This window comes from Phoenix dactylifera, chromosome 4 (genome assembly GCF_051530095.1).
Source record: "Phoenix dactylifera cultivar Ajwa chromosome 4, Ajwa_hap1_PhDact_Kaust_v1.1, whole genome shotgun sequence".
Classification (NCBI taxonomy): Eukaryota; Viridiplantae; Streptophyta; class Magnoliopsida; order Arecales; family Arecaceae; genus Phoenix; species Phoenix dactylifera.
This window is the reverse complement of record NC_143193.1, coordinates 6,494,483-6,638,661: the sequence shown is the minus strand read 5'-3', so window position 1 is coordinate 6,638,661 and position 144,179 is coordinate 6,494,483. Positions and strand designations below refer to the sequence as shown.

The window sequence follows — 144,179 nt, the reverse complement described above, 5'->3', positions numbered from 1 at the left end:
AGTGAGCTCTAAGTCATCCTAGCATTAGGAGTCAAAGGGATTGAATTATACAGTAACCATAGTTCAGGGTTCCAGAATATTTGCTTCGCATATATTCGACCTATCCGGACGTCGGGTACCATTGCTAGATGGTCACATCGATTAGTGTAGAAAATTGTTTCTATACTACCGGCTTAGGTTCGAACCTATGAGGTCACACGCATAGAAGATTCCCGATTGATCAAGAAAGCTGATGAATGATTAAGAATCATTCAGGGGTAATTTGGTCAATTTGATTGGCAAATTATCTTATAAAATAATTAAAGTAATTATTGAAGGATTAATTAGTAATTAAATTACTAATAAACTCAATTTGATTGAGTAATTGTGCTAAGGATGAGCCAAATTGAATTGGATTCAAGTTTGGGCTCAATCAGGGTTTTGACGTGATTGGATTAGGTCAGAACCAAAAAGGACTTAAGCTGATCAAATTAATTTTAAATTAATTTGTTCTTAATTGGGGATTGACCTAATTGAATTAGGTCCAACACAAAGTAATAATTCAATTTGATTGAGTTTGCATGAGCCAAAATTGAATTGGATTCAATTTGAGCTCAATCAGGGTCTGACCTGATTAGATTGGGTTCAACCAAATTGCTTTGTTTTAATTCGGGTTTGACCAAATTTGATTAGGTGCAACCCAAGGGGATTAGGCTCAGATGATGTGGCAATTATTGGTGACATGGAATTGGATTTCATGAATTTTAAATAAACCAAAATTATTGCATGGCACATGGACCCATTGCTTGACACATGGCGACATTGTTTGTTATTTGAATTTAAATTCAAACATTAAGCAATGTGTTAAATGATTTTAATCACTCAAACCATCAGCCAAGGTGGCGTCTGAGTTTTTGAATGGATTAAATTCGAATTTCAAGAGGTGATTTCGAAATTATGAAGTGTTTTACCTTGCCGCATGGATTTCAAATTCCTTCCCTCTTGCACATGTGTTTAAAATTTGAATTTAAATCAGATTTGGTTGAGATCTGATTTGGGTTGTTCCTATTCCTTTGCATGTGCCAACTAAAAGAGGTTTTCTGAAAATAAATTTCGAATTTTGAATGAAAATTCGGAGGCTATTAAAAGGGGTCAAACATGGGCACCAAAAACACATCCATTGCAGCCTTCTTCCTCACCCGCCTCCTCCTCCTCTTCTTCTCCATTTTAGATAGGGTTTTCAGGGTGAATATCTAGAAGATTCAAGATCAAATCTGAGTCCTCTACTTCCCTTACAAACCTCATCTCTATCTGCTTCAAGACGATTGATCAAGAGTTGATTGAATCCCGGCGGGCAGATTTCAGCTTTCAAGTGTTCTGCAGCTGCTAGCACTGTTGCGGAAGAAGATCCTTCAGGACTTCGCGTGTACTTCTCGTAGAGGCCATTCGTGTGCGTGGCTGCGAAGTCAAGAATCAGATTCACAACTTTCATCCATCATAAAAGGTATTAATCTAGCATTAATCATTTATTATGGTGTCAAGGTCTAGGTCCAATTCCCCGAGGTTTTACCCTCTTTTGGGGCTCCTCACGGAGATATCTCCAGAATCCATTCGATGGATATTCGGAGATTAATTGGAATAGAGTTCTTAAGTTTCAGATCTGATAGTTAATCATGCATAAAAGTTTTAGCATAATTGTTTAAACGATTCCGGTATAATCCTATATGTTCTTAAGGTGCTGATTTCTAGATTTGATCTTGTAAGCATGCATGAATTAAATTGTTTGATTCGGTTTTTCCGCTGCGTTTTAAAACTTAAAAAGAACTACGTATGGCTTGATCCCCCTTATGAAGGGGTACGTAGGCAACCCGATCAGGTTCAGCCATGGTTTTCAAAAAAAAAAAAAAATTCAGCATGCTAAACACCGAAGAACCTAGGATTCACTTTCAGTGGTATCAGAGCCAGGTTTATGTTTAAACTTTTATGTTTTAATTCTTGCAATTAAATCTGAAATCATTAACATGTTTAGATTAGATCTAAAGTGCTTTTTATGATTGATTTAATTGCTGATTATGCATGATTAAGTAGATCTGAAATTTTGGATGCATATGATGCATGTTTGTGTTAGGATTAGTAACATGAATAAATCTGAAATCATAATATTGTTTAGATTAGATCTAAATAAAGTTTATGATTCATATGATCTTTGATTTTAATGAACAAATCAGATCTGAAAATAAAAGTGAAAAAACAAATACATAAGATGTATGTTGTTTGTATTAATTCATGTTGTTATGTATATGTGATGCATGAACATAAAACATAATGACTTAAACATGAATTAAATCTGATTACATGTGATTAATTACAAAAAATCAGATCTGAAAATGTGTTTTAAGAACTGAAAGATTGTAATTAATATGTAATTAAAAAGAAATATGCAATGATCAAAACTTTCATAAGTCTAAACTTAATTGAGAATTAAGTGTTATGAAATAGAATTGTAACTCAATTAATTGACATTGCATAATTCTTTGGTCATATGGGTTAGCTTGAATCAAGTTCTTAGGATTGGGTTAGACCTAAGGTTAGAATCAAGCATGGTCTAATTAGAGTTAATTGATCAAATCTAATTAAGTAGTAACTAGATTAGGTCAAGAAAACTCTAGGTTAAATACAATAGTTGTAGATTGATCAATTCCATGTCTTTGATTAGACCAAGATGGAACTTGATTTAGGCTCAGAGGTGTAGTCCGAGTCATTTGAGTAATCAAATCGAAATTGATTAACCAGTCGGTGTCTAAGGTAAGTTTGGCAGTTTTGACCGGTGGTTTTTAATTGGGAGCTACTCGCACTGATTCGTCTTTGTCGAGTTAATGGCATATCCCTTCCACCGATCTCACTTACCTGGCCGACATGGTCAATCACATTTTGATTGGATCACTTAATGATTCGAGTTAGCCCATGCCTTAAGAAAAATCAGTATGACTGATTTAGGTGTCTCCTTAACCGGTTTGAGTCTAATCTGATTTGGTGAAGTCAGTGGGAGAAATTAGACTAACCGGATCTTCTCATCTATCCTAATTATGAAATTCTCTAAAATTATTAGGTCCTTAAAATGAAATGGTTATGGAGATAACTAGGTCATAGCCTCCCATTAAGTTGGGTGATAATGGGTCCAATGTTTTGATAATTATTGGAGGCGCCACACACCTGGTACTTATCAAGCATTGGAATTGTCATTCAATATATGATGAGTTAAGTGTACCTTCAATAGGCGGTCAGGTGAGCCGAGCCACACTCGGGCTTGGTCGTCTATTAGTTGATTAGACTTAACCCTATCATTTAATGGTTGGACCTGACTAGGATATTCGGTGGAGGCGCCACACGCCTGCCAAAAAACCTAGGGCAAAATCATCACTAGAAGTTGCTTGGTGAAGCAATTGGTTAAGAACCTACCAATAGGTGCATATGGGTTGGCCGAGCCACACTCGGGCCTATATGGGATCTATTGGGTTCTAGTGCCCACTAAAGAATTAGGAGTAATTTTTCGAATTAGAGGTAGAGGCTACCAATTTGTATAAAATAGTGGGAATATCTTTAGACTAAAGTCCAAGTCTACTGTGTTTAGTCAATTCATATACTAATAGCCAAATTTTCTTTTTATGCAGAAATGGCCACTAATTTATCACTTCGCTCATTGTTGGACAATGACAAGTTGACTGGTCCAAATTTCAATAATTGGCATAGGAAACTGAAAATAGTGCTAGAGCATGAGAGGATCCTTTATGTGATAACGGATCAAGCACCTGAGCAGCCCGCTGCTAATGCATCAAGATCGGCCAGAGACACTTATCAGAAGTGGCTCAGTGACCGGATCACTGTTCGATGCATCATGTTGGCAGCAATGAGTTGATGAGTTTAGTAGGCATTTTGAGAATACGCAGCCGGAAGATATCTTTCAAGTGTTGAATGAATCATTCGGGGTTCCTGACGACGTTGAGAGGCACAAAACTAGTTGTGCCATCTTCAGCGCCCGAATGAAAGATGGAACCTCGGTAACTGATCATGTACTGTACATGATTGAGTTGATCGAGCGTCTAAGCTCTCTTGGCTTTCCCCTTCATGATCAATTGGGGAAGGATGCCATACTAAACTCATTGCCTGGATTATACCGTCCTTTTCTCACTCATTTTCGTATGACGAAACCTGTAGTGAATTATCACCAATTGTTGGGGTTACTACAGACGTTTGAGAATGATCACCAACTTCTTAAGAAGACGGTGAATTTAGTGGGAGGTTCATCCAAGGGTCGCTCCTTTAAGAAAGGGAAAAAGAAAAATAAAATCCAAAAGAAACAGGTGCACCATGCTCAGCCTAGTCAGAAAAAGAATAAAAAGGCTGATCAGAGCAAGACGGAGTGCTTCTTCTGCAAGAAGCAAGGACATTGAAAGAGGAACTGTCCTCTTTACATTGCATCCCTTGATCCGAACCGGCCTAAGAAAAGTGGGCAATCAGTTGCCAATCAAGGTACTTATATGATAACACCTTGCAATTTTTCTATTTGTGATAATTCGACCTGGGTATTGGATACCGGTAGTCCTTTTAATATTTGCAATTCGTTGCAGGGGCTACAAGTCAGTAAGAGGTTTGAAGAAGGAGAAAGGTTCCTGAATGTTGGAGATGGAAGACCAGTTCCAGTTCTAGCTTTAGGAATTCTTAAACTTGAATTCAGCTCTCATGTAAATGTCCTTAGTGATTGTCACTATTGTCCAAGTTTTCTATTGAATATCATTTCTGTAGGCCTTTTGGCCAAAAATGGTTATGAAATATCAATAAAAAAGGATTATTGCAATGTCATTTGGAATGGTGTTGTTGTAATGAATGGAATTCTGAGTAATGGCATTTACATTTTGTCACAGCCTGTTCATGTAATGTATAAATCTAATAAGCGCCCTAGAATAGATAATGTCACGGATGTCTACCTTTGGCATCATAGGCTAGGTCATATTAACAAGAATAGGATGAACAGGTTAAGTAAAGAGGGAATCCTTGATGTTAATGATTGTGAATCATTGACAACCTGTGAATCATGTCTTCTTGGTAAAATGACCAAATCACCTTTTACCGGAAAAGGTGAACGAGCCAGTGATTTATTGACCCTTGTACATTCTGATGTATGTGGGCCAATGAGCACAGATGCTAGAGGTGGGTATTCATATTTCATTACGTTTACAGACGACCTTTCTAGGTATGGTTATGTCTATTTAATGAGACATAAATCTGAATCATTTGAAATGTTCAAATTATATCGTAATGAAGTAGAAAAACAAACTGGAAAGAGTATTAAAACTCTTCGATCAGATCGAGGAGGTGAATACCTCTCCAGTGAATTTTTGACATATCTAGAAGAAAATGGGATTCTCTCCCAATGGACTCCTCCTGGTACACCACAATATAATGGTGTGTCAGAAAGGAGAAATCGAACTCTGTTAGACATGGTTCGATCCATGATGGGGTTTGCTAATCTGCCCATATCCTTTTGGGGATATGCTCTTGAGTCAGCCTGCTATATTCTAAATAAGGTTCCAAGTAAGTCTGTAAATAAAACACCACATGAGATGTGGACTGGACGTAAGCCGATGCTCTCTCACCTTAGGATTTGGGGGTGTCCGGCGTACGTCAAACGTTTGAAGACAGACAAACTTGAACCCAAGTCTGACAAATGTTTCTTTGTTGGTTACCCTAAAGAAACTAAAGGATATTACTTCTACTTTGCTGAAGAACAAAAGTTGTTCGTAAGCAATAGAGCAATTTTCTTAGAAAAGGAATTCCTTGGTGAAGGAACAAATAGCTCTAATGTTGAGCTTAGAGAAGTTTAACATGTAGAAGATCCGACACCATCTACTGAACCAGTTGAGTCGGATTTGATTAGATCAGATCCAGAACCCATATTAGATGCACCATTAAGACGATCGGGTAGAGTACCACGTCAGCCGGACAGATACTACGGTTTCTTGGTCCGGGATGGGGATCCTATCGAACTTGATGAAAACGATGAGGATCCGATCACATATATGGATGCAATGCAGAGGTATGACTCTGATAAATGGCTTGGAGCCATGCAATCCGAAATGGAATCCATGAAGGTCAATGATGTTTGGACATTAGTTGACCCACCCGAAGGAATTAAATCCATAGGGTGTAAGTGGATATTCAAAAGGAAACGGGGCGCAGACGGAAAGGTAGAGACCTATAAAGCCCGTTTGGTTGCCAAGGGTTATCGTCAACGTTATGGTATTGACTATGACGAGACGTTTTCTCCTGTGGCAATGCTCAAGTCCATTCGGATTGTGCTTGCGATAGCAGCACATTTAGACTATGAAATCTGGCAAATGGATGTAAAGACCGCATTTCTAAATGGAGATTTAGAAGAGGAAGTGTATATGATACAACCTGAAGGTTTTACATCTGCAGATGAGTCTAAAGTGTGCAAGCTTCAAAAATCCATTTATGGATTAAAGCAAGCTTCACGGAGTTGGAATATACGTTTTGATAAGGTAATCAAAACATATGGCTTCATTAAGAATGAAGAGGAACCTTGTATTTATAAATGGGCAAATGGTTCAGTTATTATATTCCTTATTTTGTATGTGGATGACATTCTTTTAATCGGGAATGACATTCCTGCATTACAAGGAATAAAGGTTTGGCTATCATCTCAATTTGCCATGAAAGATTTGGGAGAAGCATCTTACATCCTAGGGATGAAGATCTATAGAGATAGATCTAGAAGATTGCTTGGATTATCCCAATCCACATACATTGATACTATACTGAAGAGGTTCAGTATGATTAATTCCAAGAAAGGCTATCTTCCGATGGGCCATGGAATTAACCTCTCTAAAAGGGATTGTCCGACAACCCCTCAAGAAAGAGAGAGTATGGATAGAATTCCATATGCTTCGGCAGTGGGATCTATAATGTATGCCATGACATGTACTAGACCAGACGTGGCATACTCACTAGGAGTAGTGAGCAGATACCAGTCTGATCCAGGTAGCAACCACTGGAAGGTTGTAAAAACCATCCTTAAGTATTTGAGAAATACTAAAGATCAGTGGCTTGTCTATGGTGATTCTGACTTAAAACTTGAGGGATATACTGATTCAAGTTTTCAGTCAGATCAAGATGATAGCAAGAGCGTGTCAGGATATATCTTCACTCTTAAGGGTGGGGCCATCTGCTGGAAGAGTTCCAAGCAGCATACAGTGGCAGATTCTACATGTGAAGCAGAATATATCGCAGCATCTGATGCCGCCAAGGAAGCTGTATGGTTGCGGAAGTTCATCACCGAGCTTGGAGTGACACCCTCCATTGATGGTCCAGTGCCTGTATTTTGTGACAATACTGGGGCCATAGCTCAAGCAAGAGAACCCAAAGCACATCAGCGGACCAAGCATATTCTACGTCGCTACCACCTGGTTCGAGAGATCATCGATCGAGGTGATATTGATCTTCAGAAGATTGACACAAAAGAAAATCTGGCTGACCCATTTACCAAAGTCCTCGGCATCAAAGAGTTCGACGAACACAAGTCGAAGATGGGTATTAGATACTGTGCCGATTGGCATTAGGCTAAGTGGGAGTTGTTGGAATTTGTATCCTAAATGTCAATCGTCAGCATATTGATGATTGAATTTTGTAAATGAATTGACAAATTAATAAAGTGTTATTTGGCATTATTCATCATTTCATCTTCAAATGAACTCTTATATGATGAAGTCCTTAGGACTTATGTTATGATAAAGGAGGATTTTTTTTTGAGTCCTTAAACTTGTTTGCGACGAAATGATATGTTGTTACTAGGACGACAACATTATCGAGATTAGGTCGTTGTGTGACATATACGTTGGTTGTCCTCTTAACCAAGGAGTGTGGAGACACTGGTATGCCACACAAGTGAAGTGTAGAAGTACATTTCACTAAACGTGACCAATTCCGGAACGCTCTACTGTCGAGAGATGTTCCGAGTGGATATGGGTATAAGTTTGGCCCTCTGACCTGAGACCGCAACCTGTGACTAGCAAGCAACTCACTGTACTTTGGTACCGGACTACCTGAATTTCTAATTCAGTGACGGAAGGTCACTGGGTGCAGTCAAGTACTTGCGTAGTCAGTTGTGAGTCAAGATGGAATTGACCCCTCCTGAAAATAGGAGATAATGTCTTGTGATTAATTTAGCAAAACCTTGGCCAGGGTAATCCCAGTGAGGAGTCACGGGATATCTAAAGTTAATCACATAATGGATGTACTAATTATAGGGTTGACAGTGAGCTCTAAGTCATCCTGGCATTAGGAGTCAAAGGGATTGAATTATACAGTAACCATAGTTCAGGGTTCCAGAATATTTGCTTCGCATATATTCGACCTATCCGGACGTCGGGTACCATTGCTAGATGGTCACATCGATTAGTGTAGAAAATTGTTTCTATACTACCGGCTTAGGTTCGAACCTATGAAGTCACACGCATAGAAGATTCCTGATTGATCAAGAAAGCTGATGAATGATTAAGAATCATTCAGGGATAATTTGGTCAATTTGATTGGCAAATTATCTTATAAAATAATTAAAGTAATTATTGAAGGATTAATTAGTAATTAAATTACTAATAAACTCAATTTGATTGAGTAATTGTGCTAAGGATGAGCCAAATTGAATTGGATTCAAGTTTGGGCTCAATTAGGGTTTTGACCTGATTGGATTAGGTCAGAACCAAAAAGGACTTAAGCTGATCAAATTAATTTTAAATTAATTTGTTCTTAATTGGGGATTGACCTAATTGAATTAGGTCCAACACAAAGTAATAATTCAATTTGATTGAGTTTGCATGAGCCAAAATTGAATTGGATTCAATTTGAGCTCAATCAGGGTCTGACCTGATTAGATTGGGTTCAACCAAATTGCTTTGTTTTAATTCGGGTTTGACCAAATTTGATTAGGTGCAACCCAAGGGGATTAGGCTCAGATGATGTGGCAATTATTGGTGACATGGAATTGGATTTCATGAATTTTAAATAAACCAAAATTATTGCATGGCACATGGACCCATTGCTTGACACATGGCGACATTGTTTGTTATTTGAATTTAAATTCAAACATTAAGCAATGTGTTAAATGATTTTAATCACTCAAACCATCAGCCAAGGTGGCGTCTGAGTTTTTGAATGGATTAAATTCGAATTTCAAGAGGTGATTTCGAAATTATGAAGTGTTTTACCTTGCCGCATGGATTTCAAATTCCTTCCCTCTTGCACATGTGTTTAAAATTTGAATTTAAATCAGATTTGGTTGAGATCTGATTTGGGTTGTTCCTATTCCTTTGCATGTGCCAACTAAAAGAGGTTTTCTGAAAATAAATTTCGAATTTTGAATGAAAATTCGGAGGCCATTAAAAGGGGTCAAACATGGGCACCAAAAATACATCCATTGCAGCCTTCTTCCTCACCCGCCTCCTCCTCCTCTTCTTCTCCATTTTAGATAGGGTTTTCAGGGTGAATATCTAGAAGATTCAAGATCAGATCTGAGTCCTCTACTTCCCTTACAAACCTCATCTCTATCTGCTTCAAGACGATTGATCAAGAGTTGATTGAATCCCGGCGGGCAGATTTCAGCTTTCAAGTGTTCTGCAGCTGCTAGCACTGTTGCGGAAGAAGATCCTTCAGGACTTCGCATGTACTTCTCGTAGAGGCCATTCGTGTGCGTGGCTGCGAAGTCAAGAATCAGATTCACAACTTTCATCCATCATAAAAGGTATTAATCTAGCATTAATCATTTATTATGGTGTCAAGGTCTAGGTCCAATTCTCCGAGGTTTTACCCTCTTTTGGGGCTCCTCACGGAGATATCTCCAGAATCCATTCGATGGATATTCGGAGATTAATTGAAATAGAGTTCTTAAGTTTCAGATCTGATAGTTAATCATGCATAAAAGTTTTAGCATAATTGTTTAAACGATTCCGGCATAATCCTATATGTTCTTAAGGTGCTGATTTCTAGATTTGATCTTGTAAGCATGCATGAATTAACTTGTTTGATTCGGTTTTTCCGCTGCATTTTAAAACTTAAAAAGAACTACGTATGGCTTGATCCCCCTTATGAAGGGGTACGTAGGCAACCCGATCAGGTTCAGCCATGGTTTTCAAAAAAAAAAAAAAAATTCAGCATGCTAAACACCAAAGAACCTAGGATTCACTTTCAGTGGTATCAGAGCCAGGTTTATGTTTAAACTTTTATGTTTTAATTCTTGCAATTAAATCTGAAATCATTAACATGTTTAGATTAGATCTAAAGTGCTTTTTATGATTGATTTAATTGCTGATTATGCATGATTAAGTAGATCTGAAATTTTGGATGCATATGATGCATGTTTGTATTAGGATTAGTAACATGAATAAATCTGAAATCATAATATTGTTTAGATTAGATCTAAATAAAGTTTATGATTCATATGATCTTTGATTTTAATGAACAAATCAGATCTGAAAATAAAAGTGAAAAAACAAATACATAAGATGTATGTTGTTTGTATTAATTCATGTTGTTATGTATATGTGATGCATGAACATAAAACATAATGACTTAAACATGAATTAAATCTGATTACATGTGATTAATTACAAAAACTCAGATCTGAAAATGTGTTTTAAGAACTGATGGAGACATAACACAAACAACCAAAAGTTTTGAAATGATCATAGGTAGGTTTTGAAGAAAATAAGATTTCATAAGGAGGCATATTGGACAGTGAGTGGGATGGCATTCTGTTAATGAGGTAACTGGTTGTCAAAATACAGTCACTCCAAAATTTTAGAGAAACATTGGATTGGAACCTTAATGCTCTAGCTACATTGAGAAGATGCTGATGTTTTCTTTCTACTATGCCATTTTGCTGAGGAGTTTCAACACGAGCATTGATGAATGACTCCCTTTGAATTAAAGAACTCATGGAGATTAAATCAGCACCATTATCAGTGCGTATAGATTTAATTTTAGTACCAATTGAGTCTCTACCAGGTTAAAGAATGAGCATATCAAGGATTGTGTTTGTGACTTTGAGTTCATTAAAAAAACCCAAGTGGATCGACTAAAATCATCAACTATGGTCAAGAAATAATGAGAACCATCACAGGCAGGAATAGCAAAAGGTCTCCACACATCACAATGAATGAGCTCGAAGAAAATTGAGATTTATTCAATGAAACAGGAAAAGGTAATCCATGTTGTTTGGCCAAAGGGCAAACAATACAATGTTGTTACTCGAAATTTGCAATATCAGGGGTACAATCATGTAAAAAATGCATTCTAGATGAAGGATGACCTAATTTGCAAAGCCACAAATCAGCTGAGGCATTATTAATAGATGGTTTACAAACATTGTTAGATTCAGCAACATAGTCTTGAACCATATAGTATAAGCCACCTTGTTCCTTAGCCAAACCAATCGTTATCCAAGTGCACAGGTCCTTAGGTAATCAAACAAGAAAATTAAACAGCAAGATATCTATTTTAGTAGAGAGTTGATAGAGATTAGGTTGAAAGAAAATGAAGGAACAACCCAAACATCAGTGAGGGTAATATATTTTGAAAGTTTGACAGTGCCTGTATGTGTTACTGGGACAAAAATTTCATTAGGAATTTTAACAAACGTAAAAACTTTGGAAGTCATGGTTGTTAGAAAAATTCCATAGAGACTAAATGCACCATATGATCGGTGGCACCTGTATCAATTATCCAATGTTTAGAAAAAGAAACAAAAGCAGAGGCTAAAAAATGAGGAGGTATACCTACCATGTTAACCACTAAATTTTTAATTTTAGAGGTAGAAGCGGTAGATTCTTCTGGTGAAGGAAAAACTGAAGTTTGGAGAGTTGTGGGATTGGTACTAAGAGTAGTGTTTGAGGAAGGGTTGACCAGCTGCCGGCATTGTTCCATCGTGAATGGAAGCTGTGGAATATTGTTGAATTGCCTTGATGCATTTTGGGAAGCGACCTAGTTAGCAAAAATTGGTTTTAGGCTTATATCCACGAGGATATCCATGTAACTTGTAGCATTTGTCCTTCGTATGCCCAGTCATACCAAAGTGATTACATATGGGGCGTTCTCTTCTCTGAATTGACCAGCTCCAGATCTGGTAGGAGATGATGAAGCATTGTTGTAGGTTGATCTACTCAAGAATGCTGCATTATTCATATTTGGATTGACAAAGAAAGTGATCTCCCTCGGTTTTTCTTCTTGTAGCACTAGTGAAAACACTTTGTTTATGGATAGGAGAGGATCAATCAAGAGGATCTGACCTCAAATATGTGAGTAAGTGTCATTTAATCCCATTAGAAACTGCATAGTGCATTCTTGGTTTTGATATTCCATCAACTGCTTCATTGCAGCACAAGAACAAGTAGGATTTGGTCTATAATTCCACAATTCCTCCCAAAGACCCTTAAGCTTAGTGAAGTATGAACTAGCACTAGACTGATTTTGTGATAAAGATGCAATAAACTTCTGAATTTGAAAAATTCTAGGTCCATTACCTTGTGAGCATCTTTCTCGTAAATCATTCCAAACATCTCTAGCTGAGTTGATGTACAGAACACTATCAGTAGTTCTTTGGAGACTGAATTGAGAATCCATGGGGTAACCATATCATTACATCAAATCCATACTAGAAGTAATGGATCAGATGAATCTGGCTTGGGAAGTGATCCATCGACGAAGGCAATCTTATTTTCTGCACTTAATGCAATTTTCATTGCTCTGCACCAGCTTGGATAATTCTCTCCAGTGAGTATTTGTGAAACTAGAATGGTACCTAAATTATCTCCATGATGCAGAAAGTATGGACTTGACTGATCATCAGAAGAATTTGAAGGGAAAGATGAATGAAAAGAATCAGATGCAACATTAGCCTTGGGAACTTGCTGTGATACCATAACAAAGAATTGATACTTTGAATAGAGAAGAAAAAAGATAGAAGGAGGAAGACTAAAGTTTTATTTCTTCCAAAAATTACACATATTACAATATGAACATAACTATTTATAAGCAAGTCTGAAACTAACTTAACTAACTCAGTAATACAACTCTACTCTGGCTCAGTTACTGAGCTCAATAAGTACAACTAAATTTAACTGCCTTCAGTTATCAGTTGAATCCAAGTCTAAAAGATTAATTGAATTTAGTTAGCAGTTGAGCTTCCTCTTTATCCATCTTAGCTCCAGCTCTGCACAGCATCCCGTATCAACAGTTAGCATATCAGTGGAGTATCAATGGAGCTGCAAGCTTCATCTCAACATAGTTGAGTTCAGCATATCATTGTTGATATTAGTTGATATGTCACATATCAGTTGAGCTTCAAGATATAACAATGTCCCCTCCCGCCGCCTCCATGGCCCCAACGCCTCCGTCGATGACCTGAAGAACCCTCCTAATGGCTTCCCCTCCACCTACTCGGTCAGCGCCATCCCGTCCTGCCAAGCGGCCGACTTCCTCCGCCTTTTCAAGAGGTCCGACAATGGTCCATGTCTTTATGACCGCGTGGTCGCCTGCTTGGATGGATGCATCGCCGTTGTCGCCAAAACATGCATGGAGCTTGAAGGCGAGTACATCGACTACGTTGAGTCCCAATTCCAAAATATTTTTTCTTTTCTTTCCTTCTTTTTTTCCTTTTTTTTCTTTTCTTCTCTTCTTCCCTTCTCCTCCTTTCTTCTTTCTTCTCCTCCTGCGAGCCGGCGACACCAAAAGGGGGCCAGCCCGTGGTGGCCGCAGGAGGGGGTCAGGCTGCCACCGGTGGGCTGCTATGGCTGGCCAGCGGCAGTCGTGGCAGCTGCGGTTGGCCAGCGGAGAACTCCTCTCTCCCGCGAGGCTGGCGGCGTCGGAAAGGGGCCGGGCCGCGGCGGACGCGGGAGGAGGGCAGGCCAGGGCCGGTAACGACCGCAAGACGCAGGACACCTCTCCACCGTGGGGGCGGCGGCAGGGCATTCTTGGCGGCACGGCCGCAAGAGGGGGCTCGGGAGGGGGCAGGGGAAGGGGCATTCCCGGCACCGCCGCCGCGAGAGGGGGCTCGTGAGGGGGTGGGCCATGGTTGGCGGCGATTGCGGCCAGCCCAACCCCCTTTTTCTTCCTTCTCTTCGATGGGAATGGGAGAAATAGGGGTGGGGGCATTTTCGTCTAATAATAGTATATTAAAATATAGCTGGATCGATTGTTAAACAATTAGTCAACAAAGATTAAAGTTAGAAATCGGTCAAAAAATGGACCAGTCATTAGTTTCCCCTTTTTTTAGTAATTTATCTAAGGGACCATCGCATTAATTACTCTGGAATGGACCTCTTACATTTAGCGGACCGGCCTCAAATATAACTAACTTACATTGATCAGGTCCGAGCCCAGCCTTAAGACCTACTTTTCAGGCCTAAATTCAGTTTTTACTCAAAATTCAAGCTTCGAGCATGACCTCGAACTTCCTGAACCCTTTTTCTCAGTTTAAAAATATTTAAAAAAATACTTGCTTAAATAAAATATTTAAAAGGGATTGCTAAGGCTTATGGACTATGATTTTAGTATAACTTCAGCTAGTCTTGGGGATGTGGAAACAACATATATAAATCATTGAAGACGTTCCAACTGCTCCTTCAATTAGGATCCACAGTGGTACCCTTTGTCTATCCGTATCCTTGAGGACCTTCGTATGCACCCTAGGTATTGTGGTTGTTTAAAAGGGGTGTTAGTGCATGAAAAAGAGCTATTAATATTTTTTTGGATCACCAAAATTAGATACTTAAGGCATTAGTAAGATTTGGGTCAGGTAGGTCTTCAGCTGGGTTGAATTAAATCCGAGCTCAGCTCATTTTAATAGGTAGGTTCATGTTTCAAGCCCGACCCGATTTGGCCTACTAGGCTTAAAATCTAGGACCAAGTCTGTCCAAAATGCTTCGCGCTTGGGTAGGTTGGGCAGGCTATCAATCCTATAAGCAGGTCCACATGTAATATGCTAATTTTATCGGTAGTTTATCGTGAGTTAAGTTGACATGTAATGTGTTGATTTTATCGATGATTTAAGGAGAATAGCTTTTTTTGCTAGCCAATGTGTGTATCTCTAATTAAACATATTCTAGTAATGATGCAGTTATGGATGCATGGATATGTGAAGGGTCAAATATGGTGAGTCATTGGAATGAACACGAGATCCTAGGAAAGAGAAGGAGAAGAAAGAAAAGAAAGGATGACAGCTAGAAACATATCATCACGTCTTGGATCAATAACACAAGCCAGGCACTTAGCAAACGGCCACGCATTTCATCGAAGTTAACCCTTAGGACATGCAAGGTCTGCATGAGATTTTTGATTTTCAGATGGTTCATGCATAATAACAGGCAATGATGAAACTGAAGTATATAGAAAATTTCAAATGTTAAAATTTTATAACCAAATTGAATCCAAAATTCAATATCCTCAGATTTTACCAAAAGTTAGTAAATAATATTTTCCAATACTAGATTTATTCAATTCAGAAAATTGAGTAAATCCTAATTCTCTTGCACTCAACCTTATAAAATATGTCCAAGCTACTCATCAACATCCGAAAAGGATAGAAAAAAGTTAGTAATCTGACAACCTAATAAGCTCAATTCTAGCATCTAAAAGGGAAGAGAACAAATTTATATCTAACTTGAATCAAGTCCAATAGAGAAACCCGAACCCCACCTCATGAGAGCATTGAGTTGCCCTCCATTGTTCACCAAAGAAAAAGTGGGAAAGAGAGAAAGAGAGGGGAGAACACCAAGAGGGAGGATAGGAAGAGAGTGAGATAGATATGAGAGAGAGATGACAAGGGGGAGAAGCCATGTTGCCACCTTTTCTGTCCCATTCTGAGACGAGAGATATTAGAGAGGCATCGTTATTGTGATTGGGAGAAAATAAGGGTGGAGAGAAGAGACAATAAGATGAGAGGAAGAGAGGGTGAGGGGCATTGTGATGGAGAGATTATTAGGATCAGGTTAGCCTTAAACTTGGCTCAAATATAATTGAGCCTTGGGTTCTATGCCCAACCTAAATTTGTTTAAGCCAAGCCTAAAACCCGACACGAAACTGACTTGGATCGACAGGCTCATTCCTATCCCTATTTTTTTTATTAGTTGTTAGGTACTATTAGTTTTAATGAGATTGTTTTTGTAGAAAAGTTAATTTAATTATCAATTTTGCAAGAAAAAAGGTTAGCATTTTTTTATTTGCAAAATGACAAATATTTTGGGTTAAAGATAGGGTTGAAAGTAGGTCATATAATCTGACTGTATCCATTTTGAATCAGTTTCGGATATTAATTTCTTGGTCCGATCAGATTTGGATACTTAGTACATAAATCAATTGGATACAAATACAGATCCGGACTTAGATATTCTTGTTTTTTCCGAATTCGAATCAGAATATCCATATATTAGGGTGCCCCATTACTAACCGAGAAGGCCGAATTGAAGGCACCTTGAATCTGATCCGATTCGGAGTTACTTTTGTTTCTCACCATTCTAATCAATCTCGTCTCATGATTTGAATCTCTTCCTTCAACAACTTTTTTTGTGTGTCCACTGTGGATAGCTTTTTGAACATCTTCATAAGGTTTATTTGCTTCTCTTCTGTCTTAATTTGTGACTCTTGCTCCATGTTGTTTTGATAGCAAGTCATTAAACAATTAGGATCAAACACCCGAACAATCACTCACCTTATACCCAGTGTAACCATATCACCATGCATTTAAATAGAAAATAAAATAAATAAAGAAAAGGGACAATGATATGCCACATCTAATTTTTCCAAGAGACTTCATTCAAATGATGCTTGGTTTCCAAAGTTTGGCAAAATGAACTTTCAGAGAATCAAAATTGATTTTGCAAAATGGTTGCTTAGTTATTTTCCATAAGCTTATTTTGTCAAACTGGCAGGTCATAAAATTGAAAAATGAGGAAAACATGTCTCTTTCTATTTTACATAAAATATGTTATAAAAGAAACATGTTGTCTGATTTTTTCTATTTTGGAAATATTCACAAATAGATGGTCATGTTCTATGATTTATTTTTTATGAGTCAGTGGTCATGTGCAATAGAACCTCTAGCCAAAATAGATGCAATAGACAATGTTCGAGCGTGGTTAAATAAGTTGGCAACTCTGACCAATTGAATTAATGATAGGGGCCGCACGAGTTCAGATCCTCTACAATGCCTAATGTACAACATTGAGTGGTACAACTTTGGATGGTTGTCATATCATCCAAGCACAAAGATGGATAACTATCAAACAAGACAGACATTGTGTGCCATATACGATGCATTGTTTATGCCATACATCGTTTATGCCATACATTAATACTTTTTTAATAGCCTTCTGTCCCTATGATTGGATGATGTGGTAGCCTTTCTATACAGCTTTGTACGGTGCAAAACACGCACTGCAAAGGATCCTAGGTTAGGGCCTCAGATATCTCATTCACAATGTTTTAGTGAAGCCTACTTGTTCAGCTAAGAGATTATGTACCTCTTTTGCATCCAATAGCAAGACTTGAAATAGGCAACAAGAATGGAGGCTATCACTCACTTCTGCATGTCATTCATGTCATGATGCTTGCCTCCCTAACAACCATCAGTGGCACTACCACCATCCTTATCATCTTCTTCTCTACCACCGCTCCTGCATCCTGCTCTCCATATCCCTCATCCCAATCCACTTCCCTTCAATCCTTAGGCCTTGCAAATGACTGCTAGGAACACTGCCCATATCCCCCTGCCCATATGTTAAGTTTGTTGCCTACTTGAGAATTCGGAACAGCAACAATTGCATATAGTAGAAAATCTGGGTTGTCATATTCCACCATATTCAAGGAGCAAATTTTGCAGCCGAATTAATTCGGCCTCATTTGGAAGCACTTTTGGAGAGCCAAAAAAATCTTTTGAGCCTCCAAAAATACTTGAGCCTTTTAGTAGCATTTGGCAAAAAAAATTAAAGTGCTTTCTAATTCTCCAAAAAGTTGAAAAATGTGTGTCTAAAAGAAACTCCATTTTATAGCTTCTCCCTAAAAGCTCTACTTATCCGATGTAGAAAAATTATTTTTGATTTAACAAAATTCTTGTAATTACTAAAATACCCATGCTAGCACATTGTATTATACTGTATTGTATTATATTATAATAATATAATAATATAATAATGTATAATTATATCATATCATATCATTTGTTATTATATTATAGTACAATACCATACAATATTGTATTACATTATATTACAATAATATTATATTATGTTATATTATAAAATAATATTTTAATTTGCAATAATATATTATTATAATATATTAAATCATATCATAATATTATACAATATTACATTATATTAATATTATACTATGTAATAATATTTTAACATTTAATAATATATTACTATATCATATTATATTATGTCATATCATGTCATATTATAATACTATGCAATAATATTTTAATACGTAATAATACATTATGTTATACTATATAATACTATGTAATATTCTTTATTGTCATTTAGTCATGCTAAAAACATTTTTTTAGTTTAGTTATCAAATAGCTATCAACAGCAATCATAAATAGAGTCTTAATACACTAAATTATAACAATATATTTCTACTATAATTTAAAATTATCCTTCAATAATAATAGGATAATAATATGATTAGTAATATATTATAATATAACATATATTTCATTAATCTAATATATAATATCAACCTAATATTATATATATATATAACTAACATACATAATATATTGATGGTATATTGATATATCAATTTTTTTGGTAAACTAAGGGGTATTTTTGTCTTTAACTTTCAACCCAGGATCACTGCCATGGGGTGATCTTGAATTTCCGACCTCAAGGGCGGGTATCCCATCACCGAGTTGGGCGGTGATTTGAGGAGTGGAGGTGATTTAGGATCATCGCCACATAGGATCACCATGGTGCAACCAAACACGGTGATCTCATCACCTCCACCCACATCATCCTTGATTCTGGGACGATCACCCCATACCAAACGCCCCAATAATTTAATCCGGTCAACCTATTGTTATCTAAGATTCGAATTAATGGGTTGAAAGCCATTATCATCGGTAGAGAGTAAACATTCTAATTAGAAATTTGTAATTGACATTAATTTGTTTTAGGAATTTTTAAAACAAAAGTGGATCAAATCCTTCCACTATTTCTCGGATCTCTCACACTCCCTTGGTAAAGATACGAAAACCTGCGACTTAGAGTTTCAAGTGGGGTGCTGTGGTTCCACCAATCTACATGCCACCTCACCTACCAGTTATTGGTGATACATAGACGATGAGTGTACAACTCTTGTATAATGCTTCATAAGCAAATTGCAGCTAACCTAGTCTCCAAGTCATAAGGTCGCACCTAACAGTTATTGGCCCCATTTCTTGGTTAAATCAGACCCACCGTATATATCGTAGAATATAAAGCTGTGATTGGGTCCTCACCTAATAGTTATTAGAGCCCAACCCCATCTTTACCCCACAACATCACATGTCAATAGAAAGGTCTAACCCCCGATGCAACTTGCCCACTGTGTCCAGCCGAGATAAATTAACGTCGGAAAAATCTTATCAACTCTACTATAGTGGAATACCAATTGACTTAATATTGGGTAATCTAGTCTTAGTGATTCCAACTTTGAGTTTTCCATAGAATGTAATCGATCAATTGGCCAGGTAAGTAGGTGGGAGGCTTTCTTTACTCAGAGCATAAGGTCCTAATTAAGTAACCGCCTTTAAGCTTTCCTAGTCACCAATTAGATCAATTATCCAAATAGGGCTAGCTCAATATATCGTTCACTTTCGACTGATTTAGGGAGGTTTTAGGTCTTATGGGATTTACATCTAATATAATAATCTACCTCATACCATATGTTATGTATTTACATCTTATGTAAATATCACATTAGTTCAAGTTTACATCCTATGTAAATATGAAATTCTTTCACATATTATATGATTACATCTTATATAAATGACATAATTATTTCAGTTTACATCTTATAAAAATATCCTATTGTTTTAGGTTTTATTCACATCTCATGTAAATAAAAGTTTTTTTAAATTTGTACATACATCTCATGCATATATTACTTTTAAACATAAGCTTAAACACGATCAATACTACATGCATCTCATGCATATTTTTCAGATCTGAACCTTTTAATCTATTATGCTATTCTCTGAATTTCAGATAATGCATTACTTGATTTTAAACATTATAATCCAATTGCAATTCTCAAAACAAAATACAAGATCAAAGTAAAAGAAAATCTGCATGCTGAAAATTTCAGCAAACTGAAATTTCAGCATGTAGAAAATTCAGCAAGCATAATCTAGTAAAATCAAATCTAAAAATATGTTAATCAATCCTTAAATTCTAATCATACTCCCAAAAATGTGGTTCTGATACCACTGTTGATTTATGCCCCATGCGATGCGACGTTCGCAGTGGAATCTCACGTGGGACGTCGTTCATCGTTTGAATGCGCCATATATTATAGAGTCCAAAAAATTTTCTGGATCTAAATCCAGAAGACCTTTAAACTCATAAGGGAGGGAAGATTAGGATCTGAAGGAGGTTGATTAAATATCATAAAAACTAAAATAAAGATTTGAAGATCTCATCTTCAAACTTTGTGCGGGTGGAAAAACACCCCAGCCTGATGATCATAGGAGGTTTCTGTTAGAGCCGCACAAGCGTCCGGCCTCTACAGGTATCCACACGAGGATATAACTGTTGCCCAAGGTGACAAGCCAAGAGGGGGGGTGAATTGGTTTCTCTTAATTTTAACTATCTTACTTATGTTAAATGATGAGTTAGTGGAATTAAACAAATCACAATACAAACAACAAGAAGTATAGTGGTTCGGTGCTCTCCTTAGCACCTATGTCCACTCCCCAAGCGACCCCTTGGGAATTCACTATAATCCCGCGGATTACAGTTGGATTGTTTTCCGGGCTCACAATCCAAAAACCTTTACACTTTGGTTTTCCGGGTTCACCAAAAACCTATGTTGGTTTTACGGGCTCACCAACGAACCTATGTTGGTTTTCCGGGCTCACCAACGAACCTTTACAATTGGTTTTACGGGTTCACCAATCAACCTATACCGTTGGTTTTGCGGGCTAACCAACTAACCTTTACAAGGAGTTTAATAACCAAAGTAAGAAGATTTAAGCTCCTAGATGAGCAAATATAACAATATAATCTACAAAGAAGAGTTTAGAGAATAGTTATCGCTTGATGTGACTTCTCTCTTCTTTGTCAAGGATGCTTCACTCTTCAAGGGTGGATGGAGCTCTTAATGACTCTTGGAATCTGCTCAACCACTTTCTTTTGACTCTTGAATGAAGCACTTGGATGAAAAAGATTAGGGCACTTTGTCTTTCTTGTGTACTCTTTGATATTCTTGCAAAAGGATGTTCTCTCTGATGAATAGTGCCACTTTAAATAGTTTCCTTCATCCATTGGACAAGCCCCAATGGTTAGAATTCAAAAACTAGCCGTTACTCACTGTTGGAAGGACAAAAAGTACTTCTGCAGAACTAGCCGTTATACTTCTGCCCGTGTTTGGATCGGCTCAACCTGTCCTTGGGTCGACCCAACTTTCACTTGGGTCGACTCAACCTTTTCTTGGGTCGACCCTCTCAGAACCACAGAAACTTGCAATTTAGCCTTCCTTCACTTGGGTCGACTCAACATTTCTTTGGGTCGACTCAAGGTTCAGTTGGGTCGACTCAACTTCCACTTGGGTCGACCCTCTCAGGGTTTCCAGAGAACCTTTTCTGTCATGTATTCTGTCATTGTCTTTGGGTCGACCCTCTCAGTGTTTGGGTCGACTCAAGCTTGGGTCGACTCAACTTCCTCTTGGGTTGACCCTCTCAGTGTTTCTAGAGAACCATTTTCCTGAGTCTTTGAGAAGCTTGAAGTTTGGGTCGACTCATGCTTTCCTTGGGTCGACCCAACTTACTATTCATCTGTGCCATTTTTGCAGAAGTGTGCCAAATGCTTTCTTGATGTGCCTGGGTCGACCCAATCATCCTTGGGGTCGACTCAATCCACATTTTGCTGCAACTCAAGGTTAGATTCATCCAAATAAACAATGAAATGCATTTATACAAATATACTGAGAGTAACAGAGTTATAAATGAAGTATCGAATTAACTTGTAGCATACTCTTGATTATTGCTTGTTAATCATCAAAATAACACTATCATCATCAATCTCCCCCTTTTTGATGATTACAAAATATAGAGTATGAGCCTATTGATACTTATCTTAAAATCAGTTTTTAAAAGGGCTCAAGTTGCTGAATTTCAGCTTTTCAAATATGAGAGTGAAGTTCTCCCCCTATATCATTCAAATGTTTCCAATTTGACTTTTTGAATTGCTCCCCCTTTCATTTATATTTCATTAAAAATGAAACTCCAAAAATTTGAGATAAAGCATGAGTTTCAGGTTATGTATCGAGGTGTGAAAGGTGCGTGCCAAATTCTGAAATTCTATGTGCCAAATTCTGAAATTCAATAGAAATTTTAGATTTGATCATTTTCATTGTTACAAATTGCTCCCCCTTAAATGTATATGCTTTCCCATTATAATTTTCAATTTGTTTTACAATTTATTTCTCTTTTCTTACACAACTTATTTCTCTTTCTTTACTTCTCTTCCTTTTTGTTATCATCAAATAGGTGCATGGGAATAGATACAATAAGTAACAAACATGCAAACTTTATTGATCAAAATAGGAACATTTTAGTACAATAATGCCAAAAACAAAAGCAAATACAATGTTCCTCAATCAAAGTTTAAAATACATGATAAACACAAAATACATATGAGAACTAGATACCTATCCTAGGCTCTAAACAGAAATACTAATATCAGCCTAGGGAGTATCTAATGGCTGGGATTTAGTCCTCATCCTCCTAGTGTACGTGGCGAGGGGAGGTCGAGCCTGATGAGACTGAGTCTGGCGTGGAGCACGATGAGCTGGATGACTCTGTGCCGAAATCTCTGACTCAGCAGCCTGTGGCACAGATGGTCCATGAGTCTCTCTCTCTCTCCGTAGAGCTCCTATCTGCTCCCTCAGATCACTGATCTCAGCAGACATGATGTCTAATATGCTCGTCAGCCCATCAGTGATAGTCCTAGCCTGAGCTGACATAAGCTCTGTCATCCTACTTCAGAACTCATCTGTATCTCCCGCAGGAACAGATGACGATGGTCCAGCCTCTGAAGGTGCAGTAGGATGATCCATATGCTCCTCATCCTCAGGGATTGGGTCTCCAATATCTGGCGCATCACCCTCTGGTGCATCACCCTGAATCCCTGCTCCAGTATGAACCCACTGCCCGTTCACTTTCTCATAGCCCATGCGAATAAGTGATCGTGTAGTGTATGTATCAGTATGAAGCAGATGCCTGGAGATCTCCCCCTCGACAGATATGTCGTGTTGTCGGAAGATCAAGATGAGTATCATACCATAAGGCAGGGATACTCTGGAGTTGCAGATCACCTTCCTCATCTGCCTCAGTATCATGGCCGGGAGATTCAGGGGAATACCCTGAATAATATGCTCCATCACTACTAGATCTCGCTCTGTAATGAGATCGAATCTCCCGCTCTTCGGAAATAGAATCCTATTTATGATGCTGAGCAACAACCTCATTTCTGCAGAAAGAGAGCTCGCTATTACCTTCTCCGAAAAGTCGAAGTCTTCATTCTCAAGTATCAACTGCAGGGCTCTCATCTTGTTTTCTGGCTTTTCTGGAGTTGCTCCTTCATAGGGAAGATGAAGCAACTCACTCAAACTCTCCTCGGAAACTCGAACCCTAACTCCTCGAACTTTCGAAATGAGCCCTCCCATTCCAGTTTTGAGGAAGGCATAGAACTCCCGAACTAGTCCGGGGTAGATCACCACATCTAGGGAGCAAAGATACTCCCAACCTTGCCTTCGGATCCATTCCTCCAAACGGAACCCTTCTTGATCAAAGAACTTGGAATGGATCCTTCTCCCGTTGTAACCGGTCTCTCCGCAAACTTTGCAAGTTGTACTGAGGGGGAAGGAGGAGGAGGTGGCTCTGCACGTGCCTCACGTTGTGGAGACACTGTAGATGGCTCCGTAGCTTCTCTTTCCTCATGTTGGATCCGTGAGACTCTCCCGGATCTCTTGGCTACGGCTCTTTTGGGTCCCATTTCTCCAAGATCTTGAAGTAATCTAGCGTTTGGAGTTGATTGGAGGAGTTTGGAGAGTGAGGAATAGAGTTTTCAGAAGAGGACAAGGGCAAACAGTGCCCTAAAAAAGCTCACGGGTCCCCCTTTTAACAGTAGGGTCCCGACGTTGGGTCGACTCAAGAATTTTCTTGGGTCGACCCTATTCTGGGTTGGGTCGACCCAAGTTCAGAATTTTTTCCTTTCTCTTTCTTTTTGCTTCTAAAAATTTTTCTTGCTTCCAATCCTTATAAATTCTATCCGGGACAATGATACATGAGTAAGGAATCTATATATGACAATTTTGACTCATGTTTCATGGGTTTTTAGAAATGGGAGGAATGTATCATGAGACTGCTTGCTCCCTTTTATATCTCTTCAATAGAAAGGATCACATATGCCTAATTCCCTCCTTAGCGTGCAGAATCTATCTTCACTCAAGGATTTTGTGAATATGTCGGCTAATTGTTTTTCAGTGCATATATGCTCAATACATATGTTTTTATTTTGCACATGATCCCTAATAAAATGATATCTTATTTCTATGTGTTTGGCTTTAGAATGCTGAATCGGATTTTTAGTAAGGTTGATGGCACTAGTATTATCACACTTAATAGGAATATTATCTAGCTTAACTCTATAGTCCTCTAGTTATTGCTTAAGCCATAGTACTTGAGCACAACAACTGCCAGCAGCTATATATTCAGCTTCAGCTGTTGACAATGCCACTGAATTCTACTTTTTGCTAAACCATGATACTAAGTTGTTTCCTAAGAATTGACATGTTCCACTAGTGCTCTTCCTATCTAATTTGCATCTAGCAAAATCAGCATCTGAGTATGCAAGCAAATCTAGACAGGAGTCTCTTGAGTACCATAATCCTATGTTCGTAGTTCCTCTTAAATATCTAAGGATTCTTTTAACAGCACTTAAATGTGACTCCTTAGGATCTGATTAGTATCTAGCACATATTCCTACACTAAATACGATGTCGGATCTACTAGCAGTAAGGTAGAGGAAGGATCCAATTAGTCCTCTATAAAGCTTAATATCAATACTCTTTCCTTTTTCATCTTTGTCTAGCTTACTAGTAGGATTCATTGGAGTGCCTACTCCCTTATGATTTTCATTCCCAAACTTCTTTAGTATTTCCTTTGTATACTTAGTTTGATGAATGAAAATACCTTCTTTAGTTTGTTTGATTTGTAATCCTAGAAAGAAACTTAGTTCTCTCATCAAACTCATTTCGAATTCTCCATGCATTAAATCAGCAAATTCTTTGCAAAGAGTATCATTTGTGGCACCAAAGATTATGTCATCTACATATATTTGTACCACTAATAGATTTTCGTCCTTTCTTTTGAGAAACAGTGTTTTATCTACATTTCCTCTACTAAAGTCATTATTAAGCAGAAATTTGCTTAATTGATCATACCAAGCCCTAGGTGCTTGCTTCAATCCATATAATGCCTTATGTAATCTAAACACATAATTTGGCAATTCATGATTCTCAAAACCAGGAGGTTGCTCTACATATACTTCTTCCTCTATAAAACCATTTAAGAATGCACTTTTTACATTCATTTGATACAATTTGAAATCCATGAAACATGCAAAAGCTAGAAATAATCTAATAGCCTCTAATCTAGCTACAGGAGCAAATGTTTCATCAAAATCTATCCCTTCTTCTTGATTGTATCCCTTAGCTACAAGTCTAGCTTTATTTCTTATAACTAACCCATTTTCATCTAATTTATTTCTAAAGATCTATTTTGTTCCAATTACAGAGTTATGCTTTGGTCTTTCAGTTAATGTCCATACATTACTTCTTTTGAATTGATTTAATTCTTCTTGCATGGCATTTATCCAATTGGTATCTTTTTCAGCTTCTTTATAAGTCTTAGGTTCTAACTGTGAAACAAAAGCAAGATAATCATTTACATTTCTAAGAGAGGATCGAGTTCTTACCCCTTGAGACGGATCACCAATGATTAAGTCTTTAGGTGTCCATATGCATACCTCCATTCCTTTGACAAGTTTTGAGATTGTGGTGGCACGCAATCATCTCCCTTATCTTGAATTGGCACGTCATCAATATTCAACTTTTCAAAGTTAATAATTCCTGTATCATCATCAAGAATATTTTCTTTCCTAGCAGACTCACTATCAGACTCATCAAATATGATATTAACTGACTCTTCAACTACAAGAGTTCTTTTATTGAAGACTCTGTATGCCCTGCTAGATGTGGAGTATCCTAAGAAGATACCTTCATCTGACTTGGCATCAAATTTACTTAGATCCTCCTTGCCATTGTTTAAAATGAAACATCTACATCCAAATACTCTAAGATATTTAGCAGTTGGTTTCTTATTCTTCCAAAGTTCATAAGGAGTTTTCTTGGTTATGGTCGTATTAAAACCCGATTTAGAATATGGCAAGCAGTGCTTATAGCTTCAGCCCAAAAGTACTTTGGAAGATTTGACTCGCACAACATCGTCCGTGCCATTTCTGCCAATGTCCTATTTTTCCTTTCAACAACCCCATTTTGTTGAGGCGTTCTAGGTGCTGAAAATTGATGTGAGATACCATTTTTATTACAAAATTCTTCAAAGTGTTGATTTTCAAATTCAGTACCATGATCACTTCGAATTGCTACTAAGGTGAGCTTCTTTTCATTTATGATATTATTATAAAGTTTCAAGAATTCTGAAAATGCTTCATTCTTACGTGCCAAAAATAAAACCCATGTATATCTTGAAAGATCATCTACAATAACTAGTCCATACTTCTTCCCTCCTAGACTCGCAGTTCTAGTGGGTCGAAATAGATCCATGTGTATGAGTTCAAAAGGCCTAGTTGTTGATACTATATTTTTCGATTTGAAGGATGATTTAGTTTGTTTTCCTAATGAGCATGGTCTACAGATTTTTTGTCCTTTTCAAAAATCAATTTTGGCACATCTTTTATTTATTCCTTATTGACTAGTTTTGATATTAATTCCATACTAGCATGTCCTAGTCTACGATGCCAAAGCCAACTTGTTTCATTTTTCTTTTCTTCATTAGTAATTAAGCACAATCCATTTTTCTTGCCTAAATCATGAAGATCTACCAAGTAAATATTTCTTTGCCTTTGTCCTACAAGTACAATGCTATTATCTTTAGGATTTGTGATTATGCATACTGATGCTTCAAATGTGACTTTAAACCCTTTATCACAAAATTGACTTATGCTAAGCAGGTTATGTTTCAAACCCTTAACTAATAAGACATTTTCTATAAAAATAGATGGAGTAATGAAAATTTTACCCTTTCCAATGATATACCCTTTACCATTGTCTCCATAGGTTACTACTTCACCCTTCTTAGATTCCAAGGTGACAAATTGGTCTACGTCACCGGTCATGTGTTTTGAACAGCCGCTATCTAGATACCATCGTTTTTTCACTTTATTAGCTGCAAGACACCCCTGCAATCAAGATCAAGAAAGAGCTTTAGGTATCCAAACTATGTTGGGTCCTTTAGGGTTAGTACTTGATGTTCCTTTTGGAATCCAAACTTTCTTGAATTTAATCTTATGATTATTACTCAATTTGTTTTGACTGGACTTTCTATAGTTACATTCATATGCTTTATGTCCTGATTTATTGCAGCAATGACAAGTAATATTTTCATTTTTAGCTTTAATAAAAATATTTTTTAAGTATTTTTGTTTCCTATTTGTTTTATAACCTAATCCAGCCTTATCATATACAGCTTTTTGACTATCAAGAATCATATTTAATTTGGTTGAACTAAGTGTAAACTTATCTACTAAGGATTTATATTTTTCAGCATCTTCTTTTAACTTGACATTTTCAGCAATTAGATTCTTGGTTTCATTTGTGAGTTTCCTACTTAATGTTTCATAGTTATGAGATAGTTTTAACTTATCTTTGATAAGAGATTGATTTTCTTCTTTTAGAACTTTATTTTTATTGATTAGTTTTTTATGTTCTTCCATTAGTTCTAAAAATGCATCATGTAATTCATCAACAGTAAAATCACATTCAAGTTCAGAATCTACCTCATCATCATTGGCCATATGACACATTTGGGCCGTCTCTTGATGATCTTCCTCTTCTGAACTTGACTCCTCACTTTCACTCCATTCAGCCATGAAGTTCTTCTTTTTCAGTTTTCTTGCCATCCATTTCAATTCTGGGCAATCTATCTTATAATGCCCGGGTTTGTTACACTCATAACAAATAGGAGTTTCTTTTTTCTTTTCTTTGTCCTTACCCTTTTCTTTGCTTGAGCTACCTTTGAAGAAGGGTTTCTTTTTATGAAATCTATTCTTTCCTCTCATAAACTTTCTAAATTTTCTTCCAAGCATAGCCATTCCTTCTTCATCAAATTCATCATCATCATCTGAATCTTCCGACTCAGTTTGTTGTTTAGGGGTGGTAGACTTTAGGGCAATGGGCTTTCTTCTCTTGACCTCATCTTCTGAATTTTGCCTCATGGTCAACTCATGGGTCATGAGTGATCCTAGAAGTTCCTCTAATTGCAGTGTGTTGAGGTCCTTAGCTTCCTGAATTACAGTTACCTTGGCCTCCCAAACTCTTGGTAGAGACCTGAGAATTTTTCGCACCAATTCAGAGTTAGTATAAGACATTCCTAAACTCTTAAGCCCATTTATAATTTCAGTAAAACGAGTAAACATATTAGTTATGGACTCAGTGGATTCCATTTTAAACAATTCATACTTGTGTACTAATATGTTTATTTTTGACTCCTTAACTTGATTAGTCCCTTCATGAGTGACCTCAAGTTTGTCCCAAATTTCTTTTGCAGAAACGCAAGTAGATATTCTATTAAATTCACTTACATCTAATAAATAGTAAAGTACATTAATTGCTTTTGCATTTAACTGTGCTAATCTTCTATTACTTTCATTCCAATCCATTTCTGGTTTGGGTATGATAGTGCCCTCTATATTAAGTGTGGGTGTGTGAGGTCCTCTAGTGATAATGTACCATAATTCATAATCTAAAGCTTGAATGAATATCCTCATCCTAGCTTTCCAGTATGTGTAAGTTGTGCCATTAAATAGAGGAGGTCTATTTGTGGATTGCCCCTCACTCATAGAACATCTCACTTGGGTTGTCATGATCTTTAACTCTTGATTGTGAGATCAATAAGTACTATTGGAGCACCTTGCTCTGATACCACTTGTTGCCCAAGGTGACATGCCAAGAGGGGAGGGGGTGAATTGGTTTCTCTTAATTTTAACTATCTTACTTATGTTAAATGATGAGTTAGTGGAATTAAATAAATCACAATACAAACAACAAGAAGTATAGTGGTTCGGTGCTCTCCTTAGCACCTACGTCCACTCCCCAAGCGACCCCTTGGGAATTTACTATAATCCCGCGGATTATAGTTGGATTGTTTTCCAGGCTCACAATCCAAAAACCTTTACACTTTGGTTTTCCGGGTTCACCAAAAACCTATGTTGGTTTTACGGGCTCACCAACGAACCTATGTTGGTTTTTCGGGCTCACCAACGAACCTTTACAATTGGTTTTACGGATTCACCAATCAACCTATACCATTGGTTTTGCGGGCTAACCAACTAACTTTTACAAGGAGTTTAATAACCAAAGTAAGAAGATGTAAGCTCCTAGTTGAGCAAATATAACAATATAATCTATAAAGAAGAGTTTAGAGAATAGTTATCGCTTGATGTGACTTCTCTCTTCTTTGTCAAGGATGCTTCACTCTTCAAAGGTGGATGGAGCTCTTAATGACTCTTGGAATCTGCTCAACCACTTTCTTTTGACTCTTGAATGAAGCACTTGGATGAAGAAGATTAGGGCACTTTGTCTTTCTTGTGTACTCTTTGATATTCTTGCAAAAGGATGTTCTCTCTGATGAATAGTGCCACTTTAAATAATTTTCTTCATCCATTGGACAAGCCCCAATGGTTAGAATTCAAAAACTAGCCGTTACTCACTGTTGGAAGGACAAAAAGTACTTCTGCAGAACTAGCCGTTATGCTTCTGCCCGTGTTTGGGTCGGCTCAACCTGTCCTTGGGTCGACCCAGCTTTCACTTGGGTCGACTCAACCTTTCCTTAGGTCGACCCTCTCAGAACCATAGAAACTTGCAATTCAGCCTTCCTTCACTTGGGTCGACTCAACATTTCTTTGGGTCGACTCAAGGTTCAGTTGGGTCGACTCAACTTCCACTTGGGTCGACCCTCTCAGGGTTTCCAGAGAACCTTTTCTGTCATGTATTCTGTCATTGTCTTTGGGTCGACCCTCTCAGTGTTTGGGTCGACTCAAGCTTGGGTCGACTCAACTTCCTCTTGGGTCGACCCTCTCAGTGTTTCCAGAGAACTATTTTTCTGAGTCTTTGAGAAGCTTGAAGTTTGGGTCGACTCATGCTTTTCTTGGGTCGACCCAACTTACTGTTCATCTGTGCCATTTTTGCAGAAGTGTGCCAAATGCTTTCTTGATGTGCCGGGGTCGACCCAATCATCCTTGGGGTCGACTCAATCCACACTTTGCTGCAACTCAAGGTTAGATTCATCCAAATAAACAATGAAATGTATTTATACAAATATACTGAGAGTAACAGACTTATAAATGAAGTATCGAATTAACTTGTAGCATACTCTTGATTATTGCTTGTTAATCATCAAAATAACTGAGGATGATAGTGTTATTTTGATGATTAACAAGCAATTATCTAGAGTATGCTATAAGTTAAATTGATACTTCATTTATAAGTTCATTACTCTCAGTATATTTGGTTAATTGAAAATAGATACATGACCTTGTTCATTTAAATGAATCTAACCTTGAGAATGCAGCAAAGTGTGGATTGAGTCGACCCAAAGGTTGATTGGGTCGACCCCGGCACATCAAGAAATCATTTGGCACACTCCTGCACAAATGGCACAAATGAACAGTGAGTTGGGTCGACCCAAGGTAAGCATGAGTCGACCCAACCTTGAAGAACCTCAAAAACACAACTGAAGAATGCTCTCTGGATTTACTGAGAGGGTCGACCCAAACAGTGGTTGAGTCGACCCAAGCTTGAGTCGACCCAAACCCTGAGAGGGTCGACCCAAAGGCAAGACAGAAAGATAGACAGAAAATGGTTCTCTGGAATTACTAAGAGGGTCGACCCAAGAAGAAGTTGAGTCGACCCAAGTGGACTTTGAGTCGACCCAAAGAATGGTTGGGTCGACCCATGGGAAGGAAGGCTGAAATTGAAGTTTCTGTGGTTTCTGAGAGGGTCGACCCAAGGAATGTTTGAGTCGACCCAAGGCAAAGTTGGGTCGACCCAAGGACAGGTTGAGCCGACCCAAACACGGGCTGAAGCATAACGGCTAGTTCTGCATATGTACTTTTTGTCCTTCCCAAGGTGAGTAACGGCTAGTTTTTGAACTCTGACCATTGGGGCTTGTCCTAAGAAGGTGGGAAGCTATTTAAAGGGGCACTATTCATCAGAGAGAACAACTTTTGTGTGGAATATCAAAGAGTACCCAAGAATACAAAAGTGCCCTAATCTTCTTCATCAAGAGCTTCATTCAAGAATCAAAGAAAGGGATTGAGCAGATTCAAAGAGGCATCAAGAGCTCCATCCCCCTTAAAGAGTGAAGCATCCTTGACAAAGAAGAGCAAAGCGACTTCAAAGCGATAAATACTTTCTAACTCTTCCTTGTAGCTTATATTGTTTCATATGCTCATTTAGGAGTTTGAATCTTTCCTTTTGTTTATTAAACACTTTGTAAAGGTTCGTTGGTGAGCCCGCAAAACCAACAAAGGTTTTTGGTGAACCCGGAAAACCAAAGTGTAAAGGTTAGTTGGTGAGCCCGCAAAACCAACAAAGGTTTTTGGTGAACCCGGAAAACCAAAGTGTAAAGGTTAGTTGGTGAGCCCGCAAAACCAACAAAGGTTTTTGGTGAACCCGGAAAACCAAAGTGTAAAGGTTAGTTGGTGAGCCCGCAAAACCAACAAAGGTTTTTGGTGAACCCGGAAAACCAAAGTGTAAAGGTTCGTTGGTGAGCCCGTAAAACCAACAAAGGTTTTTGGATTGTGAGCCCGGAAAACAATCCAACTGTAATCCGCGAGATTATAGTGAATTCCCAAGGGGACGCTTGGGGAGTGGACGTAGGTGCTAAGGAGAGCACCGAACCACTATATATTGTTGTGTTTGTGTTGTGCTTGTGTTTTCATTTACTCTTGCATCATCTTCTACTCTTGCGTTAGTTTAACTCACTCAAATAGCTTAAGAAAGCATCCACCGCACTTAATTAAGAAAACGTTTAAAGCACCAAAATTTAGAAGAAACCAATTCACCCCCCCCCCCCCTCTTGGCTTGTCACCTTGGGCAACAATAACACTATCATCCTCAATAACTATCTGAGATCAGATCTTACCAGAGTTCTAGCTCCTTGCAAAGATCTCTCATGACTATCAAAAATATTAAAAGAAGATCAGTATCTTACCTCCTTGAAAAAGAACTCTTTCTTCTTCAACCTTGCTCGCGATAGAGGAGGGAGTAAGCTTTCATCATGGATCTTCTATTGAAAATTGTATCCTAAAAGACAATCGTCAGCCTGTTGATGATTGAATTTGTATATAAATTGATTAATTAATAAAATGTTATTTGGCATTATTCATCCTTTTACTTATACATCTTCAAATGAACTCTTATTATGTGATGAAGTCCTTAGGATTCTTTTATGATAAAGGAGGATTTATCTACGAGTCCTTAAAATAGTTCGCGACCAAATGATGTGTTGTTACTAGGACGACAATATTATCGAGATTAGGTTGATGTGTGCCATATACGTTGGTTGTCCTCTTAACTAAGGAGTGTAAAAATACTGATATGTCACACGGGTGAAGTATAGGAGTACACTCACTGAACATGACCATTCCGAAATGCTCTGCTGTCGAGAGATATTTCGAGTAGATATGGGTATATATGTCCCTCATATCTAAGATCACCATGGTGATTAACAAACAACTCACTGTACTTTGGTACCGGACCAGCTGAATTTCTAATTCAGGGACGGAAGGTCACTGAGTGCAGTCAAGTAATTGCGAAGTCGGTGTGTGAGTCAAGATGGAATTGACCCCTCCTCGTAACAGGAGATAATGCCCTTGTCTTCAATTTAGCATAACCTTGGCCAGGATAATTCTTATGAGGAGTCACAGAATTTCCAAAGTTGAATCACAGAGTGGATATACTATTACAGAGTTGACAGAACTCTGATGTCATCCTGACATTAGAAGTTATAGGGATAAATTATATGGTAACTATAGTCCAGGGTTCCAGAATATTACTTCGTATATATTCAGCCTATTCGAACGTCGGGTACCATTACTAAATGGTCACATTGATTAGTACAGGAAGTTGTTCCTATGCTACCGGCTTAGGTTCGAACCTATGCGGTCACACGCATAAAAGTTTTCTAGGTTGATCATAATAGCTGATGGACAATTAAGAATCATCCAGGGATAATTTGGTCAATTCGATTGACAAATTATCCTAACTAAAATATTGCTATAAAATAATTAAAGTAATTATTTGAGGATTTATAAGCTCAATTTGATTGAGTAATTGGAATCGGAATGAGCCAAATTGAATTAGATTCAATTTGGGCTTCATCAGGGTTTGACCTAATTGGATTAGCTTCAACCCAAGAGGATTGTGCTTAATCAGGGTTTGACCTAATTGGATTAGGTTCAACCCAAGGAGATTGAGCTTGCCTTATTGATGGGACTTAACCTAATTGGATTGGGTTTGATCCGAATTGTTCGGATCTCAAAGTCCACATGTCATTGTCTCAAGCTTGGCGCCATGATTGAACTAATCTTAATGAGATTAAGATTTAAATTCAAACTAATGGCGCATGGGACATGTGGCAAACATCAAGAAGCTTCATCTGATGGGGCGACATGAAGGGATGAGATCATGAAAAGTTTTGATAAGATCAAATCTTTTCACTTCATGGCGCCATGACACATGTCATGCACCCCACTTATCAAATCTTTTCACTTCATGGCGCCATGACACATGTCATGCACCCCACTCGCCCACTTCCCTTTGAGTTTGAATTTTGAATTCAAACTCCACCCACCTCCCGATGATCCTCTAACTACTCTGATTGTAGGCGTGGGAAGTGGAGGAGAATGTGGAATGGAGAGACAATAAGAAGGTGTCTTCTTTGGGGTGTCACACACACAAAAACAAGAGGTCTTTGCATTCCATTTTTGGCCTAAGGTTTTAGGGTACCTTGAGAAGTGTTCTTGGGTGGCGCATCCCTTGATGATTTTAGAGGTGGTGAAGTTTTCTTCCTCTCCTCAAATCCTCCATCTTCTTCCTCCCTGAAGCATCAAGTGTTGGTGACTTCAAGAACAAGAAAGATCTTCAGCCAAAACAGTGTTCTGCACTAGCTAACACTCCCGCAGAAACAAGATCAATCCGGAGCTTCACGTGCATCATCCGTAGAGGCCAGACGATTGTGTGGCTACGAAGCTCGAGCATCAGATCCATTTGTCTCTGTTTTCATAAAGGTATGAATCTGGAGGTAATTGTGTGCTATATTTGATAGGGTGCAATTGTCCGAGGTTCATACCTCTATTGAGGCTCCTCACGGAGTGATCTCCAGATCTTATTCAATGGGCATTCGGAGATTGATTGACACATTCAGAGATTAGTTGAATTTAACTTAGTTAAGTTTAGAACTTAACTAGGGTCGTTCCTTTCAGATCTTACATTAATCATGCATAGTTGTTTTTGCATAATTGTTTAAACGGTCCTCATATTTGAGATATAATCTCTCTTGCATACTAGAATTAAAATATTTAATTCGATCTTTCCGCTGCATTTTCAAAATATAAGAACTATATATGGCTTGATCTCCCTTTTGAAGGGGTACATAGGCAACCTGAAAAGGTGCAGCCACGGATTTTGGAAAAGTTTTTTTTTTTTTAATTTTCAGCTTGCAACCACTTATAGATCCTTGCAATGGTATCCGAGCCAGGTTCTCTATTTAAACTTTTATGTTTTAAAACTTGTTTATCTTCTTGTAAAGTAATATGATAGATCAATCATAAAGGCCGTCCGGTCATAGGAGAAAGAAGAGATCATCATCCTCTTTTCCATTCGATGGGATCTCCTATGGCGTGTAGGGGTGCTATTGAGTTCGATCTTTGAAGATGAACCACAAAATGTTGATTAAAATCCGTTTTAATCATTGCAATTAAATCTGTAATCATGAATATGTTTAAATTAGATCTAAAGTAGATTTATGAATGATTTAGTTGTTGTTTATGCATAATTAATTAGATCTGAAAAATTGGATGCATGTGATGTATATTCATGTTAGCATATTTGATATAGAGAACATGAATAAATCTGAAATCATAATCTTGTTTAGATTAGATCTAAATGAAATTTCTGATCTATTTATTTTCTGATTTTGTATAACAAATCAAATCTGAAAACAAATGCATATGATGCATATTGTTTAAGTTAATTCATATTAGTTTGTATATGTGATATATGAACATAAATCTTCTAAGATTTAAACATGAATTAAATCTGAATTAAACATGATTAATTGCAAATCTCAGATCTGAAAATAAGTTTTAAGAACTGAAACTTTGTAATTAATATGTAATTAAGAATAATGTAATGATTTGAATTTTCATAAACTTACACTTAATTAAGAATTAAGTGATGATGAAAATCTAGATCTAGAATTGTGAACTCAATTTAATGACATTGAATAATTCTTGGGGCATTTGGGTTAACTCAAATCAAGTTCTTAAGATTGGATTAGACCTAGGGTTAGAATCAAACATGGTCTAATTAGAGTTAATTGATCAAATCTAATTAAGTAGTAACTAGATTAGGTCAAGAACACTCTAGATCAAATACAATAGTTGTAGTTAATCAAATTCGATATCTTTGATTAGACCAAGATGGAACTTGATTGAGGCTTAGAGGTTGAGCCCGAGTCATTTAAGTTATCAAATCAAAATTGATTAACTAGTCGGTGTCTAAGGTAAGTTTGGCAGTTTTGACCAATGATTTTTAATTGGGAGCTACTCGCACTGATTCATCTTTGTCGAGTTAATGGCATATCCGTCCCACCGATCTCACTTACCTAGCTAACATGGTTAATCACATTTTGATTAGATCACTTAATTATTCGAGTTGACCCATACCTTTAAGAAAAATTAATCTGACTGATTTAGGTACCTCCTTAACCAGATTGAATCTAGTTCTTATTAATCTGACTTGATGAAGTCAGTGGGATGATCTAAATTAACCGGTTCTTCTCTTCTTTTCTCAATTGAATCAAATCCTCTAAAATTATTAGGTTCCTAAAATGAAATAGTTATGGAGATAACTAGGTCATAGCCTTCCATTAAGTTGGGTGATAATGGGACCAATGGTTCGATTATCATTGGAGGCGCCACACGCCTGGTGCTTATCGGCCATTGGAATTGTCATTCAATATATGATGAGTTGAGCATATCTTCAATAAGCGATCAAGTTAGCCGAGCCACACTCGGGCTTGGTCATCTATTAGTAGATTATACTGAACCCTATCATGTTAATGGTTCGACCTAACCAGGACTTTCGGTGGAGGCGCCACACACCTGCCGAAGAGGTGCCTGGGGCAAAATTAACGCTAGATATTGTTAGGATGAAACAATTGGTTAAGAATCTACCTATTGATGGACATGGGCTAGCCGAGCCACACTCGGGCCATATGTGATCAAATGGATTCTAGTGCCTACTAAAGGGTTAATAGTAATTTTTCGAATTGGAGGTAGAGGCTACCAATTTGTATAAAAATAGTGGAAAAACCTTTAAACTAAAGTTCAAGTTTTTAGGCTTTGTCAATTCATATACTAATAGCCGATTTTCTTTTCATGCAGAAAAGACCACCAGTTTGTCGCTGCATTCATTATTGGATAATGACAAGTTGACAGGACCTAACTTTAACAACTGGCTTAGAAAGCTTAAGATTGTGCTAGAGCATGAACGGATCCTTTATGTGATAACGGATTCGACACCTGAGCAGCCCGCTGCTAATGCACGGGGTACAATCAGAGACACTTATTAGAAGTGGCTCAGTGACCGTATCACTGTCCAGTGCATTATGCTCGCTACGACGAACGACGAGTTCAGTCGTAGGTTCGAGAATGCACAGCCGGAAGAAATTGTTCAAGTGTTGAATGAATCTTTCGGCATTTCAGATGACGTTGAAAGGCACAAAACTAGTTATGCTATTTTCAGCGCCCGGATGAGGGATGGGGCCTCGATGACCGATCATGTATTGTACATAATCGAGTTAATTGAGCGCCTAGGCACTCTTGGATTTTTCCTACATGATCAATTGGGGAAAGATGCGATACTGAATTTTCTGCTAGGATCATACCGCCCATTCCTTACTCATTTTCGTATGACGAAACATGTAGTAAATTATTACCAATTGTTGGGTTTACTACAGACATTTGAGAAGGATCACCAGCTCTTAAAAGAATCAGTGAATTTAGTAGGAGGTTCTTCCAGAGGGCGTCGTCCCTTTAAGAAAGAGAAGAAAAATAAGAATCAAAAGAAAAAGGTGCAACGTGCTAGGTCATTTCAGCCAAGTCAGACCAAGAAGATGAAGGCTGATTAAAGTAAGGCAGAGTGCTTCTACTATAAGAAGCAAGAGCATTGGAAGAGGAACTGTCCTCAGTACATTGCCTCTCTTGATCCGAACAGGCAAAAAAAAAAGATGCAATCAGTTGCTGATCAAGGTACTTATATGATAACACCTTATAATTTCTCAGTTTGTGATTATTCGACTTAGGTATTGGATATTGAAAGTCTATTTAATATTTGCAATTCATTACAGGGACTTTAGGTCAATAAGAGATTTGGAGAAAGCGAAAAATTCCTAAACATTAGAGATGGAAGATTAGTTCCAGTTCTAACTTTAGGAATTCTGAAACTTTGGCGAAATAATTCACCGAAGTTGGGACTTCGACATAGTTTTTCCGCAGTCTCGGAAAAACTTTGTTGAAGTCCAACTCTCTCTTCTCTAAATCTTTTCTTTTTTTTCTATTAATTAAATCACCATTTATGTGTATTAGGGACTCCCTTGCATGAGTACAAGGTCCCCCTTAGCCTAATCTAGGCTTAATACCCTATTATGGCATGAAATCCCTTATTTTCCCCTCCAGGATGAACAGTAACCTGTACCGACAGCCGGTCACTTCATCCTGGGTTTGATCCACTTTTCAAACTCCAAATTTTATGAAATTTTTACCTAACATTCTACACTCATGGGGAATTCCAAAGAGGTAACATGCATTACTATCGGAGGCCGTTTGACCTCCGAAACAATTTGCTGAAATCAGAACTTCGACACAGATTTTCCGCAGTCTCGGAAGAACCTTGTAGAATTCCGATTTCCTCTCTTTTAACCACCTCTAAAACCCTTATCTAACCTCTTTACAGCATCAATTCTATTAAGGAACTAGGTAGGAATGGGTATTTACCTCTTTCTCTTCGGAGGATTGGGTCCTTGCATCGAGGGAAAGGAGACCGACACTTCTTCTTCTTCTTCTTTCTTCTTCTTCTTCTTCTTCTCTTTTCTTTCCTTCCTTCACCCCTGAGACCTCCTCTCTCTCTCTGTCTCAAATCCAACATCTCAGCCAACCAAACCCCATTTAAGTCACATCAAAACACCAAAATTTTTCATTTTGCCCTTGCCACTTCAACGGATCTACAATTATGCCATTAACTTTTGATTCTTTCTCATTTTGCCCCTAACACTTCAACGCATCTACTGTTATGCCATTAACTTTTGATTCCTTCCAATTTTACCCCTATATCAATTTTTAAGGACTATTCTATCCTTCTTTAGATAAATTTTTTTTTTTGGGGTTATTACACTGCGGCTCGATCCTCTAAGATCATTGGGAACAATCTCAATTTTACACTTTCTTCATCTAAATTTTGATTTTTGAAAGTTTGACAAATTGTAATGAATTTATTTAGATGAATGTAGGGTTGTTCACTTTCAAACCCATGGAATTTGGGTAGCATATTTATTGTCGCAGCCCGAATTTCAAATTGGGCTGCGTTATTTATTGGCAACACTATACATGTAGGTGGACTAGCGGATACAAGAGCGAATAATTCATTCAGGGTTCTAATATGATCACCCATTGTAGAGATTGGTGGTTGATCAATAATTCGTAGGATGTGACGATATTTTTTTCAACCTCTGGGTTAAATGGTGTTAACTTACCCCTTAATGACCTTCTACCATGCATACATTATCCACAACTAATTAGACTCGACTCCTAAACGAAATCCTAAAAAAGAAGAAGAAGGGCTAGACCAAGATGACCACAATCAACACCACACAATGGATTGACTCTTTAATCTTGAGATTAAATAAGATTTAGTAGCTTTTAATCTAGTTGCACAGAGATTTATCGGCTAAAAAATTTCTGAAATTCTCTCCTAGATTAGACAGCTCCTAATCTTCCTTCCAGATAAAGCTTGAGCTTACCACTTAAGCGATCCAGTAACCAGTGACCAGAAAAGTCTCGAGGTGTGTGGTGATGCCAGATGGGATACATCAGTACCATAATACTCGTAACAGTTCTCACTGTTGTAAAAATTTCCTAGACATCAGCAATTACTAAATTCTCACTGGAGTGGCTTTCAGCAGCTTCTTTCCAAGAGCCTAATTGAGCTCAAAAACCCTAAGGCCAACGTCTAATTGATTTTAATTTAATTTGGCTTAGAATATGTATGCAAGGTGATGATTTTTGGACTAAGGATAGGTAATGACTTTCCGACCTTATCTTTTTAATGGATTTTACCCTTAAATTATTTTATGCAAATGCTTAATACTAAATGCAGCAAATAATCAATAATTTTTTTTAAAGTATATGCAATGTCATTAGGTTGTACTGATTAAATGAGCAAGCAAAATTTTTTTTCTTTTTTCTTTATTTTTATTTTTATATTTACTTTTCTTTAATTTTTTTTAAATTTTAGTTTTTTATTTAAATTTTTATTTAGGAATAACTTGAATGTAAACTAATCCTTATACGTCAGTCAATCTCCGAATGCCCGTTGAATAAGCTCTGGAGATTACTCCGTGACGAGCCCCAATAGAGGTATGATAACCTCGGGAGATTGCACCCTATCAATTAATAGCAATTTCTTTTTTTTTATTTTAAATTTCAAATTTTAGAATTCAAATTTTGAATTTAAATTTTTAAATATTAGAATTTTGGAATTTTTTTTAATTTTTTTTCAAAATTTTAAATTCCAAATTTCAAATTTCAGAATTTAATAACTACGAAATTATTAACTAAAAATAATCAAAATAAGAAAAATTAATAAAAAAACTTACTACCGAAGTGTGTTCACTCCGGAAATCCAAAATTCGATTTGATCTTCGTAATCGTTCTTGCTTCTCGATTTGCCTCTCCGGCAACGGCGCCAAAATTTTATTGTTCGATTTCTATTTACCTAAAAATATGCTAAACAAATCGTTGTTAGAACCGACAAACAAAGTTTAATTTAATTATACTCTTACTTTTTCTACTCGAAGAATAATGGTCGTAAGAGGTCGATCTACAGGGAGGCGATTGGAGTTGCATAAAAATCAAAACATTCACTCGGATTCAAAGCCGATTTTTGATTAAAAAGAATATTACTTCGAGGATGTTGAATGATTCTCTAGTCTACCAGAGAATGTTTTTTTTATTTGAAAATAAACAAAGGGAAGAAAGAAAACTTGCAAGTGAATTCTAATGCAGAGTAGGAGTCGATTCCTGAAGACATAATATAAATGAAAACTGCAGATCGAATAGCAAAGAAAAATTTCAAAGTTATCTTAAAACTAAAAATTCTAAAATGCATAAAATAAATTGCAGAAATTGAACTGAAACTTAAACACGTATTTCATAAAAGAAAAATGATGGATTTCATGACAAGAAATGATTACAGAAGTAAAAAAAATGAAGATAAAGCCTAATGCTTCTTTCTTTTGCAAATAAAAATAAAATAAAAATAAAAAAATTACATTTTCTCTCCCTTTCTCTCCCACGGTGGAACTTCAATATAAAATACCCTTTTTTTTTCTTTCTTCTTTCCAAGAACAGAGCATCCCTGTTCTTGGTTCTTTTTCTTTGAACCAGCCGAGAACCTCCCCCCTCTTCCGATGGCCTCTCCTCCCCTCCTCTTATAGTCGCGGGGTGCTGAAATTTGGGGAGGAATCACGGGCGGCCGATTGCAGATGCTTGGGATGAGATGCGGAAGAGGGAACATCCAGCGTGCGGGATCGATGGGAGGAAGGCGTGTCATCCGGGATGCTGAAACGGAGGAGGAAATGGCCATGATGCAGATGGCTGGATCGTGCGCGGGAGGCTGGGATCACGGCTTCGGAGTGCATCCGGGAGGCTAGGGTGTCGGGTTACCCCCGCACGCATTGCGACGATCGCAGCGAAAATACACGCGCGGGGTCGTTCATCTCATGAACGTCCCTAGGAACGTAGATTTCAAAAAAATTCGGAGTTCTCTAACTCAGAAGATTATAAAATCTAAAGGATAGATTAAAATTAGTTACTTGATTAATTTTCATATCTACAAAAATAATTGTAAAGATTAAATCTTTACCTTTGAGCGGGTAGATCTTCACCGCTATCTGATGACCGTGGAAATTGGGCTCGTTTGAAGCCGCATAAGCGTCCGGTCTCTACGGGTATCCACATGAAAATCTAGATCGATCAAGGTCATGATCTCACCGGGGTGCTAGCTCCCTTACAGAGATCCCTCTTTGATGATTGGAACTCCTCCAAGCAATCAACTCTTGATTGCTTCTAAGAGGAAGAAGAAGGAGAAGGAAGAAACACTTTCTTGCCTTTCCTTTACCATGGATGAAGAAGGAGGGAAGAGAGGAACACCTTCCTCTCTTTATTTTCTTCCATGTAGCTGACCAAGAGGAAGAAGAAGACTCCATGCTTGCTGCCCCTCTTTGTGCCTTGCGGATGGAAGAAGAAGAAGGGAGAGATGGAGGCCGCTCGCCTAAAAAGAACCACCAAGAATAATCCCAAGGGGGGCTGCCCCCTTTTTATTCTTTTTAATTGAAGCCCTAGGCGTGGACTCCTCCTAGAAGTTAGGAGGAGCCGCACCAAAGTTTGGCCAAAACGGGTCTCGCGACCTGGGCATCTGGGATGCGAGTCCGGTCCATTCGGGACGCGCATCCCGACCATCCGGGATGCGGATCCCGGGAGCATCCGAGGAAGGGAGGGGGAAGAGCCCCTCCCTTCTAATCCTATTTAAATTAGGATTTAGGTGGTCCTTGGTTCATTGAATCCTAATCTAAGTAGGACCCAATTAGTCTCCCTATTTGATTCACATGAATCCTAATCTAATTAGGAGTCATCTTTATCTATTGGACCAAAATTAATTAGGACTCTAGGAATCCTAATCCAATTAGGACTCATATAATTTTAGTCCTAATCCAATTAGGACTTTTAGGAATCCTACTCCAAGTAGGACTCTAATAATTTGAAGTCCTAATCTAATTAGAAACTCTAGGAGTCCTACTTCAAGTAGGACTCTTGAACCTTATCAAATAAGATCGAGTCCAATTAATTAAGTCCAATTGATTCAATCAAATTGCAATTAATTCCTTCTTTAACTCACTAACTCTTAGTGGGTTAAACCAATTATCAATCAAATTGACAATTACAAACTATTGTGATTCCAAATCACAATCCAACCATTAGATCAATCAGATCCTCTATTGTGTGTGACCCCATAGGTTCTATTCTGTCTGATAGTGAGATATATTGTGATCCCTATCACAATATCATTGAAACTCCTTTCAATGGGTTGGAACAATTCCAACTCTTCTCATTTGGGTTTACTGATCATCAAGTGAATGCCTCTGAGTCTCACAATCCACCAGTGACGCCTAGCAGCATGTAGTGGCAATCCAGCAGAATGTAATAGATGAACCTCTAGGTGCAGTTAGCGTATGATACAGTCCCTCTATCGTGGATCCCGACAGGATGGAGGTCATGGATAACCCGTCAAACCCCATCATCTGTCATATGTAAAATTTATTCGACTCTAGTTCGAGATTGGAAAACTCTTTTTTCAAAAACTACTTTGGCCAAGGATTTACAAACTCAGTCTCATAAATCACATAGGATCTCTCCTAATCTATCAAGGTCGATAGATTCCATCTAGATGCACCCCTACTCCTACAAGGAACCTACTGCAGTCAATCTGCACCACAAGAATCCAAATGGATAGGGCTCATGTTTATGTGCTCGTCAAACTACAGCAACCTCACTATGAATAACCGAGGCATCGCAGGTCAAACGACCACTCATACAACTGCAGCATTAAGTAAGTCACTAACGAGTGGATAGACATCCAAGTGACTACTTGCTTTGGTCACGCTCAGTATCCTTGTTCTCTAACAAGCACTTGCACAATCACTTCAGTGTCCCCACACTGTGGACTCAAGACTCATCCATCTGACTAAGTGATCTGTGCACTAATCTCAGCGGATCGATCACCGTCCCTCGTGATGGATCCATCGATCAGGAGCAATTCAGGAATTAATCACCAATAACACATGCCTCAAATTCTCAACTCTTGAAAATATGCGTCATAATCTTATTAATTCCTTGGACGATTCATGGACACATAAGAACATGAATGAAAAGAAAGCCTATCCTAATAAATTCATTATTAGGTCAAGTATAAATTTATGTCCTAGAACAAAATAATGCGTCAACCAAATTGGCTTCTAGGGCATACTTCTAACAATCTCCCACTTGTACTAAAGCCAATTAGCCATAAATCTAAGCCACATCCTCTCAAAATATGCTTCAATTTTCTGCTGACTTAGCTGCTTAGTGAATGAGTCCACCATATTTTCTGTGGGGTCTACTCTCTGTACCTTTACTTATTTCTTTTCGAGGTAGTCGCGTATCAGGTTAAACCGCCGCTCTATATGCTTAGACTTCTGGTGAGACCTTGGCTCCTTAGCAAGTGCTATGGTGTCATTTTTATCGTAGTATAGTGTTATGGCATCTGATGACATTATACCTAATTCTGCAATAAAATTCTTGATTCAGAAGGTTTTTACTACACCCTTAGAGGCGGCGATATATTTAGTTTCCATGATAGAATCTGTAATGATCGGTTGTTTAGAACTCTTCTAAATTACCGAACCACCATTGCACATATTTTGATGTAGACTTTCTATCATCAATATGTGTGTATCCTTCTACCTTTAACTCTGATCTTCTCCTAAAGACCAAGAACATGTCCTCAGTTCTTCTCAAGTACTTAAGACTGTTCTTCACAGCTATCCAGTGCTCATGGCCTGGATTTGACTGATATATGCTCGTGACACTCACAGCCTGTGCTATATCAAGTCGTGTACATAGCCTGGTATACATGAGGCTCCCTATAGCCAAAGCATAAGGGATCTTAGTCATCCGCTGAATCTCTTCAGATGTATTGGGGCACATCTTCTTGGAGAGATTTATCCCATGCCTAAGGTGTAATAATCTCGTTTTAGAGATTTCCATGCCAAACCTCTTCAGCATTTTCTCTATGTACATATTCTGTGATAGGACAAGCATCCTCTTAGATCTATCTCTATAGACCTTAATTTCCAAAATATAGGATGCTTTCCTAAGGTCTTTCATGGAGAATTTCTTAGACAACCATACCTTGACCTTAGTTAGCATGGGAATATCATTTCCAACAAGAATGATATCATCCACGTACAATACAAGAAATACAATATCCCTCCCACTAACTTTCTTATAAACACATAGTTCCTCTTCATTCTTGATGAAATCAAACGATTTGATTACATCGTTGAAATGAGTTTTCCAACTCCGAGATGCTTGCTTTAGTCCATAGATGGACATTAGCAGTTTACAGACCTTGTGATCACCATCACAATATCATGATTTGTTGCAATAGCGAGCAATATTTGAATGGACTTCAGCATGACTACAGGTGAAAAGGTATCCTGATAGTCAATGCTTTCGCACTGACTATAACCTTTCGCCACTAGCCTTGCCTTATAGGTCTCTACCTTACCATCCGAACTTAATTTTCTCTTATAGATCCATTTACACCCAATAGGTACTATACCTTCTGGTGGATCTACTAAGGTCCAGACTTAGTTGGAATGCATGGAGTCAATCTTTGACTCCATTGCTTCCAGCCATCTCTTGGAATCGATGTCTAACATCGCCTCGTTGTAGGTATTGGAATCCATACCTTGATCCCTATCTTCCATGAGGAACATTTTCTCTACATCCTCTGTAAGCATACCTAAGTACCTTTTAGAAGGACGGGAGATCATACTAGATCTACGAGGTGGAGGAGGTACTGCATGTACTGGCTCGATATGAATAGGTTCTATAGGCACAATGGCTCGTTGCTCTTCAGAGACTTTTTCTTTGAGCTCAATTTTCCTCCCACTACCTTTATCAAGAAAAAACTATTTTTCATGAAGATAGCATGTCGGCTCACAAACACTTTGTGATCTCGTGGGACGAAAAATTGTATCCTAATGACTCTTAAGGATATCCATTAAAACGAGCACTAATTGTCCTATCCTCTAACTTGTCCACCTATTGTCGCTTGACTTGGGCCGGACATCCCCAAATCTTAAGATAACCAAGATTCGGCTTCTTACCAATGCCATATCTCTCGTATGGTGTGGTAGGTACGAATTTTAGAGAAAACTCTATTCAATATGTAAATAGCTGAAATATGGTATCTCTCTAAAGAAACAAGGGTAAATTAGTGAAGCTCATTATGGACCTGACCATATCCAATAGGGTCCGATTTCTCCTCTCTGACACCCCATTGAGCTGAGGTGTACTGGGAGAAGTCCATTATGAAACTATACCATTCTCTTTGAGATAATCACGAAACTCTCTATTAAGATGCTTACCTCTTCGATCCGATCGAAGAACCTTAATGAGTTTTCCTGTTTGTTTTTCTACTTCATATCTGAACTCTTTGAACTTTTCAAAAGCTTCAGATTTGTGTCTCATACACATATCCATACCGTGAGTAACCATCGGTAAATGAAGTAAAAATTATGACCCCTAGCCTGCACATCAAATGGGTCACACATGTCAGTGTGTACTAAGGTAAGTATTTCAGTGGACCTCTCCCTGTGTCCTACAAAGGGTAATTTGGCCATCTTTTCTTGAAGGCAGGATTCACAAATCGGATATGACTCGGAAGTCAATGAGCCAGAAGCCCATATTTCTCCAATTTGTTTATTTTGTCTTCTCCTATATGGCCAAGCCTGAGGTGCCACAAATACTTTAAATTTATCTCATCACTAGATCTTTTGGATCCTATTGTACTCACTATTTGCTCAAATAATTTCACAGATACATTGAAATGTAAGTGATAGAGACTGTCAATCATAAAACCACATGGAACCAATTTATTTCTCAAATAAATGGAACAACAATCTTATAAAAATCTTCCTGTGCTAAACAAGATACAGAAATCAAATTTCTGCTAGCAGCAGGTAACAGTTCTTAAGTATCCTGAGCATATCTGACATACCTTCTGAATGTGTGTCACCCTTTCTTGCTCTTTATGCTTCTTATGTATGTAGGACAGTTCCTCTTCCAATGTCCGTTCATAATGCAATGGAAACACTTTTCCTTGCAATCGGCCTTTTTCTTGGAACTTTCTTACTTGGCTCTTTCTCGGTCTTCTGCTTCTTTGCAGGCTTCTTCTTCTTCCAGGTAGACTCTTTCTTGGAAGTAGAAGCCAACTCGACAGCGAGAACTATGCCCCTTGAACTCTTCAAGGTCCCTAAGGTAGTTACCAATTTATTTAACAATTCTGTTTTGGTGCATACAGTCTTGTTCATATGATAGTTCACTATAAACTGTTCATATGAAGCTGGAAGGGATTGCGGGATCAAATCCGTTTGCAATTCCTTGTGCATGGCCATGCCGAGCTTCTCAAGCTCCTCCAAGTCCTTTATCATGGTTAGACCATGATCATGGACAGACTGCCCTTCGCGTATCTTGGCCTTGAAGAGCTTTTTGGACACTTCAAACCGTGCTGCGCGACTTTGTTCACCCTACAACTCTTACAAGTGATTCAAATGTCCTGGCAATCTTCATGTTCTCATGCTATTATGTAGCACCTAACTTTATTGTCATCGTTCGTCCACTTGTCATGTGTCTTACGCTGATCAGTGATCGGACGGACTGGTAACACGGGATGTCATGGTCTAGCATATACCCTAATTTCTTCCAATTCAAAACTATTTTGAAATTGCTGAGCCAGTCTTTATAATTGAGTTTGGTCAAACAGTTATTCTCTAGGATATGAGTTAAGAGTTTGGAAGCTGACTTTATAATCCTCAGAGAGTAAAAATTCTAGTTAGAATTTTGTACTTGAACTCTATTTATTTTAGGGACATTTAAAACAAACACCTCCCACTATTTTCTCGAATCTCTTACACTCCTCCGGTAGAGAAACGGAAACATGCGACTCTAGATTTCAAGTGGAGTGCTACGGTCCCACCAATTTACATGTCACCTTACCTAACAGTTATTGATGACATATAAACGATGAGTGTACAACTTCTTGTACAATGCTTCTCAAGCAAGTTGTAGCCAACTTGGTCTCCAAGTCATAAAGACCTCACCTAACAGTTATTGGCCCCGTTCCTTGGTTAAAACAGACCCACTATATATTCTGCAGAAATAAAGCCGTCATTGGGTCCTCACCTAACAGTTATTGGAGCCCCCAACCCTATCTTTACCCCCACTACATCTCATGTCAATAGAGAGGTCCAGTCCCCCAATGCAACGTGCCCACTGTATCCAGCCGAGACAAATCAATGCCGGAAAGACCTTAGCAGCTCTACTATGGTGGAAGACCTCTAGACTTAATATTAGATAATCTAGTCTTAGTGATTCCAACTTTGAGCTCTTCATAGGTCGTAATCGATCAATTGGCCAGGTAAGCAGGTGGGAGGTCCCCTTACTCAGAGAGTAAGGTCCTAATTAAGTAACCACCTTTAATGTTTTTCTAGACACCAATTAGAACAATTAATCAAATATGGTTAGCTCAATGTATCATTCACTCTCGACTGATTGAGGAGGTTTTAATCGATTTAGGTTTCGATTAGGGTTTACATCTTATGTAAATATAAAACTCCTTTCATATGTTATGCATTTACATCTTATGTAAATGATATATTTGTTTAGGTTTATATCCTATGTGAACATGAAACCCTTTCATATGTTATATGTTTACATCTTATGTAAATGACATATTAGTTTAGGTTTACATCTTATGTAAATGAACTAACCTATTTGGGTTTTATTTACATCCCATGTAAACATTGCTTAACATATATATACATCTCATGCATATATTAATTTTCTTTTTAAGCACAATCCTAAACAAAATTATCCTTTAATAAACATGATTCTATGATTTGATCATATCTTATGCATATCATGCAAATATCAATTTCCTTTTAAGCTTAGGCATAAATAGAAATTTATCTTTTATGATCATGAATCTTTGATTGAATCTTATCACATACTTCTTATGTAATTTCAGATCTGAAAATTTTAATTAATATGCCATCAACTGAAATTCTGATCATGCAAGATATGATTTTAATTATTGCAATCTCATTGTAATTAAAATTAATCATGCAAGATCTAGTTTTTCCAAACAAAAATCTGCATGCTGAAATCTGAAATTTCAGCACGCAGAAATTTCAGCAAGCATATAAATTTTTCAGATCTTAATTAAATCCTAATCAACCCTATCAATTTTAATCTAAATCCCATAAATGCGGCTCTGATACCACTGTCGGGTTACCCCTGCACGCGTTGCGAAGATCGCAGCGGAAATACACGCACGAGGTCGTTTATCTCATGAACGTCTCTAGAAACGTAGATTTCAAAAAAATTCGGAGTTCTCTAACTCAGAATATTATAAAATCTAAAGGATAGATTAAAATTAATTACTTGATTAATTTTCAGACCTACAAAAATAATTGTAAAGATTAAATATTTACCCTTGAAAGGGTAGATCTTCACCGCTATCTGATGACCGTGGAAATTGGGTTCGTTTGAAGCCGTACAAGCGTCCGGCCTCTACGAATATCCACACGAAAATTTGGATCGATCAAGGTCATGATCTCACCGGGGTGCTAGCTCCCTTATAGAGATCCCTCTTTGATGGTTGGAACTCCTCCAAGCAATCAACTCTTGATTGCTTCCAAGAGGAAGAAGAAGGAGAAGGAAGAAACACTTTCTTGCCTTTCCTTTACCATGGATGAAGAAGGAGGGAAGAGAGGAACACCTTCCTCTCTTTATTTTCTTCCATGTAGCTGACCAAGAGGAAGAAGAAGACTCCATGCTTGCTGCCCCTCTTTGTGCCTTGCAGATGGAAGAAGAAGAAGGGAGAGATGGAGGCCGCTCGCCTAAAAAGAACCACCAAGAATAATCCCAAGGGGGGCTGCCCCCCTTTTTATTCTTTTTAATTGAAGCCCTAGGCGTGGACTCCTCCTAGAAGTTAGGAGGAGCCGCACCAAAGTTAGGCCAAAATGGGTCTCGCGACCTGGGCATCTAGGACGCGAGTCCCGTCCATCCGGGTCGCGCATCCCGGCCATCCGAGATGCAGATCTCGGTGTTGGAAATCGTGTCCTAAATCCAATTAATTGTTGATTGTAAATGTATTTGAATTAATTATAAATAATATGATATTTATTCATCACCAGAACATCTTCACAAACTCCGATGTGATGAAGTCCTTAGGACTGCTTTGTGTAATGAAATATGATTTTGTCACACAAGTCCTTAAATGTTCATGACCGTATGATATACTATTAATAGGACGATAGTATTATCGGGCGTAGGTCATTGTGTATCATATTAGTTGGTTGTCTTCCAAACCTAAGAGTATAGAGATACTAGTATGGTATACAGGTGAATGGTAGTGTACGTTCACTGAACGTGACCAATTGATGGACTCTCTCTTCTCAAGAGCTGTTCCGAGTGGATATGGGTATATGTATCCTTTAGACCTGAGATTGCAACCGGTGGCTTGCAAGCAACTCACTGTACTTTGGTGCCGGACTACCTGGATTTTTAATCCAGCGACGAAGGGTTTCTAGGTTCAGTCAAGTACTCGTGGTAGTTAGTTGCACATCAAGATGGGATTGACCTCCCTTAGAAATAAGGGTGAATGCCTTCTGTTTCCAATTAAGTAGTACCCTGGTCAGGAAAAGTCAAATCACTATCACTTGACTTATTGAATTGAAACATATTTCTGGATGGATCGTTTCAGAGTAGACAGACTCTGAACCCACCCTGGGCATTTTCTAGTCAAGAGGATGAATTATGCGGTAACCATAGTCCATAGGTTCAAGAATGTTGCTTTGCATCTATTCGGCCTATCCGGTCGTCGGGTTCCATTGCTAGATGGTTACTCGATTAGTGCAGGAAGTGTTCTTTTACTATCGGCTTAAGTTAGAACCTGTGAGGTCACACACTTAGAGATTTCTGGATTGATCAAATGGCTGATTGAAGATTGAGAATCGTCTAGAGGTAAAATAGTCAATGTGATTGACTGATTGCCCTAAGCAATTGTTGCTTGGAGAAGTTAATTGGTGATTGGATCACTGATTAGACTCAATTTGATTGAGTAATAGAGATTGGGCTTGACCAAATTCAAATATGATTTGAAATTGGTAAAACCGTAATTGACACCAAAATTGATTTGGTGAAAATGTCTAATTTGCCCCCAACCAAATCAGATTTGGCTTGAGTCAAATTGGATTAAAATCAATTATCAACCTAGCATGACTAGCACTTCCTTCCCTATATGGGACCCACATACGGTATGAGGGACCCACGTCCTGCTTAGGTGGGACCCACATACTATATGTGGGACCCACATCCCGATCGCCCTCCAGGCCACCTCACCCCTTTGCATGCGTGACACGTGGCGGAGCAGGACACCTCTTTTGCTTGCATGTGTAACATGTGGCGGGCCTGGACACATCACACTCCTCCTGATATCATCCATGACCTCATTTGCCTCATGAGGTCATCCATGACATCACCCTCCAGGCCACCTCACCCCTTTGCATGTGTGACACGTGGCGGAGCAGGACACCTCTTTTTCTTGCATGTGTGACATGTGTCCTGGCAGGACCTTCACAGGACACCTCATAGGGACACCTCACCTTCTTCTTGGCCTATAAATAGGCCACCCCTCTTCCTTCTTCTTGACATGAAGAGCACCAAAGAAAGAGAGTGAGAGGAGAGAGTAGCTCTGAAGGTGAAAGCCGAAGGAGTTCTTGAGCTGTGAAGGTCCATCTTCTTCCTTCTTCTCCCTTTCAGCCAACCTTCTGCCTCCCTGCGAACTAGCACTCTCCGGAAAGCTGATCATTCCGGAGCTTTGCGTGAACGAGTCATCGAGGCCGGACGCTTGTGCGGCTGCGAAGCATCCTTAAAGGAACCTCCTTCTAAAGGTAAGAGATCTGATCTCTTTTATGGTTGAGACACAAATCACAAGAAGTTGTGATTTATGCATATTTATTTGATTCACACAATCCTCGGAATCTGAGGGCTTCGTGATATTTGGTGTCAAAGCAAAAGATTAGTGGAGACTATCCGATTTTCGGAAACTCTCACGCGTGATCGTGTGACGAAGCATGGCTCTCCACCCGGGGGCTCATATGATGAGTGCTTTGATAGGCACGCGCGGGTGTCACCCAATGTATTGGGACTGAGCTCGAGCCACATGTGATGTGTAGTTGAAGACTGTCTTCGACTGGTACCAGAGTCAAAATATCTAAAAATATCAAGCATGTTTTGGGTTAAAATGTTTAACCTGTTCTTTCCGCATAAAATTTTTGAAAATCAAGCTTAGCCCTCTACATGCACACCATCAATGGTATCAGAGACCGTCCAGGTTCTTTGTGATATCAAATATTTATGCAAGATGTGATCTTTTACATATGATGTAAACTGATTATGTTATTTCATTATGTTATTCATATGATGAATGAACATGTTTGTTTGCATGATTAACTTGAATCTTAAAAGTGTTTTAAGAATTTAAAGTTATGGAGCATGCAAAACAAAGATAAGACATGAATAATGCAATATACTTAATTATGAATTAAGTAATGATATAGATCCTAGACTTTAAATGTGATTTGAACGTCTAAGACATTGCATAATTCATGGGGTAATGGGTTAGCTAAAACAAATCCAATTGAGTTGGACTCAATGGTTGAAATCAAACTTGGTAGAGTAGTTGATCTAATCTAATTAAAGTTGTTTCTTAGATTGGGTTAAGATTACTCTTGATCTTTGCAATAGTTGTAGTTGATCAAGTCCATGTTTTTGATTAGACTAAATGGATGTTGATTTAGGCTTCGTGGTTGAGCTTGAGTTATGATATTGATCGAATTGAAATTGATAAACCAGTTGGTGTCAAAGGCAACTGTAATCAGTAGGTTTTTAATTGGGAGCTACTTGCTGGGTTTCGGTCCAGTCAAGTTAATGGCATACCCTTCCGCTGATCTCACTTACCTGGCCATCTTGGTGAATCTCTTTTGATCAGATCTCTGATTGACTCTAATTGACCCATGCCTGTAAGAAAATCAGTTGGACTGATTTAGGTGCACTGACTTGAATCTATTTCCTATGATACCTGACTTATGAAGTCAGTGGAAGGATTTGGATTGATTCAGCTTTTTATTATAAAAATCCTCTAAATTATTAGGTCCATAAAATGATATGGTTAATGGAGATGACCACGTCATAGCCTCCCATTAGTTGTGTGATAAATGAGTCCAATGCATCTATATACATTGGAGGCGCGTGCGCGCACTGGTGCGTATCGGCTATTGGAATTGTTATACAATAATGATGAGTCAGTTGCAACTATTGGAATGGGTGGTCCGGTTGGATACCGGCCAAAGTCGGGCTTGACCATCTATTAGATAGTTTGCATTGATTGCTACATGTTAATGGTTGGACCTAACCGGAACTTTCAGTAGTGTCGATATACGCCTGCTGAAGTGATTCCTGGGGCAAAATGATCACTGGAAGTTGTTTAGTTGAAACAATTTGTTATGAACCTACCTTTAAGTATATTTGGGTTGATACCGACCAAAGCCGGGCCCAGGTGTAGCCTATTGGATTCTAGTGCCCACTAAAGAATTAAGAGTAATTCTTCGGATTAGAGGTAGAGGCTCCTGATTCGTATAAAATAGTGGGAGGATCTTTAGACTAAAATCAATGTCTTTAGATTAATTGATTCATTTACTAATAAGGCCTTGGTTTTGTCCTTTATGCAGAAGTGTCCTCTTATAAGTTCCCCCTATCACTATTGGATAGTGATGAGCCGACTAGACCTTTGATTAAGAATCAGGCTAACTCGAGTGCTAATGAGAGAAATCAGCAAAGAGTTGCTGGTCAAGGTGGTTATATGATAACACCTTATAATTTCTCTGTATGTGATATTATGACTTGGGTATTGGATACTGGAAGTCCTTTTAATATCTGTAATACGTTGAAAGGACTGCAAGTCATTGAGAATTTTGGTAACAATGAGAAATTCCTAAATGTTGGAGATGGAAGAACTGTTCCAGTTCTAGCATTAGGTAATATTCAAATTGTTTCAAATTCTCACATAATTGCCCTTGGTGAATGTCACTATTGTCCTAGTTTCTTAATGAATGCCATTTCCGTTGGTCATTTGGCCTTAAACGGTTATGAAATTTGTATAAAGAAGGATTATTGTGATATCATTATGAATGGTGTTACAGTAATCAATGGACGATTAAACAATGGCATTTATGTATTGTTACAACCTGTTAGTGTAATGTACACTACAAGTAAACGCCTAGATCTGATGATGTCTCTGATATCTACCTTTGGCATTGTAGGCTAGGTCATATTAACAAGAACAGGATCAACAGGTTGGCCTCACTGGATATTTTAAATATTAATGATTATGAATCATTACCTACCTGTAAGTCTTATCTTCTTGGAAAGATGACCAAGTCGCCTTTTACTGGAAAAGGTATACCAACCGGTGCTGTATTAGGTCTTGTAAATTCGGATGTATGTGGATCTTTGAGCACTAGTGCAAGAGGTGGATACAGCTATTTCATTACATTTACCGATGACCTATCTCGGTATGGGTATGTGTTTCTTATGAAACACAAGTATGAATCATTTGAAATGTTCAAATTATACCGTAATGAAGTAGAGAAACAAACTGGACAGTGTATTAAGATACTTCGATCTGATTCAGGTGGTGAATACCTCTCCAGTGATTTCTTGACATATCTGGAGGAGAATGGGATTCTCTCTCAGTGGACCCCTCCCAGAACAATGCAGCATAATGGTGTGACTGAAAGGAGGAATCAGACTCTGTTGGACATGGTCTGGTCCATGATGGGGTTTACAGCTTTGCCCTTATCATTTTGGGGTTATGCACTTGAGATCGTTTGTTATATTCTTAATAGAGTTTTCAGTAAATCTGTAATTAAAACTCCATATGAGATATGGACCGGTCAAAAGCCTGTACTCTCTCACCTTAAAGTTTGGGGGTCTCCAGCCTACGTCCGTCATTTGAAAGCAGACAAACTGGAAGCTAGGTCGGAAGAATATCATTTTGTCGGCTACCCAAAAGAAACCAAAGGGTATTATTTCTACCAGGCTAATGAACAAAGGTTGTTCGTCAGCAATAGAGCTGTCTTCTTGGAGAAGAAATTTCTTGGTGAAAGAACGAACAGCTATAAGGTTGAGCTTGATGAAGTTCAACAGGTAGAGGATCAGACAACTAGAACTGAACCGTTAGAGTCTAATTTGATTGGATCAAACTCAGAACCCATTGAGGTTGCACCCGTTAGGCGATCGGGTAGAGTACCGCATCGACCGGATAGATACTACAGTTTTCTGGTCCAGGACGATGATCCCATTAGTCTCGATCAGAACGATGAGGATCCTGTCACCTATATGGATGCTATGCAAAGGTCTGACTCTGATAAATGGCTTGGAGCTATGGAATCGGAAATGGAGTCCATGAAGATCAACGATGTATGGACATTGGTTGCCCCACCCGACGGATTTAAACCCATAGGGTGTAAGTGGATTTTCAAACGAAAAAGAGGCGCAGATGGAAAGGTGGAAACCTATAAAGCCCGTCTGCTTGCCCAGGGATTTCGTCAGCATTATGGTATCGACTATGACGAAATATTTTCGCCTGTGGCAATGCTGAAATCCATTCGGATCATGCTTGCGATTGCGGCCCATCTGGACTTTGAGATCTGGCAGATGGATGTTAAAACTGCTTTTCTAAATGGAGATTTAGAGGAACAGGTGTATATGATACAGCCTGAAGGTTTTATTTCTGCAGATGAGTCTAAGGTGTGTAGGCTGCAAAAGTCCATATATGGACTAAAGCAGGCATCTCAGAGTTGGAACATTCGTTTTGACAGGGTTATCAAAACTTATGGCTTCGTTAAGAGCGAAGAGGAACCTTGCATATAGAAATGGGCTAATGGTATGGTAGTTTTATTTCTTGTATTATATGTGGATGATATTCTCCTAATAGGGAATGACATCGCTGCACTACAGGAAGTAAAAATATGGATTTCATCACAATTCTCCATGAAGAATTTGGGAGAAGCATCCTGCATCCTTGGGATAAAGATCTATAGAGATAGATCTAGGAGGTTGCTCGGTCTGTCCCAATCTATGTACATTGAAACCGTGCTAAAAAGGTTCAGCATGACGAATTTCAAGAAAGGCTATCTTCCGCTAGGTCATGGAATCACTCTTTCGAAAGGAGATTGTCCGACAACTCCTCAAGAAAGAGAGCGTATGAGTAAAATTCCATATGCCTCTGCTGTGGGATCTATTATGTATGCTATAACATGTACTAGACCAGATGTGGCATATTCACTAGGAGTAGTGAGTAGGTACCAATCTGACCCAGGAGAGAACCACTGGAAAGTTGCAAAGACTATCCTCAAGTATTTGAGAAATACTAAGGATAAGTGGCTGATCTATAGAGATTCTAACTTAAAACTTGTGGGATATACTGATTCCAGTTTCTAGTCAGATCGTGATGATAGCAAGAGTGTGTCTGGATTTGTTTTTACCCTGTATGGTGGGGCTATCTGTTGGAAGAGTTCCAAGCAGACTACTATAGCGGACTCTGTGTGCGAGACGGAGTACAATGCAGCATCAGATGCGGCGAAGGAAGCTGTGTGGCTGCAGAAGTTCATTGCTGAGCTCGGAGTTGCACCCTCCGCTGATGGACCAGTCCCACTATACTGTGATAGCACTGGGGCCATCGCTCAAGCTAAGGAACCAAAGGCACACCAGCGCACTAAGCACATTCTGCGCCGGTATCACTTTGTTTGTGAGATAGTAGAACGAGGTGACGTTGTTCTTCAAAAGATTGACAGGAAGGATAACTTAGCCGACCCCTTCACTAAGGCCCTCAATATAAAGGAGTTTGACCATCATTACTTGAAGATAGGTATACGATACTGTACTGATTGGCTTTGGGTCAAGTGGGATTGTTGGGAATTGTGTCCTAAATCCAATCAATTGTTGATTGTAAATGTATTTGAATCAATTATAAATAACATGGTATTTATTCATCACCAGAACATCTTCACAAACTCTGATGTGATGAAGTCCTTAGTACTGCTTTGTGTAATGAAATATGATTTTGTGATATATTATTAATAGGACGATAGTATTATCGGGCGTAGGTCATTGTGTATCATATTTGTTGGTTGTCTTCCAAACCAAAGAGTATATAGATACTAGTATGGTATACAGGTGAATGGTAGTGTACGTTCACTGAACGTGACCAATTAATGGACTCTCTTGTCAAGAGTTGTTCTGAGTGGATATGGGTATATGTATCCTTTAGACCTAAGATTGCAACCGGTGGCTTGCAAGCAACTCACTGTACTTTGGTGCCGAACTACCTAAATTTCTAATCCAGCGATGAAAGGTTTCTGGGTCCAGTCAAGTACTTGTGGTAGTCAGTTGCAGATCAAGATGGGATTGACCTCCCTTAGAAATAAGGGTGAATGCCTTCTGTTTTCAATTAAGTAGTACCCTGGCCAGGAAAAGTCAAATCACTATCACTTGAATTATTGAATTGAAACATATTTCTGGATGGATCGTTTCAGAGTAGACAGACTCTGAACCCACCCTGGGCATTTTCTAGTCAAGAGGATGAATTATGCGGTAACTATAGTCCATAGGTTCTAGAATGTTGCTTTGCATCTATTCGGCCTATCCGGTCGTCGGATCCCATTGCTAGATGGTTACTTCGATTAGTGCAGGAAGTGTTCTTGTACTACCAGCTTAGGTTCGAACCTGTGAGGTCACACACTTAGAAGTTTCTGGATTGATCAAATGGCTGATTGACGATTGAGAATCATTTAGAGATAAAATAGTCAATGTGATTGACTGATTGCCCTAAGAAATTGTTGCTTAGAGAAGTTAATTGGTGATTGAATCACTGATTAGACTCAATTTGATTGAGTAATAGAGATTGGGCTTGACCAAATTCAAATATGATTTGAAATTGGTAAAACCGTAACTGACACCAAAATTGGTTTGGTAAAAATATCTAATTTGCCCCCAACCAAATCAGATTTGGCTTGAGTCAAATTGAATTAAAATCAATTATGATCCTAGTATGACTAGGACTTCCTTCCCTATGTGGGACCCACATACTGTATGTGGGACCCACGTCTTGCTTAGGTGGGACTCACATACGGTATGTGGGACCCACGTCCTGCTTAGGTGGGACCCACATACTGTATGTGGGACCCACATCCCGATTGCCCTCCAGGCCACCTCATCCCTTTGCATGCATGACATGTGGCGGAGCAGGACACCTCTTTTGCTTGCATGCGTGACACGTGGCGGAGCAGGACACCTCTTTTGCTTGCATGTGTGACATGTGGCGGGCTTGGACACCTCACACTCCTCCTGATGTCATCCATGACCTCATCAGCCTCATGAGGTCATCCATGACATTACCCTCCAGGCCACCTCACCCCTTTGCATGCGTGACACGTGTCGGAGCAGGACTCCTCTTTTTCTTGCATGTGTGACATGTGTCCTGGCAAGGCACCCCACAGGACACCTCATAGCGACACCTCACCTTCTTCTTGGCCTATAAATAGGCCACCCCTCTTCCTTCTTCTTGACATGAAGAGCACCAGAGAAAGAGAGTGAGAGGAGAGAGTAGCTCTGAAGGTGAAAGCCCAAGAAGGAGTTCTTGAGCTGTGAAGGTCCATCTTCTTCCTTCTCCCTTTCAGCCAACCTTCTGCCTCCCTGCGAGCTAGCACTCCCAGGAAAGCTGATCATTCCGGAGCTTTGCGTGGACGAGTCATCGAGGCCGGACGCTTGTGCGGCTGCGAAGCATCCTGAAAGGAACCTCCTTCTAAAGGTAAGAGATCTGATCTCTTTTATGGTTGAGACATGATCTCAATCTTCAAATCACAAGAAGTTGTGATTTATGCATATTTATTTGATTCACACAATCCTCGGGGTCTGAGGGCTTTGTGATATTTGGTGTCAAAGCAAAGAATTAGTGGAGACTATCCGATTCTCAGAAACTCTCACGCGTGATCGTGTGACGAAGCGTGACTCTCCACCCAGGGGCTCATATGATGAGTGTTTTGATAGGCACGCGCGGGTGTCACCTATGTATTGGGACTGAACCGGCGCCACTTGTGACGTGCAGTTGAAAACTGTCTTCGACTGGTGCCAGAGTCAAAATATCTAAAAATATCAAGCATGTTTTGGGTTAAAATGTTTAACCCATTCTTTCCGCATAAAATTTTTGAAATTCATGCTTAGCCCTCTGCACGCACACCATCACCCGGGAGCATCCGAGGAAGGGAGGGGGAAGAGCCCCTCCCTTCTAATCCTAATCAAATTAGAATTTAGGTGGTCCTTGGTTCATTGAATCCTAATTTAAGTAGGACCCAATTAGTCTCCCTATTTGATTCACATGAATCCTAATCTAATTAGGAGTCATCTTTATCTATTTGACCAAAATTAATTAGGACTCTAGGAATTCTAATCCAATTAGGACTCATATAATTTTAGTCCTAATCCATTTAGGACTTTTAGGGATCCTACTCCAAGTAGGACTCTAATAATTTGAAGTCCTAATCTAATTAGAACTCTAGGAGTCCTTCAAGTAGGACTCTTGAACCTTATCAAATAAGATCGAGTCCAATTAATTAAGTCCAATTGATTCAATCAAATTGCAATTAATTCCTTCTTCAACTCACTAACTCTTAGTGGGTTAAACCAATTATCAATCAAATTGACAATTACGAACTATTGTGATTCCAAATCACAATCCAACCATTAAATCAATTAAATCCTCTATTGTGTGTGACCCCATAGGTTCTATTCTGTCTGATAGTGAGATATATTGTGATCCCTATCACAATATCATTGAAACTTCTTTCAATGGGTTGGAACAATTCAAACTCTTCTCATTCGGGTTCACTGATCATCAAGTGAATGCCTCTGAGTCTCACAATCCATCAGTAACACTTAGCAGCATGTAGTGGCAACCCAGCAGAATGGAATAGATAAACCTCTAGGTGCAGTTAGCGTATGATACAGTCCCTCTATCGTGGATCTCGACAGGATGGAGATCATGGATAATCCGTCAAACTCCATCATCTGTCATATGTAAAATTTATTCGACTCTAGTTCGAGATTGAAAAACTCTTTTTCCAAAAACTACCTTGGCCAAGGATTTACGAACTCAGTCTCATAAATCACATAGGATCTCTCCTAATCTATCAAGGTCGATAGATTCCATCTAGATGCACCCCTACTTCTACAATGAACCTACTGCAGTCAATCTGCACCACAAGGATCCAAATGGATAGGGCCCATGTTTATGTGCTCGTCAAACTACAGCAACCTCACTATGAATAACCGAAGCATCGCAGGTCAAACGACCATTCATACAATTGCAGCATTAAGTAAGTCACTGACGAGTAGATAGACATCCAAGTGACTACTTGCTTTGGTCACGCTCAGTACCCTTGTTCTCTAACAAGCACTTGCACAATCACTTCAGTATCCCCACACTATAGACTCAAGACTCATCCATTTGACTAACTGATCTGTGCACTAATCTCAGCGGATCGATCACCGTCCCTCGTGATGCATCCATCGATCAGGAGCAATTCAGAAATTAATCACCAATGACACATGCCTCAAATTCTCAACTTTTAAGAATATGCGTCATAATCTTATTAATTCCTTGGACAATTCATGGACACATAAGAACATGAATGAAAAGAAAGCTCATCCTAATAAATTCATTATTAGGTCAAGTATAAAATTATGTCCCAGAACAAAATAATGTGTCAGCCAAATTGGCTTCTAGGGCATACTTCTAACAATTATATCCTAAAAGTCAATCGTTAGCCTGTTGATGATTGAATTTGTATATCAATTGATTAATTAATAAAATGTTATTTGGTATTATTCATCATTTTATTTATACATTTTCAAATGAATTCTTGTTATGTGATGAAGTCCTTAAGACTCTTTTATGATAAAGGAGGATTTATCTACGAGTCCTTAAAATAATTTACAACCAAATGATGTGCTGTTACTAAGACGACAGTATTATCAAGACTAGGTCGTTGTATGCCATATACGTTGGTTGTCCTCTTAACCAAGAAGTGTAGAGACACTAATATATCACACAGATGAAGTATCGGAGTACACTTTACTAAATATGACCATTCCGGAATGCTCTACTGTCGAGAGATGTTTCGAGTGGATATGGGTATATATGTCCCTCAGACCTGATTAGCAAACAACTCACTATACTTTAGTATCGGACTAGCTGAATTTCTAATTCAGGGATGGAAGGTTACTAAATGCAGTCAAGTACTTGCGAAGTCGGTGTGTAAGTCAAGATGGAATTGACCCCTTCTAGTGATAGGAGATAATACCCTTGCGTTCAACTTAGCATAACCTTGGCCAGGATAACCCTTGTTAGGAGTCACAGGATTTCTAAAGTTGAATCACAGAGTGAATGTACTATTATAGAGTTGCAGAACTCTGATGTCATCCTGGCATTAGAAGTCATAAGGATGAATTATACGGTAACCATAGTCCAGGGTTCCAAAATATTGCTTCGCATATATTCGGCCTATCCGGACGTCGGGTACCATTGCTATATGGTCACATCGATTAGTATAGGAAGTTGTTCCTGTGCTACCGGCTTAGGTTCGAACTTATGGGGTCACACGCATAGAAGTTTTCAAGGTTGATCATAAAGGCTGATGGACGATTAAGAACCATCCAAGGACAATTTGATTAATTCGATTGACAAATTATCCAAAGTAAAATGTTGCTATAAAATAATTAAAGTAATTATTTGAAGATTTATTAGCAATTAGATTGCTAATGAACTCAATTTGATTGAGTAATTGGAATCGGAATGAGCCAAATTGAATTGGATTCAATTTGGGCTTCATCAGGGTTTGACCTAATCGGATTAAGTTGAACCCTAGAGGATTGTGCTTAATCAGGGTTTGACCTAATTAGATTAGGTTCAACCCAAGGAGATTGAGCTTGCCTTATTGATGGGACTTAACACAATTGGATTGGGTTTGATACGAATCGTTCGAACCTCAAAGTCCACATATCACTGTCTCAAGCATGGCGCCATGATTGAACTAATCTTAATGAGATTAAGATTTAAATTCAAACTAATGGCGCATGGGACATGTGGCAAATATCAAGAAGCTTCATCTGATGGGGCGACATGAAGGGATGAGATCATGAAAAGTTTTGGTAAGATCAAATCTTTTCACTTCATGGCGCCATGACACATGTCATGCACCCCACTCGCCCACTTCCCTTTGAGTTTGAATTTTGAATTCAAACTCCACCCACCTCCCAATGGTTCTCTAACTAATCTAATTGTAGGCGTGGGAAGTGGAGGAGAATGTGGAATGGGGCAACAATAAGAAGGTGTCTTCTTAGGGGTGTCACACACACAAAAACAAGATGTATTTGCATTCCATTTTCGTCCTAAGGTTTTAGGGTCCCTTGAGAAGTGTTCTTGGGTGGCGCATCCCTTGCTGATTTCAGAGGCGGTGAAGTTTTCTTCCTCTTCTCCAAATCCTCCATCTTCTTCCTTCCTGAAGCATCAAGTGTTGGTGACTTCAAGAACAAGAAAGATCTTCAGCCAAAACAGTGTTCTGCGCTAGCTAGCACTCCCGCAGAAACAAGATCAATCCGGAGCTTCGCGTGCATCATCTGTAGAGGCCAGACGATTGTGTGGCTGCGAAGCTCGAGCATCAGATCCATTTGTCTCTGTTTTCATAAAGGTATGAATCTAGAGGTAATTGTGTGCTAATATTTGATAGGGTGCAATTCTCCGAGGTTCATACCTCTATTGGGGCTCCTCACGGAGTGATCTCCAGATCTTATTTAATGGGCATTCGGAGATTGATTGACACATTCAGAGATTAGTTGAATCTAACTTAGTTAAGTTTAGAACTTAACTAGGGTTGTTCCTTTCAAAACTTATGTTAATCATGCATGGTTGTTTTTGCATAATTGTTTAAACGGTCCTTATATTTGAGATATGATCTCTTTTGCATGTTAGAATTAAAATGTTTAATTCGATCTTTTCGCTGCATTTTCAAAATATAAGAACTACGTATGGCTTGATCTTCCTTTTGAAGGGGTACGTAGGCAACCTGCATAGGTGCAACCACGGGTTTTGGAAAAGTTTTTTTTTTTTTTATTTTCAGCATGCAACCACTTGTAGATCCTTGCAATGGCATCAGAGCCAGGTTCTCTATTTAAACTTTTATGTTTTAAAACTTGTTTATCTTCTTGTAAAGTAATCTAATAGATCAATCATAGAGGCCGTCCGGTCATAGGAGAAAGAAGGGATCATCACCCTCTTTTCCATTCGATGGGATCTCCTATGGCGTGTAGGGATGCTATTGAATTCGATCTTTAAAGATGAACCACAAAAGGTTGATTAAAATCAATTTTAATGATTGCAATTAAATCTGTAATCATGAATATGTTTAAATTAGATCTAAAGTAGTTTTATGAATGATTTAGTTGTTGTTTATGCATGATTAATTAGATCTGAAAAATTGGATGCATGTGATGTATATTCATGTTAGTATATTTGATATAGAGAACATGAATAAATCTGAAATCATAAACTTGTATAGATTAGATCTAAATGAAATTTATGATTCATTTATTTTCTGATTTTGTATAACAAATCAAATCTGAAAACAAATGCATATGATGTATGTTGTTTAAGTTAATTCATATTAGTTTGTCTATGTGATATGTGAACATAATCGTCTAAGATTTAAATATGAATTAAATCTAAATTAAACATGATTAATTGCAAATCTTAGATCTAAAAATAAGTTTTAAAAACTGAAACTTTGTAATTAATATGTAATTAAGAATAATGCAATGATCTGAATTTTCATAAACTTACACTTAATTAAGTGATGGTATAGCCACGGGTTTTGAAAAGTTTTTTTATTTAATTTTCAGCATGCAACCACTTGTAGATCTTTGCATCTTCCTTGCCTTGCTTCTATGGAAGAAGAGGAAGAAGAAGCCCTCTTGTTGCCGTGAAGAAGGAGGAAGAAGCTTGGGCGTGGGAAGGAAAGAACCCCTTATTTTCTTGGCGTGTTGGCTCTTCTCGTTTCTCTTCTCACGCTTCAATACCACCTTGGAAGAGGAAGAATACTTCCTCCTTGTTGCCGTGGGAGAAGAGAAGGAGAGGGAGAGCGAGAGGGAGGAGGCGTGGAGAAGAAGAGGCTTCCAATGCCTTCACACACCTCCAATGCCCCTTATTTATAATAGGTAGCTTAGGGTTTATCATGACAAGAGATAAACTTTACCTTTGCCGCCCACCCTTGGATTAATGCCAAATATCCATGGTGCATGATCAAGTGGATTAGAATCCACTTAGATGGCACCTCAAATCAATGCATGACATATATCCTTGGATCTAGAGATTTGAGCCTAATAACATTGGGCTTGGACCTTTTTCATGGCGCCATGGTTGAGTCCTAATCAATTAGGACTTGTCTCTTAATTAGGCTAACTCCTAATCATATTAGGAGAATTAGATGGGGCGCCATGCATCATACGATGCCATGTGGGCTTTAGAGTCCGCATAGTGTGAACACGACTTCATGCATTTTCATCCTACGATGCCATGTGGCCTTTAAAATTCGCATAGTGTGAACACGACTTATGGCATATACCCTGATCTAATCAAGGTTGACCCAATCATGACCCAAACTCAATTTGGGTCGAACCCAATTTGATTTGGCTCATCAAATCAACCCAATTGCAATCCAATTGCAATTAATTCCACTTAATTCTTCTTCCATTAACTAACAAACACTTAGTGGGTTAATTCAATCATCAATCATATTGATAATTGACACCAATTGTGATTCAATCACAATTATAATGGTTTGACTAATCAAATTCTCTATGTGTGTGTGACCCCGTAGGTTCCATTCTGTTTGGTAGTGAGACATATTGAGATCCCTATCTCAATATCACTGAAACTCTTTTCAATGGACTGAAACAATTTCAATTCTACTCTTAGGATTCACTAATCACCAAGTGAATGCATTCGAGTCTCACAATTCACTAGTGACACCTAGCAGTATGTGGTGGCAACCTAGCAGAATGAAATGTCTGAAGCTCTAGGTGCATTTAGCGTATGATACAGTCCATCTATCATAGATTCTGACAGGATGGAGATTATGGATAACTTGTTAAACCACATCGTCCGTCATATGTCAAATTTATTCGACTTTCAGTTCGAGATATACAAAACTCTTCAAAATACCTGGCCAGAAATTTATCGAACTTAGTCTCATAAATTACATAGGATCACTCCTAATCTATCAAGGTCGATAGATCCCATCTAGATGCAACCCCATTCCAAAATGAACCTATTGCAGCCAATCCACACCACAAAGACCCAAATGGCTAGGGCCCAAGTTTACATACTCGTCAAACTACAGCAACCTCATAGTGAATGGCTGAAGCATCGCAGGTCAAAAGACCAGTCATATAACTACAGTATAAGTGGTAACTAACAAGTAGATAGACATCCATGTGACTACTTTTTTGATCACGCTCAGTACACTTATTCTCTAACAAGTACTTGTACAATCACTCCAGTGTTCCTATACTGTGGACTCGAGACTCATCCATCTGACTAAGTGATATATGCACTAATCTCAATGGATCGATCAATGTTCCTCGTAATGGATCCATCGATCAAAAGCATTTAGAAATTAATCCCTAATGACACATGCCTCAAATTCTCAACTCCTTTAGAATATGTGTCATCATCTTATTAATTTCTTGGATGATTCATGGATATATACAAACATGAATGAATAATAAATTGCCCAATCTTATTAATTAATAATAGTCAAATTACAAATTTATATCTAGATTACAAATATGCATCAGCCACATTGGCTTCTAGGGCTTTCTTCTAACATGGACCTATGCCCGCATGCCCAGGTCTCTTGTGTCCGGCTTGGGTTGGATCCAACCTCCTCTGGGCACGACTGGTGCCTGCTCATCTCCCTCCCGTCCGGTGCCCCTCCTTGGTCAGCTGCCACCCGCGGCGGTAGCCCTTGCATGGTTGCCCCGTCGCGTGCCGGCGCTCCTCGTCGTGTGCCGGGGTCTATTGAGGCCCTCTGCCTGTCGGCGCCACCTCCTCCACCGCCGCCCGCCCGACCATCTGCTTGGAAAGACCTGTGGCACAGCGGTCGCAGGGTCGAAGGGCTTCGCAAGTGCCTGGGCCGACCCGTGGTCACCTGGCCAGTTGGCCCCGCATCTCCTCGTTGGGCTCCTGGCCTAGTGAAACCCGTTTCACTGAGCCAAGCCCACTTCTCAAGCCCGCTGGAACTGGGCCCTCCTTGCCGCCATGGGCTTAGGCCTAGCCTGCGCCACCCTGCTCCTCAAGTTGGCCCATTGGGGCGTTCAGGCCCGCGACCGCAGCTCGGAATGAGGTTCGGGCCTAGGCCTAGCCCCCGAGTTTGGGCTCGGTCACCGTTCGGCCGAGTGCGACCCGAAGTCAACTCAGGCTAAGTCGCAGGCTAACTTCTTAGGCTTCTGCCAGCCCTCGAAGTTCGGCAAAGACTCGGGCGCCGACGACCACTCCTTGGCCGGACTCAGCACCGAGTCAGTGGCGACTGGCCCCGGGCCAACTTGGTAGCGATCTCAGTCATCTTCATCCGCGCGCCAACCCTAGCGTCGCCGCCCCGTTGCACCCGAGCTCGAGTTGTTTCCATCCATGGGACAAAAACCGTTGGCCCCTGCCCTATTGATCCACTTGTCGCCCACTCCGAAACTCCACCTGACTCGCCGGCAGCTGTCGGATCCAATTTCTTCTCCAACCCATGGAGCCGGCATTCGCTCACGCATGCCCGATGTGGGTGCAGAGGAAGCAGAGACTTGGCAGGTCTTCATTGAAGGCCTGCCAAAATCTCTTCAAGCTTTCCTGGACAAAAGAACTAAGTAACAAGGGCTTACCGGCCTCGAACTCCACTCGCACCCGGGCGTACCCAATCTGCCACCCACTCATTGGAGAAGCTGTCAAGCTCCACCGGCCGCCCCGCCACCGCCACGATCTCGAAGATGGAGGCGCTATCCCAAATTTTCAGGGGAGACCTGGTAGCCTAGCCCAGACCACTATCTGGCTCACAATCTGGGTTCCCGGGGTGAAATCAGCCTCCCACTCCATCGTTACAAGCTAGGCCCGCCACCACCTATGGGCCGGTCACCAGCACCGTCGCACGCTCCTCTCCGATCCCAAACCGGATCATCATGAGGCCCTCCACCATTGGGACGACATCCACCGGGTGCTAGAGTTTGGCCTGCCTCTGATCTCCTGAGCCACCAGTTCCGGCGGCAGATGCCTCCCCAGACTCCTTGCGATCACCGCCTTCTCCTCCCATTCCGACCTCGCCCACTCCAATCACTCCATCGACACCATTGCCACCCGTGAGAAGCAGGATTCAAGCGCCGCCAGTTCCACCTCGGAGATTTGGTGGGGGGGGGGCGTCTCCGATCTTCGCTCAGCCCCCTGAGCTAGCTCGAACCACAGGGGGGGCCGGTCCAACCCGACGACCGCCCAGCCTGACGGCCCCAGACCCCTCCAGTTGTTTTGTTGCTACTGGGGGCTGCCGTGGGCAACCATGAAGTGTTCGGCATAGCTAAAGCTGCTTGTTTAGCCATATCAATAGAGGATCATAAATAATAAAATTTCCAATGGAGCAGCAATGAAAGGCGTCATGTATCAAGAAAGAAGAGGAAGAGAGTTTGGAAAGGAGGAAGAAGAAGGAAAGAAAAAAAGAAAAGAAAAAAAAAGGAGTCCGCGCGCGGGGCAGCGCACCAACGAGCAAAAAATCGCTCGCGCTCGCACGTGATTCCTTGTGCAGGAAACCGCGCCCGCACGCGGTTCCAAGTGCTCGCGTGCGATTCTCCATATAGGGCAGCTAGCCCATGCAGCACCACGTGTGGGCACGAACCCACGCAGCCCCGTGTGGGCATTTAATGCCACATAGTGATATTTAAAGACACTTTGTGAATAAAACGCATCCGCGCGCGCGTATGTCGTAGACGCGCGGTTATTTAATGCCACAGAGTGGAATTTAAAAACACTCTGTGTAAAACAAATCCACGCACGCATGTCGCGGAATATTTCTTTTTCTCGGTTGGCCAGAACTGGTACTGAACCAGTACCGGTACATCGGTTTGGTCGGTTCTGTGTACCTTGACCTCATGGTATGTTGTACATGACATCTATTAGTTGTGTAAACCCTCTGAGTTCGTGAGATGACAATATAAAGAGAGTTCCCACGTGCACTGTAAAGTTCATAGAATGGACATTTTGAGGATCAATCAAAGAGAAAGCATAACATCAAAGCTACGCAATAGCAGTGCGGCATACTAGTATTAACGTTGCTGTCAATATGAAGTTCATCATCACGTATGCTTTCTGTGGCTTCTGCTAAACTGATATGAGAATTTTAGAGAGCCAAATACAGCCAAGAAAATAAACAAGGCAAAGATATGAGCACTTACTTTATTAAGTATATTTGCATCAGCCCCAGCTTTCAGTAAGCATTTAATAATCTCAGTCAAGCCACCATGAGCTGCCAATCCTAAGGGAGTTACTCCAATGGAAATATTACCATTCACATCAGCGCCCGCATACATGAACAGAAATACATAATATATTGTTTAGAAGAATTCTTCGCATCTCAGAAGTTTGAGGTCTCTTTGCTCTCTCTGATAAATTTTGTTTTTTGTAGTCCATCTACATTTTATAATTTGTTTGAGAAATTTCATGAGCAAAGATATTTCATTGACGATTCTTTTATAGGGCTTCTCTGAGACACCTGATTAGAAAGCAGGCTGCTGCAAGGCCAAAGGTGTAAAATTCTCCAATTTTTTTTCAATGAAAATCTTAAGAATAGCAGATCATCTTATGAATTCCTTCATTTCCTGAAGTTCTTTGTGGTCACTCCTAATTAAGTGAACATTATGGTCAATTAGATGATGAAAGATCCAGGCTTACTTTCAAATAATCATCTTCATGCTGTTTAGATAGGTAATATCAAAGCACAATGGATCAGCAAAGAACTTCCATTCTGCTACATGGTGGACATTTTCTTTCTAGGCCTTAAATATCAATCAGAAGAAATGAAGATGAGATAGTACACGCAAAAGTAGACGTAGCAAAAGGAATTAATTTGCAAATTCTGGAACTGGTGAGTGATTACTGAATGTCATCCAGATTTGTCTAAACAAAATTTGCTGGATATATCATCTGTCAAAATCCATGAAGCCTGCAATCCAGCGTCAGCAAGAAATTTCATAGAAACAAACAATGATCCCGATCAATGGTAGATGATTTTTTAATTATACCTCAGTCAAAAACCAGAAATGTGCTCACTATGAGATATTAAAGCACATATGGCCAACAAACTTGTTTAACTCGATCAGCTCCTCCATGCATTGCAGTGAGCCAGCAAGAACAGACATCGTCAATGGTGTAAAGCCATTGGACAAAAACTTCTTGGGATGGAAATATAGAAGCAAGTTGAAGTAAAAAAAAAAAATTGACTAATACCTCCAACAAAACTAAAATATAACAAAGATCTTGTGTTGTAGATTAATGTGTAAGGTACAAGAACTACACCATGCTGTATATATCGTGTCCTTCCATATAACTAATTACATATGTAATAGCAAAAACAGGCAAGAAGGTAACAGAAGTAAGTCCCAAAGAGAAATTATCTCATAGGACAAAAAAATACCATATCTGATCCAAAAAGCTTACCAGAACTTCTTTCTGTTTAGGCAAGTTTGATATCATCACTGCAAAGATCTATAAAAAGAGTAGAATAATGAATTAGGTAAATGAAGAAGAATAAATTGAGGAGGCTTGTGATGGCTCATCTAAGAATTTTAGTGAAAGGTCTGATACTTCATTTAATTTAAAAAAATACAAGAATATCAGTTGTACCTTCATGAATTTGTCATTCTCATTATGTTGAGCTGAAAAGAAGAAAGAAAAGAGGGAAAAAAGGAAAAGAAATCAAAAACCTTGAGTTGAATTATTAAAATCATCTGCCACCGATTGAATGAATAAACCTATCCCACTAAACTTGTATTGGATTCCATAAAAGGGTAGGAGATATATCCAATCAAAACATGAATTTAAGTTAATTCCATTGGGCCAAATTAAGAAATCCATGTTAAAGTCATAGCCAACATAGTTGTTTGCTGAATCAGACCCAAAAATTGTTCCAAATATGTTCAATCATCTTGTATGTCAACCTTCCTGTTCTCTTGAGCTTTAACAGACAAAAAAGTATGAAACTTGCCCCCAACCTCAGATGTTGTATGCGTTCATCCATGTTGACCTGCTATGAAGGACCACACTTTTCTGCAAATGACCCACAAACTATAAATTTGCCACAGACCTTCATGTTTCATCTCTAGGTTCCAAATATTATAACTTGTAAGCACTTGGATACAACTTGATTTTCATATTCAATCTCTAGACAACAACACTGCCATCAATTACAGGAGAACACTGACCCCAAAAAGAATACTAGCACCAAAAATGCTATTTTGGAAAGCCAACTTCCTTCTGTTGCCAACTCTAAACTACAATTCATTTGCCTTCATCCACCTCAATTTCAATGCGCTTAATTGACCTTCTCAGACTATAGCTTTAACCCAACTTTAGGACTTGGAGTACGTGTGAAAATTGAAAGCTACCTCAGTTGTGAAGAAGACTATTTCCCAGCATGGAGAAGGATGAAGGTTTAAAGCATTAAATTGCATTTTCAAGGAAAGAGACAATGATGGAGAAGTAAGATGTGGTGACAAACAATTTGTGAAAACTGGTGGCAGAGTAGGAAAATTTTGCCAAGTTATTTCATCTAGTTTGCTTGAGTTCTCCATTTTTTATCTATTTATACAGTCATATATACATCTATGTGGACATACAAACACATATTCATGATACAATACACAATATAGATCAATCCAATTACACACTTGTTCTATCATGAGCATTGATTGAAGTCTTAAGATCCTCAGTTAAAAAAAAATGATGTATCCCCCATTCATTCCATACATCTACAGACACTGATGTCTCCCTGAGTCATATGAGAAATATGCTGCTTATAAGCATATAAATTTAGATGATTCAAACTAGAGGTAGTGATAAAGTCCACATAATAAGCAAAAGAATTTTGACCATGGAAACGAACATCAGACATATTGATGATAATGAAACATAGAACATTACATCTGCTTTGTGATTCAACAAAATTTTTGTACTAGATTCTTGTCCACAACCAGCAGCCACATGCAGAGGATTCATTCCACAAGAGTGTTCCAGGCCCACATGTATTTGTCTTGAAATAAGCAAGCATAAAAAGTCACATTATGCTAAGAAGATACAAGAACAAAAAAATCAAAGGGAGAAACGCCTTAATATTACCTAACGCCAAGGCATAATCCTATGCAGCAAGTATAGCATAAGTATATTTTCACTCAAATAATGAAGTTTGGAGTATATACGAAGTATATTATATTTTTTTTTCTGAAAGTTTCAAATTTGTAATAGACAATGTAAATATTATGGCATGATTGAATTATGTGATCAACAAACATGACTGAACTCACATAAGTAAAACTCATGTTGAGAAAAGATTTTTAATAGTTTCAGCTGTCACTTTATGCATTACGAAGTGCATCGTGCTTGATGTAGTTGGTACTAACAAAATGACCTCCACAATGATATGCAGAAACATAAGAATCCACTATACAAATATGTCTATTATTTACTTTTATTGGGCAAAATATAAGTTCCTAGAAAGCCATTCCTTAGAAAGCAGAAAGAAAGTTGTGCTTAAGTTGAGATTACTCATTCTAGAAGATTTTAGGTGCTAATACAATTGAGATTCGACTTTCTTCGAGCTTAATTGCGGCAACTAGGCAGAAATGTATGTTTTGACAAAGCCTCACTGAAAAGATCAAGATGCACTTTACTTGGAATAAGAGAACAGAGATAAAATATAAGTGGACCTGCATGACCAAAGTAATTTAGAAAGTTAAACAGTCGATTCATATGGTATAACAAAATCAACCCCCACATGCAAATAGATATTTCAAGGCACTTAGGAAGATAATGTCGGTTGACTAACATGTTGTTGTTAGTTATTTGAAGTTTTGCAAGTAAATAGTAGAATTTAGTTTCAGAAATGTTTATAAGGGTTGCAATCCTTCAACCGATTGGCCAACATGGGATCACATTAGCACGTTTCGATATGGCAACAGCAGGTTTGGGTCATAAACAAATTGGACCAGCTAACCAGTTCAGCAAATGGGCAGTTTTCAAGTTTATAGACTGGACCTGCTTGATGTGAATCGACCCATTTAATGAGTAGGTTAGGTAGTTATGACCCAAACTTGAATGTGATTCTACACCAACATGCTTAACTGTGTGTGGACACTAACTACTATATACAAAAAGTTGCACATATGGAATATCATGTATAGCGACAGATTCAATACATGTTAAATTAGTGGGTTGACATTGGTCAATAGATTAATTGGGTAAGTATCAGACTAAGTATGCTAGATTTGATATAAGTGTGTCATGGTAGGTTAACAGGTTAGCCATTGCATCGTGGACCCAATCTGGCCTGATGTATAATTCTATCAATAAAGCAATCTTGGCTGTTTGGTAGAAAAAGCTTTTCTTCCCTTCATTATCCATTTTTCTTAATGTTTCAGGCTTTCAGCATTCTAAATCTAGAAGAATATATTTTCACAAGTCAAATATTATTTATGATATATTATTCAACATGTAGAACTATAGGTAGCCCTTAGAATGTAAATATAATATTATATTAACTGCCAAGGTACAAACTTCAATGCTTCATGAACTGTTGTGACATTTTCAAGAAAAATTTTATATCAAAAAACTGCTTAACCATCTAATGTTAAATCTTTAGTTTTTTCCAGTTGGTTCCAAGCATGAGGCTGTTGGGCTTGCTTTCTTAAAATATCAACCCCCCGTGGCCAACTTTGTTTTTTTTTTTTTGCAATTGAGCCTATCTTTCAGTCCCCACACATGTAATGAACATCTTTTGTATATACAATACCAAACCTTTGGCCATGGCTAATTCTCATGATAGTCTGATGTGCTTTGCAAAATTAACGTTCAGCTGCTAAATAGACAGCATTTGAATAAAAATCTCAGATAAAGATCAAATAAATACATGCATATGCATGTAAACATATAGCAAATACAAACCTATGCATGTAAACATATAGCTGTAGATATGCACAAATAAAACATGCACATGCATGTGTATGTTGTATGTCGCAAGTATGCACGTACATGGATGTGTCCCCACATTCATAACTCCAAAAAAGCAGCTTTGCATTCTTAATAAAATTTGAATTTTAAGATAATCATATTAATTTCTAGTATAGATCCTAAGATTTATACTAATTGAGGCATGTGCATTCAACTCATCCACCTGCTTGTTCTTTCACCAATTTACCTTAGTTGTACAAGTAATCTGATCAAATTATTAATGGCAAATGAAGCATAAGTAGCTAGATTTTTGTAAAATATTTACTGAATATCCACCATTCATACACTTAACAAGTTAGTAAATGCATGTCTGAAATTTGTATGTAAAATTTTCTTTACCTTTCTTCTTGATTGTGTTGGTGTTCCTCTTTTTCCTATCCTTTTATATTCCCGATCTCCTTGCTCTTTCTTCTCTTCGTCCCCCATCCATTATTTACATAATTTTCATCCTATATCAATCCAAAAGATCTGCTGCATCTATGAGAACCAAGATTAAGTGCATGTGATTCAGGTTTGACTTCCTTGTACCTTCAAGAGGTAGTTGTCCATCTCCTGCACTATTATATAAGAAATTCAGTATGCATGCCATCTCTATACAAGCTATGTTAAACAATAAGTTATAATTAACAGTTGTTACCAAAGAAGCAATATCTGCCACAGGTTCTGGCGTCTGTATCAAACCACTTGTCTGTACTCTTCACCAGACATTTTATTTAGAACAAGATTTTAAAGCAAGTGTCAGCTTTAAATCTGCAAAATTAAATAAATTCAAAGGACCAATATCTTTTACTCCACTAATCATTCTTTCTAAATAAACTTCCTGGAAACCTAGATGTGAAGCCTATAACGAAAATAGACATAATTGCAGTTTAGGCAACTTGAACGATCATTAAAAGGAAAAGAGGAGAAAATATCATGTCAACATGAAGACCACAATTAAAGAGAATCAAGATGCAATATTACTGCTTCTGAGACAACACTACAAGTACAACAGGCCAAAACAAAGCCTGGGGCTAAATACACAACATAAAGCTTCTTGTTGAACAGTTCATCAATAATTATATAACTGCACAATTAGAATCATTGCCACTAGTATTATGCATTGTAAGACCACTGATAATTTAAGTGATGAATGTGATCAAGATTATAGCAGAAAAATAAGTTCAAGAGATGGATGGAAATTTCCAACGAACAACTATTTTAAGTGATTGCTATAGCTAACGTCCACCAAACTATGGATGGAAAAAAAAAATCACATGTACACGACAAAAGGAATTATATCTAAGAATCTATCAACTTAAGTAAGCATATAGAAAAAAGAAAGCCTATGATGCATATGAAAATAAAATCTGCAAAGTTAAATACCCCTTTTAATTTCCATAACGAGTATTTCACCAAGACCATGAAGAAAAATTCAAAAACCTTTTTCCATGGCATGGTGCAGAGGAGTTATCCCCGATTTATTCTGTATAGCAAGATTGGCGCCATGATGAAAAAGATAGGTGGCGGTCTCGTGCTTTCCATGCAAAGTTGTAGGTAAATTGGAGTTTCATCTGAAAAAGGAGGATTATTGAAAAAAAAATGCAAAGTTCAGAAAAGCGAGTTCTTGAGCACGCAAGAATTCGCATCATGATAACAAGCAATCGTATACCAAAAGATCAAATCAATAATACAAAATTTTCCGCTCAAGAAGACGAAGGAAGAAAAGGAGGAAGAAGAAAACCTTTGTCGGACAGAGAGTTAATGTCGAGTTTGATCTCCTCAACCAAATACTTGCACACTTCCTTTTGCCCATCGATGGCAGCTAAATGGAAAGCTCCGCAGCCAAGCTCGTTCTCCACATCTCTGACGGTTGCGACTGAATCCCTTCCATCATCGAGCATTCCTGCCGCCTCTGCATCAGAATAGGGAGAGGGTGACAACAAAAAAAGAGATCAAAAGATCAAATCCTGACCAAAAGAAGAAACCCTAGAAAGGTCGGAGAGTACGCTTGAGAACGGGGAGATCTCCATGGGAAGAAGCTTCGAGGAGCTCTTTGGGCCAGTCCAGAGCTGGAAATGAATGGAGAAGAGAGATCAAGAAACGGTGTCAGAAGAGGAGATTGAAGGAGATGGGAGCTAGGGTTTGTACCGCGGAAGGAGATTGGAGTGGGGGAAAGGGGTTCGTTTTTCGATTTCTTGGCTCTTCGTCTCCTGGGTATTGTTGGGTATCGGATGCCATGACGTGATGCAGAAATGGGAAGACAAGGGGAGACGAGGGAATGGGGGTAAAATTTATAGTACGGAGGGTATTGAGGCTGTATGGAGGGAGAATTGATGTGGGCCGTTCGATCATGCTTTCCCGCTCGGAACATAGGATCACCAGAACAAACAATATCCTGTCTGTGCATAATGGAGCTGATTTCTTTGACTTTGTTCCAATTCCGTGGATGGCCGTGACTGGCTAACCGACCCTCTCCAATCTAACTCCGAAATGGATGGGAACCTCACTTTATTTGATCAGTCTTGATGATCAAGAATCATTAGTTAATGTACAAATGATAAGTGATTTGAAGTTCTAATCCATTTAGCTTATTTTAATCCATTTAATAGTTGGATCAAATCACGTGACTGATCTCTTTAAGACATGTTTAACTCACTTGAGTTCCACTTATTCTGTTTAAAACTCATTTAACTCGTTTAAACCCGCTTAACCCATTTAACCTACTTCGACCCATATATTAAACAAGTTATGTAGGTTGGTTTACTTGTTTAATGAAAAGGACGGCTAAAAAACACAAAGATTTGACCCCATCCACAAAGCAACATCCAATCCGACCCATATCTAAGACCAAATTTCTGCTTGGACTTCTTGGCTTTGACATGATTAATATAAAATAGTCATGTAACTAAGCTTGATTTGGAACAAGGTAATCATGATCATGAGTTAATCAAATTTTTATCTGATCATAGTTTTAGATATAGAACCTTGTCATTTGCCGCTCATGTGCAGCTGCCTATAGAATTTTTTTTGACTTTTGAGTCATCCAAACCATATCAAGTTCGAGTATGATGTAATATTCAAGAATTATACATTATTTATTATATTTAAATTCATTAAAATATCCCTATAATTCATTCTATCTTTCTTAGGGCAACCAAAAGTTACAAAAATTAATATATGGAAAAAGCTAAAAGAGAGTTTTAGTGCAGATTGTTTACACCAATATCATTATTGTTAATACTATTGTCATTGACTAGGATTTGGTTTAAATCTTCACTATGACTTCAACTTACAAAGTGCTAGCTGTAGCCCCTAACTTACAAACCTATGAATGATAGGTTTGTAAGTATCGAGTTTTGGGTTAGATCAAATCAAGCAATGATAGATCATCCAATATTTCATTATATAAGATCATGTCAAATTGATCCTAGATCATGTAAGAAACAATGACATAAACCAACAACCAAATAGATCATTTTTCAAACCCAATCAATGATTCTAAACCAATAAATCAAATCATGCCTAATAAGGTTGGATCATCTACTGACCCGACCCATTACTTATCTAAAAGTTTGGGATTCCGGTTTGGGTCTCAACTCAAACCTCTACAGATCTAGGTAGGGTTTGGCTGCCAAGTTTAATAGGTCTAAGTTACAACCCAAATATTTTTTCGGAACTTTAATGCCAACAAGTGCACCCTTCTATGCTGCTTGAGCTCATGCCTCATCTACTACAGGACCAGTGAATTGCCCACGCAATATTTTTTGCAAGCTAACACGTGTTTATGTATCACCCGAATATTGAAAGAAAATCCCTAGTTGACACTAGGAAATATATTTGTAGTTAGTTTGATATGACAGTAGCACCTCTACAGACCTTTGTCTCTCCATAAAAAGCCATGTTGCCACATGATATATCCTCACACCCGCACAAGCCCTCCTGATGAGAAGATGGCAATGCTTAACCGTTTAATCCGTTTAATTTGGGCCTGCCTTTCAGGCCCAAATTCGGTACTTACTCAAAATTCGAGCTTTGAGCAAGACCTTGAACTTTCTAAACCCTTTTATTCAGTTTAAAAATATTAAAAAATACATGCTTAAATTAAATATTTAAAAGATATTGCTAAGGCCTATGGACTATGATTTTAGTATGACATCAGTTAGTCTTGATGGATGTGGAAACAACAACATATACGGATCATTGAAGACATTCCAACTGCTCCTTCAACTAGGATCCATAGTGGTACCATATGTCTATCTGTATCCCTGAGGACCTTCACATGCACCCTAGGAGTTGCAGTTGTTCATAAGGGGTGTTGGTGCACGGAAGAGAGCTATTAATATTTTTTTCGATCACCAAAATCAGATTCTTAAGTCAAAGGTATACATTATATATTGAATGATAGGGGCCTCACGAGTTCAGATCCTCTGCAATGCGTGATGTACAACATTGAGTGGTACAATCTTGGATGGCTGCCATGCCATCCAATCACAAAGATGGATGACTATCAAATAGGACAGGCATTGTGTGGCATATACGACGCATTGGGTATGCCATACACTAATATTTTTTTTGATAGCCTTCCGTCTCTGTGATTAGATGATGTGACAGCCATCCAGAGCTGTACAACTTTGTATAGTGCAAAACACACATTGTAGAGGATCTTAGGTTAGGGCCTCAGATATCTCATTCACAATGTTTTAGTGAAGCCTACATGTTCATCCAAGAGATTATTTATCTCTTTTGCATCCAATAGCAAGACTTGAAATAGGAAACAAGAATGGAGACTACCACTCGCTCCTGTAATGCCATTCATGTCACGATGCTTGCCTCCTTGACAACCATCAGTGGCACTACCATCCCTATCATTCCTCTCTACCACCACTCTTGCATCCTACCCTCCATATCCCTCATCCCACTCCACTGCTGAGAACACCACCCATATCCCCCTACTGTCCCCTGTTTTCAATATTAAGGTAGTGGATGTAGCACATTTTAAATCAACATATGTTAAGTTTGTTGACAACCTTGACATATTCCACCATATTCAAGGAGCAAATTTTGCGGCCAAATTAACTCGGCCTAATTTGGGAGCACTTTTGGAGAGCCAAAAAATGCCTTTTGACCCTCCAAAAATACTTTTAAGCCATCTAGTAGCATTTGGCAAAAAAATTTGAAGTGTTTTCTAATTCACTGAAAATCTAAAAAATGTCTACCTAGGAGAAACTCCATTTTATAGCTTCTCCCTAAAAGCTCCACTAGGCCGATATAGAAAAGTTATTTTTGGTTTAACAAAATTATCGTAGTTACCAAAATACCCAAGCTAGCACATTGTATTGTACTGTACTGTATTATGTTGTATTATAATATTATAATAATATAATAATATATAATTAAATTTTTTATATCATTTCTTATTATATTATAGTACAATACCATACAATATTATATTAGATTATATTATAATAATATTTTATTATATTATATTGTACTATACTATAAAATAATATTTTAATATTAAATAATATATTATTATATTATATTATGTTACATCATATCATGTCATATTATTATACTTATGCAATAACATTTTAATATATAATAATATATTATATTATACTATATAATACTACGTAATATTCTTTATTGTCAATTAGTCATGCTAAAAGCACTTTCTTAATTTGGTTACCAAATAGTCGTATAAGTTTTATGGCATTTTAAATGTAATTACCAAATAGCAAACAGTTTTTTGATAAAAGCTCAACTAGCTAACCCTCTACTATCAACAACAATCCCAAACAGAGCCTTAATGCAGTTAACACCACATATTTCAAGGGTTTTGACAAGGGACTTCATGTAATCATCTGTAATATGACCTTTTCCTAGTCTTGTGAATACCAAGTGGGATCAGAGCTCGTCCAGGTTCTTTGTGATATCAAATATCTATGCAAGATGTGATCTTTTACATATGATGTAAACTGATTATATTATTTTATGATGTTATTCATATGATGAATAGACATGTTTGTATGCATGTGGAAACCATTTAACTTGAACATTAAAAGGGGTTTTAATGATTCAAAGTTGTAATGCATGCAAAACCAAGATAAGACATGAATAATGCAATACACTTAATTGTGAATTAAGTATTGATGTAGATCCTAGATTTTAAATGTGATTTAAACATCTAAGACATTGCATAAATCATGGAGGTAATGGGTTATCTAAATCAAATCGGGTTGGGTTAGACTCAATCGTCAAAATCAAAATATGGAAGAATAACTGGTCAAATCTAATTTAAAATGTTTACTTTGGATTCGATCAAGGTAACTCTTGATCTTTGCAATAGTTGTAGTTGATCAAGTCAATGTCTCTTGATAAGACCAAATGGATGTTGATTTGGGCTCCGCGGTTGAGCACTGAGTTTTGATATTGATCGAATTGAAATTGATGAACCAGTTGGTGTCTAAGGCAACTGTTATCAATAGGTTTTTAATTGGAAGCTACTTGCTGGGTTTCGGTCCAGTCAAGTTAATGGCATACCCTTCTGCTGATTTCACTTACCTGGCCATCTAGGTGAATCTCTTTTGATCAGATCTCTGATTAACTCTTGTTGACCCATGCCAAATAAGAAAATCGGTCGGACCGATTTAGGTGCACTGACTCAAACATGTTCTTATTAACCTCTGATTTGAAGAAGTCAGTGGGAGGATCAAGGTTAGTCAGCTTTTCTTGTTTCATAAAAATCCTCTAAATTATCAGGTTCTTAAAAATGGTACGGTTAATGGAAGATGACCGTGTCATAGCCTCCCATTGCGTTGAAATGATAATGAGTCCAATATGTTTATGATCATTGGAGGCGATACACGCCTGGTGCTCATCGGCTATTGGGATTGTCACTCAATTAATGCTGAATTGGTTGCATCCATTAAATAGGTGGTCAGGTGAGCCGAGCCACACTCGGGCTTGGTCATCTACTGATGTGATGAACTTATTGCAGCAAGATGACGGTTGGACCTGACCAGGTTTTTCAGTGGAGGTGACACACACCTGCTGAAGTGGCCTGTGGCAAAAGGATATTACTGGGAGTTGTTTGGTGAAACAATTGGTTATGAACCTACCCTTAGAAACAGATGGGTTAGCCGAGACACACTCGGGCCCATGGTCTGCCGTACCGGTCCGTACCGGCCGGTACGTACCGGTCCGGCTTGGAACCGATACCGGATCAGCGTGGAATCCGGTACCGATAGTTTATTGTTGAAGAACCGGTACGGAACCGGTTCGGACCGGTACGGGACCGGTTTCGTACCGGTCCGGGCCGCCACTGGTATGCCCACCGGTACCGGTACGGCGGATCTTGCTCGGGCCCATCTATAGTCTATATGGATTCCGGTACCCACTAAAGAATTAGGAGTAATTCTTCGGATTAAAGTAGAGGCTATTGATTCGTACAAAATGGTGGGAGGATCTTTGGACTAAAATCCAAATTTCTTGATTACATTGATTCATTTACTGATTAGGCTTTGTTGTCATTCTTTGCAGAAATGGCCACTCAATTGTCACTTAGGTCATTATTAGATAATGATAAGTTGACCGGTCCCAACTTTTCAATCTGGCTTAGAAAGCTTAAGATCAACCTGGAACACAAGAGGACCATGTATATAATTACTGATCCGGCACCTGAATTGCCTCCTGCTAATGCACGGGTAGCAGTCCGTGACACTTACCAGAAATGGACGAATGATCGGATCACTGTCTGGTGCATTATGCTAGCAGCAATGAGCGACGAATTCTCAGGGAAGGGGCATCTGTTACGGACTATGTACTGTACATGATCGAGATGATAGAGCGCCTGAGCAAACTCGGCTTTTCCCTGTATGAACAATTGGGAAAGGACGCGATTTTGAATTCCCTGCCTGATTCCTACCGACCATTCCTCACTCATTATAGAATGACAAAGCCTGTACTCAACTTCCATGGTCTTTTGGGGTTGTTGCAGAACTTTGAGAAGGATAACCAGCTCAGGAAAGGGCCGGTTAATGGGGTTGATGGTGGGGTAGGATGTCGTCTCTTTGGGAAAGGGAAAAACAAAAATAAAATTAAAAATAAAAATAAAAGGAAAAGAAAGGTGCTAAGTGTCGGAACATCTTATCAGATGATAAGAAAGTGGGCTGACCCAAGAAAGGTGGCGTGCTTCCACTGTCAGAAACCGGGACACTGGAAAAGGAACTGTCCTCTGTATGTAGCCACCCTTAATCCAAACAGGCCCAGGAGAAATGAGCAAACAGTTGCTGGGCAAGGTACTTATATGATAACTCCTTATAATTTCTCCATATGTGATAAATTGACCTGGGTATTGGATACCGAAAGTCCTTATAATATTTGCAATTCATTACAGGGACTGCATGTCAATAAGAGATTTGAGGATAATGAGAGGTTCCTGAATGTTGGAGATGGAAAGACTGTTCCAGTTCTAGCATTGGGAGATCTTAAGTTAGTTTTCAATTCTCATGCAATCGTCTTAAGTGACTGTCACTTTTGTCCGCCGTTCTTAATGAACGTCATTTCTGTAGGGCTTCTAGCCCAAAACGGTTATGAAATATCAATAAAGAATCATTCTTGTAATATCATTGTGAATGGTGTTATTATGATTGATGGACAATTAATAAATGGCATTTACACTATATTACATCCTGTTAGTGTAATGTACACATCAAGTAAGCGACCCAGGATAGATAATATCTCTGATACCTACCTATGGCATTGCCGGCTAGGACATATTAACAAGAACAGAATCAACAAGTTGGCCAAGTTGGGTATTTTGAATATTAATGATCTTGAATCATTTCCAACTTGTGAGTCTTGTCTTCTTAGTAAAATGACCAAATCACCCTTTACTGGAAAAGGTGAGAGAGCCATAGATATTCTAGGACTCGTATATACTGATGTATGTGAACCTATGAGTACAAGTGCCAGAGGAGGGTACAGCTATTTCATTACGTTTATAGACGACCTGTCTAGGTACGGGCATGTGTTTCTTATGAGGCATAAGTCCGAGCCTTTTGAAATGTTCAAATTACACCGTAATGAAGTAGAGAAACAAACTGGAAAGTACATTAAAATTCTTTGATCTGATCGAGGAGGGGAATATCTCTCCAGTAATTTCTGATAGTATGCGTGCAGAGGGCTAAGCATGAATTTCAGAAAATTTTTATGCGGAAAGAATGGGTTAAACATTTTAACCCATAACATGCTTGATATTTTAGATATTTTAACTCTGGTACCAGTCGAAGACAATCTTCAACTGCACATCACATGTGGCACGAGCTCAGTCCCAATACATAGGGTGACACCCGCACGTGCCTATCAAAGCACTCATCATATGAGCCCCCGGGTGGAGAGCCACGCTTCGTCACACGATCACGCGTGAGGGTTTCCGAGAATCGGATAGTCTCCACTAATCCTTTGCTTTGACACCAAATATCACAAAGCCCTCAGATCCCGAGGATTGTGTGATTCGAATAAATATGCATAAATCACAACTTCTTGTGATTTGAAGATTGAGATCATATCTCAACCGTAAAAGAGATCAGATCTCCTACCTTTAGAAGGGGGTTCCTTCAAGGATGCTTCGCAGCCGCACAAGCGTCCGGCCTCGATGACTCGTCCACGCGAAGCTCCGGAATGATCAGCTCCCGGGGAGTGCTAGCTCGCAGGGAGGCAGAATGTTGGCTGAAAAGGAGAAGGAAGAAGATGGACCTTCACAGCTCAAGAACTCCTTGGGCTTTCACCTTCAGAGCTACTCTCTCCTCTCACTCTCTTTCTCTGGTGCTCTTTTTTTGTGTAGAGAAGAAGGAAGAGGGGTGGCCTATTTATAGGCCAAGAAGAAGGTGAGGTGTCCCTATGAGGTGTCCTGTGAGGTGTCCTGCCAGGACACATGTCACACATGCAAGAAAAAGATGTGTCCTGTTCCGCCACGTGTCACGCATGCAAAGCGGTGAGGTGGCCTGGAGGGCGATGTCATGCATGACCTCATGAGGCAGATGAGGTCATGGATGACATCAGGAGGAGTGTGAGGTGTCCAGGCCCGCCACATGTCATGCATGCAAAGGGGTGAGGTGGCCTGGAGGGCGATGTCATGCATGACCTCATGAGGCAGATGAGGTCATGGATGACATCAGGAGGAGTGTGAGGTGTCCAGGCCCGCCACATGTCATGCATGCAAGCAAAAGAGGTGTCCTGCTCCGCCACGTGTCACTCATGCAAAAAGATGACGTCGCCTGGAGGGCGATCGGGATGTGGGTCCCACATACAGTATGCGGGTCCCACCTTAAGCAGGACGTGGGTCCCACATACAGTATGTGGGTCCCACATATGCAGGACGTGGGTCCCACATACAGTATGTGGGTCCCACATAGGCAGGACGTGGGTCCCACATACAGTATGTGGGTCCCACATAGGCAGGACATGGGTCCCACATAGGCAGGACGTGGGTCCCACATGGGCAAGAAGTTCCAGTCCAATTTGACTCAAGCCAAATCTAATTTGGTTGGGGGCAAATTGAGTCTAATCAGTGATCCAATCACCAATTAACTTTTCCAAGCAACAATTGCTTAGGACAATCAATCAATCACATTGACTATTTTACCTCTAGACGATTCTCAATCGTCAATCAGCTATTTGATCAATCCAGAAACTTCTAAGCGTGTGACCTCACAGGTTCGAGCCTAAGCCGGTAGTACAAGAACACTTCCTGCACTAATCGAAGTAACCATCTAGCAATGGGACCCCACGACCGGATAGGCCGAATAGATGCAAAGCAACATTCTAGAACCTATGGACCATGGTTACCGCATAATTCATCCTCTTGACCAGAAAATGCCCAGGGTGGGTTCAGAGTCTGTCTACCCTGAAACGATCCATCCGGAAATATGTTTCAATTCAATAAGTCAAGTGATAGAGGTTTGACTTTCCCTGGCCAGGGTACTACTTAATTGAAAACACAAGGCATTCACCCTTATTCCTAAGGGAGGTCAATCCCATCTTGATTTGCAACTGACTACCACAAGTACTTGACTGGACCCAGAAACCTTCCGTCGCTGGATTAGAAATCCAGGTAGTCCGGCACCAAAGTACAGTGAGTTGCTTGCAAGCCACCGGTTGCAATCTTAGGTCTAAAGGATACATATACCCATATCCACTCGGAACAACTCTTGACAAGAGAGAGTCCGTCAATTGGTCACGTTCAGTGAACGTAGACTACCATTCCCCTGTATATCATACTAGTATCTCTATACTCTTTGGTTTGGAAGACAACCAACAAATATGATACACAATGACCTACGCCCGATAATACTATCGTCCTATTAATAGTATATCATACGATCATGAACTTTTAAGGACCTGTGTGACAAAATCATATGTCATTACACAAAGCAGTCCTAAGGACTTCATCACATCGGAGTTTGTGAAGATGTTCTGGTGATGAATAAATACCATGTTATTTATAATTGATTCAAATACATTTACAATCAACAATTGATTGGATTTAGGACATAATTCCCAACAACTCCCACTTGACCTAAAGCCAATCAGTACAGTATCGTATACCCATCTTCAAGTAGTGATGGTCAAACTCCTTTATACTGAGGGCCTTAGTGAAGGGGTCGGCTAAGTTATCCTTCCCGTCAATCTTTTGAAGATCAACGTCACCTCGTTCTACTATCTCACGAACAAGGTGATACCGGCGCAGAATGTGCTTGGTGCGTTGGTGTGCCTTTGGTTCTTTAGCTTGAGCGATGGCCCCGGTACTATCACAGTATAGTGGAACTGGTCCATCAGCGGAGGGTGCAACTCCGAGCTCAGCAATGAACTTTCGTAACCAGACAGCTTCTTTAGCGGCATCAGATGCAGCAATGTATTCAGCCTCGCATACAGAGTCTGCCACGGTATGCTGCTTGGAACTTTTCCAGCACACGGCCCCACCTAACAGGGTAAACACATAACCAGACACAGACTTGCTATCATCTCGGTCTGATTGAAAACTTGAATCGGTATAACCGACAAGTCTCAACTCAGTATCTCCATAAACAAGCCACTTATCCTTAGTATTTCTCAAATACTTGGGGATAGTCTTTACAACTTTCCAGTGGCTCTCTCCTAGGTCAGATTGGTACCTACTCACTACTCCTAGGGAATACGCCACATCTGGTCTAGTACATGTCATAGCATACATAATAGATCCCACAGCAGAGGCATATGGAATTCTACTCATACGCTCGCTTTCTTGGGGAGTTGTCGGGCAATCTCCTTTAGAAAGAGTGATTCCATGACCTATCGGAAGATAGCCTTTCTTGGAATTTTCCATGCTGAATCGTTTAGCACAGTATTTATGTACGTGGACTGGGATAACCCAAGCAACCTTTTAGACCTATCCCTATAGATCTTCATCCCTAGGATGTAGGATGCATCTCCCAGATCTTTCATGGAGAACTGTGATGACAGCCAGATCTTTATTCCCTGTAGTGCAGGAATGTCATTCCCTATTAAAAGAATATCATCCACATACAGTACAAGAAACATCACTACTGAACTATTTACCCACTTATATATGCAAGGTTCCTCTCCATTCCTAACGAAGCCATATGTCTTGATCACCGTATCAAAGCGTATGTTCCAATTTCGAGAAGCCTGCTTCAGTCCGTATAAGGACTTCTGAAGCTTGCATACCTTAGATTTATCTGCAGAAATAAAACCTTCAGGCTGTATCATATACACCTGCTCCTCTAAATCTCCATTCAGAAAAGCGGTTTTAACATCCATCTGCCAAATCTCTAAGTCCAGATGTGCAGCTATTGCAAGCATGATCCGAATGGATTTCAGCATTGCCACAGGAGAAAACGTCTCGTCATAGTCTATGCCATAACGTTGGCGAAATCCCTTGGCAACCAGACGGGCTTTGTAGGTTTCCACATTTCCGTCTGCGCCTCTCTTCCTCTTGAAAATCTATTTACACCCAATGGGTTTGATTCCTTCAGGTGGGTCAACCAATGTCCATACATCATTGACCTCAATGGACTCCAATTCGGATTTCATGGCGTTAAACCATTTTTCAGAATCAGACCTTTGCATAGCATCCATGTATGTGACGGGATCCTCTGTGTTCTCATCGAGACCAACCGGTTCGCCGTCCTGGACCAGAAAACCATAGTATCTGTCCGGCTGATGCGGTACTCTACCGGATCGCCTCACGGATGTCTCTATAATGGGTTCTGGATCTGATCTAATCAAATCCGATTCTTTAGTCTGTACTGGTTCTTCTATACGTTGAACTTCCTTAAGTGCAACATCAGAGCTGTTCGCTCCTTCACCAAGGAACTCCTTCTCAAGGAAAACAGCCCTATTACTGACAAACAACTTTTGCGTATCAGTATTATAGAAGTAATACCCTAAGGTTTCTTTTGGATATCCGACAAAGAAACAATTATCAGATTTGGATTCCAGCTTATCTGCTTTCAAACGTTTGACATAGGCCTTACACCCCCAAACTCTTAGGTGAGTGATCACTGGCTTACGCCCAGTCCACATCTCATGTGGTGTTTTAATTACAGATTTACTAGGAACCTTATTTAAGATATAGCAGGTAGATTCTAGAGCATATCCCCAAAAGGATAAAGGCAGGCTAGCGGAACCCATCATGGACCGGACCATGTCTAACAGAGTCCTGTTCCTCCTTTCAGATACACCGTTATGTTGAGGTGTTCCAGGAGCGGTCCACTAAGACAGAATCTCATTCTCTTCCAAATAAGTCAAGAAATCACTGGAGAGATATTTCCCTCCTCGATCAGATCGAAGAATTTTAATATACTTTCCAGTTTGTTTCTCTACTTCATTACAGTATAATTTGAACATTTCAAAAGACTCGGACTTATGCCTCATAAGAAACACATGCCCGTACCTAGACAGGTCGTCTATAAACGTAATGAAATAGCTGTACCCTCCTCTGGCACTTGTACTCATAGGTCCACATACATCCGTATGTACGAGTCCTAGAATATCTATGGCTCTCTCACCTTTTCCAGTAAAGGGTGATTTGGTCATTTTACCAAGAAGACAAGACTCACAAGTTGGAAATGATTCAAGATCATTAATATTCAGAATACCCAACTTGGCCAACTTGTTGATCCTATTCTTGTTAATATGTCCTAGCCGGCAATGCCATAGGTAGGTATCAGAGACATTATCTATCCTGGGTTGCTTACTTGATGTGTACATTACACTAACAAGATGTGATATTGTGTAAATGCCATTTATTAATTGTCCATCAACCATAATAACACCATTCACAATGATATTACAAGAACGATTCTTTATTGATATTTCATAACCGTTTTGGGCTAAAAGCCCAACAGAAATGACGTTCATTAAGAACGACGGGCAAAAGTGACAGTCACTTAAGGCGATTACATGAGAATTGAAAACTAACTTAAGATCTCCCAATGCTAGAACTGGAACAGTCCTTCCATCTCCAACATTCAGGAACCTCTCATTATCCTCAAATCTCTTATTGACATGCAGTCCCTGTAATGAATTGCAAATATTATAAGGACTTCCGGTATCCAATACCCAAATCAATTTATCACATATGGAGAAATTACAAGGAGTTATCATATAAGTACCTTGCCCAGCAACTGTTTGCTCATTTCTCCTAGGCCTGTTTGGACCAAGGGTGGCTACATACAGAGGACAGTTCCTTTTCCAGTGTCCCAGTTTCTGACAGTGGTAGCACACCGCCTTTCTAGGGTCAGCCCGCTTTCTTATCATCAGACAAGATGTCCCGACACTTAGCACCTTTCTCTTCTTTTTATTTTTATTTTTAATTTTATTTTTGTTTTTCCCTTTCCCAAAGGGACGGCGTCCTGCCCCACCACCAACCACATTAACCGACCCTTTCCTGAGCTGGTTATCCTTCTCAAAGTTCTGCAACAACCCCAAAAGACCATGGAAGTTGAGTACAGGCTTTGTCATTCTATAATGAGTGAGGAATGGTCGGTAGGAATCAGGCAGGGAATTCAAAATCGCGTCCTTTCCCAATTGTTCATGCAGGGAAAAGCCGAGTTTGCTCAGGCGCTCTATCAACTCGATCATGTATAGTACATGGTCCGTAACAGAGGCCCCTTCCCTGAGTTTGGCGTTAAAGATACAGCAACTGGTACTATACCTTTTATCGTCATCAGGGACGCCAAACGATTCATTCAACACTTGAATGATCTCGTTCGGCTGAGCACTCTCGAATCTCCGCGAGAATTCGTCGCTCATCGCCGCTAGCATAATGCACCGGACATTGATCCGATCACTCGTCCATTTCTGATAAGCGTCACGGACTGCTACCCGTGCATTAGCAGGAGGCAATTCAGGTGCCGGATCAGTAATTATATACATGGTCCTCTCGTGTTCTAGGACGATCTTAAGCTTTCTAAGCCAAATTGAAAAGTTGGGACCGGTCAACTTATCATTATCTAATAATGACCTAAGTGACAATTGAGTGGCCATTTCTGCAAAGAATGACAACAAAGCCTAATCAGTAAATGAATCAATATAATCAAGAAATTTGGATTTTAGTCCAAAGATCCTCCCACCATTTTGTACAAATCAATAGCCTCTACTTTAATCCGAAGAATTACTCCTAATTCTTTAGTGGGTACCGGAATCCACATAGACTACAGATGGGCCCGAGTGTGTCTCGGCTAACCCATCTGTTTCTAAGGGTAGGTTCATAACCAATTGCTTCACCAAACAACTCCCAGTATTATCCTTTTGCCACAGGCCACTTCAGCAGGTGTGTGTCACCTCCACTGAAAAACCTGGTCAGGTCCAACCATCAACTTGCTGCAATAAGTTTATCACATTAATAGATGACCAAGCCCGAGTGTGTCTCGGCTCACCTGACCACCTATTCAATGGATGCAACCGATTCAACATTAATTGAGTGACAATCCCAATAGCCGATGAGCACCAGGCGTGTATCGCCTCCAATGATCATAAACATATTGGACTGATTATCATTTCAACGCAATGGGAGGCTATGACACGGTCATCTTCCATTAACCGCACCATTTTTAAGAACTTGATAATTTAGAGGATTTGTATGAAACACGAAAAACTGACTAACCTTGATCCTCCCACTGACTTCTTCAAATCAGAGATTAATAAGAACAGGTTTGAGTCAGTGCACCTAAATCGGTCCGACCGATTTCCTTACAGGCATGGGTCAATTAGAGTCAATCAGAGATCTGATCAAAAGAGATTCACCAAGATGGCCAGGTAAGTGAGATCAGCGGAAGGGTATGCCATTAACTTGACTGGACCGAAACCCAGCAAGTAGCTCCCAATTAAAAACCTACTGATAACAGTTGCCTTAGACACCAACTGGTTCATCAATTTCAATTCGATCAATATCAAAACTCAGTGCTCAACCGCGGAGCCCAAATCAACATCCGATTTGGTCTTATCAAAAGACATGGACTTGATCAACTACAACTATTGCAAAGATCAAGAGTTACCTTGATCGAATCCAAAGTAAACATTTTAAATTAGATTTGACCAGTTATTGTTCCATATTTTGATTTTGACCATTGGGTCTAACCCAACCAGATTTGATTAGATAACCCATTATCCCCATGATTTATGCAATGTCTTAAATGTTTAAATCACATTTAAAATCTAAGATCTACATCAATACTTAATTCACAATTAAGTGTATTGCATTATTCATGTCTTATCTTGGTTTTGCATGCATTACAACTTTGAATCATTAAAACCCCTTTTAATGTTCAAGTTAAATGGTTTCCACATGCATACAAACATGTCTATTCATCATATGAATAACATCATAAAATAATATAATCAGTTTACATCATATGTAAAAGATCACATTTTGCATAGTTGTTTGATATCACAAAGAACCTGGACGAGCTCTGATACCACTGATAGTAAGCGTGCAGAGGGCTAAGCATGAATTTCAGAAAATTTTTATGCGGAAAGAACGGGTTAAACATTTTAACCCATAACATGCTTGATATTTTAGATATTTTAACTCTGGTACCAGTCGAAGACAATCTTCAACTGCACATCACATGTGGCACGAGCTCAGTCCCAAGACATAGGGTGACACCCGCACGTGCCTATCAAAGCACTCATCATATGAGCCCCCGGGTGGAGAGCCACGCTTCGTCACACGATCACGCGTGAGGGTTTCCGAGAATCGGATAGTCTCCACTAATCCTTTGCTTTGACACCAAATATCACAAAGCCCTCAGATCCCGAGGATTGTGTGATTCGAATAAATATGCATAAATCACAACTTCTTGTGATTTGAAGATTAAGATCATATCTCAACCGTAAAAGAGATCAGATCTCCTACCTTTAGAAGGGGGTTCCTTCAAGGATGCTTCGCAGCCGCACAAGCGTCCGGCCTCGATGACTCGTCCACGCGAAGCTCCGGAATGATCAGCTCCCGGGGAGTGCTAGCTCGCAGGGAGGCAGAATGTTGGCTGAAAAGGAGAAGGAAGAAGATGGACCTTCACAGCTCAAGAACTCCTTCTTGGGCTTTCACCTTCAGAGCTACTCTCTCCTCTCACTCTCTTTCTCTGGTGCTCTTTTTTTGTGTAGAGAAGAAGGAAGAGGGGTGGCCTATTTATAGGCCAAGAAGAAGGTGAGGTGTCCTGTGAGGTGTCCTGCCAGGACACATGTCACACATGCAAGAAAAAGATGTGTCCTGTTCCGCCACGTGTCATGCATGCAAACCGGTGAGGTGGCCTGGAGGGCGATGTCATGCATGACCTCATGAGGCAGATGAGGACATGGATGACATCAGGAGTGTGAGGTGTCCAGGCCCGCCACATGTCATGCATGCAAAGGGGTGAGGTGGCCTGGAGGGCGATGTCATGCATGACCTCATGAGGCAGATGAGGTCATGGATGACATCAGGAGGAGTGTGAGGTGTCCAGGCCCGCCACATGTCATGCATGCAAGCAAAAGAGGTGTCCTGCTCCGCCACGTGTCACTCATGCAAAAGGATGACGTCGCCTGGAGGGCGATCGGGATGTGGGTCCCACATACAGTATGCGGGTCCCACCTTAAGCAGGACGTGGGTCCCACATACAGTATGTGGGTCCCACATATGCAGGACGTGGGTCCCACATACAGTATGTGGGTCCCACATAGGCAGGACGTGGGTCCCACATAGGCAGGACGTGGGTCCCACATGGGCAAGAAGTTCCAGTCCAATTTGACTCAAGCCAAATCTAATTTGGTTGGGGGCAAATTGAGTCTAATCAGTGATCCAATCACCAATTAACTTTTCCAAGCAACAATTGCTTAGGACAATCAATCAATCACATTGACTATTTTACCTCTAGACGATTCTCAATCGTCAATCAGCTATTTGATCAATCCAGAAACTTCTAAGCGTGTGACCTCACAGGTTCGAGCCTAAGCCGGTAGTACAAGAACACTTCCTGCACTAATCGAAGTAACCATCTAGCAATGGGACCCCACGACCGGATAGGCCGAATAGATGCAAAGCAACATTCTAGAACCTATGGACCATGGTTACCGCATAATTCATCCTCTTGACCAGAAAATGCCCAGGGTGGGTTCAGAGTCTGTCTACCCTGAAACGATCCATCCGGAAATATGTTTCAATTCAATAAGTCAAGTGATAGAGGTTTGACTTTCCCTGGCCAGGGTACTACTTAATTGAAAACACAAGGCATTCACTCTTATTCCTAAGGGAGGTCAATCCCATCTTGATTTGCAACTGACTACCACAAGTACTTGACTGGACCCAGAAACCTTCCGTCGCTGGATTAGAAATCCAGGTAGTCCGGCACCAAAGTACAGTGAGTTGCTTGCAAGCCACCGGTTGCAATCTTAGGTCTAAAGGATACATATACCCATATCCACTCGGAACAACTCTTGACAAGAGAGAGTCCGTCAATTGGTCACGTTCAGTGAACGTAGACTACCATTCGCCTGTATACCATACTAGTATCTCTATACTCTTTGGTTTGGAAGACAACCAACAAATATGATACACAATGACCTACGCCCGATAATACTATCGTCCTATTAATAGTATATCATACGATCATGAACTTTTAAGGACCTGTGTGACAAAATCATATTTCATTACACAAAGCAGTCCTAAGGACTTCATCACATCGGAGTTTGTGAAGATGTTCTGGTGATGAATAAATACCATGTTATTTATAATTGATTCAAATACATTTACAATCAACAATTGATTGGATTTAGGACATAATTCCCAACAACTCCCACTTGACCTAAAGCCAATCAGTACAGTATCGTATACCCATCTTCAAGTAGTGATGGTCAAACTCCTTTATACTGAGGGCCTTAGTGAAGGGGTCGGCTAAGTTATCCTTCCCGTCAATCTTTTGAAGATCAACGTCACCTCGTTCTACTATCTCACGAACAAGGTGATACCGGCGCAGAATGTGCTTGGTGCGTTGGTGTGCCTTTGGTTCTTTAGCTTGAGCGATGGCCCCGGTACTATCACAGTATAGTGGAACTGGTCCATCAGCGGAGGGTGCAACTCCGAGCTCAGCAATGAACTTTCGTAACCAGACAGCTTCTTTGGCGGCATCAGATGCAGCAATGTATTCAGCCTCGCATACAGAGTCTGCCACGGTATGCTGCTTGGAACTTTTCCAGCACACGGCCCCACCTAACAGGGTAAACACATAACCAGACACAGACTTGCTATCATCTCGGTCTGATTGAAAACTTGAATCGGTATAACCGACAAGTCTCAACTCAGTATCTCCATAAACAAGCCACTTATCCTTAGTATTTCTCAAATACTTGGGGATAGTCTTTACAACTTTCCAGTGGCTCTCTCCTGGGTCAGATTGGTACCTACTCACTACTCCTAGGGAATACGCCACATCTGGTCTAGTACATGTCATAGCATACATAATAGATCCCACAGCAGAGGCATATGGAATTCTACTCATACGCTCGCTTTCTTGGGGAGTTGTCGGGCAATCTCCTTTAGAAAGAGTGATTCCATGACCTATCGGAAGATAGCCTTTCTTGGAATTTTCCATGCTGAATCGTTTAGCACAGTATTTATGTACGTGGACTGGGATAACCCAAGCAACCTTTTAGACCTATCCCTATAGATCTTCATCCCTAGGATGTAGGATGCATCTCCCAGATCTTTCATGGAGAACTGTGATGACAGCCAGATCTTTATTCCCTGTAGTGCAGGAATGTCATTCCCTATTAAAAGAATATCATCCACATACAGTACAAGAAACATCACTACTGAACTATTTACCCACTTATATATGCAAGGTTCCTCTCCATTCCTAACGAAGCCATACGTCTTGATCACCGTATCAAAGCGTATGTTCCAATTTCGAGAAGCCTGCTTCAGTCCGTATAAGGACTTCTGAAGCTTGCATACCTTAGATTTATCTGCAGAAATAAAACCTTCAGGCTGTATCATATACACCTGCTCCTCTAAATCTCCATTCAGAAAAGCGGTTTTAACATCCATCTGCCAAATCTCTAAGTCCAGATGTGCAGCTATTGCAAGCATGATCCGAATGGATTTCAGCATTGCCACAGGAGAAAACGTCTCGTCATAGTCTATGCCATAACGTTGGCGAAATCCCTTGGCAACCAGACGGGCTTTGTAGGTTTCCACATTTCCGTCTGCGCCTCTCTTCCTCTTGAAAATCTATTCACACCCAATGGGTTTGATTCCTTCAGGTGGGTCAACCAATGTCCATACATCATTGACCTCAATGGACTCCAATTCGGATTTCATGGCATTAAACCATTTTTCAGAATCAGACCTTTGCATAGCATCCATGTATGTGACGGGATCCTCTGTGTTCTCATCGAGACCAACCGGTTCGCCGTCCTGGACCAGAAAACCATAGTATCTGTCCGGCTGATGCGGTACTCTACCGGATCGCCTCACGGATGTCTCTATAATGGGTTCTGGATCTGATCTAATCAAATCCGATTCTTTAGTCTGTACTGGTTCTTCTATACGTTGAACTTCCTTAAGTGCAACATCAGAGCTGTTCGCTCCTTCACCAAGGAACTCCTCAAGGAAAACAGCCCTATTACTGACAAACAACTTTTGCGTATCAGTATTATAGAAGTAATACCCTAAGGTTTCTTTTGGATATCCGACAAAGAAACAATTATCAGATTTGGATTCCAGCTTATCTGCTTTCAAACGTTTGACATAGGCCTTACACCCCCAAACTCTTAGGTGAGTGATCACTGGCTTACGCCCAGTCCATATCTCATGTGGTGTTTTAATTACAGATTTACTAGGAACCTTATTTAAGATATAGCAGGCAGATTCTAGAGCATATCCCCAAAAGGATAAAGGCAGGCTAGCGAAACCCATCATGGACCGGACCATGTCTAACAGAGTCCTGTTCCTCCTTTCAGATACACCGTTATGTTGAGGTGTTCCAGGAGCGGTCCACTGAGACAGAATCTCATTCTCTTCCAAATAAGTCAAGAAATCACTGGAGAGATATTTCCCTCCTCGATCAGATCGAAGAATTTTAATATACTTTCCAGTTTGTTTCTCTACTTCATTACAGTATAATTTGAACATTTCAAAAGACTCGGACTTATGCCTCATAAGAAACACATGCCCGTACCTAGACAGGTCGTCTATAAACGTAATGAAATAGCTGTACCCTCCTCTGGCACTTGTACTCATAGGTCCACATACATCCGTATGTACGAGTCCTAGAATATCTATGGCTCTCTCACCTTTTCCAGTAAAGGGTGATTTGGTCATTTTACCAAGAAGACAAGACTCACAAGTTGGAAATGATTCAAGATCATTAATATTCAGAATACCCAACTTGGCCAACTTGTTGATCCTATTCTTGTTAATATGTCCTAGCCGGCAATGCCATAGGTAGGTATCAGAGACATTATCTATCCTGGGTTGCTTACTTGATGTGTACATTACACTAACAGGATGTGATATTGTGTAAATGCCATTTATTAATTGTCCATCAACCATAATAACACCATTCATAATGATATTACAAGAACGATTCTTTATTGATATTTCATAACCGTTTTGGGCTAAAAGCCCTACAGAAATAACGTTCATTAAGAACGACGGGCAAAAGTGACAGTCACTTAAGGCGATTACATAAGAATTGAAAACTAACTTAAGATCTCCCAATGCTAGAACTGGAACAGTCCTTCCATCTCCAACATTCAGGAACCTCTCATTATCCTCAAATCTCTTATTGACATGCAGTCCCTGTAATGAATTGCAAATATTATAAGGACTTCCGGTATCCAATACCCAAATCAATTTATCACATATGGAGAAATTACAAGGAGTTATCATATAAGTACCTTGCCCAGCAACTGTTTGCTCATTTCTCCTAGGCCTGTTTGGACCAAGGGTGGCTACATACAGAGGACAGTTCCTTTTCCAGTGTCCCAGTTTCTGACAGTGGTAGCACACCGCCTTTCTAGGGTCAGCCCGCTTTCTTATCATCTGACAAGATGTCCCGACACTTAGCACCTTTCTCTTCTTTTTATTTTTATTTTTAATTTTATTTTTGTTTTTCCCTTTCCCAAAGGGACGGCGTCCTGCCCCACCACCAACCACATTAACCAACCCTTTCCTGAGCTGGTTATCCTTCTCAAAGTTCTGCAACAACCCCAAAAGACCATGGAAGTTGAGTACAGGCTTTGTCATTCTATAATGAGTGAGGAATGGTCGGTAGGAATCAGGCAGGGAATTCAAAATCGCGTCCTTTCCCAATTGTTCATGCAGGGAAAAGCCGAGTTTGCTCAGGCGCTCTATCAACTCGATCATGTATAGTACATGGTCCGTAACAGAGGCCCCTTCCCTGAGTTTGGCGTTAAAGATACAGCAACTGGTACTATACCTTTTATCGTCATCAGGGACGCCAAACGATTCATTCAACACTTGAATGATCTCGTTCGGCTGAGCACTCTCGAATCTCCGCGAGAATTCGTCGCTCATCGCCGCTAGCATAATGCACCGGACATTGATCCGATCACTCGTCCATTTCTGGTAAGCGTCACGGACTGCTACCCGTGCATTAGCAGGAGGCAATTCAGGTGCCGGATCAGTAATTATATACATGGTCCTCTCGTGTTCTAGGACGATCTTAAGCTTTCTAAGCCAAATTGAAAAGTTGGGACCGGTCAACTTATCATTATCTAATAATGACCTAAGTGACAATTGAGTGGCCATTTCTGCAAAGAATGACAACAAAGCCTAATCAGTAAATGAATCAATATAATCAAGAAATTTGGATTTTAGTCCAAAGATCCTCCCACCATTTTGTACAAATCAATAGCCTCTACTTTAATCCGAAGAATTACTCCTAATTCTTTAGTGGGTACCGGAATCCACATAGACTACAGATGGGCCCGAGTGTGTCTCGGCTAACCCATCTGTTTCTAAGGGTAGGTTCATAACCAATTGCTTCACCAAACAACTCCCAGTATTATCCTTTTGCCACAGGCCACTTCAGCAGGTGTGTGTCACCTCCACTGAAAAACCTGGTCAGGTCCAACCATCAACTTGCTGCAATAAGTTTATCACATTAATAGATGACCAAGCCCGAGTGTGTCTCGGCTCACCTGACCACCTATTCAATGGATGCAACCGATTCAACATTAATTGAGTGACAATCCCAATAGCCGATGAGCACCAGGCGTGTATCGCCTCCAATGATCATAAACATATTGGACTGATTATCATTTCAACGCAATGGGAGGCTATGACACGGTCATCTTCCATTAACCGCACCATTTTTAAGAACTTGATAATTTAGAGGATTTGTATGAAACACGAAAAACTGACTAACCTTGATCCTCCCACTGACTTCTTCAAATCAGAGATTAATAAGAACAGGTTTGAGTCAGTGCACCTAAATCGGTCCGACCGATTTCCTTACAGGCATGGGTCAATTAGAGTCAATCAGAGATCTGATCAAAAGAGATTCACCAAGATGGCCAGGTAAGTGAGATCAGCGGAAGGGTATGCCATTAACTTGACTGGACCGAAACCCAGCAAGTAGCTCCCAATTAAAAACCTACTGATAACAGTTGCCTTAGACACCAACTGGTTCATCAATTTCAATTCGATCAATATCAAAACTCAGTGCTCAACCGCGGAGCCCAAATCAACATCCGATTTGGTCTTATCAAAAGACATGGACTTGATCAACTACAACTATTGCAAAGATCAAGAGTTACCTTGATCGAATCCAAAGTAAACATTTTAAATTAGATTTGACCAGTTATTGTTCCATATTTTGATTTTGACCATTGGGTCTAACCCAACCAGATTTGATTAGATAACCCATTATCCCCATGATTTATGCAATGTCTTAAATGTTTAAATCACATTTAAAATCTAAGATCTACATCAATACTTAATTCACAATTAAGTGTATTGCATTATTCATGTCTTATCTTGGTTTTGCATGCATTACAACTTTGAATCATTAAAACCCCTTTTAATGTTCAAGTTAAATGGTTTCCACATGCATACAAACATGTCTATTCATCATATGAATAACATCATAAAATAATATAATCAGTTTACATCATATGTAAAAGATCACATTTTGCATAGTTGTTTGATATCACAAAGAACCTGGACGAGCTCTGATACCACTGATAGTAAGCGTGCAGAGGGCTAAGCATGAATTTCAGAAAATTTTTATGCGGAAAGAACGGGTTAAACATTTTAACCCATAACATGCTTGATATTTTAGATATTTTAACTCTGGTACCAGTCGAAGACAATCTTCAACTGCACATCACATGTGGCACGAGCTCAGTCCCAAGACATAGGGTGACACCCGCACGTGCCTATCAAAGCACTCATCATATGAGCCCCCGGGTGGAGAGCCACGCTTCGTCACACGATCACGCGTGAGGGTTTCCGAGAATCGGATAGTCTCCACTAATCCTTTGCTTTGACACCAAATATCACAAAGCCCTCAGATCCCGAGGATTGTGTGATTCGAATAAATATGCATAAATCACAACTTCTTGTGATTTGAAGATTAAGATCATATCTCAACCGTAAAAGAGATCAGATCTCCTACCTTTAGAAGGGGGTTCCTTCAAGGATGCTTCGCAGCCGCACAAGCGTCCGGCCTCGATGACTCGTCCACGCGAAGCTCCGGAATGATCAGCTCCCGGGGAGTGCTAGCTCGCAGGGAGGCAGAATGTTGGCTGAAAAGGAGAAGGAAGAAGATGGACCTTCACAGCTCAAGAACTCCTTCTTGGGCTTTCACCTTCAGAGCTACTCTCTCCTCTCACTCTCTTTCTCTGGTGCTCTTTTTTTGTGTAGAGAAGAAGGAAGAGGGGTGGCCTATTTATAGGCCAAGAAGAAGGTGAGGTGTCCTGTGAGGTGTCCTGCCAGGACACATGTCACACATGCAAGAAAAAGATGTGTCCTGTTCCGCCACGTGTCATGCATGCAAAGCGGTGAGGTGGCCTGGAGGGCGATGTCATGCATGACCTCATGAGGCAGATGAGGTCATGGATGACATCAGGAGGAGTGTGAGGTGTCCAGGCCCGCCACATGTCATGCATGCAAAGGGGTGAGGTGGCCTGGAGGGCGATGTCATGCATGACCTCATGAGGCAGATGAGGTCATGGATGACATCAGGAGTGTGAGGTGTCCAGGCCCGCCACATGTCATGCATGCAAGCAAAAGAGGTGTCCTGCTCCGCCACGTGTCACTCATGCAAAAGGATGACGTCGCCTGGAGGGCGATCGGGATGTGGGTCCCACATACAGTATGCGGGTCCCACCTTATGCAGGACGTGGGTCCCACATACAGTATGTGGGTCCCACATATGCAGGACGTGGGTCCCACATACAGTATGTGGGTCCCACATAGGCAGGACGTGGGTCCCATATAGGCAGGACGTGGGTCCCACATACAGTATGTGGGTCCCACATAGGCAGGACGTGGGTCCCACATGGGCAAGAAGTTCAAGTCCAATTTGACTCAAGCCAAATCTAATTTGGTTGGGGGCAAATTGAGTCTAATCAGTGATCCAATCACCAATTAACTTTTCCAAGCAACAATTGCTTAGGACAATCAATCAATCACATTGACTATTTTACCTCTAGACGATTCTCAATCGTCAATCAGCTATTTGATCAATCCAGAAACTTCTAAGCGTGTGACCTCACAGATTCGAGCCTAAGCCGGTAGTACAAGAACACTTCCTGCACTAATCGAAGTAACCATCTAGCAATGGGACCCGACGACCGGATAGGCCGAATAGATGCAAAGCAACATTCTAGAACCTATGGACCATGGTTACCGCATAATTCATCCTCTTGACCAGAAAATGCCCAGGGTGGGTTCAGAGTCTGTCTACCCTGAAACGATCCATCCGGAAATATGTTTCAATTCAATAAGTCAAGTGATAGAGGTTTGACTTTCCCTGGCCAGGGTACTACTTAATTGAAAACACAAGGCATTCACCCTTATTCCTAAGGGAGGTCAATCCCATCTTGATTTGCAACTGACTACCACAAGTACTTGACTGGACCCAGAAACCTTCCGTCGCTGGATTAGAAATCCAGGTAGTCCGGCACCAAAGTACAGTGAGTTGCTTGCAAGCCACCGGTTGTAATCTTAGGTCTAAAGGATACATATACCCATATCCACTCGGAACAACTCTTGACAAGAGAGAGTCCGTCAATTGGTCACGTTCAGTGAACGTAGACTACCATTCGCCTGTATACCATACTAGTATCTCTATACTCTTTGGTTTGGAAGACAACCAACAAATATGATACACAATGACCTACGCCCGATAATACTATCGTCCTATTAATAGTATATCATACGATCATGAACTTTTAAGGACCTGTGTGACAAAATCATATTTCATTACACAAAGCAGTCCTAAGGACTTCATCACATCGGAGTTTGTGAAGATGTTCTGGTGATGCATAAATACCATGTTATTTATAATTGATTCAAATACATTTACAATCAACAATTGATTGGATTTAGGACATAATTCCCAACAATTTCTTGACTTATCTGGAAGAGAATGGGGATTCTGTCTCAGTGGACCCCTCCTAGAACACCTCAACATAACGGTGTATCTGAAAGGAGGAATAGGACTTTGTTAGACATGGTCCGGTCCATGATGGGTTTCGCTAGCTTGCCTTTATCCTTTTGGGGATATGCTCTAGAATCTGCCTACTATATCTTAAATATGGTTCCTAGTAAATCTATAATTAAAACTCCATGAGATGTGGACTGGGCGTAAGCCAGTGATCACTCACCTAAGAGTTTGGGGGGGTAAGGCCTATGTCAAGCGTTTGAAAGCAGATAAGCTGGAATCCAAGTCTGATAATTGTTTCTTCGTCGGATATCCAAAAGAAACCTTAGGGTATTACTTCTATAATACTGATATGCAAAAGTTGTTTGTCTGTAATAGGGTTGTTTTCCTTGAGGAGTTCCTTGGTGAAGGAGTGAACAGCTCTGATGTTGCACTTAAGGAAGTTCAACGTATAGAAGAACCAGTACAGACTAAAGAACCAGATTTGATTAGATCAGATCCAGAACTCATTATAGAGACAACTGTGAGGCGATCCGGTAGAATACCGCATCAGCCGGACATATACTATGGTTTTCTGGTCCAGGACGGCGAACTTGTTGGTCTCGATGAGAATATAGAGGATCCCGTCACCTACATGGATGCTATGCAAAGGTCTGATTCTGAGAAATGGTTGAATGCCATAAAATCCGAAATGGAGTCCATTGAGGTCAATGATGTATGGACATTGGTTGACCCACCTGAAGGAATCAAACCCATTGGGTGTAAATGAATCTTCAAGAGGAAGAGAGGCACAGACGGAAATGTGGAAACCTACAAAGCCTGTCTAGTTGCCAAGGGATTTCGCCAACGTTATGGCATAGACTATGACGAGACGTTTTCTCCTGTGGCAATGCTGAAATCCATTCAGATCATGCTTGCGATACCTGCACATCTGGACTTAGAGATTTGGCAGATGGATGTTAAAACCACATTTCTGAATGGAGATTTAAAGGAGCAGGTGTATATGATACAGCCTGAAGATTTTATTTCTGCAGATGAATCTAAGATATGCAAGCTTCAGAAGTCCTTATACGGACTGAAGCAGGCTTCTCGGAATTGGAACATACGCTTTGATACGGTGATCAAGACGTATGGCTTCATTAGGAAGGAGAGGAACCTTACATATATAAGTGGGTAAATAGTTCAGTAGTGATGTTTCTTGTACTGTATGTGGATGATATTCTTTTAATAGGGAATGACATTCCTACACTACAGGGAATAAAGATCTGGCTGTCATCACAGTTCTCCATGAAAGATCTGGGAGATGCATCCTACATCCTAGGGATGAAGATCTATAGGGATAGGTCTAAAAGGTTGCTTGGGTTATCCCAGTCCACGTACATAAATACTGTGCTGAAACGATTCAGCATTGAAAATTCTAAAAAAAGCTATCTTCCGATAGGTCATGGAATACTCTTTCTAAAGGAGATTGCCCGACAACTCCCCAAGAAAGAGAGCGTATGAGTAGAATTCCATATGCCTCTGCTGTGGGATCTATCATGTATGCTATGACATGTACTAGACCAGATGTGGCGTATTCACTAGGAGTAGTGAGTAGGAAGCAAACTGACCTAGGAAAGAGCCACTGGAAAGTTGTAAAGACTATCCTCAAGTATTTGAGAAATACTAAGGATAAGTGGCTAGTTTATGGAGATACTGAGTTGAGACTTGTCGGTTATACCGATTCAAGTTTTCAATCAGACCGTGATGATAGCAAGTCTGTGTCTGGTTATGTGTTTACCCCGTTAGGTGCGGCCGTGTGCTGGAAAAGTTCCAAGCAGCATACCGTGGCAGACTCTGTATGCGAGGCTGAATACATTGCTGCATCTGATGCCGCCAAAGAAGCTGTCTAGTTACGAAAGTTCATTGCTGAGCTAGGAGTTACACCCTCCACTGATGGACCAATCCCACTATACTGTGATAGCACTGGGGCCATCGCTCAAGCTAAGGAACCAAAGGCACACCAGCGCACCAAGCACATTCTGCGCCGGTATCACCTTGTTCGTGAGATAGTAGAATGAGATGACGTTGATCTTCAAAAGATTGACGGGAAGGATAACTTAGCCGACCCCTTCACTAAGGCCCTCAGTGTAAAGGAGTTTGACCATCATTACTTGAAGATGGGTATACGATACCGTACTGATTGGCTTTAGGTCAAGTAGGAGTTGTTGGGAATTATGTCCTAAATCCAATCAATTGTTGATTGTAAATGTATTTGAATCAATTATAAATAACATGGTATTTATTCATCACCAAAACATCTTCACAAACTCCGATGTGATGAAGTCCTTAGAACTGCTTTGTGTAATAAAATATGATTTTGTCACACAAGTCCTTAAATGTTCATGACCGTATGATATACTATTAATAGGACGATAGTATTATCGGGCGTAGGTCATTGTGTATCATAATTATTGGTCGTCTTCCAAACCAAAGAGTATAGAGATACTAGTACGGTATACAAGTGAATGGTAGTGTACGTTCACTGAACGTGACTAATTAACGGACTCTCTCTTGTCAAGAGTTGTTCCGAGTGGATATGGGTATATGTATCCTTTAGACCGGAGATTGCAACCGGTGGCTTGCAAGCAACTCACTGTACTTTGGTGCCGGACTACCTGGATTTCTAATCCAGCGATGAAAGATTTCTGGGTCCAGTTAAGTACTTGTGGTAGTCAATTGCAGATCAAGATGGGATTGACCTCCCTTAGGAATAAGGATGAATGCCTTGTGTTTTCAATTAAGTAGTACCCTGGCTAGAAAAAGTCATATCTCTATCACTTGACTTATTGAATTGAAACATATTTCTGGATGGATCGTTTCAGGGTAGACTCTGAACCCACCCTGGGCATTTTCTGGTCAAGAGGATGAATTATGCGGTAACCATAGTCCATAGGTTCTAGAATGTTGCTTTGCATCTATTCAGCCTATCCGGTCGTTGGGTCCCATTGCTAGATGGTTACTTCGATTAGTTCAGAAAGTGTTCTTGTACTACTGGCTTAGGCTCGAACCTCTGAGGTCACACGCTTAGAAGTTTCTGGATTGATCAAATGGCTGATTAACGATTGAGAATCGTCTAGAGGTAAAATAGTCAATGTGATTGACTGATTGCCCTAAGCAATTGTTGCTTGGAAAAGATTGGTGATTGGATCACAGATTAGACTCAATTTGATTGAGTAATAGAGATTGGGCTTGACCAAATTCAAATATGATTTGAAATTGGTAAAACTGTAATTGACACCAAAATTGGTTTGGTGAAAATGTCTAATTTGGCCCCAACCAAATCAGATTTAGCTTGAGTCAAATTGGATTAAAATCAATTATGATCCTAGTATGACTAGGACTTCTTTGCCTATGTGGGACCCACGTCCTGCCTATGTGGGACCCACGTCCTGCCTATGTGGGGCCCACGTCCCGATCGCCCTCCAGGCCACGTCACCCCTTTGCATGCGTGATACATGGCGGAGCAGGACACCTCTTTTGCTTGCATGTGTGACATGTAATGGGCCTGGACACCTCGCACTCCTGATGTCATCCATGACCTCATCTGCCTAATGAGGTCATCCATGACATCGCCCTCCAGGCCACCTCACCCCTTTGCATGCGTGACACGTGGCGGAGCAGGACACCTTTTTTCTTGCATGTGTGACGTGTCCTGGCAGGACACCTTGAAAGAACCCCCTTCTAAAGGTAAGAGATCTGATCTCTTTTACAGTTGAGATATGATCTCAATCTTCAAACCACAAAAAGTTGTGATTTATGCATATTTATTTGAATCACACAATCATCGGAATCTGAGGGCTTTGTGATATTTGGTGTCAAAGCAAAGGATTAGTGAGACTATCCGATTCCCGAAAACTCTCATGCGTGATCGTGTGACGAAGCGTGGCTCTCCACCCGGGGGTTCATATGATGAGTGCTTTGATAGGCACACGCGGGACCCTATGTGTTGGGACTGAGCCCGCGCCACATGTGATGTGCAGTTAAAGACTGTCTTTGACTGGTACCAAAGTCAAAATATCTAAAATATCAAGTATGTTATAGGTTAAAATGTTTAACCCGTTCTTTCCGCATAAAATTTTCTGAAATTCATGCTTAGCCCTCTGCACACACACTTACACTAGCAAGAACGGGAAGGGTTCATGATAGCCTAATACAATCTAGAGGAAGTTGATTTACCCACCCCTAGCCCAAGCCTTGCGGCCGACCTTCTCCTAAGAGAACTAAAACCCTTACAATGATCAAATTCTAGACTCCCCCCTCTCGGCCCTGATGGCTCCCTTATATAGGCCTCATGCCCATGTCCACAATTGGCTTATTGGCGGAAACAATTCAAAATTCAAAAGACTCCCTATTCAGCCGCACAAGGGATCCAAACTAAGTATGATTCCCTTGCGGTTCACATGTTGAAATTCCTGATGATGGACATACGGGATGCGTTGCCTGGTTGGCCGAGGTGGGTGTCCCGTTCACCCGCTGCCACTTGTCCCTGCTTGGCTCCCGATCTGGTAAGTTGTTGCGCTCTTGGCTAGCCGGGACTTGGTCATTGGATGGCCATGGTGTGGCCCTTGCTGTTGATTGTCCTGCGGATCGCTAACTTGGCTTCCCTGGGTTCATTGATCTCTCGTCCTGATGCATCTAGGCCGCTGCTGCTCCCAGCTTGTTTCCTATGGAAGAGCCCTTGGACACCTCCATGGATTACGCATGAGTACTTTCTTATATTGCCCCTATATGTGCGCTCGGATGGCTACCACTTGACTCAGCCTGTTGTTGACTTGGTCCTCTGCTGTGTTGGCCGAGAGATAAGTGTGCTGTCCGAGCACGCATGGGTCCTTAGTTGCGCCTGCTAGTGAGCGGCCCTTTGATTGTGCTTGGCTGGGCGCGCGCGGTTATGGTCGGGCTCGGCCAACTAGTGTATGATGTGTTTTGGCTTAGCCCGGCGCCCCCTTTGGATGGCCTGATTGCGCTCGGTTCGGTGATGTTGCATGCGACTAGGCGCACGTGTCGGCTAAGCTCGGTACAGTCGAGCCCATGTCTGGTGGTGCACCGGCCTTGGTCCACTTGCCCGGGCTTATGATGCACCCGAGCGTTGGTGAGGTGATGCGCATGTGAGATTATTGCGTTGTGCCATTCGGCCAAGCACCGGCCTTGTGCCGTGCCCCTTGGCGTTTCGCAGTCATCCTTCTGTGCGCGCGCATGGGCTGGTGCCTCTTGTCATCACCCTCTATTGTGCCCGCCCTTGGCATGTGTGCAGGATACTGCAGACGTGCGTGTGTCGCGCATTGGCGCGGCGTGGGCTGGCGGCCTGGCTGTCCACTAGCCTCTTCAAGCCGTGGTGAGGTCAGACCATATCGCCCTATTGTCCCCTATTTTCAATGCTAAGGTAGTGGATGTAGCACATTTTTAAATCAACATATGTTAAGTTTGACTACCTTGACATATTCCACCATATTCAAGGAGTAAATTTTGCGGCCAAATTAACTCGGCCTGATTTGGGAACACTTTTGGAGAGCCAAAAAATGCCTTTTGACCCTCCAAAAATACTTTTGAGCCATCTAGTAGCATTTGGCAAAAAAATTTCAAGTGTTTCTAAATTTTCTGAAAATCTAAAAAATATCTACCTAGGAGAAACTCCATTTTATAGCTTCTCCCTAAAAGCTCCACTAGGCCGATGTAGAAAAGTTATTTTTGGTTTAACAAAATTATCGTAGTTACCAAAATACCCATGCTAGCACATTGTATTGCATTGTACTGTATTATGTTGTATTATAATATTATAATAATATAATAATATATAATAATATTTTCCATATCATTTCTTATTATATTATAGTACAATACCATACAATATTGTATTAGATTATATTATAATAATATTTTATTAGATTATATTATACTATTCTATAAAATAATATTTTAATATGTTATAATATATTATTATATTATATTATGTTATATCATATCATGTTATATTATTATACTTATGCAATAACATTTTAATATATAATAATATATTATATTATACTATATAATACTATGCAATATTCTTTATTGTCAATTAGTCATGCTAAAAGCACTTTCTTAATTTGGTTACCAAATAGTCATATAAGTTTTATGGCATTTTAAATGTAATTACCACATAGCAAACAGTTTTTTGATAAAAGCTCAACTAGCTAACCCTCTACTATCAACAACAATCCCAAATAGAGCCTTAATACAGTTAACACCACATATTTCAAGGGTTTTCACAAGGGACTTCATGTAATCGTCTGTAATATGACCTTTTCCAAGTCTTGTGAATGGCAAGTGGCATTTATCAAAATGGTCAACTGGCACCTTGAACCCAGGAGCCCACCTCTCCAAATCTCTATTTATTATCTGATGATAGCAAGAAGGCTGAAGCCGGATGTCACCATTTGTTAATGGCATGGTTAAGGCTGCTTGCTTAGCCATACCAATAGAGGATCATAAATAATGAAATTTCCAATGGAGCTGCAACGACCAATTGAGAAAAGGTTGATCATTAAGATTATGGAAATGTTAATATACTTCAAATCCTCTATGAAATTGGAACATCTAGGACTCAAATTAAAAATAAAATTCTAAGAATTCTCTCCAAAAGCTTTTTCTATAGTTTCCTTGCAGTAAGCACAATTAGCAAGAACACAACATGGACAATTAGTACAAACTCATATAAAAAATGGAGTTATTAAGACACAAAGGCATGTGATGTCCTGAATTAATTTCATATATGAAAGATGCCAATTATTTACAAACTCCTTACCAAGGTCTACTGTACCGACTGTACCGATGTACTGGTGGGCACGGATATCGGTACGGTACCGGTACCATACTGAACCGAACCGGCACCGTACCGGTTCGGCTGGTTCGGGCCAAAAGCCAAAAAAAAATTGAGGTCGGTACGGGCCGGTAACGGCCGGTCCCGACCGGTACGGGTTGCGAATAGTCGGAACCAAAAAATATAATTTACGTATGGGTTCCGTCCGGTACCGATACGTACCGGCCCGTACCGACTCGTATCAATCGGTACGGCAAACCATGCTCCTTACCATAAAAGAAAGGAAAAACAATTCATTACATGCAAAGTTTAAAAGTACGATCTTGCTACAATTCTGTCGAATGGGTTCAATTTTTGAAAATTATAGTTTTAGTTTCAACTCAAATTTAACATTTACAAAAAGGATTAGGAAATCTTAAAAATTGATAGAAGACGACCGGTTTATATTTGCACAAGTTTTTAGTAAACTCATTTTTTGGGTTGCCATGTATAGTTGTCAGACCTGAATCTCGAGTCTAAAATATTGCTAAAAAGAACTAGAAACTGAAAAATAAAAATGGAAAATACAAGCTAGCAAACCATAAAGATACAAAATGTAAATTGTAACTTGTGATCTCGTGGTTATAGGAAATATATGCAAAAATATTGTTGAAATAACTAATTTTTAACATTTCCAAAAAATTCTTAATGGTGCATTTCAATTACTTTGTAATGTTTTAATGAAATCAAAGTAAGGCGGCATGATCTTTTTTTGTTTGAGCATGTTAAAAGCTTACATAGAAAATAAACAGAAATATATATTCCATTTCCTTGAAATTCTGGCAAGACAACAGCTATTTGCTTCTGATGTGCTTAAAAAAAAAAATCACTACGCGTCCGCGCGCGTCCGCACCGGTACTAGAGCCCGTGTGGGCGCTCTTCCCCGTGCACGGACGCTCTTCCCCGAGCGTGGGCACGCGGAAAAAATGTGTTTGGGCCGGTGCGAACCGGCCCGGTTCGCACCGAGACAAATACGGAACCAATCGGTGCGATCCAACCATGGGTCGGTTCGGCATACCTTGGTTTCAAATATGTTTCAACCCAAACTTCGCAGTTTGTCTACGCATATATCATCAGGCAATACTTCAATTGTAGTTCTTTCAAGATATTCAAGATATACATTCTTTCTCGATCTCCCCCAAAATGTAATACCTAAGACTAACACATGGAGAACTCCACCCAACAATGAGAACGTATTTATTTATCCATTTTCATTACCACATTTGTAATAGAGGAAAGTTCTAAAATTAACGACCAGAGACCAATGCCAATGATTGTACACAGTAGTAATACATTGTTGTCGAATGGGAATGCAGCAAACTGACAGGGAAACAAATTACTTTACTATTGAAAGCTGACTTTTTCATGGAATTATGTTGATCTTTCAAGGCAAGAATGCAATTAATCCCTTTTTTGAGGCATCATGTCACATATGCGATTTTTTTCAAACAAGACCAACATGGTATAGTCAAAGTGTTGGCCCCCAAAATTCTGAAGCCTGTGCTGAACAAGAAAACCTCCTGATAACCAGCCATTTGAGTAGAGTGGCAAGTCACTGATCCATGGTTTGGCTGTTAGATGACTATAGGAGCGGAATTTCAAATCAAGTAACCTGAACAATTTAAGTCATGGATTATCAACTTGTGAAGATATGAGAACTTAGATCCTCTTCAAATTAGCTTATTTGATTTATGTTTTCGCCACAAAAACATGGCGTCAGTGGATATGTGCTACTATTTCCCATAGACATACTAAAGAAGTAACCTAAAAGAAAATGAACTTATGATACTTGCAGTCTTGTACCCAACAAATGGTTGACAATTTTATTACAACAAAAACGGGAACTGAGGGGTAAAAAAAACTATATGCTGACAAATACTTTCTCTAAACACCAATTCTTTACAACACGTAGATATCCTATATCTCCTACAGTACACTCGGTTCTCACTTTCTCTTTCCTAGTTTTATTATACATCTATCTCAAAATTCTCATTTCTTCCATCATCTTGTTTGCTTCAACCATTTGTTGGCTTTGCTAACCGGCTATCTCTAGCAACAAAGGTGATTTATTGTGCATCAATTTCAGTATTGTCACGGATCACTAACATAAAACAAAAAAGAGCTTAGAATCCTTAATGTATTCCAGTAAAACCAACAATAATCTTCAAACCAAAGTTAGCAATCCCGGTACCATGGACCATTCCAGTAGCTTATTTGTACAGGTCAGTTCAAACAATATACCCATGCACAAACATATGGCGCACTGCTGGAGTCGGCACAACAACTGTACCATGTGTCAGTATAGCCGTATCAAGCCTCTGAACTATTCCACTATGGTACTAGGTCGGCATGCTACACTCCATACCCATGCTATAAAACCACCACTTGTAGTTTACAAAAGGATAGCCTAGCTTAAAAGCTCATGCTAGAGACTTCACTAAATCTCAGCCCAATCAATGAAAAGATAAAACGCAAAGGCAAATCAAGAATAAAACGAGGAAAAAATGCTAAGGGGCTGTCTTTATCTTAAACTAAATATATATAAGTGAAACACTCAAACACTCCATCAACAAACAAAATGCTTAAGTATCAAAAGTGGTTATGAGTTCAGGAATTACCATAGTGTAAAAAATCATTGCTGAAAGATATTCCGTTTCACCAACTGCTTTTCTTCTGCATTCATTCCAATCTGAGAATGTCTTTTTATCTTGACATTTAATCTATCCATTAAGTCAATTTGAGTTAGTAAATGAGATCAAATTTATCATATAATAACTAGTCACCACTATCAGATATAGCCTATAGAATGGTTAAGCAAAGATGTGGCATTTTACAAGATGTTCCTGAGACAACCTAGAAATTGATGATGACAAATGTTGAAGATAAAATGGAACAAGTACATGAACAAAACGATTAGAAGAATCAGAAAATTTGGAAGGAAATAACAAATAAAAGCCATAATACTATGCAAAATTGACCTCTACTTAAGCCCAACAGTTAGAAATATCTTGCATCACATCTGGAAATATTGTTTTGAAACCCTTGCTGTGGGAGATTTCTAGGAAACCAGCCACTAGACCAGATTCCCAAAAATGTATTCATGTCTCTATAAACCCATCATATCATTCCTACTCACATGTGAATCAGAACTCTGCAACTAGTATTCCAAAGCAGGGTTCTGCACAACTTGGCTATGAATATGTAACTGTACAGCAAAAAGTAAGCAAGTTGACACCATTATTAAGACTCTAATAGTAATAATGCATCGCGTTGATTCTGTAAATGTCTATTGTAGCTACTGTAGTCAAGGACTTCAGAATCTATGATTTGATTAGTATCTTTTCGTCATTGTTGGCAAGTTAACTCAGGAAGCATATATCATACTTATTTAAGCAGAAATTGACAGCTACATTTGATACTTCATCATTAATAAGAATATAGAATCACAAATAACTTCTGTTATCTAGAGATATATAAAGTAGTGTTTCTTGAAAGCCTCCCATTGGATTTTCACAAGCCAATATGTTGGGCACTTGTCATTCTGTAACTCCCACTGCTACATATCCAGGTAATACTAGTTCAGACTGTATAGATGTATATTTTTCTTTGACCTCAGTTAAATAATAGAACTTTTGATCCATTCTAGTGCCTTATCTGCAGATGTAAGCATTCAAAATAGTACAGAATATTGGATTGGTAGAAAAAGATCAAGTTTAAGTTCTTCCTTTTTCAGTTTCAATAATTTATGCAATTTGATGTAATGTGCCACTGAAGATTTGAGAACATAAATCTTAAACAATAATCATTTCTTGAAGCAGGTATTTCGTTTTGTAAATATAAATGAGATCTTGATGCATGCATCAAGTATTTCCGAATGAAATCTGTAAGATAATAATACATATGAGAGAGATAGTGGTGGTTTTCTTTTCTTCTTTCTCTCTCTGTCTTTTTTTGGGGGATTGTGGGTAGGGGGCAGTGGGGCAACACCGTAGATTTTTTTTTCTGGTATTCCGGGATTGCACACCAGTTGTTTGGGAACTTTCGATTTTAGATCAGTAATAATTCCATCAATGCTCCAGTCTGGCACACTTGAATGGGGGATGTTGAAGGGAAAAGGATTTTAACATCTTGTTGCTTACCAAATACTGCAGCAATTTCAATTGGCTTCAGCCCATCCTGAAATTTACAGAGCAAAAGAACAAGGGAAAGATGAGTTTCATAAGGCTTGCAACATCATCCTACACTCTGTACAGCGCAACAATGTTTCTCAACATGTTAGTATTCTGCTGGTATTCAAGCACAAGGGAGTTGCAGGAGTAAAATGGAAAAGGGCGGGGGAGGAGGAATCAACTTAAAGTGGAGTCCCCTTGTTGATAAAAATCCAGGATTCGGATCGCACGGGCTCCCAAAAATGAAAACATATTGTTCTTGGCGCTCGAGTTTTTGACAATAATGATGCTGACTTCGTTCCATCAATTGGCACCACACACCAGTTTTTCATAGAGCCAATAATTACCATTACCTTTTATACCACCTCATGGTATGTTGTACATGACATCTATTTCTTGTGTAAACCCTGTTGGCTAAGAAGTTTGTGAGATGACAATATAAAAAGAGAAAGTTCCCACGTGCATTGTAAAGTTCATAGAATGGACATTCTGAGGATCAATCAAAGAGAAAGAATGACATCAAAGCTACAGCATAGCAGTGTGGCATGCTAGTATTTACTTTGCAGTCAGTACGGAGTTCATCATCACGTTTGCTTTCTGTGGCTTCTGTTAAACTGATATAAGAATTTTAGAGAGCTAAAAACAGCCAGAAAAATAAACAAGGCAAAGATATGAGCACTTACTTTATTAGGTATATTTGCATCAGCCCCAGCTTTCAGTAAGCATTTAATAATCTCAGTCAAGCCACCACAAGCTGCCAATCCAAAGGGAGTTACTCCAATGGAAATATCACCATTCACATCAGCGCCCGCGTACATGAACAGAAATACATAATAAATTGTTTAGAAGAATTCTTCGCATCTCAGAAGTGAGAGGTCTCATTGCTCTCTCTGATAAAATTTGTTTTTTTGTAGTCCTACCACATTTTATAATTTGTTTGAGAAATTTCATGAGCAATGATATTACATTGACGATTCTTTTATAGGGCTTTTCTGAGCCACTTGATTAGAAAGCAGGCAGATGCCAGGCCAAAGGTGTGAAATTCTCCAAAATTTTTTCAATGAATATCCTAAGAATAGCATATCATCTTATAAATTCCTTAATTTCCTGAAGTTCTTTGTGGTCCCTCCTAAGTGAACATTATGGTCATTTAGATGATGAAAGATCCAGGCTTACTTTCATATAATCTCTTCATGCTGTTTACCTCGATCAGTTCCTCCATGCATTGCAGTGAGCCTGCAAGAACAGACATCATCAATGGTGTAAAGCCATTGTGTGAAACCTTCTTGGGCTGGAAATATAGAAGCAAGATGAAGTAAAAAAAAAAATGACTAATACCTCCAACAAAACTAAAATATATCAAAGATCCTCTGTTGTAGAATAATGTCTAAGGTACAAGAACTACCCCACGCTGCATATAACGTGTCCTTCCATATAACTAGCTGCATATGTAATAGCAAAAACAGGCAAGATGGTAACAGAAGTAAGCCCCAAAGAGAAAAAACCACATAGGACAAAAAATACCATATCTGATCTGAAAGGTTTACCAGAACTTCTTTCTGTCTAGGCAAGTTTGATAACTCATGCCATTTGTGTTACCCTGACTAGCTATCAGGAGGAACCAATAATACACCCCCATTCTATCAGCCACTTGCAATAATGCATGTTTCTTGTGCTTCATGCTAATATGGGAAATTGTACTTTCTTTTTGGCATGATTGAATTATGTGATCAACAAACCTAGCAAACATGACTGAACTCACATAAGTAAAACTCATGTTGAGAAAAAAAATTTAATAGTGTAATCTGTCACTTTATGCATTACGAAGTGCATAGTGCTTGATGTAGTTGGTACTAACAAAATGACCTGCACAGACTACAAAACCAAGGAAAAAATCAATAGACATACTCATATGAACGTATTCCACAATGATAAGCAGAACATAAGAATCCATTATACAAATGTCTATTATTTACTTTTATGAGCAAAAATATAAGTTCCCAGAAAGCCATTCTTTAGAAAGCAGAAAGAAAGTTTTGCTTAAGTTGAGATTACTCATTCTATAAGATTTTAGGTGCTAATACAATTGAGATTCGACTTTCTTCGAGCTTAATTATGGCAACTAGGCAGTAATGTATGTTCTGACAAAGCCTCACTGAAAAGATCAAGATGCACTTTTCTTGGAATAAGAGAACAAAGAAAAAATATAAGTGGACCTGCATGACCAAAGTAATTTAGAAAGTTAAACAGTTGATTCATATGGTATAACAAAATCAATCCCCACATGCAAATAGATATTTCAAGGCACTTAGGTAGATAATGTCGGTTGACTAACATGATGTTGTTAGTTATTTGAAATTTTGCAAGCAAATAGTAGAATTTAGTTTTATAAATGTTTATAAGGGTTGCAATCCATCAACCAATTTGCCAACATGGGATCACATTAGCACGTTTTGATACGATAATAGCAGGTTTGGGTCATAAACAAATTGGCCCAGCGAACCAATTCAGCAAATGGGCAGTGTTCAAGTTTATAGACTTGACCTGCTTGATGTGAACTGACCCATTTAACGAGCAAGTCAGGTGGAGCAAGTCACGTGGATATAGTTATGGCCCAAATTTGAATGTGATTCTACACCGACATGCTTAACTGTGTGTCGACACTAACTACTATATCCAAAAAGTTGCATATATGGAATATCAGGTATAACGATAGATTGAATAGATCAAGGTCCGCCGTACCGGTACCAGTCGGCGTACCGGTGGCAGCCCGAACCGGTACGAAACCGATCCCATACCGGTCCGTACCGATGGCGTACCAGTCCGTACCGGTGGCGTACCGGTCCGAACCGGTTCCATACCGGTCCGAACCGGTCCCGTACCGGTCTCATACCGTTTTTTCAACAATAAACTACCGGTACCGGTCCGGTACCGATCCCAGACCGGACCGGTACGTACCGGCCGTACCGGCCGGTACGGACCGGTACGGCAGACAATGGAATAGATGTTAAATTAGAGGGTTGACATTGGCCAATAGATTAATTGGGTAAGCAGCAGGCTAAGTATGCTAGATTTGATATAAGTGTGTCACGGTAGGTTAACAGGTTAGCTATTGCATCGCAGACCCAATCTGGCCTGATTTGTACTTCTATTAATAAAGCAATCATGGCTGTTTGGTGGAAAAAGCTTTTCCCCACTTCATTTTCCATTTTTCTTAAGGTTTCGGCATTCCAAGTCTAGAAGAATATATTTTCACAAGACAAATATTATTTATGATATATTATTAAACATGTAGAACCAAGGTCCGCTGTACCGACCATACCGACGTACCAGTGGGCACCGGTACCAGAATGGTACTGGTACCATACCATACCGAACCGAACCGGTACTGTACCGGTTCGGCTGGTTCGGGCCAAAAGCCAAAAAAAATTTAAGGTCGGTACGGTCCAGTATCAGTTCGGTACGAGCCGGTACCGGCCGTTACCGACCGGTACGGATTGCGAATAGTCGAAACCGAAAAATATAGCTGCACCCATGGTCTGCTGTACCGGTCGGTACGGGCCGGAACATACCGATACCGGACCCTACCGTACGGTACAGCAACATACTTCGGTACCGATGCGTACCGGCCCGTACCGGCCCGTACCGAACCGGTACCGGCCCAAACCGACCAGTCCGTACCGGCTCCAATATTTTTTTAGCTTTTAGCCCCATCGGTACAGTACCGGTTCGGCTCGATTTGGTTCGGTACTGTACCGGTACCGATGCCCACCTATACGTCGGTACCGCGTACCTTGGCTGTACCGTACCGATTCTGTCCGGTACCGGTACATACCGGCCCGTACCGACCCGTACCGATCGATACGGCAGACCATGTGTAGAACTATAGATAGCCCTTAGAATGTAAATATAACATTATATTAACTGCCAAACTGCAAACTTCAATGCTTAATGAACTGTTGCGACATTCTCAAGGAAAACTTCATGTCAAAAAAATGCTTAACCATCTAATGTCAAATCTACAGTTTTTTCCAGTTTGTTTCAAGCACGAGTCTGTTGGGCTTGCTCTCTTAAACTACCACCACCCCCTCCCGCCCCAACAACTTTTTGCAATTGAGCCTATCTTTGAGGCCCCACACATGTAATGAACATCTTTTGTACATACAATATCAAACCTTTAGCCATGGCTAATTCTCAGGATAGTCTCATGTGTTTTGCAAAACTAACATTCAACTGCTAAATAGACGGCATTTGAATCAAAGTCTAGGATAAAGATCAAATAAATACATGCATATGTCTGTAAACATATAGCAAATACATACCTATGCTTGTAAACATATTGCTGTAAATATGCACAAGTAAAACAAGCACATGCATGTGTATGTTGTATGTCACAAGTATGCAGGTACACGGATGTGTCCTCAGATTCATAACTCCAAAAAAGAAGTTTTGCATTCTTAATAAAATTTGAGTTTTAACTTTAAGATTATGATACTAATTTCTATTATAGATCTTAAGATGTATACAAATCGAGGCATGAGCATTCAACTCATCCACCTGCTTGTTCTTTCACCAATTTCCCTTAGTTGTACAAGCAGTCTGATCAGATTATTAATGGCAAAAATGAAGCATATATAGCTAGATTTTTGTAAAATATTTACTGAATCTCCACCATTCATAAACTTAACAAGTTATTAAATGCATGTCTGAAATTTTTATGTAAAATTTTTTTTACCTTTTTTCCTGACTGTGTCGGTGTTCCTCTTTTTCCTATCCTTTTATATTCCCAATCTCCTTGCCCTTTCATCTCTTCGTCCCCCATCCATTACTTACATAATTTTCTTATCCTATGTCAATCCAAAAGATCTGCCGCATCTATGAGAACCAAGATTAAGGGCATGTGATTCAGATTTGACTTCCTTGTACCTTCAAGAGGTAGTTGTCCATCTTCTGCACTATTATATAAGAAATTCAGTATGGATGCCATCTCTATGCAAGCTATAATAAACAATAAGTTATACCAGTTGTTGCCAAAGAAGCAATATCTGCCACGGGTTCTGGCGTCTGTATCAAACCACTTGTCTGTACTCTTCACCAGACATATGATTTAGAACAAGATCTTAAAGCAAGTGTCAGCCTATAATCTGCAAAATTTAAATAAGCTCAAAGGCCCAATATCTTTTACTCCACTAATCATTCTTTCTAATTAAACTTCCTGGAAACCTAGATGTGAAGCCTATAAAGAAAACAAACATAATTGCAGTTTAGGCAGCTTGAACGATCATTAAAAGGAAAAGAGGAGAAAATATCATGTCAACTTGAAGACCACAATTAAAGAGAATCAAGATGCAATATTGCTGCTTCTGAGACAACACTACAAGTACAGCAGGCCAAAACAAAGCCTGGGGCTAAATACACACAACATAAAGATGCTTGTTGAATAGAGTTCATCAATAATTATATAATTGCACAATTAGAATCATTGCCACTATTATTATGCATTGTAAGACTGCTGATAATTTTAAGTGATGAATGTGATCGGGAATCGGGATTGTAGGGGAAAAATAAATTCAAGAGATGGATGGAAATTGCCAAAGAACAACTATTTTAAGTGGTTGCTATAGCTAATGTCCACCAAAATATTGATGCAAAAAAAAATTCACAAGTACACGACAAAAAGAATTATACGTAAAAATCTATCAACGTAAGTAATCATATAGAAAAAAGAAAGCTTACGATGCATATGAAAATAAAATCCGCAAAGTTGAATACCCTTTTTAATTTCCATAACAAGTATTTCACCAAGACCAGGAAGGAAAATATAGAAGCAAGTTGAAGTAAAAAAAATTGACTAATACCTCCAACAAAACTAAAATATAACAAAGATCTTGTGTGAATAATGTGTAAGGTACAAGAACTACACCATGCTGCATATATCGTGTCCTTCCATATAACTAGTTACATATCTAATAGCAAAAACAGGCAAGAGGGTAACAGAAGTAAGCCCCAAAGAGAAATTATGCTGCATATATCGTGTCCTTCCATATAACTAGTTACATATCAGTTGTACCTTCATGAATTTGTCATTCTCATTATGTTGAGCTGAAAAGAAGAAAGAAAAGAAAGAAAAAAGGAAAAGAAATCAAAAACCTTGAGTAGAATTATTAAAATCATCTGTCACCAATTGAATGAATAAACCTATCCCACTAAACTTGTATTGGATTCCATAAAGGGGTAGGAGATATATCCAATCAAAACATGAATTTAAGTTAATTCCATTGGGCCAAATTAAGAAATCCATGTTAAAGTTATAGCCAACATAGTTGTTTGCTGTATCAGACCCAAAAATTGTTCCAAATATGTTCAATCATCTTGTATGTCAACCTTCCTGTTCTCTTGAGCTTTAACAGACAAAAAAGTATGAAACTTGCCTCCAACCTCAGATGCTGTACGCGTTCATCCAGGTTGACCTGCTATGAAGGACCACACTTTCCTAAGAAATGACCCACAAACTATAAATTTGCCACAGACCTTCATGTTTCATCTCTAGGGTCCAAATATTATAACTTGTAAGCACTTGGATACAACTTGATTTTCATATTCAATCTCAAGACAACAACACTGCCATCAATTACAGGAGAACACTGACCCCAAATAGCATACTAGCACCAAAATGCTATTTTGGAAAGTCAACTCCCTCTGTTGCCAAATGAGCATAATCTCTAAACTACAATTCATTTGCCTTCATCCACCTCAATTCCAATGCGCTTAATTGACCTTCTCAGACTATAGCTTTAACCCTACTTTAGGACTCGGAGTACGTGTGAAAATTGAAAGCTACCTCAGTTGTGAAGAAGACTATTTCCCAATATGTAGGAGGATGAAGGTTTAAAGCATTAAATTGCATTTTCAAGGAAAGAGACAATGATGGAGAAGTAAGATGTGGTGACAAACAATTTGTGGAAAACTGGTGGCAGAGTAAGAAAATTTTGCCAAGTTATTTCATCTAGTTTGCTTGAGTTCTCCATTTTTTATCTATTTATACAGTCATATACACATCTATGTGGACATACAAACACATATTCAAGATACAATGCACATAATAGATCAATCCAATTACACGCTTGTTCTATCATGAGCATTGATTGAAGTCTTAAGATCCCCAGTTAAAAAAAATGATGTATCCCCCATTCATTCCATACATCTATTATGTTAAAAAAATGATGTTAAAAAAATGATGTATCATGAGAAATGTATGGTCTGACAAAGCCTCACTGAAAAGATCAAGATGCACTTTACTTGGAATAAGACAACAGAGATAAAATATAAGTGGACCTGCATGACCAAAGTAATTTAGAAAGTTAAACAGTCGATTCATATGGTATATCAAAATCAACCCCCACATGCAAATAGATATTTCAAGGCACTTAGGAAGATAATGTCGGTTGACTAACATGATGTTGTTAGTTATTTGAAGTTTTGCAAGTAAATAGTAGAATTTAGTTTCAGAAATGTTTATAAGGGTTGCAATCCTTCAACCGATTGGCCAACATGGGATCACATTAGCACGTTTCGATATGGCAACAGCAGGTTTGGGTCATAAACAAATTGGCCAGTTCAGGAAATGGGCAGTTTTCAAGTTTATAGACTTGACCTGCTTGATGTGAATCGACCCATTTAATGAGCAGGTTAGGTGGATATAGTTATGACCCAAACTTGAATGTGATTCTACACCGACATGCTTAACTGTGTGTGGACACTAACTACTATATACGAAAAGTTGCATATATGGAATATCATGCAGAGCGATAGATTCAATAGATGTTAAATAAGTGGGTTGACATTTGTCAAAAGATTAATTGGATAAGTATCAGACTAAGTATGCCAGATTTGATATAAGTGTGTCACGGTAGGTTAACAGGTTAGCCATTGCATCGCAGACCCAATCTAGCCTGATGTGTAATTCTATCAATAAAGCAATCTTGGCTGTTTGGTAGAAAAAGCTTTTCTTCCCTTCATTATCCATTTTTCTTAATGTTTCGGCATTCCAAATCAAGAAGAATATATTTTCACAAGTCAAATATTATTTATGATATATTATTCAACATGTAGAACTATAGATATTCAACATGTAGAACTATAGATATTCAACTGTAGAACTATAGATAGCCCTTAGAATGTAAATATAATATTATATTAACAGCCAAACTACAAACTTCAATGCTTCATGAACTGTTGTGACATTCTCAAGGAAAATTTTATATCAAAAAACTGCTTAACCATCTAATGTTAAATCTTCAGTTTTTTCCAGTTTGTTTCAAGCATGAGGCTATTGGGCTTGCTTTCTTAAACTATCACCCCCCCCTTGTGGCCAACTTTGTTTTTTTTTTTTTTTTGCAATTGAGCCTATCTTTCAGTCCCCACACATGTAATGAACATCTTTTGTACATACAATACCAAACCTTTGGCCATGGCTAATTCTCATGATAGTCTGATGTGCTTTGCAAAATTAACATTCAACTGCTAAACAGACGGCATTTGAATAAAAATCTCAGATAAAGATCAAATAAAAATCTTCTGATCATAGTTTTAGATATAGAACCTTGTCATTTGCCGCTCATGTGCAGCTGCCTATTTTTGACCTTTGAGTCATCCAAACCATATCGAGTTCGAGTATGATGTAATATTCAAGAATTATACATTATTTATTATACTTATTTTCATTAAAATATCCAAATAATTCATTCTATCTTTCTTAGGGCAGCCATAAGTTACAAAAATTAATATATGGAAAAAGCTAAAAGAGAGTTTTAGTGCAGATTGTTAACACTAATATCATTATTGTTAACACTATTGTCATTGACTAGGATTTGGCTTAAATCTTCACTATGAGTTCAACTTACAAAGTGCTAGCTGTAGCCCCTAACTTACAAACCTATGAATGATAGGTTTGTAAGTATCGAGTTTAGGGTTAGATCAAATCAAGCAATGATAGATCATCCAATATATCATTATATTAGATCATGTAAGAAACAATGACACAAACCAACAACCAAATAGATCATTTTTCAAACCCATCCATGATTCTAGACCAATAAATCAAAGCATGGCTAATAAGGTTGGATCATCTACTGACCCGACCCATTAATTATCTAAAAGTTTGGGATTCTGGTTTGGGTCACAACTCAAACCTCTACAGATCTAGGTAGGGTTTGGCTGCACCCTTGTATGCTACAACCCTCTACAGGTCTAAGTTACAACCCTAATATTTTTTTGGAACTGTAATGCCAACATGTGCACCCTTGTATGCTGCTTGAGCTCATGCATCATCTACAACAGGACCAGTGAATTGCCCGCGCAATATTTTTTGCAAGCTAACACTTGTGTTTATGTATCACCCGGATATTGAAAGAAAATTCCTAGTTGACACTATGAAATATATTTGTAGTCAGTTTGATATGACAGTAGCACCTCTACAGACCTTTGTCTCTCCATAAAAAGCCATGTTGCCACCTGATATATCCTCACACCTGCACAAGCCCGCCTGATTAGAAGATGGCAATGCTTAACTGTTTAATCCGTTTAATTTGGGCCTGCCTTTCGAGCCCAAATTCGGTACTTACTCAAAATTCGAGCTTTGAGCAGGACCTTGAACTTTCTAAACCCTTTTATTCAGTTTAAAATATTAAAAAATGCATGCTTAAATTAAATATTTAAAAGATATTGCTAAGGCCTATGGACTATGATTTTAGTATGACATCAGCTAGTCTTGATGGATGTGGAAACAACAACATATACGGATCATTGAATGATAGGGGCCTCACGAGTTCAGATCCTCTGCAATGCGTGATATACAACATTGAGTGGTACAATCTTGGATGGCTTCCATGCCATCCAATCACAAAGATGGATGACTATCAAATAGGACAAGCATTATGTGGCATATACGACGCATTGGGTATGCCATACACTAATATTTTTTTTGTTAGCCTTCTGTCTCTGTGATTGGATGATGTGACAGCCATCCAGAGCTGTACAACTTTGTATAGTGCAAAACACACATTGTAGAGGATCTTAGGTTAGGGCCTCAGAAATCTCATTCACAATGTTTTAGTGAAGCTTGCATGTTCGGCCAAGAGATTATTTATCTCTTTTGCATCCAATAGCAAGACTTGAAATAGGCAACAAGAATGGAGACTACCACTCGCTCCTGCAATGCCATTCATGTCATGATGCTTGCCTCCCTGACAACCATCAGTGGCACTACCATCCCTATCATCTTCCTCTCTACCACCACTCTTGCATCCTACCCTCCATATCCCTCATCCCACTCCACTGCTGAGAACACTACCCATATCGCCCTATCACCGGCTCAGGGGTTGGGCGGGCACGCGGTTGGCCGCGCACTGCGGGGCGGGCGCGCGGAGGGCCGCAAGCTGTTGGACAGGCGCGCGGAGGGCCACGCGCTGTTAGACGCGTGCATGGGGGCCCGCACGCTGCAGTACGCTTGCAGGGGCGCGGTTGGCCCCGCGCTGGTGCGGTCGTGATCGAGGGCCCCGAACCTCACGCAGGCGTTGTGCGTGGTCTGCGCAGGATTGGGCCGGCTGCTGGTGAGGTTGGCCGAGGTCTGGGCAGACCTATATGTAATGGATTTGGCCCGAGTCTTGGCCTTGGCCGAGGTTGGCCTTGGTCGAGCCTCTAGGGATTTGGCTTGGCGGGGCCGGTTTACAATGGCATTTTCTGGGGTCTGCAACACACTGCCCATATCCCCTATTGTCCCCTGTTTTCAATGTTAAGCTAGTGGATGTCGCACGTTTTTAAATCTACATATGTTAAGTTTGTTGACTACCTTGACAATTCAAATCTGGGTTGTCATATTCCACCATATTCAAGGAGCAAATTTTGCAGCCGAATTAACTCGACCTGACTTGGGAACACTTTCGGAGAGCCAAAAAATGCCTTTTGACCCTCCAAAAACACTTTTGAGCCATTTAGTCGCATTTGGTAAAAAAATTTGAAGTGCTTTCTAATTCTTTGAAAAGCTAAAAAATGTCTACCTAGGAGAAACTCCATTCTATAGCTTCCCCCTAAAAATTCCACTTGGTCGATGTTGAAAAGTTATTTTTGATTTAAAAAAATTCTCATAGTTACCAAAATACCCATGCTAGCACATTGTATTGTATTGTATTGTATTATATTGTATTGTAATATTATAATAATATAATAATGTATAATTATATTATTTCATATCATTTCTTATTATATTATAGTATAATACCATGCAATATTGTATTAGATTATATTATAATAATATTATATTATATTATACTATAAGTTATTTTAATATGTAATAATATTTTAATATTTAATAATATATTATTATGTTCTATCATATCACATTATATTATTATACTTAGACAATAACATTTTAATATATAATAATATATTATATTATACTATACAATACTATGCAATATTCTTTATTGTCAATTAGTCATGCTAAAAGCACTTTCTTAATTTGGTTACCAAATAATTGTATAAGTTCTATGGAATTTTACAAATGTAATTACCAAATAGCAAACAATTTTTTGTTAAAAGCTCAACTAGCTAACGCTCTACTATAAACAGCAATCCCAAACAGAGCCTTAATACACTTAACACCACATATTTCAAGGGTTTTCACAAGGGACTTCATGTAATCGTCAGTAATATGACCTTCTCCAAGTCTTGTGACTACCAAGAGGCATTTATCAAAATGGTCAGTTGGCACCTTGAACCCAGGAGCCATCCTCTCCAAATCTCTATTTATTATCTGATGATAGCAAGAAGGCTGAAGCTGGAAGTCACCATTTGTTAATGGCATGGTTCAGGCTGCTTGCTTAGCCATACCAAAAGAGGATCATAAATAATGAAATTTCCAATGGAGCAGCAATGAAAGGCATCATGTATCCATAGCACGTCCTCAGAAATAGGTTACAAAGAAGGCCTCTTGTTCATCTGTACAGGGACCAATATAGTGGAGTTTGGGTGTCAACGTTCTCATGATAGAGGTAGTTATTTCCCATTTTCATAATAATCAATAAGAAGTTGACTCAGAAAACTTGTCTTCTTGCTCCACTCACTTTTGTAGTGCACAACCAAATGCATGCCTCATAGGACTGACAAGCAATGAAACTCATACATTCATGGGAATTATGGCAATTCAGCATATGAAATATAGCAATCTAGTAAGTTTGCACAAGTTGAGTCAACAAATACCAACATAGACGAGCAACAGTACTTATATTTCCTGAGTGACTAAAAGAATGGTATGTGCATACATGCATGGGTCAACATTGCTCACATATTATGCAAATACCAAATTAACCTTGTCTTCGGTAATGGATCTACCACCTTGGTTGTAATGATTATATCAATAAATAATTGAGAAAAGGTTGGATCATTATGATTATGGAAATGTCAATATAATTCAAATTAGTCATTCTATCTTGATTGCATACAAAAGTCTAAGATATAATATCCTATTCAATTACAAGTATAGTGTTGTTTACATTAGTTTGGCGAGCATAATATCTGCTCATGCTTTTCAATGCAATTTGGAGAGCCTAGATATATCAAATTAGATATTTAAAAAGAAAAGAAAAAGATAATAAGTAGAAAAAATATGGACCTTGCAATTATATATTTGATAACGTTAAACTATGTTGAGACTATGTGTGATCATTTTCCTTCAAACATGTGCAATAAAGATTTAAGGTGTTGATCAATATTAAAACATGCCAAAAGTGCTGTCATATGACATCCAACGGGTCAAACAATTAGACCAGGCAAGTGAATGTAAGGCATGTCATGCCACCATTACTGACAAGGAGTTTAAACATGCATAACTAGTCTCATATCGTACAGTACTGCTCCATTAGCCCTAGGAAGGACATTTTGTATTCAAAATGGATGATTAAATTGGAACATCTAGGACTCAAACTAATACTTAAATTCTAAGAATTCTCTCCAAAAGCTTTTTCTACAATTTCCTTACAGTAAGCACAATTAGCAAGATCACAACATGGCCAATTACTACAAATTCATATAAAAAATGGAGTTATTAAGACACAAAGGCATGTGATGTCTTGAATTCATTTCATATATGAAAGATGTCAATTATTTACGAACTTCTTACCATATAAGAAAGGAAAAACAATTCATTACATGCAAAGTTTAAGAGCTCAGTTTACGATCTTGCTACAATTATGTCGAATGGGTTCAATTTTTGAAAATTTGTTTTATTTTCAACTCAAATTTCCAATTTACCAAAAAGATTAGGAAATCTTAAAAATTGATAGAAAACAGCTGGTTTATATTTGCACAAGTTTTTAGTAAATTCATTTTTTGTGTTGCCATGTATAGTTGTCAGACCTGAATCTCGAGTCTAAAATATTGTTAAAAAGAATCAGAAACTGAAAAATAAAATTGGAAAATATAAGCTAGCAAACCATAGAGATACCAAATGTAAATTGTAACTTGTTATCTAGTGGTTATAGCAAATATATGGAAATAAATTGTTGAAATAACTAATTTTTAACATTTCCAAATAATTCTTAATGGTGCATTTCAATTACTTTGTAATGTTTTAATGAAAGGAAAGTAAGACGGCATGATCTTGTTTTGTTTGGGCAAGTTAAAAGCTTAAATAGAAAATAAACAAAAATATATGTTCCATTTCCTTGAAATTCTGGCAAGACAATAGCTATTTGCTTCTGATGTGCTTAAATCATGCAGATTCAATTTTAATATTGCAACAATGCTTCCTAAGGAGATCAAGCAAAAACATGAATCAAATGAAAATGATAAGATAAGGTTTTCAGCCATGTACTTGGGTAATTTGAGCTAAGAAAACTGAAACTGGCCAGAGCTAGACTGATATTAATCAGCTAGGGATGAAATTAGCTGAAATCATTGAAACTCAAATGGTTTCAGATATGTTTCAACCCAAACTTTACATTTTGTCTACGCATATATCATCAGGCAATACTTCAATTGTAATTCTTTCAAGATATACATTCTTTCTCATTGTCTCTCAAAATGTCATAGCTAAGACAAACACATGGAGAACACCTCCCAACAATGAGAACACATTTATTTATCCATTTTCATTACCACATTTGTAACAGAGGAAAATTCTAAAATTAACGACCAGAGACCAACCACATTGATTGTACACAGTAATACATTGTTTTCGAATGGGAATGCAGCAAACTGAGAGGAAACAAATTACTTTACTATTGAAAGCTGACTTTGTTTCATGGAATTATGTTGATCTTTCAAGGCAAGAATGCAATTTACCCCTTTTTTAAAGCATCATGTCATGTGATATATGATATTTTTTTCAAACAAGACCAACATGGTATAGTCAAGGCGTTAGCCCCCAAAATTCTGAAGCCTGTGCTGAACAAGAAAAACTCCTGATAACCAGCCATTTGAGTGGAGTGGCAAGTCACTGATCCATGGTTTGGCTGTTAGATGACTATAGGAGTGGAATTTCAAATCAAGTGACATGAACAATTTAAGTCATGGATTATCAACTTGCAAAGATGTGAGAACTTAGATCCTCTTCAAATTAGCTTATTTGATTTATGCTTTTGCCACAAAAACATGGTGTTAGTGGATATGTGCTACTCTTTCCCATAGACATACTAAAGAAGTAACCAAAAAGAAAATGAACTTATGATACTTGTAGTCTTGTACCAACAAATGGTTGAAAATTTTATTACAACAAAAACAGGATTTGAGGGGTGAAAAACACTATATGCTGACAAATACTTTCTCTAAACATGGATTCTTTAGAACACGTAGATATCCTATATCTCCTACAGTACTCTTGTTTCTCACTTTCTCCTTCCTAGTTTAATTATGCATCTATCTCAAAATTCTCATTCCTTCCATCATCTTGTTTGCTTCTACCATTTTTATTGTGCATCAATTTCAGTATGGTCATGGATCACTAACATAAAACACAAAAGAGCTTAGAATCCTTAATGTAATCTAGTAAAACCAACAATAATCTTCAAACCAAAGTTAGCATTCCTGGCACCATGGACCATTCTAGTAGCTTATCTGTACAGGTCAGTTGGTACAGTATACCCATGCACAAACATATGGTCCACTGCTGGAGTCGGCACAGCAACTGTGCCATGTGTTAGTATAGTGCCGTATCAAGCCTCTGAACTATTCCACTATGGTACTAGGTCGGCATGCTACACTACATACCCATGCTATAAAACCACCACTTGTAGTTTACAAAAGGATAGCCTAACTTAAAAGCTCATGCTAGAGACCTCACTAAATCTCCGCCCAATCAATGACAAGATAAAACGCAAAGGCAAATCAAGAATAAAATGAGGAAAAAATGCTAAGGGGCTGACTTTATCTTAAACTAAATATATATAAGTGAAACACTCAAACACTACATCAACAAACAAAATGCTTAAGTATCAAAAGTGCTTATAAGTTCAGGAATTACCATAATGTAAAAAATCATTGCTGAAAGATATTCTGTTTCACCAACTGCTTTTCTTCTGCATTCATTCCAATCTGAGAATGTCTTTTTATCTTGACATTTAATCTATCCATTAAGTCAATTTGAGTTAGTAAATGAGATCAAATTTATCATAAAATAACTAGTCACCACTATCAAATATAGCCTATAGAATGGTTAAGCAAAGATGTGGCACTTAACATGAAGTTCCTGAGATAACCTAGAAATTGATGAGGAAAAATGTTGAAGATAAAATGGAACAAGTACATGAACAGAACGATTAGAAGAATTTCAACAAAATTTCCAATAAAATAACAAATAAAAAGCAATAATATTATGCAAAATTGACCTCTACTTAAGCCCAACAGTTAGAAATATCTTGCATCACATCTAGAAATATAGTTTTGAAACCCTTGCTGTTGGAGATTTCTAGGAAACCAGCTACTAGACATGATTCCCCAAAATGCATTCATGTCTCTATAAACCCATCATATCATTCCTACTGACATGTGAATCAGAACTCTGCAACTAATATTTCAAAGCAGGATTCTGCACAACTTTCCAATGAATATGTAACTGTACAGCAAAAAATAAGCAATTTGACAACATTATTAAGACTCTAATACTAATAATCGCATCGAGTTGATTCTGTAAATATTTATTGTATTTAATGCAGTCAAAGACTTCAGAATCTAAGATTTGATTAGTATCTTTTCGTCATTGTTGGCAAGTTAACTCAAGAAGCAGATATCATATTTATTAAAACAGAAATTGACAGCTACATTTGATACTATCATTAATAAGAACGTAGAATCACAAACAACTTCTGTTATCTAGAGTTTTATAAAGTAGTGTTTCTTGAAAGCCTCCCATTGGATTTTCACAAGATATTATGTTGGGCACTTGTAATTCTGTAACTCCCGCTGCTACATATCCAGGTAATACCAGTTCAAACTGTATAGATGTATAATTTTCTTTGACCTCAGTTAAATAATAGAACTTTTGATCCTTTCTAGTCCTTTGTCTGCGGATGTAAGCATTCAAAATAGTACAGAATATTGGATTGGTAGAAAAAGATCAAGTTTAAGTTCTTCCTTTTTCAGTTTCAATAATTTATGCAATTTGATGTAATGTGCCAGTGAAGATTTGACATCATAAATCTTAAATAATAATCATTTCCTGAAGCAGGTATTCAGTTTCGTAAATATAAATGAGACCTTGATGCATGCATCAAGTATTTCAGAATGAAATCTGTAAAATAATAATACATATGAGAGAGATAGTAGTGGTTTTCTTTTCTTCTTTCCCTCTGTCTTTTTTTCTGGGATTGTCGGTAGGGGGCAGTGGGGCAACAACGTAGAGTTTTTTTCTGGGATTCCGAATTGCACACCGGTTGTTTGGGAACTTTCGATTTTAGATCAGTAATAATTCCATCAATGCTCCAGTCTGGCACACTTGAAATGGGGGATGTTGAAGGAAAAAGGATTTCAACTACTTCCTGTTTACCAAATACTGCAGCAATTTCAATTGGCTTCAGCCCATCCTGAAATTTACAGAGTAAAAGAACAAGAAAAGAGAAAGATGAGTTTCATATGGCATGCAACATCATCTTACACTCTGTACAGCACAACAATGTTTCTCAACATGTCAGTATTCTGCTGGTATTCAAGCACAAGGGAGTTGCAGGAGTAAAATGGAAAAGGGCGGGGGAGGAGCAATCAACTTAAAGTGGAGTTTCCTTGGTGAAAAAAATCCAGGATTCGGATCGTAATGTCTCCCAAGAATGAAAACATAATGTTCTTGGCGCTCGAGTTTTTGACAATAATGATGCTGACTTCGTTCCATCAATTGACACCACATACCAGTTTTTCATAGAGTCAATAATTGCCATAACCTTTTATACCACCACATGGTATGTTGTACATGACATCTATTTCTTGTGTAAACCCTGTTTGCTGCTATGTTTGTGAGATGACAATATAAAAAGAGAAAGTTCCCACGTGCTTTGTAAAGTTCATAGAATGGACATTCTGAGGATCAATCAAAGAGAAAGCATGACATCAAAGCTACGGCATAGCAGTGTGGCATACTAGTATTTACTTTGCTGTCAATATGAAGTTCATCATCACGTATGCTTTCTGTGGCTTCTGCTAAACTGATATGAGAATTTTAGAGAGCCAAATACAGCCAAAAAAATAAACAAGGCAAAGATATGAGCACTTACTTTATTAAGTATATTTGCATCAGCCCCAGCTTTCAGTAAGTATTTAATAATCTCAGTCAAGCCACCATGAACTGCCAATCCTAAGGGAGTTACTCCAATGGAAATATTACCATTCACATCAGCGCCTGCGTACATGAACAGAAATACATAATAAATTGTTTAGAAGAATTCTTCGCATCTCAGAAGTGAGAGGTCTCTTTGGTCACTCTGATAAATTTTGTTTTTTTGTAGTCCTACCACATTTTTTAATTTGTTTGAGAAATTTCATGAGCAAAGATATTACATTGACGATTCTTTTATAGGGCTTCTCTGAGCCACCTGATTAGAAAGCAGGCTGCTGCCAGGCCAGAGGTGTGAAATTCTCCAAATTTTTTTCAATGAAGATCTTAAGAATAGCAGATCATCTTATGAATTCCTTCATTTCCTGAAGTTCTTTGCGGTCACTCCTAAGTGAACATTATGGTCATTTAGATGATGAAAGATCCAGGCTTATTTAGATGATGAAAGATCCAGGCTTATTTAGATGATGAAAGATCCAGGCTTACTTTCATATAATCATCTTCATGCTGTTTAGATAGGTAATATCAAAGCTCAATGGATCAGCAAAGAACTTCCATTCTGCTACATGGTGGACATTTTCTTTCTAGGCCTTAAATATCAATCAGAAGAGATGAAGATGAGATATGTACATGCAAAAGTAGATGTAGCAAAAGGAATTAATTTGCAAATTCTGGAAACTGGTGTGTGATTACTGGATATCATCCAGATTTGTCTAAATAAGATTTGCTGGATATATCATCTGTCAAAATCCATGAAGCCTGCAATCCAGCATCAGCAAGAAATTTCATAGAAACAAACAATGATCCCGATCAATGGTAGATGATTTTTCAATTATACCTCAGTCAAAAACCAGAAATGTGCCCACTATGAGATATTAAAGCACATATGGCCAACAAACTTGTTTACCTCGATCAGTTCCAAATCTAGAAGAATAATTTTATATTATTTATGATATATTATTCAACATGTAGAACTATAGATAGCCCTTAGAATGTAAATATAATATTATATAAACTACCAAACTGCAAACTTCAATGCTTAATGAACTGTTGTGACATTCTCAAGGAAAACTTTATATCAAAAAAATGCTTAACCATCTAATGTTAAATCTTCAGTTTTTTCCAGTTTGTTTCAAGCATGAGGCTGTTGTCAACTGCTAAATAGACGGCATTTGAATAAAAGTCTCAGATAAAGATCCAATAAATACATGCATATGCCTATAAACATGTAGCAAATACATACCTATGCCTGCAAACATATAGCTGTAGATATGCACAAGCAAAGCATGCACATGCATGCGTATGCAGATACATGGATGTGTCCTCACATTCATAACTCCAAAAAAGCAGCTTTGCATTCTTAATAAAATTTGAGTTTTAAGATAATCATATTAATTTCTAGTATAGATCCTAAGATTTATACTAATCGAGGCATGTGCATTCAACTCATCCACCTGCTTGTTCTTTCACAAATTTACCTTAGTTGTACAAGTAATCTGATCAGTTTATTAATGGCAATTGAAGCATATGTAGCTAGATTTTTGTAAAATATTTACCGAATCTCCACCATTCATACACTTAACAAGTTGGTAAATGCATGCCTGAAATTTGTATGTAAAATTTTCTTTACCTTTCTTCTTGACTGTGTTGGTGTTCCTCTTTTTCCTATCCTTTTATATTCCCGAACTCCTTGCTCTTTCATCTCTTCGTCCCTCATCCATTATTTACATAATTTTCTTATCCTATATCAATTCAAAAGATCTGCTGCATCTATGAGAACCAAGATTAAGGGCATGTGATTCAGATTGCCAACGAACAACTATGGCAATAGCAGGTTTGGGTCATAAACAAATTGGCCCAGCTAACCAGTTCAGCAAATGGGCAGTTTTCAAGTTTACAGACTTGACCTGCTTGATGTGAATTGACCCATTTAATGAGCAGGTCAGGTGGATAGAGTTATGACCCAAACTTGAATGTGATTCTACACCAACATGCTTAACTGTGTGGGGACACTAACTACTATATACGAAAAGTTGCAAATATGGAATATCATGTATAGCGATAGATTGAATAGATGTTAAATTAGTGGGTTGACATTCGTCAATAGATTAATTGAGTAAGTATGAGACTAAGTATGCCAGATTTGATATAAGTGTGTCACGGTAGGTTAACACATTAGCCTTTGCATTGCAGACCCAATCTAGCCTGATTTGTACTTCTATCAATAAAGCAATCTTGGCTGTTTGGTAGAAAAAGCTTTTCCCCTCTTCATTTTCCATTTTTCTTAAGTTTTCGGCATTCCGAATCTAGAAGAATATATTTTCACAAGTCAAATATAATTTATGATATATTATTCAACATGTAGAACTATAGATAGCCCTTGGAATGTAAATATAATATTATATTAACTGCCAAACTGCAAACTTCAATGCTTAATAAAGTGTTGTGACATTCTCAAGGAAAACTTTATATCAAAAAAATGCTGAACCATCTAATGTTAAATCTTCAGTTTTTTCAGTTTGTTTCAAGCATGAGGCTGTTGGGCTTGCTCTCTTAAACTATCACCCCCCCCCCACCCACCCACCCCCGCCAACTTTATTTTTTTATTTTTTTTGCAATTGAGCCTATCTATCAGTCCCCACACATGTAGTGAACATCTCTTGTATATACAATACCAAACTTTTGGCCATGGCTAATTCTCATGACAGTCTGATGTGCTTTGCAAAATTAACATTCAACTGCTAAAAGATGGCATTTGAATCAAAGTCTCGGATAAAGATCAAATAAATACATGCATATGTCTGTCAACATATAGCAAATACATACCAATGCTTGTAAACATATAGCCATAAATATGCACAAGTAAAACACGCACATGCATGTGTATGTTGGATGTCACAAGTATGCATGTACATGGATGTGTCCTCACATTCATAACTCCAAAAAAGAAGTTTTGCATTCTTAATAAAATTTGAGTTTTAACTTTAAGATAATCATATTAATTTCTATTATAGATCTTAAGATTTATACTAATCGAGGCATGAGCATTCAACTCATCCACCTGCTTGTTCTTTTACCAATTTCCCTTAGTTGTACAAGTAATCTGATCAGATTATTAATAGCAAATGAAGCATATGTAGCAAGATGACATTTGAATCAAAGTCTCAGATAAAGATCAAATAAATACAAGCATATGCATGTAAACATATAGCAAATACATACCTATGCTTGTAAACATATAGCTGTAAATATGCACAAGTAAAACGTGCACATGCATGCGTATGTTGTATGTCGCAAGTATGCACGTACATGGATGCAATGGGGCTGAGACAACACTACAAGTACAGCAGGCCAAAACAAAGCCTGGGGCTAAATACACACAACATAAAGATGCTTGTTGAACAGAGTTCATCAATAATTATATAATTGTACAATTAGAATCATTGCAACTATTATTATGCATTTTAAGACCACTGATAATTTAAGTGATGAATGTGATCAAGATTATAGTAGAAAAATAAATTCAAGAGATGGATGGAAACTACCAACAAACAACTATTTTAAGTGATTACTATAGGTAATGTCCACCAAAATATGGATGGAAACAAAAATTCACAAGTACACGAAAAAGGAATTATATCTAAGAATCTATCAACTTAAAATCATATAGAAAAAAGAAAGCCTATGATGCATATGAAAATAAAATCCGCAAAGTTAAATACCCCTTTTAATTTCCATAACAAGTATTTCACCAAGACCCGGAAGGAAAATTCAAGAACCTTTTCCCGCGGAATGGTGCAGAGGAGTTATCCCCAATTTGTTCTGTATAGCAGGATTGGCGCCATGATGAAAAAGATAGGCGGTGGTCTCATGCTTTCCATGCAAAGTTTCCAGGTAAATTGGAGTTTCATCTGAAAAGGGAGGATTATTGAAAAAGAAATGCAAAGTTCAGAGAAGCGAACTCTTGAGCACGCAAGTATTCGCCATGATAACGAGCAATCAATATACCGGAAGATCAAATCAAGAAAACAAAATTTTCCGCTCAAGAAGAAGAAGGAAGAAAAGGAAGAAGAAGAAAACCTTTGTCGGAGAGAGAGTTAATGTCGAGTTTGATCTCCTCAGCCAAATACTTGCACACTTCCTTTTGCCGTAGATGGCACCTAAATGGAAAGCTCCGCTGCCGAGTTCGTTCTTCACATCTCTGATGGTTATGGCTAAACCCCTTCCATCGTCGAGCATTCTTGCCGCCTCTGCATCAGAATAGGAAAAGATCGAATCCTCACCAAAAGAAGGAACCCTAAAGAGGTTCGAGAGTACGCTTGAGAACAGGGAGATCTCCACGGGAAGAAGCTTCGAGGACCCCTTTGGGCCAGTCCGGAGCTGGAAATGAAAGGAGAAGAGAGATCAAGAATTGGCGTTGGAAGATAAGAGATAGAAGAAGGAGAACAGGAGAGGGACGAGGAGATGGGAGCTAGGGTTTGTACCGAGGAAGGAGATTGGAGTGGGGGAAAGGGGTTCGTTTTTCGATTTCTTGGCTCTTCGTCTCCTGGGTTTTGTTGGGGTACAGGACGCCATGAGGTGATGGAGAAATGGGAAGACGAGGGGAGACGATAGGCGGTGGTGAAATTTATAGTAAGGAGTATTGAGGCGGCCCGGCCGGAGAATTGATGTGGGCCGTTCGATCATGCTTTCCCGCTCAGAACGCGATTTCACCAGAAACATGCAATATCCCGTCCGTGCATGGAGCTGATTTCTTTTACTTTGTTACAGTTGCATGGACGGCCGTGATTGGCTAACCGACCGTCCCCAATCTAACTCCAAAGTGGATGAGATGATCAAGAATCATTCGTTAATATACAAGTGATTAGTGATTTGAATTAGAGGCAGCAATTTATGACAAGATTCCATCTAAACATCCACTTTGAGTTGATTCAAATTTGGTTCTGAATTGTATATAGATCAACCAAACCTAACTTTTTATATTAAAAAAAAGTCGGTTCATATTTAAAGTTCTAATCTATTAACTTATTTTAATCTATTTAATAGTTGGATCAAATCATATGACCGATCTCTAATTAAGACATATTTAACTCATTTGAGTTCCGTTTATTCTATTTAAAACTCATTTAACCCATTCAAACCTGCTTAGCCCATTTGGCCTTCTTCGACCCATATATTAAATAAGTTATGTAGGTTGGTTTACTTGTTTGATAAAAAGGAGGGCTCAAAAAGACATATATTTGACCCATCCACAAGGCAACGTCCAATCCGACCTATATCTGCTTGAACTTTTTAGCTTTGGTATGATTAACATAAAGTAGGCATATAACTGAGCTTGATTTGGATCAAGATAATCATGATCATGAGTTAATCAAATTTTTATCTGATCATACTTTTAAATATATAACCTTATCATTTGCCACTCATGTTCAGCTGCCTATAGAATTTTTTTTGATCCTTTGATCATCCAAACCATATCAAGTTCGAGTATGATGTAATATACAAGAATTATACATTATTTATTACATTTATTTTCATTAAAATATCCATATAATTCATTCTATGTTTCTAAGGGTAGCTAATAGTCACAAAAGCTAAAAGAAAATTTTGTATAAATCTTCACTATGACTTCAACTTACAAAGTGCTAGTTGTAGCACCTAACTTACAAACTTGTAAATGATAGGTTTTGTAAGTTTCAAGTTTTGGGTTAGATCAAATCAAGCAATGATAGACCATCCAATATTTGATCTGTATTAGATCATGTCAAATTAATCCTAGATTATGTAAGAAACAAAGACAAAAACCAACAACCAAATGGATCATTTTTCAAACCCAATCCATGATTCTAAACCAATAAATCAAATCATGCCTAATAAGGTTGGATCATCTAGTGATCCGACCCTATCGTAGCCCTAATAGGAAGTATCTGCCTTGCTTGGCATTGAATTTATAAGGACATTAACATTCATGCTAAAATATTTTTTTACGGACAATAACCTCCTAATGTCTTTCCAACTTGCTAAGACGTGCATGTTATTAAATTGGCAGCACCGGTTTGTTACATTGGATGATTAGAAGACCCACCTTATGGAAATGCCAGGAATGCATGGCAAATTATATTAAAAAAGAGGACAGAATATTGCAAAGTGGAATCGGTCAACCTATGCAAACTTTTTATAAACATCTGAAAATTTCTAGAAGTTCTGCGTGTCACAAGCAGTTCACAGATGCTAACAGAGTTGGTGATTGGCTAGATGTGGTAGTTGGACCCTCGACTTTCACCAATCTATCATCGTGTATTGCATCAATCATGACCGTCACATAAGATTATTACTAGACGGGAGATTTGTGGCGGTAATCAAAACATATTTCACTACATAAAGGGGTTCTCTTAGCGTCAAAACATATTTCTCTGATGTTTATACTCTGTTTTTCTGAACTGGCCATTCAAGTTCAATTAGATGCCATGGGTTCCAGCATGTCCTCCAACACTTTGTCATCCAAGTATTCAAACTCAAGTTGAGCCTAACGGGTAGTTCGCTCTGAGGCAATTGCATTAATAACCGTGCACGATGGAGATGGAGGGGAGGTCGAAAGATGGGAAGGTGGTGGCGGACGCTGTCATGGGCGAACGCCGAGCACAACCAACGCGGGATTGGGAATTGAATGTTGGGCGAGGCCTGGAGGCTAGGCCATCGAATCTCGGAAACATAGGTGGAGAACCTCCAGCGGTTTTTCACGGTCGTGCTCGAGTTGCCGAAGGAACCCATAGAGGCATCATGGAACGAGTGGGAGGGCTTGGTGGTGGTGGTCTGAAGTCTTGGCCGAGTGCCGGCAGACTAGGTCGCCCGAGACGTCACATCCCAGTGGAAGATGGAGGCGGAGGTGGTAGCGGTTCCCTTGGCCGAAGACCACCTCATGTTGAAGTTCAAATCTGTTGCCCAAATATGCAACCCAAGAGGGAGGGTGAATTAGAGTTTAAAAACTTTTTAACTAAATAAAGCAGATAAATAATAATTTCAATTTGAAAGATACAAGTATTGAATGATGGCAGAAATTTAAGAGCAGAAGTATGAAGTGTTGGGAACCCTAGTGGTCGCATGCATATATTTTTTAAAAATTTTACAGCGGAAGCATGAATTAAACTATTTAATTCCTATGCATGCTAAAGATTATATCTCTACAACAAAATTGGATCCAGGACTTTAAATATTTATCCTAAATAAGTATGCATGATTCTATGTCTAACATGTAGTCATGCAGAATTTCAGCAACCTAGTTAATCCTAATTTCTAATGAGATCAGATCTAATACCTTTTCGCTTTGAGGACTTTGATGATGCCTTGATCACCTTATGTAGCTGCACATGCGTCCGGCCTCTATGGATAGTCCACGCGAAGCTCTAGGAAGATCTTCCTCCGCGGGAGTGCTAGCTCGCGCAGAGGTGCTGCAATGGCTAAACTTTTCTCCCTCAAAGCACTTAACTTTTGATTCTTCTTCGAGAGGATGAAAGATGGAGATAAAGGAGAAGAAGGAGAGAGGGCGGCTGACTCTCATAATTTTTCCAGAATTTATAATCCTTTCTAAAGACCATCTTTTTCAAACCCTAGGTGTGGGGGTCTTTTTATAGCCAAAAGACCCCCCACGCCTCACACCTATTTTAGCCAATGAATTTAGCTAATAAAATTTCCAAAAAATTTTGGTGAACCGAAAGTTAAGAGGTGAACAAATCCTCTTTCAATTTTGCACCATGAATCCCTAAAAATTAGTGGATTCATGCGCCCCAAACTTCAGCCGTAGGCCACCCTGCTTCATGCGCCTTAAGAAGATTTGAGGTGCCATATTTTTCTAAAAAATAGCCCCACGCCTCTTTTTTCCTCATACCAAAAATTGGTCAAAAATAAAGAGGATAGGTACCACTAATTTTAGGGATAAAGATGAGGTGTTTTTCTTCTCCAAGAAAGAAAGTTAGGGTCCTAAAATTTAGGGATTCTTCTTCTTATCAATTTCTGAATTTTTGAATTTAGAATCCTTATCAAATAAGGACTTTTAATAGGCTCGGGTCAAGCCCAATCTAATTGGATCAAGTCCGATTAATTGGGTCGAGCCTAATCAACTCGGATCGAATCCGATCCAATTAGGTCAAACCCTGATATAGCCCAAATTGAATTTTATTCAATTTGGCTTAACCTAAGCTCAATCATTCAATCAATTGAGTTCATTAGCAATCTAATTGCTAATTAATCCTTTAATAATTCAATAATTATTGTACTACAACTTTTGCTTAGGGTATTTTGTCAATTGAACTGATCGATGGACCCCTGGACGATTCTTAATCGTCGATCAACCATTTGATTAACCTAGAAACTTTTATGCGTGTGATCCCATAGGTTCGAACCTAAATCGGTAGCACAAGAACGACTTTCTGTACTAATCGAAGTGACCATCTAGCAATGGTACCCGACGTTTGGATAGGTAGAATAATTGCAAAGCAATATTTTGGAACCCTTGGACTATGGTTACCGTATAATTAATCCCTATGACTCCAAATGCCTAGGATGACTTCAGAGTTCTGTCAACTCTTTAATCAGTGCATCCAAAATATGTTTCAACTTTATAAATCCTGTGACTCCTCATAAGGATTATTCTAGCCAAGGTTTTGCTAAATTGAATAAAAGGATATTATCTTCTATCATCAGGAGGGGTCAATTCCATCTTGACTCACGCACCGACTTCGCAAGTACTTGACTGCACCTAGTAGCCTTCCATCACTGAATTAGAAATTCAGATAGTCTGGTACCAATATACAGTGAGTTGGTTGCAAGTCACCATGGTGATCTCAGGTCTGAGGGATACTCATACCCATATCCACTTGGAACATCTCTTGACAGCAGAGCATTTCGAAACTGGTCACGTTTAGTAAGTGTACTCCTATACTTCACCTATGTGACATATCAGTGTCTCTATACTCCTTGGTTAAGAGAACAACCAACGTATATGGCACACAACGATCTATTCTTGATAATGCTATTGTCTTAGTGATAGCATATCGTTTGGTGGCAAACTAGTTTAAGGACTCGTAGATAAATCCTCCTTTATTGTTTGATAGAGTTCTAAGGACTTCATTACATTACTTGAGTTTACGAAGATGCAAAATATGTAATGAAACATTACCAAATAACTTTTATTAATTTCATTAATTCATATATAATTCAATAATCAACAAGCTGACGATTGTCTTTCAGGACATAATTTCCAACAACTCCCACTTAGACTAAAGCCAATCGGCACAGTATCGTATACCCATCTTTAACTTGTAATCATTGAACTCTTTGGTGCCGAGGACTTTAGTAAACGGGTCGGCCAGATTTTTCTTTCCATCGATCTTCTGAAGATCTATATCACCTCATTTTACTATCTCTCGAACAAGATGTGATGCGGGATGAATGCGAGGGATTTAAACATAAGGATTATCAGTAAGTTATGTTGATTAACTAGCCTAATAGCAGCAGGAAATTCAGTCATATATGGGATAAGAAAACATTAACATGAGCATAGTAATTTCAAGACTAGTTACCCGCATGTACTAATTCATTTAGGACTTAGAAGAATGGACCGTTGTGGTTGAGAAATCACTTGATTAGGACACTTCCTTCAATAAATCAGACCTAGAGTTGAGGTTTACCAAACATTGAACTTCTAGAATTTTTTTGGAGGAGGATCCTTGATCTCACTCTCGAAGGTTGATGATTGGATGACCAAGCTTCATCTTCCTTGCAACAGAGCCCTTTTGCTATTGGTTTGGAAGGATAATTGACCCAATGACATGGAGTACTTTAAGGACCTGCAAAGAAACAGGGATTAGAATTTTGGCGTAAGAGGGAAATGGAAATCACAAAAGAAAAAGGAGGCGAGAGGAGGTAGGGCAATGGTGGATGTGGTAGTGGCTTTAGGGCCTCACGCCCAACTTGGAACAAGGGCCTCACGCCCAACCTTCTCTCAAGGTGACGAAGCAAGATTGCTAAGGAAGAAAGAAGCACTTTTTATTCATTCATCAATTGACATTACAAGATGTCATGAGGAGGTATTTATAGACTTTCCTCATGATTTGAAATTTAAACACATAATGAATGGCGCCCCACATTTGAAGGCTTGATTGCTAGAGAAAAGGAAGGAAAGTTGGCCAGCTTTAAGGGGAAGGTTTGAAGAGCTGTTGACTCCCATTTGAAATTTTCTTGCATTTGAATTATGGCCGACCTCTTGGACTTTGAATTTGGGTGACGTGTCAACTTGTATGAGGTGGCGTCCCAATAGGTGGCACATAGCATGTTACATAGGGATTGGTTCTTCTGATGAGGTGGCGTGACGTTGCATTGGTTCCTTTGATGAGATGGCATGATGTGGTCGGCTCCTTATGCTTGACTTCATCCTGGTTGGCGTGCTTCCATTGGTTGGAGTAGTGGTGAGGTGGCTAGCTGATGTTGATGTGGATGCCGAGGTGGTGCTCCAAGGGTGTGCAAAGGTGGTGGTAGAAACCTGACTTGGCTTGCTTTCTGACTCAATGATTTTATTTACAGGACTCGATCAAATTTAAATTAGCCACAGTGACCTTGAGTTAATTGATTGGAGTCTTTTCTGGATTCTGGTGCCCACACCAATTCTCCCAGGGTGGGAAGAATTCGACTCTGTCGAACAGGGGTTGGTTTGGCTGTGGTACTTTTCTAGTAGATCTGGGTTGAGTCTCTGTAGGTCCTCTCGAGTAATCCATGAATCATCAGATTCTGGTCGACCCTCCCAGTGAACCAAATAGCGTTGGTACCCTTTGTTCCGGGTGGTGATAGCTTGATCATCCAAGACATGTTCAACCCTATATCTCGGTTCTGGAAATGTGGCTGGAGGGCACTCAGGTGTGGGTTCACTCTCAATGGGAACATGATCAAAAGGCTCACTAGGTATCAATGTTGGTCCCTTATACTCTATAAGGTCTGAGATGTTGAAGGTCGAGCTAATACCAAAATTAAGGGGTAAGTCAACCACTAAGCGTTAGGTTCAATTTTCTTTAATATCCTAAATGGACCTGCACTGCGGGCATGCAATTTTTTCATAGTTCTCGGGGGAAACCTTTCAGGTTTTAGTCTAATCATTACATAGTCTTCTTCAATGAATTCCTTAGCCCGTTTGTGACGATTAGCTGCTTGCGCATAAGCTTTGTTACTCATGTCAATTTTTTTACTGATTTCCTTATGTAAATTCCTGACATGTTGTGCATATGATTCTGCTGTCTCTGAGACTCGTGCATGTGATGGTAATGGAATAAGATCTACAGGTTTCCTAGGTTTATATCCATGGACAATCTCAAAAGGACTCTTTCATGTGGATCTATTGACTGAGCTGTTATAAGCGAATTCAGCGCGTGATAATAGGAGATCCCAGTTTCCTAGGTTGTCACCGACAAGGCATCTCAATAAGTTGCCTAGACTCCGATTAACGACTTCGGTCTGACCATCAGTTTGAGGGTGGTAGGCAGTGGAGAATTTGAGTTTGGTTCCTAGCATATTCCAAAGGGTCTTCCAGAAATAGCTAGTGAACTTAACGTCTCTATCTGATACGATGGTCTTGGGTAAACCATGTAGCCTAACCACTTCATTTAGAAAAAGTTTAGCTATTTTTGAGGCATCATAAGTTTGGGAACAAGGTATGAAGTGTGCCATTTTGGAGAATCGGTCTACCACGACATATACTGAATCATGTTTTCTCAGGGTTTTGGGTAATCCTAACACAAAGTCCATGCTAATATCTTGCCAAGGGCATTCGGGGACTGGTAGGGGAGTGTATAGACTGGTGTTTTGTCGTCGTTGCTTTGCTGTGGTGCAGGTTCGACATCGGGCTACTATTTGGGCAACGTTTTTCTTTAGACCTGGCCAAAAGAACTAGTCTTCGACTTCTAAGATGGTTTTGTTCCTGCCAAAATGACCAGCTAGGCCTCCTGCGTGGATTTCCCAAACTAGAAAGTCTCGGGTGGAGGTGCGGGGAATGCACAACTTATTTTCTTTGAAGAGGAATCCGTCGTGAATGGTAAAATCGGGAAATTGGCTCGAGGGTCCTTGACGGATTGATTGGTAGGTTTCCTTAAAGTCGGGGCAATGTTCATACTCCTCCTTGAGCCTTTCAAAACCTATGACTTCGGTACTAACAGAAGTGAGGAGCATAGATCGTCTACTAAGGGCGTCGGCAACACGATTTTCTTTTCCAGCCTTATGTTTCAGGACGAAGGTATAGGCCTGGATGTACTCTACCCATTTCGCATGTTTAGGGTTCAACTTTTTCTGAGAGTTGAGGAAACGTAGGGCTTCATGATCGGAGTATAGGACAAACTCTAGTGGCAGAAGGTAGTGTCTCCAGTACCTTAGGGCTTGGACCACTGCATACAACTCTCTATCGTAGGTAGAATACCTTAGCTTGGCGTCGTTTAATTTCTCACTAAAGAATGCTACTGGGTGGTTTTCCTGACTTAGAACGCCTCCAATCCCGACTCCTGATGCGTCACAGGCAACCTCAAAAACTTTGGAAAAGTCGGGTAATCTCAATATAGGTGCTTGTGTCATCTTGTCTTTAATCTCTCTAAAGGCTTTCTCAGCTGCCTTGGTCCACTCAAAATTTCCTCTCTTAAGGCAATCAGTAATGGGGGCGACAATTGTGTTGAATCCTCTAATGAATCTCCTGTAGAATGTGGCTAGACCATGAAAGCTACGAACGTCATGAATGTTTTTAGGTACTGGCCACTCAACTATGGATTTGACCTTTTCAGGATCAGCAGATACTCCTTCAGTGGTCACGACAAATCCTAAAAAGATAATCCTAGGTGTCATGAATTCACATTTCTTTCGATTAGCATAGAGGCTATCTTGTCTAAGTGATTGAGAAACTTGTCTAAGGTGATTCAAGTGGTCATCTTTTGTCTTGCTATATATGAGAATGTCATCAAAATAGACTACTACAAACTTTCCAATGAATGTCCTTAAAATTTGGGTCATGATCCTCATAAAGGTACTAGGTGCGTTGGATAAACCGAAAGGCATCACTATCCATTCAAATAAGCCGTCTTTAGTCTTAAAGGCAGTTTTCCATTCATCCCCCGGCCTAATTCTTACTTGATGATAGCCACTCTTAAGATCGATTTTGAAGAATACCGTGGCTCCGGCCATCATATCTAACATGTCGTCTAGACGGGGAATAGGGAAATGGTATTTGACGGTAATCTTATTGATGGCACGACTATCTACACACATTCTCCAAGTGCCATCTTTCTTAGGGGTCAGAAGGGCAGGTACTGCACAAGGACTTAAACTCTCCCTAATGAATCCTTTCCTAAGTAACTCGCCAACTTGCTTTTGCAATTCTTGGTGCTCCGAAGGATTCATCCTATAATGGGGTAGATTGGGCAAGGTGGCTCCTGGAACTAGGTTTATGGCATGCTGAATGTCCCTTAAAGGTGGTAGGTTGTCAGGAAGGTCTTTAGGAAATACATCTTTGAACTCTTCTAAGATTTCAACCACTTCTTGAGGGTGTGCTACTGGGATTTGGTACTGGGTCTCCTTAACAGTCAACATCCAAATGGGTGAGCCGTTATTGATCTCTTGCTCTAATTCCTTAGCATTGATTAGGTTCAATCCAAGTTTCGTTTCCTTCAGACTACTACTAGCTCCCCTCTTAACGTTGTCCTTAGGTGGGGTAGGGTGAACTACAATTTTCTTTCCATTATGATTGAAGGAACATGAATTTGATCGTCCAAACAGGGTAGCATCATGATCGTATAGCCATGGTCTGCCTAGGATAATGCTGCTTACTCCCATAGGAAGGACATCACACCATACCTTCTCCTGATAGGATTGGAATTGTATCTGGACTTGGCATCTAAGTTTAATGGGTAGTGAGGTCGAATTTATCCAAGATACTTTACAAGGATGGGGATGGGGTACGGTAGGCAACCCTAAACTCTTGATGATGTTGGTTGATATGGCATTGACACAACTTCCACTATCTAAGATGATTTTTGCAGGCTTTTTCTCTTATTTTGATAAAGGTTTGTAGGATGTTGGTCCTACGCCAATCTTCTTGTTCTTTAGCCTGGGTCAATATACATCTCACAACTCCTAGAAATTCAGACGTCTCAATGATTTCTTCCTCTTCTTCATATTCATCTACCAAATTGGTCTCTGCTTCGTAGACTTCTTCTCCATAATTCTCTAGGGTCTCAGGATCTTCTTCTTCTACTTCTCCTATGTGTAACGCTCTAGTGGGGCATTGGCTTGCATAATGTCCTATTTTATGACACCTAAAACAAGGGACATTGTTTTCCTTTCTACCTTCAGGGGCTTTTCCTTTGTCGTCCCTACGAGCCTGTGGAGTGATAGGATTGGGTCTGTGTGATGGGTTTGAACTTGGGTTTGGCCTGCTTCTAGGGTTGCTAATCCTATTGGGTTCAGGTCGTCGAAAAATGGGTCCCCTCTGGAATCGTTCGCAGTCTCTGGCAATCTGGTAGGCTTGGTCTAAATCATGAATTTCCCTTAAGAACAATTCCCTTTGAATGTCCTCCTTAAGACCAGCTCTAAACCTAGATAGGGTTACGGTTTCTGACTCGACAATGTTGCACCTCTTAGCGAACTCATCAAATTTG

At 39.2% G+C, this 144,179-nt stretch overlaps 1 protein-coding gene and 2 long non-coding RNA genes across 38 annotated transcripts; 2 read left to right on the top strand and 1 right to left on the bottom strand.

The window, feature by feature from the left end:
- The first annotated feature begins 42,869 nt into the window (after positions 1-42,869).
- Positions 42,870-50,428, top strand: LOC149753621 (uncharacterized). The gene is made up of 2 exons (XR_016400190.1): positions 42,870-48,705; positions 48,740-50,428. It is a non-coding gene; the product is annotated as an uncharacterized LOC149753621 (long non-coding RNA).
- A 16,764-nt stretch (positions 50,429-67,192) lies between these two features.
- LOC120105337 (uncharacterized) lies at positions 67,193-134,250 on the bottom strand. Of its 36 annotated transcripts, XR_016400186.1 has the most exons (11): positions 133,986-134,250; positions 133,582-133,881; positions 129,443-133,412; positions 113,234-128,761; positions 113,025-113,128; positions 112,863-112,922; positions 112,370-112,440; positions 111,657-111,693; positions 110,136-110,237; positions 74,120-75,376; positions 70,102-74,034 (listed from the first exon to the last, which is right to left on the bottom strand). XR_016400186.1 is itself a non-coding variant. In XM_089930075.1 (9 exons), exons 4-9 carry the CDS (start codon positions 112,906-112,908, stop codon positions 73,857-73,859), a joined length of 402 nt encoding a protein of 133 aa, XP_089786201.1. In that variant the 5' UTR covers positions 112,909-112,922; positions 113,025-113,128; positions 113,234-128,761; positions 129,443-129,567; the 3' UTR covers positions 70,102-73,856. The 36 variants fall into 36 exon arrangements, 4 of the variants coding, with proteins under 4 accessions (XP_089786201.1, XP_089786204.1, XP_089786202.1 ...); XR_016400180.1 differs by having other exon boundaries at positions 111,869-112,922; positions 133,986-134,249; XR_016400184.1 differs by having other exon boundaries at positions 112,370-112,922; positions 133,986-134,249.
- Positions 99,074-99,381, top strand: LOC149753620 (uncharacterized). Its single transcript, XR_016400191.1, has 2 exons — positions 99,074-99,113; positions 99,227-99,381. It is a non-coding gene; the product is annotated as an uncharacterized LOC149753620 (long non-coding RNA).
- Positions 134,251-144,179: the final 9,929 nt, after the last annotated feature.

What these genes read in the sequence shown, in the direction of transcription:
- LOC120105337 (XM_089930075.1), bottom strand. Translation starts at nt 112,908, where the DNA reads ATGGAGGAACTGATCGAGGTAAACAGCATGAAGAGATTATATGAAA. An exon ending in ATGCAAATATACCTAATAAA is followed by an intron (nt 110,238 to 112,369) that starts GTAAGTGCTCAT and finishes CTTAATGGATAG; the next exon opens with ATTAAATGTCAAGATAAAAA. An exon ending in CAATGATTTTTTACACTATG is followed by an intron (nt 74,178 to 110,135) that starts GTAATTCCTGAA and finishes TGTCTGGTGAAG; the next exon opens with AGTACAGACAAGTGGTTTGA.